Consider the following 144,179-nt stretch of genomic DNA (forward strand, 5'->3'; position numbering starts at 1 on the left):
GTGGGACATGAAGATCTCCCAGAATTATAATTGAACTCCAGATGACACAGATCTGGAGAAAATGGCTGCTTTGTTAGGTGGACTCTGTGGCATTATATCCAGCTGTGACCTCTGTGTTTCCCATATCCTGCCCCAGATTGCACTATAAATCTTCAGGAATTTCCCAACTTGGCACTGGCAACTCTAGTCAAGTCTGATCCCAAGCAGTCCTCCCTCAAGGCCAAAATAGGCCTCCCTCAAGGCCAAAATAGGCCTATGCCTTTTACTTGCAGAAATCCAGCTAGGAATGCTAAGTATCAAATGATTTCCCAATTTTGCTATTAGCATATAGACAAGTGGGGGCCAGCAAGACCTGCTGGGGGCGGAAATCTCATTTCACTGTCACTTTCTCATCAACATGACCCCAGTTCTCTCCTGCATGTAAGGTTTTGCTAGTTGCTGACCCAAAGTATCCAAACATATATAGATACAGTTAAATGCTGTAAGTGCGAGACATCGTCCCTGGATCTTCAAGATTAAAATGTATTTTCCCCATTGTTCTTCTAAGTCGTTGCCATAACGACCAGATAAGCCAGCTCCCTGCAATCGCCACCCTCCTGCATTGCCTGGAAAATTATGGTTACAAGTAAGCACGCCAAGTAGACACTTCAACACATATTGGATAGCTTTGTGAATACATGAAAAGTATAATGCATTGTCAAACAAAACTCTATGGTTTTGTGTGAGGATGCTCTAGCAGTTTGGTGGGAAACTCTATGGTACTCCCCCCCCCCCCGAATTGCTAGAGCATTCCCACACAAAACCATAGGGTTTCCTGCAGTTTCCTAGAGCATCCCCACACAATGTGGCTGGCACAATACGTCACTTGTGCGTGATATTGCGCTGTGCGCACCACGTGGTGGCGGGGATCCCCCCAGCAGCCTCCTCCCTGCCAGTGGGTTGGGCCCCACCAAACTGAGGGATCCCCTGCCCCCGGTGGAAACTTGGCAGCCCTATCCCCCATGTGATGTGCCCAGTGTGATGACATTAATTCCGAGTGACATAGTTGTCCTGAGAACATTGCACAACGACAGAGCTATTTAGAGGCAGGGATACCCCTGGTGGCCTGTTCTGTGTTGGCACATAGTGGGCCCCCAAACCAAGGGAAACTCCTCCCCCAGCAGGAGCTAGCAGCCCTATTCCAAATATCTATTGTTTTCATTCATGTTAGTCACTCCATGGGGCTTTCAGAGACCCACATTTGCAATGACCATCAACGAGAACAGTCACATTTACTTCCATTACTGGCATGTGACTTACATTTTTAGGAGGCTTACAGCTTACTATTTCCTCCAATTATATTTGTTTCAAGGTGGGAACCATTTGCCAAACCAGGCAAGGGCCTTGCTCTCTTTCGTGAAACATAGGCCAGGTGCCATACTAGGGAATAATGCTCAGAAGAGCCATAGGGGGGCATGTCAAAGAGCCATTTAACACTTCTTAGCCATTGAGTGAGTATCACTGGTTTATGTAATTCAAGCTGAAAACATGTATCAAACAGACTTGCTGCTCTTAGAAAAAGAGTATTTTTTAGAGGTGACAGTTAAAAGCAGCATTTTAAAATAAAATTTCTTTTTGGAAGGATTCCCTAGATATTATAAATTGAAAGTGCTTGGATATATTTATTTAAATTTACAACCGGCAGTCAAGAATTTGTGTGCCAGTTTGGCATATGGTTCAGTCACACTTTAAAATGTCTTTATACATGACTGTCATGACAAAACATTAATTATCACCCCACTAAAATGATCACCTTGTCATTCCTGCAGTTGTCCAATATTTCCCTTCAGAAATTGGTACAAGAGGCACAGTTAAAGATTTAACTTTTGGTTTATTTGAACAGACTGGCAGGGAAGGGAATCGATATGTACATAGGATTTGTGATTAGGAATATGTAGGAAGACAGTTAAAAACTCAACACAGAACTGCCTCTGAGATTCCTGACTTCACAAGAGAATGTTTTACACTTAAAGTTGTTTGTTAGTTAGTTCTTTATTCATGGTCATCCGACCAGTTTAATACAAAGAAAAACATAAAAACAAAAACAAACCCATCACCTCTTACACAAAATACTTGACTCCTACTATTACACATATTGTTAAAACTCATAACCAAGATTTACACTCTCAATTTCCCTCCTTTCCAACTGAGCAGCCTAACAGAAACGGGCAATCTTAGATGAAACATCAGAATGAGTGTCAGAAACTTGAAAGTTGTTTGTTAGTGTGTTTGGCTTTCACTGAAGCTTTAGCTGATGTTATAATGCTTCGTCTTAAAGGTAGCTGGGCACGAATTTCCTTTTCACTTTATGGTCATACAGTCTTGAGATTGTACTCAGCATTGTTCCTTTGGTTAAGACTAAGGTCTTCCCTCTAGACCCCTTTTCTCTGGCAAGACCATTATTATCTCCTTTAAGATATGCCACTGCAAATCTTTGCCAAATCTTAATCTTCCAAACTGAAAGGCTTCTCCCAACAGACAGTGATCTTAATACTAGAAAAATTCCCTCTCAGAATGTGATTATTTATTTTTCACACAGAGAGACTGTTTGTACTTTTGGGAACAGTCACCCACCAGAGTCTTATATATCCCAAAGCCATTCCACACTGGCTCTGAAACAGACTTTATTAGGCTTTTCTCACATTAGAGAGTGTTTCAAGCAACATAAGTGTCAGACTCTGGAAAACTACTGTATTAAAATGCTTAGCTTAACTGAATGTAAAGAAATGCTTAGCTTAACTGACTTCATTTTCTAGCTTGTATTACTAACCATGAGAAGCGGCCTTGCATATCAAAGTAGAAACATAGTATTTACTAACACTGGTGTGAATTCCTGTCCCAGGAACTAACAAAGGCAATTCCCCTTTGAAGATAAAATGCCTCTGGGGATGGCAGCCTAGCCATGCCTGTGAGATCAAGAATCACAGAGAAATAAGCAGGGGAGCTGTGTGAAAAGTAACACTTCATGCTAAGAATGCTTGGGAACATAGTTTTGTTTAGAATACCTTTGATGTACTATTGGTTAAAATGACTCCTCACCAGGGAGAATGTATCAGTTCCAATATCGCTATGCTCAGAAACTATGAACTATCAAATAAAGCCTTAAACTTTATATCCAATGAAGTCTGGTTGATTTAAGGTTCCATTGTCTGACAATAAGAACATAAGAGAAGCCATGTTGGATCAGGCCAATGGCCCATCCAGTCCAACACTCTGTATCACACAGTGGCCAATATATATATACACACACACACACACACACACACTGTGGCTAATAGCCACTGATGGACCTCTGCTCCATATTTTTATCCAATCCCCTCTTGAAGCTGGCTATGCTTGTAGCCGCCACCATCTCCTGTGGCAGTGAATTCCACATGTTAATCACCCTTTGGGTGAAGGACTTCCTTTTATCCATTTTAACCTGACTGCTCAGCAATTTCATTGAATGCCTACAAGTTCTTGTATTGTGAGAAAGGGAGAAAAGGACTTCTTTCTCTACTTTCTCCATCCCATGCATTATCTTGTAAACCTCTATCATGTCACCCCGCAGTCGACGTTTCTCCAAGATAAAGAGCCCCAACCGTTTTAACCTTTCTTCATAGGGAAAGTGTTCCAAACCTTTAATCATTCTAGTTGCCCTTTTCTGCACTTTTTCCAATGCTATAACATCCTTTTTGAGGTGCGGTGACCAGAATTGCACACAGTACTCCAGATGAGACCGCACCGTCGATTTATACAGGGGCATTATGATACTGGCTGATTTGTTTTCAATTCCCTTCCTAATAATTCCCAGCATGGCGTTGGCCTTTATTATTGCAATTGCACCCTGTCTTGACATTTTCAGTGAGTTATCTAGCACAACCCCAAGATCTCTCTCTTGGTCAGTCTCTGCTAGTTCACAACCCATCAACTTGTATTTGTAGCTGGGATTCTTGGCCTCAATGTGCATTACTTTGCACTTGTCCACATTGAACCTCATGTGCCACGTTGACGCCCACTTACCCAGCTTCAACAGCCTTACCCAGCCTTTGGAGTGCCTCACAATCCTCTCTGATTCTCACCACCCTGAACAATTTAGTGTCATCTGCAAACTTGGCCACTTCACTGCTTACTCCCAACTCCAGATCATTAATGAACAAGTTAAAGAGCATGGGACCCAGTACTGAGCCCTGCGGCACCCCACTGCTTACCGCATTCCACTGCGAAGACTGCCCATTTATACTCACTCTCTGCTTGTCAGTGTATGTGCAGGCGACAGAGCACTGCTGACAGCAAAGGATCTAATTGACATTAGATGATCTGGCTGACAGGGGCATCTGGAAGTCGGCCAGATTGTATCAGCCAGAGTGATGTGACCATGACTCAGCACTAAACCTGATTGGTCACTTACCTAGAGGACATGTATAAATATACAGTAGTACTCTGCTACTTGTTGGAGGTTGGATGGTGAACTGTGTGCGAAGCATTTTGCTAGTCTGTATTATAGTTGCAAATAAATGTATATAGCTAATCTAATCACAACTGTGTACAAGACTTGATTCTTTTGCATCTTCAGAAACCTCTCTTACTAAACGCGGAAGACCAACACTACTTCCTATTAATGAGCCAGTTTTTGATCCAGAAGAGGACCTGTCCTTTTACTCCATGACTCTCGAGCTTACTAAGGAGCCTTTGATGAGGAACTTTATCAAAAGCTTTCTGGAATTCAAGGTAAACAACATCTATTGGGTTTCCTTTGTCCACATGTTTGTTCACCCCCTCAAAGAAGTTAGTGAGGCAAGATCTTCCCTTACAGAACCCATGCTGAGTCTTCCTCAATAACTTGTGTTCATCAATGTGCCTACTCATTCTGTCCTTGATAATGCTTTCTACAAACTTTCCCGGTATTGAAGTCAGACTGACTGGCCTGAAATTTTCCGGATCTCCTCTGGAACCCTTTTTAAAGATGGGGGTGACATTTGCTACCTTCCAGTCCTCAAGAACGGAGACAGATTTCAATGAAAGATTACATATTTTTGTCAGGAGATCCACAAGTTCAACTGTGAGTTCTTTCAGAACTCTTGGATGTATGCCATCTGGACCTGGTGATTTATTAGTTTTTAATTAGTTGTAGGACCTCCTCTCTTCTAGGATTGTAGTTTTAAATAGCCTCCAAGCTTCCCCAAGGGCTTTGATTGTATTTACCTTTCCTTTCAGTTTCCTCTTCACGTGCCTCATCTCAGAGAATTTACCCCTTTTAAAGTTCAGTTTCAGTTTATTTCGATTTATGTCCCACCCTTCCTGCCAAGGCGGTTCAGTTAAACGTGGTTGTGCTGGTCTTTTGGGGCAACTCCCTATTTATACAAATGGTGAAATCAATAACATTATGGTCACTGCTCCCAAGCGGTGCGATCACTTTTACATCTCTCACCAAGTCTTGGGCATTACTTAGGACCAAATCCAGGATCACTCCACCCCTGGTAGGTTCTGTGACCATCTGCTCCATAGCACAGTCATTGAGAGCATCTAGAAACTCAATCTCTTTCTCTCGATCTGAACACATATTGACCCAATCAATCTGCAGGTAGTTAAAATCACCTATTACGACACAGTTTTTACATTTAGCCACTATCTTTAATCCTTCCATCATATTATAATCATCCTCTATCTTTTGATTTGGTGGATGATAACAAACTCCATAGTTAAATTTCCTTTTGGGCCCTCTATTTCGATCAAAAGCATTTCTAGAAGGGAGCCTAATTCTTTGACCTCAGTCTTACTGAACTGTATAACCTCTCTGACATACAGAGCCACCCCACTTCCAACCCTTCCCTCCCTATCCTTCCGATATAACTTATATCCAGGAATCACCGTGTCCCACTGATTATCCTCATTCCACCAAGTTTCTGAAATTCCCACAATGTCTATGTTTTCCCCCAACACTAAACATTCCAACTCACCAATTTTACTTCGAACACTTCTAGCATTTGTATACAAACATCTATAATTTCCCAGGAAGTTAGGCCCACAACCTTCCTCCTGCCGCCTTGAGACTTTGGCAGACAGTTCATACTGTTTGTCACCATCTCAGTGGACAACTCTGATCCATTACCTGGTAGAAAAGTAACAGCTAACCCTTCATCTTTTTGAGAGGAGTCCTCCCAAACCAGAGACATGTAATCTCCTGTCGGCTTTCCCCCAAGATTTAGTTTAAAAACTGCTCTGCCACATTTTTGATTTTAAGCGCCAGCAGCTTGGTTCCATCTGGGGACAAGTGGAGACCGTCTCTTTTGTACAGCTCCCGCTTGTTCCAGAAAGCATCCCAGTGCCTAACAAACTTAAACCCTTCCTCCCTACATCATAGTCTCATCCACACATTGAGACTTCTAATTTGTGCCTGTCTCTCCAGCCCTGCATGTGGAACAGGTAGCACTTCTGAGAAGGCTACCTTGGAGGTCCTGGCCTTAAGTCTCCTGCCTAGCAGCCTAAATTTTTCCTCCAGGACTTCACGACTGCATTTCCCCATATCATTGGTGCCAACATGCACCACGACCACTGGCTCCTCCCCAGCACTATCAGCCTATCTACAACACACGTAATGTCCGCTACCTTCGCACCAGGCAGGCAAGTCACCATACGGTCATTACGTGGTTTTGCCACCCAGCTGTCTACTTGCCTAAGGATCGAATCACCAACTACCAAGACCCCCACTCTCTCCCTGCCCAGGGATGGTTCCTTGGCAAGAAAGGATACCCGCTCACCAACCGAAGAAGAGGTCCCTTCTGAGGGCACATTCCCCTTACCCTCAGCATTGTGACCTGTTCCTTCTCGACCCTCATGCTCCCTGGCAGCAACGGGGCTGCCACGTTCAGAGTGTGGCTCATCTAATATGTCCCGGAGAGTCTTCTCTGAGTGCCTGACTTTCTCTGCTTCTCCAGGTCAGTCACCTCAATTTCAAGGGTACGGACTCCTTCCCTGAGGACCAGGAGCTCCTTGCATCGAGCACACACCCAAGACTTCTGTCCTGTGGGCAGATAGTCATACATGTGACACTCAGTGCGAAACACTGGAAAGTCCCCACCCCCCTGCTGGCATTCTACCTTCATGATAGCTTTTTAAAAAATATGCAGTCCCCTTTTAAATCCTGTTTGTTTATGTGGCTCCCCTTCTGGAGGGTTAACTTACCTTATTGGGAACACAAAGAAAATAGGGATCTGGATTCCTGGTCCTTACACAGCCCCCAGGCTAAGAGCCACAGACCAAGGCGCAGCTTAATAATGCAAAGAGGGTGGGGAACACAGCCACTCCTAATCAATCAGCAACAATCACCTTCAACCCACTCAAACCAGAGAGCAGTTCCCCAGCAACCACAAACTCAGAATTTTCAGCAATCACACAAACTCAGAAATTCTCAGCAACTTCCCCAGCTGCTTAGAAAGCCAAACCTCACCCTTATAGCACTTATTCTCTGCTCTCTCTCAGAGGTCTCTTCTCTCTCAGAGCTCAACCATCCTTCTTAATCAAATCTCCAACTCCTCACAAACTGCTCTCTCCAACTGCCTAACTGACCTCCTTAGCTGAAGTTCCCCAATCAGAGTTAGTTCCATTAGTTGTCACTCATATACACAGCCTCTAAGCATGCATATGCCTGTGGTCTGTCACACCTGTAAACTCAGGTGGGCAGCCGTGTTGGTCTGAAGCAACAGAACAAAGTCTGAGTCCAGTGGCACCTTTAAGACCAACAAAGTTTAATTTTGGGTATAAGCTTTTGTGTGTATGCAAACTTTTCAGATACACTGAAACAGATTTCCTCAACCATTACATATGGAGTGGGGTAGTTGAAAGGAAGGCTAATTGGTGGAGTGTTTGCTTCTTCTCAGATCCTGAGTGGCTCTTTCTGCAAATGTATCTGAAAAGAAAGTGGATTGTAATACCTGAGCACGTTTTATCTCATACAACATCATAGTCCATTTCTGAATATCTGTGTGCATTAGCAGCCTTCTATGTGTATATCACTTACCATGGATGTCATTCTAGTGCCTATTTAAATGATCAATCAAGTACAGGCTATCAGTTTGATCTCACATTTGAAGGCTCAGTGCTATCTGTATTAGCCTTTAAGGTGTGACTGATCTCCTTTCACAGCACTGAATCCTCGTGCGGAGGTGGGTGTGGTGGAGGAATTGCTGAATTGCTGCCTGCCACAGAGATGTTCTTTGCAGGGAAGGGAATGCAAACTAAACTTCTGCTCTCAGTAATGCCATTTCTTTGTATATCTGACATGCTTTCGGTGGCAATTCAATAATAATCATAATGCCCTTGGGGGTACACTCCAAGGATGTTTCTCTGGGTCATTAGAACTGCAGGAAAGCAACAGTCATAACCTAACCTGTACAAGTAAAGGGGCAGCCAATGAGTTTGTTCATTGCAGATCAGACTAGATTATCTGAAACTGAGGTATGGCCTGAAATATATTTACCTACTTTTCAGACACTATTTGCATGTGTGGAAGCTGTGAAGATATCTGTGTAACCTGAGCTCTGCCTCCAAAGCTGGTCCCAGACTGGTCTTTTGACTAGATGACACCACACCAGGGTCAAGAGGCCTTTAAATAATGTGGATGGACTTTGTAGTTCTCTGAAATACCAGTTGAGCTTAATATAAATGTCTAGTTTGATGGATTTCAGAATTGAATCAGAGGGAGCTTAGTATAGCTCAAAAGTGCAGCCAAGTATCTAGGGTGGGAGTGCAGGCTTTCCTTTCCTGTCACCTCACCTCCCTTTTGCTTTATTTGCCCCTCCAGCAGTCCTGGGGCTTCATGTATGCTGCAGGTTTGGGGGTGGGGTGGGGCTGTGAACAGTTCTGGAATTCTGAGAACAGTTTCCGGGTGCCACCGTGGATATGTGCACCATAGAATGTTTTTAATTGTAATTGTATTTTATTGGTTTTAAATAGTAAATATAAATGTCTGAACTGACTGTTAGCTGCCTTGAGTCCATTTGCGGAGAGTGCGGGATAGAAATTTAAGGTAAATAAAATAAATTACGGAGTACATAGCCAACTGCCAAATGGCTGCTATGGGGGCTGGGATAATCCCTAGAGGTACCCTATGTCATTTTTGGAAAATGGGTGCTGCTGTAAGCAAATTAAATTGATAATGGTGGGAAAAGTTAGATGGATCAGCATCTTTGGATTCAGCAAGGAGCTTTCTTGCATGGCTGTTCCTGCCTCTCTGCAGTTTGGTCCATGAGTTAACCCCCTGACCCTCTCTGGACCTGCCTGTCACTGCCAGTTGGGCCAAGAGGAGCCGCTGAGCTGTGGGATCAGGTGAGCATGGCTTCCTCCCTCCCTCCCTTCGGTGTGACTGAATAAGTCACTCACTCCATACTGCCCAGGCTGCCAAAAATCTTGCCTTGTCCCCACTGCCACTATGCTATGGCAAGCCACGGAGGGCAAAAGAGAGGAGGCACTCATGAGCCTGGCTGTGCTGGCCCACCACCTCTCAGTCTCTGTGGGCAGAGGTTGCTGCAGCAAAGCCGAGCCCACCTACCCTGGGGCTGGAGGGGGAGAGCATGGTCAGCCACTTGCTGCTCCTAGTGGACAACCACAAAAGTTACACCTGGCCTTTCTAGTATGAGCCGCTGGCCAACCTGCGGGGGGGTGGGGGGTGGAGATGGTAGTGAAGATGCTGTGGCAAGATGCTGATGTAGGCGGCAGCCTATCTTGCCTACGCCCTATTGCTGGCCCTAAGCTTGACTCTTATTGCAGCAGCTTCCATATCCCTTGTCAGGAATAAATATAAGAACAGGGAAAATATTTTGAATTGAGGAAAGGTGAAGGGCCAGAAATTATAGCTTCACACAATTACGGTATCTATTTGTGAGGTTTACATTCAGTAGCTTTCCTATAACAATGTTGCCTGGAGATATAATGCCATTTTAAAATCAAAATAGTTTAATTATAGATAAAATGGTATAGTATTCCAGTCATTGTACAACTTGTTTCATTACAGCAAGACAGCACTATTTTTATTATTATGTGTTAAATTTGTGGTCCAAGAGCAGTCCCTTGACTCTTATTGCAGCAGCTATTCCTAGGATATGGCAATTTGGGACTACTATCCTTGGCTCCACACTTCTCCAAGCTAAACACCAGGTAACAGGGGTTGCACAAGATGACTGGTGCTGCTGATGGGGCGGGAAACACAGGCTCTCAGCCCTAGATGCAGCCCATCACTTGGCCAGTGGAGTCTGTGCAGGCTTTTGCTAATGTGAACAGTAGTGGTAATCTCACATAGTAGGAAGAATTGGAACTTATACCAGAGTTTTTGGCTAAACGTTAGGAAGAACTTCCTGACAGAGTGGTTCCTCAATAGAACAGGCTTCCTCAAGAGGTGGTGGGCTCTTCTTCTTTGAAAGTTTTTAAACAGAGGTTAGATGGCCATTCAACAGCAATGCTGATTCTGTGAACTTAGACATATAATGAGGCAGGCCCGTAGCTAACCAGGGGCCCACGGGGCCTGGCCCCCTGACAGTTTTGGGTGGCCCCTCACCTTCAGGCTGCTGTCTCCCTCCTGCGTGATTTAAATCACATGGGTAGGCTCGTCTGCCTAGTGTGGCTAGAGTAAAGGCAAACAGGTGGCTCCATGCAGGCAGGCAACCTTCAGGTAAGGGTGCACTGCACAGCTGGCTCCATGAGGGGAGAGTGGGAAAGTGGAGGTGAAGGGAACCTTTGCTATGGAGAAAGGTGTGGTGGGAGGTAGGGGAAAGAACTTGCCAGCTACAGAAGGAGTGAGAGACACCCGGGGCGCATGGCACTGCTTGCGCTCATCCTGTCTGCAGTGGAGGGAAGAGCAGCCACCAACACCCCCCAAGGCCCCGGCTGCTGCAGCTGCTGCCAATGAGAAAGCTGAGTGTGCACCTACTTGGTGCACGAGCCACCTTTCCGCTTGCTCCCAGGAGGAGGGAGCTGGAGGGGAGGGATGCCTTTCTTGCAAGCAGAGCAGCTTCCCTGCGATTCGCAGGGAGAGAGGGGGAGAGGCGGACAGGCAGGGGCAAAGAGTGCTGGCAGGGGCACCGTGCCTAGAGCGTGATCATTTCAGGAGATTGTCACATATTCCTCCCCCCGTACCCTGTGAGTGCTGCAAGAGCAGTAGGCTGGAATGAGGAGGTGACACGCCTTGCAACTCCCGCCAGAGCTGGCGTGTGGCAGTAGGCCAGGTAAGTGGCCGCTTAGGGTGCCACCCTGCCTGGGGCGCCGCTGGGCGCTCCCCCCATGAGCCGGGCCATCGACTCCCCCGCCCCTGCAAGGCAGGAAGGCTGAGCGGGGGAAGGGGCTTGCATCCCGTGTGCCTTGCAAGGCGCCTGGGAGGTGACCGCCCATGAGTGGGGGAAGGGGTTTGCACCCTGCACGCCTTGCAAGGCGTGCAGGAGGCAACCATCGGCTCCCCACCCCATCAGCTCCCCCCATCCCAACCACTGGCTCCCCCCATCCCTTCCTGTGTCGCAGGAAGGCTAAGCAGAGGAAAGGGCTTGCGTCCCGTGCACCTTGCAAGGCAGGCGGGAGGCAACTGCCAGCTCCCCCGCCCCCCCCCCCTCCGATCAGCCTTCCTGCAATGCAGGAAGTCTGAGTGGGGGACTGGGCTTGTGTCCCGCGCGCCACACAACTGGATGACGTCACTTTTTGTGACGTCATCATGCCACACGTGCACTTCACGCGTTCACAAATGATTTTTTCTAAAAGAAGATGGGGTGGGGGGCCCTGACCTGGGGTCTGCCTCCAGCAGCAGAAAACCCAGCACCGGCCCTGACTCCTGCCCGCTTCCTTCCCTCCTCTGGAGGAAAACAACAGTATGGTATCAGCTGATATGTCTAAATTATGCAGGAGGGGTGGCAGGTCTAGTCACCAGCCTCCTGTACAATTTAAAGGGCCCCCTCCCCCATGGCCCCATTCCCCCTGTGGCCCCTTGTTACGGGGCTGTGAGGAGGGCAGGGGGTGGTACTTGTGATTTTCCCGCATTGTGCATGGGGTTGGACTAGATGACCCTAGAGGTCCCTTCCTATTCTATTATTCTATGAATAGCAACTTTCAGAGAAGTTTTGTGCAGTTTATCATTATTGGTATCCAAGTATTTTTATGTGATTTGGACTACTAAAAGTATCAACACCAGGAATCAAAAACCTGTATGTGGAGTAAGTGAAGTTCATTCTAGATTTAGGCCAAATTCTGAAGCCTTTTGGGATGTGTTTAAATCACAGAATCATAGAGTTGAAAGGGACCTCAAGGATTCAACCCTCTGCACAATGCAGGAAACTCACAAGTACCTACCCCCTCTACACACACACCCAGTGACCCTTGCTGCAAGCCCAAAATATGGGGGGGACCACTATCCAGGATCCTGGCAAAACTGGCCTGAAGAAAAATTGCTGTGGATTTGTTATGTAAATTGATCATCTGAAAATCATCATGCATTTGTGATTTGAGTCAAACAGTGATTGCACTGGAACTGAACATTCTGGGCAGTGTTACTGAAATGGAGGGATGGAAAATTAAAAAGTGAGATGTTTTCAAGCGATCATTTCTGATTTATATTTATGAATCTCAATCTGGTGATCTGTTAACTCAAAATGATGTATATGAAAATAGTGAGCAAGAAATAACAATTAAAAGCAATTATAAATACAATGTAGATGGTAGTTAAACATCAATTGAGATAAAAATACAGATTTAGCATTGATTTATAAAGGCCTCCAACTTAAGAGTTCTGACGCATACCCCAACGTTTTGGAATGTACTGTTGGTTTCATAACCCAAGCTATACTTCAGCTCACCCAATAATTGAACCCATGCCATTTAGCTTGTTTTTTGTTGTTGTTTTCTTCACACATTCTCCCCCTTCTCTAATAATACATACTACAATTGCTGATTGTTGTAAAACGTGGAAGAGCTGTGATGAAGCCAGCATGAGTCAGTGCCTTGAAAAACTGTTACGGCAGGCCATTTCGAGGAACGTGCTTCCCTGGGGAGGACTGACAGCGTGGATACACCCAAACAGGGCTGTGTATGAGCGTGAATAACTGGGAGCGGGTAAGCGAGAATGGATAGGAGAGAAGCGGTGAAAATTTATATTTGCACCTACATAAATAAGCAACAAACATCGACCCTGCCTTAACAGGCGCAAAATGAAAAAGGTCAGTTACTCCTCCAGGGGCTGCGGTTAGCGTCACTGCCGCTCTAAGACAAAGGAGCTGCGCCGGTCAGGTGTCAAAGCTCTGAGCCGCTGGGGGTTACCCTAACCGGTTCGAGTTAAAACACCAGACGGCCAAGCCTTCCTCCTCAGCCAGTCTTTCGGGACGCCGACAGGTCGCCCGCGTTTCTTCCCATGTTTCTCTCCAGTTGCCTGCGGGTGGCTGACGCGCTTCGGCGGTACCCGCCAGGATCCCAAACACCCCCCCCCCGCCCCATCCACCATTCCTGGAGTTAAGGAGGGGAAGGACGTCTACCTGGGAGGCAGCGGGGCTAGAAAATGCAGCTCGAACACAAGCGCTTCGATTAAAGGATAGCGTGAAGGGGAGAAGAGGTTTGAAGAACTGTTAAGCCAAGCAACGTAAACAACTGGCCACCCGCCATTAAACCCCCTCCTCAGAGACGATGGCAACTGAAGAGACTGGAAAAGAAGAAGCGGGAATTCTAGAACTTTCCTTTACATACCCGAGAGCTAACTGAGGCAAAACCAACAGGGCACGCGCAAAGGGGGAAGGGGGGGAGGAAGATAGACTGAGACGAGAGGCGGGCACGTGACAAACTGCAGGCGAGTAGGAGGAGGTGCGCGGGCTAGCCCCGCGCGTGCGCCACTTGAGGCGCCTCTGACGACGTCACATGGGTGCGTGCGCATGGTCTTTTGCCGTCGGGCGCCTAGATTTTGGCTGTGAGTCTCTAAGGCTGGGGGAAGGGGAGTTCTGTCACCTCACTCTATAACTACACGGTAACTGCCGGGGCGAAGGCGGGAAGTGGGGAGAAAGTAACGTTTGCACTGGCCCTGTTAACTTTGCAAGGCGCGCGCAAGTTTCCGCGTGTCTGAGAGACAGCCTTCTTGCCTCAGCTGCCAGCTGAGAAAATTAACACCCGTTTGTGGCGGCCATTGGGCAGACGGCGCGAAGCCTCTGAGGGGGAGGGGCGGGTAGTGGTGACAGTGCGCAGCTCTCCTCGAGTGTCAGGGCGGTTCCTTGTTCGGAGTGGTGGGAGAGATTGAGGCGCCTTCGTCCGTGCGTGTTTGGTGAGGTGCTGCAGGCGGACTCTGGGGTGGAGGCTTTTGTAGTAGAGTGGATGGTTTAGGGTCGGCCGTGTGATCGGAAGGGGGAGCAGCGCAGCCCTCAGCCTTCTTTGCGTTGGGCACGTGCATGCCGAGCTCAGAAAGGCCTGTGGGTTTTGAACACGCGCCACCGAGTTGCGGCCTTCTGACTTCGCCGTATGTTCTCCGATCTTTCCCTCTCTTTCTTCTTCCCCCGCCTCCTGCAACCTTCGTTGTTCCAGCAGCGTTATGGCGGTTTTGCGGCGCATATTGGCTGCACGCTTTCCTTAGCTAATAGCTCCTCCACTCCTTTATGGGGAGGAGGGGAGAGAATTTCTCCGTGGAGGGCAGACCTATGCTTTCTACGGGAGCATGTGACTTTTCAGTCTCTCCTCCCCCCCCCCCCCAGTCTAAAGTCAGCAAACATGGCAGGATCTAAATTACGTTGATTTATATTTGAACATGCAAATCGTGTAGCTGCATCGTAACTAAATTTCTATAACATCGCGTTGCAGTGGGTTATCTTTACCTTGATGGCTCAGACTGTCTCGCTCTCGGAAAATAAGCAGGGTCAGCCCAGGTTAGTTTTTGGATGGGAGATCGCCAAGGAAGTCTACGGTCTCTAAAGGAGAGGCAGGCAACGGTTAACCACCTCTGAAAGTGTATTGCCTTGAGAAACCTAGGGGATTGCTATAAATCGCTTGCCCCTTGACAGTACCTTCCACTGCCATCGTTTAGGGCATGAGTATTAAACTGGAATCTTGGAACCTGCATTAAAATTCCAGCCGTGCCATGAACTATGCTGAGCATGTCTTTCTGTCTTGGTGCAGCCTACCTTACTGGATAGTTGTGAAAGTAAAATAGAAAAGGTTAGAATGAGGCACACATTTTGAGCTCTTTGCAGGGACAGTAGGATAAAAATGTAATAAATATCTCAGTCTTTATGTCAATATGCCTTTACTTCCAGGTAAGCATGTTTTGTCTTAGTGTTCAGTGTAAAATATTTGAATGAAAATTAAAATATCCACATTATCAACCACTTTTGAAAGATACGATTATTTTTCTTTTGTTTCTAGACTTGTTAACATTTCAGAGGGTAGCTGTATTGATGTGCAGTAGTCTGCAACACACACACAAAAGCTTATACCCAAAATTAAACTTTGTTGATCTTAAAGGTGCTGCAAGAATCAAACTTTGTTCTGTTGCTTCAGACCAACATGTCTACCCAACCGAAGTCCAGTAGCATCTTAGAGACCAACGAGATTTTTGGGGTATAGGCATTTGAGAGTCAACATTGTCTTCATCAGATACAAGATGTCAGCTTTCTGACAAAAGGTGCATTGTCTCTTTAACTAATACCCTGAAAATTTTGCTGGCATATATGGCATTGTTGGACTAAAATCTAGCTGTTGTCTAGCTGTAAAAAGTAAAATCTACATAAATGCAATTTTTAGCTTAACTTTTGTGGCTATACTCTTTAGCAGAAGTTGTTTATATAAGGGATTTTTAACAGCTGTTGTGTTAACGTTAAGTTGATGTTAAAAATCAATGTTTTAATGTATTAACATCTAAACTGCTTACTCCTCCTGTTTAATGTAGAACTAAATATGCACTGTTTATTAATACCTCAGATGAGACCTAAGTTGGAGTGTTTCTAAGATTTTAAATTGCATTTCATAGTTATCCTACTCTGCAGTTCTAACACTGGATTTTACTATATATTTATAAATAAATATCAGTACAAGTGTTATACTGCACTAAAATGAAAACAGAAAGATAGTATGCTGTTGTATTTTCCTGTACAGAGGACTTTAGAAATAATGATCTGTATTACAGATGTTAAAAAAAAAGTCCCCCTCAAAGGATGCTTTACGTCTAAGGCAAGTGTTGATTACTCATTTCTTGATCTTGAACTTCTATGTATTCACCTTTAATACACCAACTTTAATATCGGCTGGTGATACTGTTCTAAAACATCAGTAGTACTAGAATAGTTCACATCAGGTACAGATCTAGTAAGATTTTTTAGTACAATATTTGCTAAGGACAGAAGCCTTGATTGCTCCTACTGTCCATACAGTTAATGATGTCTGATCTCACTCTTCTTCCAGGGAGCTCATGATTCTCTTCTTTCTCCATCTCCCCTCTCCCAAATTCTTAAGAGGCCAAACTGACCAAGAATGATTTGTCTGTATTTACTTCGTGAGCTTCCCTAAGAGTTAGGAAAATGATAGCTCAGTATGAGCTTAGGCTAGAGATGCCAAAAACAACAAAAAAGGTTTCTTATGTACAAAGTAAGAAAAAGAGCAAGGATATGGTAGGCCCATTGTGAGGACAGGAAAGTGAAATTGTGGCAGGTAATGAAGAGAGGCAGAACTGCTCAATTCCTATTTTTCCTCAGTCTTCTCTTGTGAGAAAACCAGTGCTCAACGTGACAAAAACAGAACACATGATGAGGGAAGGGAGTTGCAGCCTAGGATCAGCATAGGGGCAGTACATAAATACCTATTTATTTAAATGAAACAATGTCCAGGGAACCAGATGAACTGCATCCAAGGTTACTAAAAGAACTTGTGGACATAATTCCTGACCCTCTGTCCATTATTTTTGAGCACTTTTGAAGAACAGGTCAGCTGGAAGATCAGAGGTGGGCAAATGTTGTCCCCATCTTCAAGAAGGGGGAAAAGTTGCATCCAGATAACTATCATCTTGTCAGCTTGACGTCTATATCTGAAAGAGTTTTAGAACAAATAATGTAACAGTCAGTTCTTGAGCATTTAGAAAAGATGGCTATGATTGCTAAGAGCCAGCATGGCTTTCTCAAGAACAAGTCATGTCAGACTAACATCTCTCCCTCTGCCCTCTCTCCCTCTCAAGTTTCTACCTTGTGGATCAGGGGAATGCTGTAGACATAGTTTATCTTGATTTCAGTAAGACTCCACATACTGTTCTTGTTGACAAATTGATAAAATGTAGTTTGGATCTTATTAGTGTTAGGTGAATCTGTAATTGGTTGACAGATTGCACCCAACGAATGCTTGTGAGAGGAGTGACAAGTAGAGTGCCTCAAGGATCTGTCCTTGTGCTTAGTATCTTTATAAATGATTTGAATGAAGGAATAGAAGAAATGCTTATTAAATTTGTAGGTAGAAGACAGACACAGGATACAGGGTGACCTTGACAGGCTTTAGAAAACTGGGCTAAAACAAATTAAAATGAATTTTAATGGGGATAAATGTAAAATGCTGCATTTAGGTAGGAAAAATCCAATGCATAATTATAGGATGGGGGACTTGTCTTGGCCAGTAGTATGTGCGAAAAGGATTTAGGGGTCTTAGCGGACTGTACACTGAACATGAGCCAGCAGTGTGATGTGGTGGCTAAAAAGGCAAATTGCAATCTTAGGCTGTTAGCAGCAGAAGTATAATATCCAGATCAAGTGAAGTGATGGTATTGCTTTACTTTGCTCTGGTTGGACCTCACCTACAGTACTGTGTGTTCAGCTCTGGGCATCACAGTTTAAGAAGGATCTAGACAAGCAGGAATGTGTCCAGAGGAGGGCAACGAAGATGGTGAGGGGTCTGGAGACTGGGTCCTGTGAGGAAAGGCTGAAGGAACTAGTTATATTTAGCCTGGAGAGGAGACAACTGAGAGGTGATATGATCACCATCTTCAAGTACTTGAAGGACTGTTATATAGAGCAGGGGTGGCCAACGGTAGCTCTCCAGATGTTTTTTGCCTACAACTCCCATCAGCCCCAGCCAGCATGGCCAATGGCTGGGTAGTGCTGAGTTGTTTTCTGTTGCCCCAAAAGATTGGACCAGAATCAGTGGGTTGAAATCAAAAACGTTTTTGGCAAAACATTAGGAAGAACTTCCTGACAGAGCTCAGTGGAACGAGCTTCCTCAGGAGGTGTTGGGCTCTCCTTCCTTGGATGTTTTTAAACAGAGACTAGTTAGCTATCCGACATGTTCAGCAATGCTGACACTGTAGACTTAGGCAGATAATGAGAAGGAGGGCAGGAGGGGTTGCATCAGTGCTTAGTTCTTGTGGCCCTTCCAGGGAAATTCTGGTTGCTGCTTTGGGATCAGTCAGCATTTTTTCTCCAGGCCATTTTGGCAAGGGATCCTGGAGGTTTTTGCCATCTTTTGAGCATGCAGCAGGAATCACTGGGGATGTATGTGTGTGTGGGAGGTATTTGTGAAGTTCCTGCATTGTGCGGGGGGTTGGACTAGATGACCCTGGAGGGTACCTTCCAACTCTGTGATTCCCAGCCGAACATGTAGTAACTTGGGTTTCTTTACTCAAGCTTGATACTCTTGTTTTCACCTCCACATGTATAAATGCCGATTTTGATTTTATTTAATTAATATATTTTTATAACACTACAATAATATATTTGGATAGTTAAAGCTACGGAAAGAAAAACTTTTTCACTCTTTTGTGATTGTTACAGCTAGAAGGATGGGTTTGGTTTGTGTGTGTATGTGAGGTCTGATTCTGGTTACTCAAAATTGTAGGTTATTTCATCCTTATGTATATTGATGTGTTGCTGAATGACAGCTCTCTTAAAACAAGAATAGTTGTTAAGTTTCTGGGTACTGATACCAGCAGAAAAACCCTGCTTGATTTTGTTACAAGTCCTGTGGTTTGTTAGAAGTCCTGTGGTTTTCCCAGCATGTTGACTAATGAAACTCAAATTCTGTCAAGAGTTAATGTTAACTGGTTCCCATCTTCCTGATTTGGTCAGTATATGTACCTGTCCAGTGTTTAACTTTTTTGGAATTAAGTCATTGTCTTCTGAGTTTTTTAATGAGTTAGCAGCATTGTTTCTGATTCAAATTTTGTCTATTTACATTGTATCCTTAAACTCAATTTTGTGTGTGCAGTGTGACTTTTCCTTTTGATTTATTTGTGTTTTTTTATAATTTTCAACTAATGATTTTATTTATCTTTGGCTTAAATATAAACCTTCTTTCTCTATTTTCATATAATATCATCATAATATATTAGGGTTTTGACATGGACTTACTCCAGACCTTGGGCAAATTTTAAGTTTATTGTTTATTCCGGCAAGGAAAGCTCAGTACAAATTTTGATTAACAGTAGAACTTAATGTAAATTTTGGGGAGGGGGTGTATAAATCCAAATTGTTTTTTTGATTTACACTCACTAAAAAAACAAAAAAAACACTGAGGAACAATGATCTTCTGAAAAGGGCCTTTGTTTCTTCTAAATTTCAAATGTCCTAGCCAGACGAGATTTAGAAAATGTGGGTTTATACTCTTCCCCTACCCTGACATGTCTTATTTGCCCATATAATTTTTTGTAAACTACAGGTTGCCTATTCTGGATGTCATGGCATAAACTGAGCTGGGGGAAAAAGCACCCTGGAAAATACCTTACCAGTATTTTTTGGGTATTATTTAAGCCAATACAGATCAAAGAATTTGATTGGCTACCAGTATAGCCCATATAAAAGCCAAATTATTTTGTCTTTTATTTGGGTATATTCAGCTTATGGGCTCCTTTTGTACTTTGGATCGGCAAGGGATTGGCAGGAGTTGAGAGCTCCACATCACCTCATCAGAGGCTGGCTCCTCTTGCATCTCCGTTTAAACTGAACTGTAAGGTGTTTAAAGGAATCATGGTCCTTTTAAATGCTGTCAGAGTTGTGCTGCTCACGTGGTTTGTAGAAGGCATTTAAAGGGACTGCATTCCTTTAAACAACTTTCCCCCCTCCATTGGTTTTGATGGAGAATGGGGGCACCTTCTCTGGACACCCATAGAGTTGGACCCTCTGGTCCAATCTTTTTGAAAGTTTGAGGAGGGGGTGTTGAGGAGAGGCCGTAGCAGCTATGCTGCAAATACTGATTTCCAGATAGCTCCAAATAGATTCTCATTTATACCTTATGGGGACCATTTACTATAACAGAGCTGGAAAAAATTGGGAATTCCAAATATTCACCGAATCCGAATACCATACTGGTATTGGGATGCAGGAAATACAATATTTTTCAGGTTCAGTCTAACGCAGGTACAGGGGTGGTGGGGGTCTCTGTGACCGATTTCCCACTAGCCTTAGCTTCTCTCATGCTCGTCTTCTCTGCGGGACTTCCATTGGATTTCACACTATCTGCCCCAGGATTGCAACTAGCTTCACCTTTTTTGTGCAGCAAACAGAAACTGGTTTTTAGAGGATCTTGTTTGCTGCACGAAAGAGGCAGAGTGAGTTGCGGCCTCAGGGCAGCTTGTGTGAAATCCGACAAAAGCCCTGCTGAGAAGAGGAGAGTGAGAGCGAGGTAAGGCTAGTGGGAAATCGGTCTGTGTTTTTGTATTAGTTTAAGAAGCTTCAAGCTTGATGAGCTGCTCGTGGCTTTGCATTAACAGGATGTAAAGTAATGAAATACATATTTACATGCTCGCTTGAAGTGTCATGTTCTGTTAATATAAATCTGTTATTTGTTTTTTAACACAGTTTCCTTTTTCATTAAGGTGATTGATTCTACTGCTGAAGCTGACACTGTATCCCTACTAAAATGATCTGTGGAGGATATTCTAAAATGGTTTTAGAAGAAGCAGGTGACCTTGTACTACAGATGTAAACATAGTCGCAAGATAGGAGTTCAGGTAATTGAAAGACTAGAGACAAAACTCACTGATCTAAACAAGCTACTTTTAATTTTATCTTTTGGAACATAAAATTATGGTGTGCTCTTTTAAAATAAACTTGTTGAAAAGTAAAGCTGAATGTAATGTTTATATTACATTGTAGGCTTTATGTCTTGAAATTGTCATATACGCTGGCTCACTTCAGACATCACGACAAATCATGGTTTTTACTAATTATAAGATTTGTTGGAGAAATCTGTCAGCAGAAAGCAATAGCAGATGTGGGTTTTTGCCATGTTTGCTTCCTCCAGCAGCCTCTTCCAGCCCTGTGAAAGTTGATTCCTGGGCTTATAGACTAACAGTATTGCAACTCAAGGAGGGAAGGAGGAAGCAAAATTGCCCTTTGGAGTGATTTTGTTCCCTAGATCCATGTGACTCTGGGACGGTACTTTGTTGTGGTCAGAAAAGGCTTTGGGGTTATAGGAATATATTCAGCATCTACATTTCTTGTGCTGATGGATCCCTGGATTACACCTGTTGTTTAGATTCCAAACCATGCCTACTTTTTATTTATTTATTATTTTCAGTTTATAGACCGCTCTTTCCCAAATGGGCTCTGGGTGGATAATAGCAGTCAATAATATAAAGTTAAAATCAGATACATATAATAAAACAATATACAATCTAAAAGCAATATAACAGTCTAAAAATTTATTATTTATTTATTACGTTAAGCTTATATCCCGCCCCCTCTGCAAGCGGACTCACGGGGGCTCACAACATCACACTCCAGTTCTGTAGTTGGTGGTTTCAGTTTCCTCCACTCCTTCCATACATCCCCCGGCTGGTATGAGATAAATGGGTCAGCAGAGTTATATCATCAGGGTCCCTGCAGCAGGGAGGCCACAGAATAACAAAATGTCCATCGCTTCAGTTGAGCTTCTGAACATTAAACCATTGTTTGCCTGCAGAAATTTCTTGATATCCCATGATTTACTTCAGTTTTCTCTGCTCCTTATAACACTTAGCTTTAAGTTTGCTTCCACATTTATTGAGCAATGATGTGGATTTTCCAGGAAAATTTGAATTTGAAAAAAAATTAAATTATATTTAAATAATGTTGGTGAAATTTAAATAATGTTAGTAAAGGGAGGTAAATATACCAGATACAAGCACTGGGGCTTGTCCATGATTTTCAGTCAATCAAGCAGGTTTATTACAGTCAAAAGACCAGCAGGTATCCCACACATAGTTCGTCAAATATGACTGATTTAAGGCAGAACAACCTGACAATTATAGAGAGGTGCAAGGAACCCACAAGGCCTTCCCGGGGTGCATCTTATTTCCCCCTTTCCCATTATTTCTTCTTTCACTTCTCCTATAGCCTTTCCCCTTTTCCTGCTTCCTCCTCTCCTTCTTACCCACCAGCCAGCCTACCTTTATCTGTCCCCTTTATTCAGTTTTCCCTTCTTCCATACCTCAGGCAGCCAGAATATCCATGGAAAGGGTCCTGTCCCCTGCCCCTTTTCTTCACAAAAACCAAGACTGGCCATGTAGTGTCTTAGCAGTGGTGCTTCTATTATTTTGGTAGGTCCCTCCCCCTTTTAAGATTTCAGATTTATCTGCAAACCTGAAGTATTTTCAAGATTTGTAGAAAGATTTGTCATGTCTGATCATGGCTTCGGTCTCTTGATTTAGGTATCTATAGGTTTGGCTATTCTGAGAATTAGATACAGTGATGCTGATGCTGATGTTGCTTATATATGTTTTGAAGGGACATTTTATATTGCAGGATGTCTTGTTTATATTGTAAGGATGTTAATTGTGTGTTTCACTGGTTTTTCAGGATGATGAACAGAAAAGAAAAACTTTGAAATATCAACCACTTTCCATAATGGAGAACCAGCCAGTAGTGTTAGGGAACCAGGATGGAGGGGCAGCAACAGGCACAGCACCTGCTTTTTATGTCCTTGTGAAACAGCCACAGACCAATGGAAAAGTTGATCAAGGAAACTTAGTTTCAAATCGAGACAGTTGTGGTGTTGCTAGCAATGCAACCGTACCAGTAAAATCTAAAGTGAAAACTTGCCTTCCTGCGGATTGTACCTCTGGAGGCATTACTGTCACCCTGGACAACAATACCATGTGGAATGAGTTCTACCATCGCAATACAGAAATGATTCTTACTAAGCAAGGAAGGCGTATGTTCCCATATTGTCGATACTGGATCACGGGATTGGAATTCGACCTGAAGTATATCCTGGTCATGGATATTTCTCCTGTTGACAACTACCGCTATAAATGGAATGGGCATAGTTGGGAGCCCAGTGGAAAAGCAGAACCTCATGTCTTGGGGCGAGTATTTATTCATCCAGAATCACCTTCTACAGGTCATTACTGGATGCACCAGCCAGTGTCTTTCTACAAACTCAAACTTACTAACAATACGTTGGATCAGGAAGGGCACATCATCTTGCACTCTATGCACCGCTATCTACCTCGCCTACATTTGGTGCCTGCTGACAAAGCCACAGAAGTTATCCAGCTGAACGGTCCTGATGTCCGCACCTTCACCTTCCCACAGACAGAGTTCTTTGCTGTGACAGCCTATCAAAACATCCAAATTACACAACTAAAAATAGACTATAATCCATTTGCAAAAGGGTTCAGGGATGATGGACTGAGCACTAGGCCTCAACGTGATGTTAAACAAAATGGTAACTCAGAGCATGAAGGAGGTAGTGTTGTGAATTCTCCAGGCAATTGCAGGCATTCCACTGAAGCTGATGATTTGTATCCAGAGCAGAGGAACCTAGAACCATCCTCCGGTGCAGTATATAACACAGATCTGGAGAGAGAATTATTCAGTTCAGATCCTGAGTTTTTGAGTCTTACAGAGAGAGATGCACACATTTCTGATATGCCAGCATTGAAGCAGGAAGCTTTGGAAAGGTAGGATTGAATTTACTTTGATGGGAAAACACTCATGCAGATAAATACTAGCTGTTCAGATAGTATAGTGTTCAGGAACTGATTGTATAGCTGAGTGAGTTCAAATTATAAATCTTTCTGTGGTAGAAGTAGTAAAAGAAGACTTTAGATTAAACATGTTTTTGTAGAATAAATACATTTCAATTATAATAAGTATTCCCCAAAGCATTTTTTCATTGAAGTTGTTGCTATCCCAGGCCTGTGTATAGGAGTTTTAGAATGTTTGGAAGTACTTTAAATGCTGTCTGTGTATTGTTTCCTTGCACAAGGAATATGATAATTGTACAGTATGTTCTGAAAATGAGAGAGAACAAAGTTTCCCATTTTTTGTTTTGTCTTTGAGAATCTGTATGCTCAGTCCTTTGAGAATGCTTTGTAGAGAAGACCTCTCATGTGTCCAGAGAAGATTTGCCCTGGAAAACTGCCTGAGAACTGTATGTAGGCTAGTCAGAGTTCCTTGGAGAAAAAGCTTGGTATTAGTAAATAAAGGTAAAGGTAGTCCCCCGTGCAAGCACCAGTCATTTTCGACTCTGGGGTGACGTTGCTTTCACAACATTTTCATGGCAGACTTTTTACAGCGTGGTTTGCCATTGTCTTCCCCAGTCATCTACACTTTAACCCCAGCAAGCTGAGTACTCATTTTACCGACCTCGGAAGGATAATTAGTAAATTTCTCTGTGTATGTCTTTGTCATGAATATTTGATTTGATTGCATCCTTCTTGGTTGTAATCTAGCATGCACAACAAACAAGTTTTCTATCACTTGGTTGAGCCAAGGACCTTTCTTTGTTGATGGTCGGATGGTATCCCTGAGTGGGTTACACTTTTCCTTCTCTCTAAGGACAATCCCATTAAAAAAATCTGTGCTTTCCACTGCAAGGAGTTAATCTCTTCTCTCTCCCCTTTTCTGGTCTTGTTTTCTTTGCAGAAACAATGTACAGAGCTGTTTCCCAAATCACTCTTAGGATCATCAACATTTAAATGTCCTATCAAATCATGACAGGAATGGTACCTTTGCTGTTGTCAGATATTGAAATTTCCTAACAAAGAAACATTTGAGGGCCTAATTGCCCCATTCTTTTAAATTCTCATTGTTGCTTGTCTCTGTGACTCTATGGGTTTTCTTAATTTAATGGGTTGTTTTATAAAAAAAAAAGTTTTATTTTCTCATGTTAACATTTTGGTAGTTGGATGTTTTTCCGTCTCAAACCTCCTATACTGTGTAGACTTTCTCAGTACAATGAATGAGTTTACAACTGGATTTTCCTCTGCTGTTCCAAAATCAAATGGATAGACCTTCTGTCTCTTTCCCCATCATAGCAGGAATTTGATCTTTCAGCTGAGTGACAGAGGGAGCTGTAACCCAGAGCTACTAGTCTCTTACACTGTTGCTTTTCCAATGTTGAAGCCAGAGTTACTCATAACCAGAACAGACTTCTCCTTCCTTCATTTACTAGCTGGGATCCAGTATCTCCTGACAGTTGCCGCAATAAGTTTCTCTTTCTTTGGTTATAGTCAGTGAAGAAGCCACCTGAATAAGGAGTTTGAGTTGTATCCTCTGTTAAGTGATTGGCATTAAAGAGCTGCTTTTAAAAAGTGCTAAAAGCCTGCCTTTACAAAAGAGGAGTAAACAGGAGATCTCTGGAAGCACTGGAGGAAGAAAAATCTTCAGATATTTATTAATGGTGAAGAGGAGGAGACAGACACCTAACAGTGGTGCATGCAGCAAAAACCTAAATCTCTGTCTGTTGGATTTGGAACAAATTAAGCATTATCAAAAAGCAGCATAAGGAGAACCTTGTTACCTTCAATTTGTAGATCACATTATTGTTTAGCAGCTTTCTGCAATGCATGCGGTTACAAAAGCTGATTATAAATTATTTTGGATATTACAAAGTTGTTAATCCACCTCAAACAATAGGATGCATTAGATTTTTCATTGTCAGTTGTTTATATTCTGCGATAGTGCAGCCTAGTATCTTTCCAAATACAAGGTGGAACTTCTCTGGGAAACAGTCTTAATAAAGTACAGTTGTTTTAAATACATTTCTAGTTTGTATTTGCAATGTGTATATACTTGAGTTTGTATTGTTAAACTTGTGAAAGATTGCCCTGAATAAAAGAGTGTGTTTAAATTAATATGTGTCCCAAATGTAGGCACATACTAAACACAAACTTCAGTGTTAGTGGTTTGCTGCAGTCTCTTAAGATAAATGGCAGTGATGTCCAATCAAGGGATACTATCTTCTGAAAGAAAGCAATCCAAGTTATAGCTTGTAATTTTTCAATGTTTGTTATATTTAAAATAGACAAAGCAATACATCTTGTTTTTTAAATTGAGAATATTCTTTGCTTTGCATCTTTTCTTGTTCAGCCCAGTAGGTAGCCCTTCTCAAAACAGATGTCATGTGCCATCCCCACAGAACTCAAATGGAGGCATCAATATTGTTGTTAAAGAAGAACCAGTGGATGAATATGATTATGGATCAAGTACGTGTTTAGAGGGGATAAATGTGAAGCAGGAAGAAGGAGATGAAGAATATTCCAGTAATGATGACTCAAGGGACAAGCAGCTGAAGAAACACAGTGAAATTTGTGGAAAGGAGATGGAAATTGAATCCAACAAGCGAACACAGAATAGCCAGTTGGGTGTTGCAAAAGCAAAAATGTTAAAGTTGGAGACTGGGAAGATGCCTGTAGTCTATCTGGAGCCATGCACAATCACCAGGAATACAGTAAAAGTCTCTGGTCTTTCACAGTCTGTTTTGTCACCTTCTAAAAGTGAGAAATTGCCATTCAGTTACTCAGTGGATTCTTTGTCTACTTGTTTTGCAAACAGTGATCTTTCTGGCCCCTTTACAAACATTAAAAGCGAGGAAATAGGAATTGAACAAATTTCTGAAAATAGTATTCCAGATGGATGTTCTTCAGCAAGAGATACGCCATGGGAAGCTGAAACATACAGCAGTCTCACTGTAACAAGGAAAGCATCTACCCACAGTTTCAAGGCAGTTCAAAGCAGTGGGTTGTCTTCAGCAAAAGATACCTTAGGGGAAAAAAATACAAGTGCATTTAAGACTCCTCTGTCCTGTGAGGATATTGCTGGTAACAAAAAAGTTGTGATACTGGGCCCACGTAAAAGAGGAAGACCACGGAAAATAAAACAATCAGAGGTTGGGCAAGCGCTAAAATTCACAGAAAGGTCAATTGCTGCTGGCACTTATACCTCTTCTGGGCCTTGCAGTACCCATTTAGATGTTAAGCCTGATCTTGAGGATGTGGATGGAGTGCTCTTTGTTTCCTTTGCATCTAAGGTAAATCTATACCTGAATTAAATTTAGAGTTGACAGAAACAGTAAATAGTACATTGAAGTTGCTCATTGTATAATTACAGACTTGAAGGTGCATTGAGTTTTCTACTGAACTGTTGATTTCACAGTGCTCTTGGTAGTGGTAAGCTTAGTATTGTGGGTTTTCTGTATTATGAGGCTTCTCTCTTCATCTAAATCTAATGATTTAGATATTGTGGTTTAAATATAAAAGGGTCTGGTTATAGCTTAAAAACTTACCAAATGTATTTTGTTACACATGTTTTTGTGAGCCAGGGTCTTTCATGAGTCAGATGAATTCTCACAAAAACTAATGCAATTTGCTAGACTTTAAGGTGCTGTGGGGTGCATCATTATTTTGGCCATAGCTGAGTAACATGAACACCCAGTTTTACTGCCCTTGAGTTTTGTGTTCTTATGTCTAGATCAGTTTGCTTTTTAATTGACCTTTGTACTTTCCTGAATGGTTAGATTATTTAGTGTAACAGAATTTTATTAAGATAGTTAACATTCATTTTAGCTCTGTTTAATATAGGAAGCTCTTGATATCCACACTGTTGATGGAGCTGAAGAGAGAGAAGACCTTCAGAATACACAGACTCCTTCACTAGCTCCATATGATGCATACAGTGATCCAGGTAACAAGCAGAAATTTGGCTTGGTGTCAACTTTGTTGTCAGTAGGCTTGACTATAACACATCATCTGGAGCAAGAAAGAATCTCCTCCCGGTCTAGTTTAAACCCGGCAGCAAGAGAGGGCAGCCCAGCCAGGAATCTTTTTTTTTAAATGGTGATCTGAAATGAGCAGTAGTTTCATATTGCTATACTCATGCTGCATGTAATTTTTTAGTATTTGTGTGTACAAATGTAATTTTTTTTAGTATTTGTGTGTATGTGAGAGAGAGTGAGAGAGAGTATGAGCTTGCATACTTGGAAGTCATGGTGACCTCTGGTGACTCCTACTGGGGCATAGAAGTTTTTCAGAGAGGCGGTTTGATATGCCTGTCTCTGCGTCCCAGCCCTGGTTATTCCTTTGGAGGTCTCTCTTCCAAATAGTTGCCAGGGTCAGGCCTGCTTGCCTTTTGACATCTGACAAGATCAGGCTGGTCTGGGCTATCCAGGTCAGGGCATAATTTAAAAAACAACAACCATAAAACGAGACATACCGATGAATGGCAGAGGTACAGAGTGGGCAGAATTACCTGGATGTGGGTATGGCCTATGATGGGTAGGAAAGGGGCAGGGGTGAGATCCAAGGGAATCAATATGCTTTTGAATTACCTTCAGCTTGGAAGTGAAGCAAGGGAAAAACCAACCTGTAAAAGCACTCTCAGAAAGCTTGGAGAGACAGCAAAAGGGAAGTGAACTGAGCACTAAAGGGAGAAAAAAGAATGCAGAATGAAAAGGAAAACTCAAGGGACATGCACAGTGAAAGCAAGACAAAACACCATTGCATAATAAGCCAGTGCTTGTGGCCATCACTGTGTCCTCTAGCATTGAATCTCACTATTTAGTTGTTCGTTAAGTAAAGAAGCTCCCTTTTGTCTGGAATCTATTGCCTGTCAACTGCATTGGGTGCCTCTGAGTTCTAATATTATAAGAGGAGGAGAAAAAGTGCTATGTATTCACTTTCTACAACCCATGCACACTTTGGAAACCTCTGTTGTGTGTTTCTCTCCTCCTCTTCCCCTGTCATTTTGCTCCTGAACTGGAAAGTCCCAGACTCCTTAGCTATTCCTGTAAGGTGTTCCAACCACTTACTCCAGGCCTTGACATATTTTCTTTGACTTTTGGAATCAGTTATTTTTCAGACTTCAGGAATTTGTATTGTAATTATCCTACTTTCAGGTTATTACTGTCACGAAGCTTAATCCTAAACTCTTCATATGTCCTTATGATTTTATCCAAGTTATGACAAAAGTGTTGTGTATGATTAAGTAAGGGAGGTAGCCTAGCTATCATTGTGACAGTGTATAGGAGATAGCTTATTCAGTAATGAATTCATCTACTACCATCAAATGGTGTAAAATTAACTTACACACAAGCAGTGACACAGACCTCATGTTTGTGCGTTTGTCTCCTACAATAGTGTATTCTGATGTGAAATGATAAATAAGCTTTGTACTTCCACTGAGGATTGCCCATGACTATAAAGTCATTGCTGAAAATACCAGATGGCATAATGAAATTTCTCTCCCCCTTGGTGACCTGGCACCTTGGATTTGTCAAGCCCTGTCTTAATCATCTTGATTGCCCTATTCTGCAACTTTCTTGTTTTATAATATCTGTTTTGAGATACTGTGATGGAAACTATACATGGTATTCCAAATGAGTCTGCACCATAGATCTGTGCAGGGCTATTATAATATGGTGTGCTTTATTTTCAACTTGTATCGTAATAATCCCAGCATAGATGTTGTGTTTTCCACCTTTGCTGTACACTGAGTTGTTGCTACAACTTCATGTTCTCTTTTCTTCTCAGGTGTAGTGGATAGAGATCTGAAGGCTGGGGGGCGGCAGGCTGAAACATTTGGGAGGAGGGACTTGTTTTCTGAGGCATTTCACCTTCCTCTACTTTTCCAGTGGAAAAATTGAAATGGGGGGGGGGGGGACTCCTATGAAATATTTTCTCATTTAGAATTGAGTGAAATGCTTTGAAAGACAAAGTGGGCATGCTGTAACATATATGGCCCTTAAATCCAAGATGCGTTTCTGCACCTATAAGGCTACCTGATCTTCATGAGAACACATACAGGGCATTGCTTTTCGACTGCTGCATGCCTTCTGCTGTCCTTTTGACCTGACTTCTTGTTGATCTTTTTACCTCCCTTGAACCACTATGAAACACATACCTATAGACTGGGTAGAAAGTAGCTTATTGCCCTAACTCAGGGGTTCCCAACCCCTGGTCCGTGGACCAGTACCGATCTGTGGCCCATTAGCAACTGGGCCGCAGAGTGAGGCAGAGACCTTCACCTACTCCTTATTTAAAGACTCCTTATTTAAAGAGGGGCAGAGATGGGGTATGGGCTTGGGAGCAGCCTGGGACAGCAAAAACCCCAGCACCCCCACCAGTCCGTGGAAAAATTGTCTTCCACAAAACCGGTCCCTGGTGCCAAAAAGGTTGTGGGCCACTGCCCTAACTTATTGGAGGGGGGGGGAAATCAAAAGGTGAGGAAGAAACTGCACCAAAACCTCAGAGGAAAACTATGAATGTTTCATGGAAAATTGAATTCCCTCTAATCAGACTGCAAAAATTACTGTACAAGTGCTAAGATAGCATAGAGTACATTACTTTGCAATTTTCTCTCACCTATTAAATTAGGTGCATAGATTTCAGTTGTCCCCAAAATTTCTATTTTTTCTGGAAAAAGTTTTTTCACAGAGCTTGTTGGAAATTTTACATCTTTGGTGATGGGTGGGAGCTTTGAAGCAGAATGAGGGGAACACATGGGTAGGAGCGAATCAGAAGTAGTCTCTGGTTATGATAAAAATACTTAGATGTTCCTTTTTTGACAGATGGTCAGAGGATACAGCAACTAGAAAAAGAACTGTTGGAAGATTTGAAGTCTTTTAAGTACAAGCAAGTGATACATCCTAGTCTTCAGGAAGGTAGATGTTGTGTTATGCATGTCTGCCTGTCAAGTAGTGGATATTGTTATTTACATTGATAGAAAATGTCAGGATTTCCTGTAGGTTGTCATTTCCTTTGCCTTTTAGACTGTATTCAGTTTCTGCAGAAAATTTCTTGTTAAGTCCAGTCTTCAAGTTGTGAAATAAAATGAAACAATAAGTTAATGTTTACCTTATCTTCTGGGAGTGTTCTCTCTGTCTAATAATCACGTATACCTAACCTTGAACTGTAGACAGAATCCTTTCAAAATTCTTATGCAGAATTTTTGTCTGTTGTTTCTTCTATTGCCTGTTAGATTTAAAGGGATCAGTGACCAGTCCTGTTAAAAACAGATTTTTGTTACGTTTCCTCCCCGTAATTCTTATGACAATGGGAAACATTTATATATAAATCAGTACCTGGGCTTCCTTAACCTTACTTGCTCTGTAAGTCCTCAAGTGACCAGAGTAGGTTGTGGGGAGGAGGAACTAGTTTGTCCATCATTATTTTTAAATCTGCTCTCTCGCATCTTATTCTCCTTGTTCAAAGATTATTTCTTGCTTGTTAAGATAGATAACACATTAAAATATCTCCTGAAGGTTTCATACTTTCATATGGTTTTTTTTTTTAAAAAAAACTTTCCCTCATGTGTCATGTGACATTATTAAATTCCCAAATGATTAGTGCAGTGAAGAAAGGTTATTTTTCTTCCGTCATGGAAGGGTTATGCTATCCTTATTAACCAATATGAACAAGACTTACTGTCATCCCACTTCAGACAGCCAGTGGGAGTTTGTAAAGAGTTGGTATCTCTTCCCCAATGAGCAGCTTATGGACTAACACTTCTGAGGATTAAACATTGTATGGAGAATTTATTTGGCATATGATTCTGTATTTATGTTGTGTGTTTTTCTCCCCGTCAGTTAAAATAAATGGGAGGAAACTGGGAGGCGCTTCAGCAAGCCAAATCTACTTATAAATATTATTTATCTCCCTCTCTCTCCTTGTCCAGCTATTGCATTGAATTCCTGATCTTTTTACAAATAAAAATATTTTCCAGAAAAGATATTGCAGTCCATCGTATTGTGGAAGGAAGCGGGAGTGGCAGCAGGGGGGGCAGGAATGGCATTTCACCTTCCTCACCAATTGCCTTTTCAGTGTCTAACATTGTTTACTGTAAACATACAAGTGGGGAACCCATGAGAAGGGGGAAGAAACATCCTATCACCTCCTCACTAGCCCACATTCCTGCACTGTGTCTAGTTTTCCTTTCCCTTGACAGCCCCTGCTCCTACCTGATAACTGTTCTTTGAACCAAGAGGTTAACATCTGAAATGTTACGTAGTAACTGCATTTAGAAGACCACCTGAGTTCCTTCTGTCAGAAGGCTGGAGTAGAGACCACCCTGGTCAGACTAACCAGCATGCTACCTCTTCTGTTTATTTGAAACCCTGATTGTGATAGGAAACCACTGACCACTCTTAAAAATGTAAAGACACTTAAATGTTCTTAAATGTACGGTTAGATATAGGCTGGTAATTTTTAGTTTAATCAGTGTGCACAAAATGTTCAAATATCAAATCTTCCTAAGGTAGTAGCATTGTCTTTACATAGTGTAATTCTGGCCCAGAGGAAGGATGTAGCTGTTTTGTTTACCTAGCTTCACAGTAAAATTGCTTGTTTATAATTACTGGTGGCATTTTCTTGTTATAGTGGGACTAAAGTTGAATTTTGTGGACCCAACAATGAGTATTGACCTGAAATACTTAGGTGTGCAGCTGCCACTAAGTTATTCAAATGACTGTCCTTTGTGGAAAACCTTTGGGACCAATTCCTGCTCAGCTGGTAAGGCTACATTTTTTTTCTGCAGATGCGGTGGTAGAGCTTGAGTTGTAGAGTAAATCTCTGAAAAATGTTTGAAACAGTTGGATTTTATTAGGGTTTGTAGAATCTTTCGGGCTCAAGTGCCGTGTTCTACTGGAGAAAGTTTTCCTTCCAGACGTTTTGTTCTCAGCTGCGGAAAACATCCTCAGTGGCGTTGCAGCCGGAGCAGGCTCTCTGACCTTCTTGGCTGCTGTGCATTGAGTGGGGCCAGGGCTGCTGGAGAGCTGTTTGTTGGGTCCCCACTCAATGCACAGCAGCCAAGAAGGTCAGAGCACCTGCTCCGGCTGCAACGCCACTGAGGATGTTCTCCGCAGCTGAGAGCGAAATGTCTGGAAGGAAAACTTTCTCCAGTAGAACACGGCACTTGAGCCCAAAAGATTCTACAAACCCTAATGATGTTTACCCCTCTGGACACTTAAGTTTAATACAGGAAACTGTTTTCCTTCTGAAGATGTAATTCTATGTTTTACACATACAGAGACTGTTCTTAACTCCTGGGAACAGCTACCAGAATCTTTATTATTCAAAGCCACCCCACATGTCCTCTGAATAAGATTCTGCTTTGTTTCCCTTTACATGCACTAGAGAGCATCACCAAGACCACCACTCTCTTTTTAGTCACTCTCCAACTCCTTCAACTCTGTAACTGCTTTCTCCGTCTAACTGCCACCCTCTTTTAACAGTTAGAAGCAGTTCACCAATCAGAGTGCGTTCTGTTAGCTGCCATTCACTTGCAGTTCCATTAGCTGTCACTCATATGCGCTGTCTCTCAGCATGCATATGCCTGCTGTCCATCACAGTGTCTAATAGTGCAATCCTAAAAACATTTCCCTAAGAGTAAGCTCCATTGCTTAGACTAGAGTTCAGTTCTTAGTGCTTAGAATTGCTCTGTAACTGTTTTGGCTCTGAATGGCATCAGGCTTTGACTAATAAGGGGATTTATTTGTTTAATGAAAATATGAACTTGATCTGATGTTTTCCAAGCTGTATTCTCAGAAGACTAGCAACAGTGCTTATATGACTCGTTAAAATTTGATGTATGTACAATGGCACTCTAAACTGAGTTACACCCTTCTAATTCCATTGACTTAAGGGGACTTGGAACAGTGTAATTTCATGATTAATGTTGCACATTTTCCATAGTATCGCTGATTGCTAAACCAAGTCATCTTCCCCCCATCCCTCCCAGATGCTGGACTTCCCTTTGTTTCTAGAACTGGGAAGACAAATGACATCACAAAGATAAAGGGTTGGCGAGGGAAGTTACATACTTCAAAAAATGAAGGTAAGAAACATTTTAGATGTTCCTCTTTTGGATTGATGGGAGGAGAAAGAAGTCTGCCATTATTTATTTGATAACAGAAAATTGAGGGACGTAACTATGATCTTAGCATTGAATTATTTACTGAAGATTGGGAAGTGGAAACGAGATATTTGGATATATTGGAGGAATCTAGTGAAAGTAATGGAAGGGGGATGGAAATATGTGAAAGATGATACCAGAATTCTTGACTGTTGGAAATCTGAGCTGATACTTCTGGTTCCTCAGGGCTATGGAAAATAGCCCTTTATATGTGTGTGAAGAACTTGAAGTGTGTGTGGTCATATACTTACACAAAAAAACACACAAATTGCAGTGATGAGAGAGTGTTAGAAAGCTAGAAACTCTCTATTTTAATGAACATGAGCCATGCTGAATCAATATGTTGTTCATCTTGTCCACCATTCTCTTTCATACAGTGACCAATTGGTTGCTGTGGTGGGCCAACAAACAGGGCAAAGAGGACAAGGTGTTCCCCTGATGTTAATGACTGATGTTAGTGTAGGATTGGTAACAGTTTCTTGGAAGTTTAAAAATACTGCTTTTTGTGCTTTCTACTGGAGCTCTTTGGGTATGATTTTCTGTCACATACCTGAAATCCTTTAGAGCAGTGGCCCCTGACCTTTTTGGCACCAGGGACCAGTTTCATGGAAGACAATTTTTCCACGGGCCGGGGGGAGCACTTGGGGGTATTGCTGCCCCAGACTGCCTCCCTGCCCCTGTGGGGGTCTTTAAATGAGGGAGGGAGACTGGGGCTGTTTCTGCCACCACCCCCCCCCCGGTGGCCAGGCAGCAGAAGGTCAGTCTGCCTACCCCTCTCATTTAAAGACCCCCACTAATCACCTGATTGGTGGTGGTCGGTAAATGAGAGGTAGGCTAAGGTCACAGCAGCGCTGCCCCCTCCGCCAGCCTACAAGGGGAAGAAGCCTCGAAGCGAGGCTGCACTGCCTCATTTGTCTGCCTGGGTTCCAGGCAAAGGGGGAGGTGGGGCTGCTCTGCCTTGCTCTGGGACCCGGTTGCTAGCAGGCCACAGACTGGTACCGATCCACGGCCCGGTGGTTGGGAGCCCTGCTTTAGAGCATCCTTATCCCTCATTCCTGATAAATACTTTATCCTTACTACTCAGATTACATTTTCTAAATCAGTGCCTGCCACCATCTATTGAGAGAGCCAAGGAACTCTTACTATGAGTGTTATATTCCTTCAATTAAGAAGTGTAATTTGGAATCCTAAGTCAGAACTTTGCCAGCTTTCAGTTTCTCATCCAACTCCATACTACACAAATTAAACCTGTTAACATAAAGAAGTAATGTAACATTGCCACAAAAATAAATAACATAAAAATGAGACAGTATGAACAGCAATGTAGAATCAGACCAGTGGTCCAAAGGAAATTTCTTCTGAATCTGTTGCCCATCAGCCGAATAGGTTTTAGTATTATGGGGGAGAGAGAGGAAGTTCTTGCTTCACTTTCTCTAACCCAAGAATAATTATATAAACCTCTGTCATGTCCCTCCCCTCAGCTGTCTTTTCTCTAAAATAAAAAGCCCTCTTCTTATTCTTTCTGTATAGGAAAGCTGCTCCGACCCCTTTATAATTTTGCTTTCAATAAAATTATTAGAATAGTACACAGTATTCTAAGTGCAACTGCACTTTAGAATCATAGAGTTGGAAGGGATCCCCAAGGTCATCTAGTCCACCCCCCTGCACAACACAGGAAATTCACAAATACCTCCCCCTAAGTTCACAAGATGTCAGATGACCATCTAGCCTCTGTTTAAAAACCTCAGAGGGCCCATCACCTCCCGAGGAAGCCTGTTCAACTGAAAAACTGCTCTGTCAGGAAGTTCTTCTTAATGTTGAGCCGGAAACCTCTGATTTAATTTCGACCCATTGGTTCTGGTCCTACCTTCTGCGGCAACAGAAAACAATTCCACACCATCCTCTATATGACAGCCCTTCAAGTACTTGAAGATGGTGATCATATCACCTCTCAGCTGCCTCCTCTCCAGGCTAAACATACTCATCTCCTTCAGCCTTTCTTCATAGGACTTGGTCTCCAGACCTCTCACCATCTTCGTTGCCCTCCTCTGGACATGTTCCAGCTTGTCTGTATCCTTCTTAGAATCTGGTGCCCAAAACTGAACACAATACTCCAGGTGAGGTCTTACCAGAGCAGAGTAAAGCGATACTGTCACTTCAAGTGATCTGGACACTATACTTCTGATAATACAGCCTAAAATTGCATTTGTGTTTTTAGCCACCATATCACACTATTGACTCATGTTCAGTGTATGATCCACTAAGACCCCCTGGATCTTTTTTGCACATAGTACTGCCAAGACAAGTCTGCCCTATCCTATAGCTATTAATTGGATTTTTCCTACCTAAATGCAGAACTTTACATTTATCCCTGTTAAAATTCATTTTATTGGTTTCAGCCCAGTTTTCCAGAACTTTGTAAAAGGCATTATGATAGGGCTGTTTTGTTTTCAGTTCCTTTCCTAATAATCTCTCCTATAGACTTTGACTTTTTCATTCTTCCCTACAGCATTGTTAATACTTGTTTGTAGAAGAAACCTTGACAAAAAATAGGTTAGAATTCTAAGACCCTTTCTACCCCTTGGGAAGAGCAGCATAAGTATGTTTAAGTTCTCAGGATTAGAGGAAAGTGTGCCATTCTTTAAACACTAATTCTCCAGAGAGCAGAACAGGAAATAAGATGCACAAGTCCCACTATGTGGATTGTCTGAAGAGTAAAATTTGAAGGGACCTGTAGTCTTTAATTTGGATGTAAAGCCTGCAGTTCCAAAACACGATTCTCTGTCTTTGGTTTTATTCTTGAAGAAAAACCTTGTTATGTCTGTATCAGATAATAATGTGATCTTGTAGTTAAGGCATTTGATCCACATGCTGAATTATCATATAGTGCAGGGGTGTCAAACATGCAGCCCGAGGGCTGGATCAGGCCTTTGGAGGGCTCCTATCAGGCCTGCAAGCAACTCACTGTCATCTGCTTCCTTCTCTTTCCCTTGCTTCTTTCTGCATCACAGCTTGCTTTGTCAGGCTTGCTGTATCCCACAGGAGCTACAGAGCAAAGCCTCTGTTTTCTCCATTGGCTGACCAGCACACGAAGCCACTTATGTAGAAAAGCTTGTCATGCCCAGTCATTTCATGTTTTCCCCTGGGTCTTAAGCTCAAAGCATTGACCATGAAATTTCTCTTATGAATGTCAATAAAACAAAAGTAGGTTTGCAACTTAACAGATACACACCTGAACAACACCTGAACAGACTACTCAGGATTGCTACACTGTCTCCAGATTTTGATGCAGTAATTCAGAGCAAGAGGTGTCAGCTATCAGAAACTGTTAAATAAAATATTGCAAGAGTGCTTATCTTTTAAGAATGTTTTATTTTAAGTTTTTAAACAAATCTTTAGGCTTGTTTGTCTGTGTCCTTTATAAAGTTTCTCTCCAATCCAGCATTACATTTTATGACACATGGCCTGGCCCGATAAAATCTCATTTATGTCAGATCCAGCCTTCATAACAAATTAGTTTGACACCCCTGAAGTGTATTTATTCAGTTACCCAGGATCAGTATGCTACTAAAAACTTGAATCCTTTGATCGTGTTCTGATAACTAGGAAGGTTTTTGCTCAGGTATGGAACCTTCTGCTACTGGAAGACTCTTCTCTTAGGAAAATAGAATTGTTGGGTCTAGCTAATTTTGAAACACATGATCTAAAATCAGTTAAATTCAGTTAAAATGAGTTTAATTAAGCCATTTTTAATTAATAGGAATAAGGATCAAGTACTACTTTATGGTCAGGGACCTGCCTATCTACGGGACCGCCTTTCCCCATATATCCCCCAGAGAGCACTGCGATCAGGGACAAAAAATCTGTTGTCTGCCCCTGGCCCAAAAGAAGCCAGGCTGTGTGTGACGAGATCCAGGGCTTTTTCGGTGGCAGCACCAGAACTTTGGAACACCCTTCCAGAAGCCATAAGGCCCCTGCGGGATTTGTCTGCATTCCGCAGGGCCTGTAAGACCGAACTGTTTAAACAGGCCTTTGCTGTTTGACTGAAAAAGGGCTGCCACCAGACATCTTATAGAATGCTGGCGATCACAGTCGAGAATTCAATACCGCCTATACTGTACTGAAACAGCGCTATAGAATGGTTTTAAAATTGATATAAGTAAATTATGGTTTTATATGTTTTATTGGATTGATTGTATTTTATGATGTTGTAAGCCGTCCTGAGTCCGCTTGCGGAGAGGGAGGGATATAAATTGAAAGTAATAAATAAATAAATAAATAAATAAATACTGTGTAATATATTGTCTTAAAATCAAGAATATGAGGTTTTTCAGTGAATAAATTTAATTTAATTTGATCTTTGCATGATTGAATCCCTTTTTATTCACACACTTTACAGATGATTGTTCCTGCTGAGGGTTATTATTTACTGTTTTAACATTTTGACGTAAACTGAGCCACCATCCACAGTACACTCTTCCAGGGTTTCTCTTGATACCTGGTTCTTTTTAGCTGTCTAGAAACTCTCAAGTTACTCAAAGTTGCCACATTTATTGTTATTCCAAAAGAGAAATCTAGTATTGGACTTAATTGCAGCCCTTGACAGTTAGTAGCCTTTCATAATTGCTCTCTCAGTGTATGTTTAGTTAGTATCTTTTTCCAGCTTTGTGACAATGGGGAAATGTTTGATACTTCAGTGGCTATTGTCACTTACTAAAGTTTTTACAATTAGAACACATATTCTGAATGCTTCAGCAATATACAATAAGTAGAATTTACACAGCAGTTTCTCAGAGCGATGTAGGAAGTATTCTTTATCTGAAGTTGATTTATGTGATTATTCAGGTAGCTTTTTAGATGCCTCCTTGAAGAACCGATCTGCCTTCTGCAGTGACAAGCTTGATGAATACTTGGAAAATGAAGGGAAGCTGATGGAAACGAACATGGGATTCTCTCCTAGCACATCCAGTGGGCCTGTGGTTTACCAGCTTCCAACTAAAAGCACCAGCTATGTACGAACACTAGATAGTGTTCTAAAAAAGCAATCCACCATTACTCCTTCTGGCCCTTATACTTCCAAGCCACTTTCAGTGACTTCTGTCTCTAGAAAGAAAAGGAAAAAAATCAAGACTAAAAAACAAGCAATCTCTAGGAGCAAAGGAAAGCCATCTTTTGTAACAAAGCAGAAATGCAACTTATCCGTTTCGCAAGACAAAGTCACTAAATCTCAGTCAAGTAGTCACACAGCTGAGGTAGGTGCTCTCATAGCACTGAGTGCAGATGAAGCAGTGCAAGGAAAACAAATTCCTGTGCGCCAGGCACAGCAGCAGCATCAGAATAGTCGCCCACCAAATTTATCTAAGACACAGTTGAAGTTGATGGACTTGGAGGATTGTGCATTGTGGGATGGTAAGTCACGTACCTATATTACTGAAGAACGAGCAGACTTATCTCTCACAACTCTACTCACAGCTCAGGTAAGTTGCTGAAATTGTTGTTTGCCTTTATCTTACTTTTTAAGAGAGAAATTGTATCAGGTTTAATCGTCTTAATTTATATCTGAGATGTTTTGTGCTGTTGATTTTCAGTTGAGGCATGAAATTAAGGGAAGTGCTAGTAAGTCTAGATATTCTGTCAATTTTATGTCATATCAGTATCTGTCAGAGGAGAGCACACTTTATTTTATTTTTGTGAGCTACTTACTTTGTCGAGATCCATGGGAAATACCAGTCAGAAAAAGGTGGCATGGTTGGGGAAGTGGTCAGAAAATGGCAGCCTGTACATAAATTACCATGTTCTAGAGTAGGTCTACAGTGTTTCAGTATAGAATCCTTTCCTCTGTTGGACTCTGCTGAAAACTCCCCTTCCCGCTCCCCATTTTCTAACTTGCCTTTCGAGACTAAAATCGTACAGCTACTTCTGTTTTTCCTCTGAAAGATGCAAATAGCAGCTTTGATGTAGGGAGAAAAAGTCAGAATCACAGTTCTTCCCATCCAGAGCAAAAGCATATGTGTGCATATGTGGTGGAAGAGGAGGGGAGGTAGTTGTAAAGAGATGCTGTCATTTTATCTTCTCAAAGAAGAGAGATGTTTTTAATGGCTTAGAGAGGGATTGGTCACTCCCAAGTGACCTTCTGCCTACCACTGAGCTAGATTCGGTAGTAGTTTTATTGTAATCAGCAAAATGTGGAGTTGTAATGTATAATGATAGTTGGCACATCATAATAGTTTGGAAACCAAGCTTGGGGGGGAAAGTCTTCCTTCCCTCTTATGTGGCCTGATCCACATAAGTATCCACAGACAGAGCCATATTGAGAATTAGATATATTGATATATGGTGTAAAGTCTGCATTTTTTCATCTTAGGCGGGCAAGGCAGCTGGCTCCTTTCCTGGAGCACGACGACCTAGCAACGGTGATTCATGCTACGGTCACCTCGAGGTTGGACTACTGTAATGCCCTCTACATGGGACTGCCCTTGTGCCGAACTCGGAAATTGCAGTTAGTGCAGAATGCCGCCGCCCGGCTGCTACTAGGGCTCCCTAGATGGGAGCACGTTCGGCCGGGGCTTCGGGATCTGCACTGGCTGCCAATAATATTCCGAGTCCGGTACAAGGTGCTGGTCATTACCTTTAAAGCCCTATATGGCCTAGGACCTGCCTACCTTAGGGGCCGTCTCTCCCCACACGTTCCCCAGAGAGTACTAAGATCGGGCTCGCAAAATCTGCTAGTAATCCCCGGGCCAAAGGAGGCCCGTCTGAAATCCACCAGGGATCGGGCCTTCTCGGTAACGGCGCCTTACTGGTGGAACCAGCTGCCGGAAGAGGTAAGGGCCCTGCGGGACCTAGGGCAGTTCCGCAGGGCCTGCAAGACAGTCCTCTTCCGGCTGGCCTACAACAACTAACTGACACTGAGAATTTTTGGATGGAGCTAGAATGCATTTTGATAGACCGCTGCTTTTTATGTTTTACGTTTTACTAAATTATTGTTTTAACGGTTGTTATTTAACTGTTTTAAGCCAAACCTATGTAAGTTTTATATGTTGTAAGCCGCCCTGAGCCACCTCGGTGGGAAGGGCGGGATATAAATCGAAATATAAATAAATAAATAAATAAATAAATAAAGTGGTTAGAATGTTCTTCTCTTAAGCTGATGGGCTGTACACTAGGAACTTACAAACAAAATGCATAACACATTTACTTGTAGAATTTATTATTACAAGATGTTGCGATGCTTCTAGTTGAGATGATTTCACAGAAGGCATTCATGGAGGATAGGTCCGTCAGTGGCTATTAGGCATGATGGCTAACTGGAAACTTGTCACAGTTTTCCAAAGGTAGTGTACAAGTTACAGCTGGCAACAACTGGTGAACATTTTGGCCTTTGCACTGGATTGCACACCTCACAGGGCATCTGGTTGACCACTGTAGGAAACACAGTGCTGGAGTAGATGGACTATTGGTCTGACCCAGCAATGTTGGTTTTCTGTTCTTCAAACTGCTACAATCCCAACCCAGCAACAGAATATTTGTGCATATAATTTGCTGGATCATGAATCATAGGTATAAATGGGAATACACTCTTAAAAGTGTATCTAATAGTTTGTCTGCATTATATTACTTTAGAATGCACAGCCATATTTTTGTGCAGCTGTTCCTGTATTTTTGTTTACATGTGACTAAAAGAGAATCATAGCCTATATAGAGAGGAATTACATAGTCTTCAAAAATGAACTATATACTATGTGCAGTGCATATTTTCTTCACTATTATTGGTATTGTGTCAGATTAAAATAAAAAGATGACCATTTTGTCTAGAATTCCAAAAGCTATCCTAGAAGTGTACACGCAATCTTGCAGCTATTCAATGGGATTTGAATTTAGTTTATTTGAATAAGGAGTTCTCCCTCTCAGCCTATGCTGTTATCACAGACTCCCATTAATTCTTTGAGGATTGCCTTATATTTTGGGAAGGAAGGAGTCCAAAACTTGCATGGGCATGTGAAAATAGTTGCATGGCAGTTGGAATCCTGCCCTTCAAAAAAAAATTTCAAGTCTTTGATATATTGGTTCCTAAACATGGTATAGAGTTTATTTTTCAGCTGATAAGTTTGTTGGTATATTTACTGTACACATACACATAATTAACGTTTCAGAATCCCTCAAAGAATTAATTTCTGATCTAATCACTGAAAGAAAACTAAATATTTTATTTCAGGACCCTATGTTATGGTTGTTTCTTTTCACTTGATGTGTGTGTAGTTATTTTTCTGAATGTTTGCAAATAATATCTGTATTCTTTCAGGCATCACTCAAAAACAAACCTCTCCACAAAATTATCAAAAAGCGAGCACCACCATGCAACAATGATTTTTGCCGACTTGGGTGTATCTGTTCTAGTCTAGCCCTTGAGAAACGCCAACCTGCACACTGCCGAAAGCCAGATTGCATGTTTGGCTGCACATGTTTAAAGAGAAGAGTGGTCCTAGTGAAAGGAGGTTCCAAGCACAAGAAGGTCCTGGAGAAGTCTCTGCCCAGAAGGCATTGGTTGTATCATGGGAAAGAAGAGCAAAGGCAGGAGGAGACAGAAAAAGAAGAGGAGCAAGGGAAACTGAAAGATAAGAAAAGAAAAAAGAAGATAGAATATAGTAAGTAGTGGTCAGGAATTTCAAAGTCACTTCCTTTCTGTAGTGGGATTTCATGGTACATATCTGTCCCGTCTCCCCCCCCCCCCCCCCCCGCCCCTGGCCAAGGTTACCTTCTAACCCTGGGAGAGTTGATTCTCAGAGTCCTGAGACCTGCTTTGACTAATAACCATTGAGGCTGGAAGACTGCATGGAAAAAAGACAAAACCGCCCATTCCTGCTTCTTCCACATGTACTAGCCTCGCTTATTGAAGAAAGGTCTACTGATATTAGCCATAGATCTTGTTCACTGGGCACATCTCCATGCAAGACGGTTACAGTGGACACTACTACCCTTCCAGAAGGACATTTGCAGAAGAAAACACAAAAAGATCCTGGTGACTTTGTCTCTAAAGAAGTCTCTGACATGGTGGATCATGCAGGAGAACTTGAGGAGAGACGTCAGCTTCCTACACAAGTTCTGGTGACCACAGATGCCTATAGAAGGGATGGAGAGCATGCTGCCTGGATGAGGTAGTGCAAGGAAAATGGTCTCTGTCAGAAAAGTCCAACAGTATAAATTGGCTAGAAGTAAAGGCTGGAGCATAAAACCACTCCAAACATGGAGCAGCTTAAAAGGATTCTTAAATATTCCTTAGGTTAAAAACTGACTGCAAAACAGTGTCTTTCAAAAAAACACAAAACCCTTCATGAAAACACTGAGTAAACAGAAAAGTTTGACCTGGTGCCTAAAAGAAGGTAGTGTAGATGCTAGACAAGCCTTGAGTAGAAGGGCATTCTGCATGCAGGAGCGCCATCTCTGACGAAGCCCTGTCTCTGGTTGTTACCCATCTTGCTTCTGAAGGTAGGGGCACACAGAGCAGGCTTGTGAGGAAGATCTTAGCTGGCAGACATGACAGTATGGGAGAGGACCATCCTTCAAATACCCTGATCTCAAGCTGTTTAGAGCTTTAAAGATAACATTAAAATGTTATCTTTAAAAATAGCTTTTGGTTTATAGTGCACTTTTTAATTATACGCTCCCTTGAGCAGGACTCTAAAGAATTAGCATAGAAATATTTTAAATAAATAATAACCAGCATCTTGAATTGTGCCTGCAAACAGATGCAGTCTTTGCAGATCTTTCAGCATTGTGGTGATATGATCTCTGAATCCCTGATAGCAGCTTGACTGCTGCATTTTCAGTCAGCTAAAGTTTCCAGACTATTTTTGGAGGCAGCCCCATGCAGGGTGCGTTACTGTAACCTAACTTGGATGTGCCTGATCTTGGAAGCTGAGCAGGGTCAGCCCTGGTTAGTGTTTGAATGGGTGGCCACCAAGGAAGTCCAGGATCACTCTGCAGAGACAAGTGATGGCAAACCAGGTCTGAACATCTGTTCCCTTGAAGACTCTATGGGGTCACCATAAATCAATTGCAATTTGATGGAATTTTCCACCAACAACAACTTGAATGCAATCACAGTGTGGATCACTGTGGTTAGATTATACTTTTCAAGGAAGAGCTGTAACTAGCATATCAGCCAAAGCTGATAGAAGGCGGTATGTGCCATGGGGGAGATGTAAGCCTGCAGACATAGGCCAGGATCCAGTAGCATCCCTAACCTATCATCCCGCTTCTTTAGGGGAGCTGGAACTCCCTGCAAGACAGGTTGACTCCTCGGTCCTCAAGCATTGACCAATAGCATCTCAGTCTTGTCTGGATTGAGCTTCAGTACATCAAACCCATTACCTTCTCCAAGTAGCTGTCCAGGATTTATTTATAGTTAATCTTTTTGTAATATATATTATAGCAGATATCATTCATGGAAAAATAACCCCTAATAAACTTCTGTATCTGTGTTTTAGCAATCTGTGACTCAGAGCCAGAAAAACCTGTTAAGAACTTTCCATTGTGGGTAAAAGTCGATGGAGAGATGGATCCAGAACCAGTTTACATCCCAACACCATCAGCTATTGAGCCCACAAAACTGTCAGTACCTCCTACCATAGATGTCTTGCCATCTGACAAGCCTGTGCCTAGTGAAGCTAAGCCTGCACCTAGCGTTGTCAAGCCAAGGGTGTATACACCCCGACCTAATCCAGTGGTAAGTAAACAGTTTATTTTTTTAAGTTAATTCAACAGTTTTGTATCTCTTGTCTGGAAAACACCCTAAATACAAGTTGGTGGAGACAAGAAGAAAACTCCATGTAGATATTTTTGTTGTAATTTTAAGATTGATATGGTATCTGCATGTCTTTTGGAAAGCATTTTTTAATGAAGAGGTCTTAAGGCCTTAGTTCATGCCTATCCTTAATAGGAACAGAAAAATGGGAGATTTTAGGACATCAGAGAAAGACATGGAGCAGATATAATAGAAATACCATGTTGCTTATGAGGAGTGCTCTTTAACAGGTCAACACTGAATAAAAACTGGTGCTTGCTAGCAAAGATATTGAAAAGTGTTTTTAGGGTGCTTAAAGGAGCTAGTGTTTGGATAATTCTTGGAAGAAGAGGCAAGGTTTAAGGTAGGAACTAGGTTTGTTTTGTTCCATGGTTTGTTGGGTTGCTCAAATTGGTGGTTTGTTTTATTTTGCATTTTTTTTTTCAATTTCCTGAACAATTTGTGGTTCATTGGTTTCGTTCAGGACATAGAACATCCTCTGAGCAGGCTGAAGACTCCAGGCTTGTGGCAAACTCTTCAATGGACTCTCCTCTGCCTGCTGTCCAAGTTTGATGCAAATTGGATTTTGGGGGGCTGAGCTACAGCCCTCCAAAGCAGGTGTCCCCAGTAAATTGCTCTCCTAGGAGTATGTCAAGCTGGGGAAAGAAAGGGAAGCTGCCCTGCAGCTTCTGGTTGGTTTACTTCCAGAAAGCTTGGAAACTGACTAGAAGCCACAGCTCCACTCTCCCTAGTCCGCTGCACTTCTGAAACTGAACAGAAGTGCAAGGGCCCCCAGAGCGGAGCTGCGGCTTCTAGTCGGTTTCACTAGAAACTCACCAGAAGCTCGGGCTGGAGAATCCTGCCAATGCCAAGCTGTCTGGAAAAATGAAGCAAACACAAACCAAATGACATGCCAGGGAAAAAGGCTGGTTTGGGTTCGTCAGGATCAGACAAACCAGTTTTGAATGAACCATGAATTGGCCATTTTTAGCAGGAATCATGATTCATGATTTGGTTCATGCCTATCCTTAATAGGAACAGAAAAGTGCAGAAGTGAATGTAGTATAGTGTTTGCAGTGTTCAATTAGAACTGGGAGGCTGTTATTCTTCAACTCTCAACCTAATTTGAAGGCATGGTGAAGCAAAAGAGAAATTCAGTAAGAGTAACAACGAAATTTTAAAACAAAGTTTGAGTCCAGTGGCACCTTTAAGACCAGCAAAGTTTTATTCAAGGTATAAACTTTTCTGTGCATGCACAGTTCTTCAGATACAATATAATGAAAATTGCCAGTAGTTTTGCCCAGCCAGAACAGGTGCACAAAAATCCCACTGAGGGTGGGTCCTCAGCCAAGGAACCCACTGGCTTTGACCCTCTGTTTGGCTGTAGCAGAGAGACGGGTACTAGGTCAGAGCCCTGACCTCACCAGATACCTTCTCAGCTGGGAGAGGAGCACAAAAATCTATTGAGGGATGAGTGTGTGTGTGTGTGTGTGTTGTAGCTGTGGGACAGGTGTGGCTCAAAGCCCTGAGGAACCAACACTGTCCCTCCAATTTCTTCCCTTTCTGTCTCTTAACAGCCTTCTACTTCTGTCTGCTTAGCTGCCTATTGCAAAGTGAAAGCAGCTGAGTGTGACCTGAAAGGTTTATATCCCTTCTGCTTCCATAGATCAGACTGGAAGCTCTCGTTGGCAGCCAGAGCTGCCTGTCAAGCTTTGAAGGGCTAAGATTGCTATTTCCAGAGCTGTAGATGCCCATGTCCCACGTTGCCTTGGCAATTGATTCATCGACACCAGTGTGTCTGGCCAACAAACAGCTCCAAGAAACCAAATGCACCACCGCACAAACCATGGCTACTGATGGATGGTTTTCAAACAATGTGATTGCCCAAACTGCAGTTTGTGATCCAACTAACCGACCCGATTTGTCATGAAATTTGGTTTGTAAGTCAGTTCATGCCCATCCCTAAGCACATCCTCCCTAGAAATCAGGTTCACAGTTTGGGGTGCTATTAGATACAGCATTTCTGCAACCCTTCCTGGAAAATATCTTGCCACAGTTACCTACTTTTCAGCGATATCTACACTATATTACTGTAATCAGTCAGGCTTTTCTGAATGGTCCACAGGCCATTTAGAGGCAAAAAACCCCTGTACATTCATGAAGTGTATTACTGTAGTGAGTTTTATGTGCTGACTTGGAAAAGATAGAATTTCAGCTTTTCCACAGTGCAATGGCCAGGTCCTCAACAGGACTTGTTATAATTTCCCCGGTTCTCAAAAATCTTTCCTGTTTGTTTCTAGTCACAATGTAAAGTGATGGTTGGAAAGGTCTAGAACTCAGGCTATCAGAAGGACCACCTTCTCCCACATGAGCAGGTTGAGATCATCCTCAACAGAGGTTTCTATCAGAGATAGGTCTTTTCCTTCTACACTCTTCTTTCAAGAGATGTTCATCTGACGTAAGCTGTTGTCTTTCAAAAACTGAACAATTTTTATCTTACCAACTGCCGAAGTTTGTTGCTTTTATTTTTTTTTAAGTTATTGCTGGTTTCATTGCTGCTTTTTAATGTAGTGCTATTAGTTTTGCTTTTAAGTATTGTCAGCCATCTTAAAAGCCCCATTGGAACAGAAAGGCAGCACGTAATTAATACAGCAACAATTTGGTCAATTAATGAAAGAAGAATGGTACAGTAATGAGATTTTCCCATAGGCAGTCAGTTCATTTGGAGCTCCTTTATCTTGGCATGTAGATTCGAGAGGAGGATAAGGACCCTGTGTACTTATATTTTGAAAGTATGATGACCTGTGCCCGTGTTCGAATATATGAACGCAAGATGCAGGAGAAAAAACAACAGAAGTGTCTTCAGAATTCTGAAAAACTCATTGAAAAGGTGAGATTTTATTCTCTATTAATATATGCAGCACTAGTAAGAACAACCTGAGCTGAAGAATATTGCCACTGCACAATTGCTGAACTGTCTAGCATTTAATTAACTGTTTAACTGTTCTTTTGATATGAAATTTTGTGCCATAGTTTATTTTTCACTTTTCCCAATTTGAATGCTGGAGTTTTAGCTGTTTGCTTTTAGATATGTATTATTCATGAAGATATATTTTTAAAATCTCAAGATAAGTTCTCTTTTAAATATATATTTATTTCTCTTTTTTTTCTTTCCCAGGAGCATTCTGAGCTTCAGCCCCTTAAAATGGAAGATGGTAAAGAGTCTGGAGGTAAGATTAAAATCTTGAATCCCCAGGTTCTAAAATTGGGATGTTAGTACAGGACCCTTGAAAATTCCAGGCACTGGGAGTGGGCTGTGGAATTGTGCTGTCATTCATTCCATCCCTTCCTGTGTAGTGAAAATTCCCTTTGCTGAATCCAACCAAAGCTAACTGTTACATCGTACCAAAATTAAGTACAGTTAGCACTAACAGGAATTTTTGGAGAATTACATGTGCATCTGCACAGAGAATCAGAGTATTTCTTTTACTGTTGTTAGGGGATAGACAAAAAAATACTTTGGATATAAAAACTATAAATTTAAGTAGCAAGAAGCTACTTAGTTCAAATGATGGAGGAGTTTAAGTGATGGAATAGACATTGAGGTAGTATTTCCCATTTCTGTCAAAGGATACCTTTAGGGGAAAACAAGAAATGTATACCCTCATGCTTATGTGGGATGTGAAAGTAGATGTGCTTTTATTTTTATATAATGCTTTCATGGCAACTTTCCGTTCCCAGTTTGAAGCCATGATGAGTACATTTGGTTTTCAGTTTTTATGATATATTTTGGTTGTCATAGCCAAGTTGGATTTTTATCCAGTGGAAGGTGGATTTTGTTTGGGAAGGTTATTTATGTAATTGCATAGCCCCTGTGGACAAAAAGCCATGTAGGGTGGGTGAGGAGGTGGGCTGTAGTTAAGCAAGAAGGGCAGGAGAAAACTGCCCTTCTTCTGCAAGCACAGCTCCACTGATGAAAAGTGTTCAGATGGAGCAACTTCATTCCCTTCCTTCTCACTGAAGGCCTCCCCACTGACATGACCCAGACAACTCTTTATTCATATGAGTTCCACAACTCCAGGAGTTATTTTTTTCTTAGAATCAAAAGGGACTGCAGTTGGTGGCGATGGGGAAAACTCAGAAAATATCAACATCCTTTCTTTGGCAATTTGTTTAATACATTTTTTGCAGTGTTCCCCAACCTTTTTGACACCAGGGACCAGCCCCAGGGCTGGCTGACCTGTGGCCCCAGGGCTGGCAGGGTGAGGGCACTCAATTCGGCCTCCCCCCGTTGCAGCACCACGAAGCCTCACCGCCCTGCTTCCCCCTGCGGTGCCTCCTCCCCCCCCTTTTCACAATGTTAAGGCTGGGGATGGGACTGTGAAGCACCTTCCGGGCTCTGTAAAGGCCACCCCCCCCCTCCCCGCAGTTGATCGATGAGGAAACCACACTGCCCTTGCCTCCTTCCCACTTCCTTCCCCCACATACAGTGAGGAAGTGGGAAGGAGGCAAGGGCAGTGCGGCTTTTTCAGCGGACTGCTGCTGCCGCAGTTTTGCCCAGTTTTCCCGCCAATCAGCTGATCAGCCGGGGGGTGGGTTTGACCTTTGCAGAGCCCAGAAGGCACTTCACAGCCCCTTCCCTAGCCTTAAGATTGTGAAAACAGAGTGGGGGGGAGGCTGTGTGGCCTGGTTACTAACAGACCACGGTCTGGTGCCAGTCAGCGGCCCAGGGGTTGAGGACCCTGCACTGGGGGATGATTTTGGCAAATACAGATTTCTGTTTAGAGACTTGGAAAAAAAAATCTGTCGCAGTCCAGTTCTTATACATGGGGTCTAAATAGATACTGAGGAACAAGATTCTTTGTCTGGAAATGTATGGATATTGTAACACATGGTCTTTCAGATGGCTGTACTCTGTGCCTTTAGTATACTTAGTTTCTGCTGCTGGTAGTACAAGCTAGGCGGTATGGATAATAAAACAGCCTGGGTGATTTAAAACTGCAATCCTGCAGAAACCTATTTCCATTCTTTCCCAGAGAAAAGTTGGTGGTTTTCCTGTAGTGCAGGAGATCCATCTACTTCCTATGTACATCACACCACACCAAATGGGACAACTAAACTAATCGAGATTATTTCTGATTGCAACTGGGAGGAAGATCGCAATGAGATCTTGAATATTCTGTCACAGCACATCAAGGACAAGATACCAAAGTCCCTCAAAGTAGGAAACTTTGCTATTGATCTAGAATCTGAAAGCAAAACCTGGGATGAGAAGAACACTCCCATCTATTCTTCCCGAGTGAAAATCTCCATGCCTTCTTGCCAAAACAAGGAGGAAAAAGTTCACATGCCTGTTTTGGAGACACCTAATAATATATTGTCACCATGCAAAAGGACAGAAAAAGTAACAGTCTTATCCCCTGGCTCCTTGACCAAATTACGAGAACAAAAGAAGAAGGGCTTGCCTTTTTATACTGGGCTTTTTCCTGCAGGAAAACTGGCTGCCTATACATGCAAATCTAATTTGAATCCTTCTTGCCTGATACAGGTAGGTTTTTCTGTTGAGATTAAACTTCTTTCTGTGTTCCTGAACTTCAGCTGCAGTATCTCAAATAGTATGGTCTAGGTACTCTGGTTTGCCATTATATCTACTATTCATGAGAACTAAGCCTTACTGATAGTTTGAGCAAAGTTTGGAAAATAATGCTTATGTATTAGCTTAACTAAATTCCGTGCAGCTGCTAAGAATCTTGATGAGGGCTGATCGCCCCCCTTGTTAAAGCTCCAGATGAAACATCCAAGGTCCTTTTGCAATAAATTAATTTGTTTGTATTCATCATGTTGGTATTATATTTTTTTTAATGCGGGTTGAAGTCATTGCTCCTTGTAATTTAACCCTCCCAAGGGAAAAAACCCAGCTATTCTACTTCAGCATAGGGGAAATCTGATAGCCCTCTCAGTCATGGCATTAGTTACTAAGAAAAAACTCAGGCCTCAAGAATAACTTTCTTCAAAAATGCAGGGCAAAGGAGAAACAAATTTGGAATTGGGGCAAAAAATACCCGTAATTGAAAACATCAGAAACTTGCAAAACCATAAACAGCAGTGTTTACCTAAAACCATTCAGAGATGTCTTCCTCTTTAAAAATGGTGGGGTCAGTGTGGAAAGAAAAATACATAGCAACTTCAATCACTCTTCTGTTTTTCCTCCAGTTTTTGGGATTCTTTAAAGTCTAAAATTAAAAATAAAGACAATAACTGCAATATTCCCCATGTTAAAAGTTTTTACTATGCTAGATTCTTTTGGAAGTGCTAGTTCTGCAAACCCAAGAAGCCTTTAAGAAGGTCACTATCCTTTTTAATGAGATCTACTTTTCAGATGAAAAATATCCCAGGCTATTCCCATCCACCTTGAGCATATTACTAAGTTTTGTTCTGTCCTAGAGATGCAACATGGACTATGAAGAGTACCAGAAATGAGACTACCACCAAAGCAGCACAGAAAAAAAATATGAAAAATTCTAGAACAGAACTTTTTTGCAGTCTTTTCTGAGGGATACATGAGTTCTTCTGCAGTAGCTGGTGAGCTAGCTGTTGGAGACTTCTGCATTAAACTTTTCCCCTAAATGTAGCCTTCTATGCTACATGGAAAATTGCTATTCAGATCGAGAGGTTTCAACATATATAGTTGGGAGGGGAGAAGGGCCAACTGTTTAAAGAAAGCAGTCAGAATTTCCATTAAGTTAACAGAAGCCCTCTGCATAGCTTGAGCAGTTCTTTGAATCTTCGCCATTGTCTAAACGGGCAGAGTTAACCACTGTTGGCATTTTTTCTCTCTTTGCAGGTTAATGGCAAAAATTATCCTCAGGCCAAGCTGCTTTTGGGACAGATGGGAGCATTACATCCAGCCAATCGACTCGCTGCTTATATCACAGGCAGGTTGCAACCCACAGTGCTTGACCTCTCAACTCTCAGTACTGTGGTCTCCAAAGTGCCATCTAATCCTAAAGTTGGTGGCTCTGAGCCACAGTCAGTTGATGTATCCACATCAAATACTACCAAAACCCAAGTTTTCACCTCTTCCTCTGGAGCACGCCGATATGGTCATGCGCCAGCACAGAGACACATAGGTAGGTTAGAACATTATAGTCTTTTTTTTGTTTGTTTGTTTAAACAGCATTCATGTTTTATTCTGTCCACTACACTACTAGTACTAAAGAACATAGAAAACATTCAAATGGATGTACATTTCATGCATCTGATGAAGTGAGCTCTTACAAACGCTTATGCTGGAATGAATTCTGTTAGTGTCTGTAGTGCCACTGCACTTCTGTTCCATTAAGGCAGACTGAAGTTCCTTTAACTTGCCTTTGCAATAGCCACTGGGAGTGATTTTGTGTTTGGGTTGTGTTTGCAATTGTGGACATGTTGCTCATGTAAATATTAACATGGGCATACCTTTATTGTAAGGTAATTTTAGAATTCATTTTTTGTTTGATGCCTAATGTCTTTTGTTAAGTTTTAACAGTTTCCTTTTGTTAAGTTTTAAAGATTGAGCTGTGTTCATTTTCCTGCTTAATTAATAGTTTATTCCTGAACCTGCTAATTTGAAGCATGTCTGCTTATGATTATGAAAATCATACTGCATTGCTGTGTGGTATAAGAGATGAGCTGTGTTTTACTGATGCAATATGCTGATTAAATTTTTGTATTATGCAATATGACAAAGTACTATAGAATTCTCGGCTGATAATACAGGAAGGTATTTATTTATTTAATTTATACTATTGGGAAGGTAACACTGTTGGGAAGCTTCATCTAGTGAGCTGTGCAGACTGGTCCTCTTTTTGATGAATTTGAGGTGGTTGTAAACCTATTCAGCCTGTTTTATAGCATGTGCACTCATTTCCAGTGTCCTTTTGAACCCAGTTCAACTGGTTGGAATTAAGCCTCCATGGCCTGGAACCCACATAGTTTGGAGATTGCCTCTCCCTGTACCAATCCCCATGCCACATGTGTTTTTCAGTTGAGACTCTATGTTATATGAAGGTGGAAAGCTTAATTCTAGCTGCCAGAAGCAGTGCCTTTAGATTAGTGAGTTGAGATTGTGAAATGTTACCCTAAGGGTGTCTTTAGAAAGGACTTTGCAGCATATGTTTTTTCAATTGACATTTGATTTAGGTGGTTAGGAAATATGTCAGCCTGCTTTGTGGATGGTGGTCTTTGTGTTGTTTATACTTTTTTGTATGTCACTTTGAACTTTTGGAAAGGTGGTTTAAAACTGTTTTAAACAAAATGAGTTAGTAGAGTACACAAGACAAATTTGCTTTGCGTTGTTCTTAGCCCTTTTCCTACTCAAATAAATCAACCTAGGCCTTCTGAATTAGTCAGCAAGAGTAAGCCTCAAAGAAAGCATGCCCTCATAGCACCCTTCCTCTGAATCTCTACTATTGTTTTGGAGCGTCTCTTTACTGTCCAAGTGATGGCTAAGTATGGAGTATCTTTAATTCAGTGGAAGAGCTCAAACTGCCCCAATCTTTCCTTGAGCTCAAGACAACTTATTTCAGTCACACAGGAGTCGGGTGAGGGAGGTCTTGCTGACCTGTGGCAGAAAATACAGATAACATACTTTGATGTATGTGTTCTTCCTTTTGCTCTTGTTAAAGTGGTGAGTGAGGAGAGTGGAGCACCACAGCCATTTCAGTTGTACCTCTTTGCATCTAAAGTTATTGCATGGAATCATCTTAAACTCAAGAAAGTACATGTGGGCTAAGCTAATTCAGACTCTTCCATCTTTGAATTCATTAAGGAGAGAAGGATTAGGCTCAAAGGGAGTCTGTTTTGAGGTGAGCTTCCTTAGACCAACTGAATTGGTTTTGGGACCAATGCAGTCTCCATCCCAAATCTACATCTGAAGTTAGACCCAAAAGGGTCATATTCAAGGGAAGAAATTATCATTCCAGATTGCTTGTAGTTATTCTGTTGTGTAATGTTCAGTCATGTTGCCCAAGCCAGACATCTAACATGGGTCCGAAATTAGCCGTGTTGTCCTCCCCAGGTGATGGATTTTTTAAACTTAAGACTTACTATCTTTTAAATCTACTTTTAATCTATTTTGAACCAGTTTCTAGAGGAGCTAAGAGGCTGATAAGTCCAGTGAGAATGTTGCTTTTTCAAGCAGCTTTTCAAGAATTATTGAATAATGTGATTGGGCTGATTCCATTTTGACATTTGTGATTCAGTATGTAGTGTTTTTGTTATGTGGTGATTACCTTATTAAACTCCCATCTCTTTAGATGGTAACATTTTGAGAACTGGTTTGAATTTTGGAAAGGTGTGAGCACATCTTTTAAATCTCTTACCTTGTCCACCTCCTCATAGGTCACTTTGTACATCTTTAATGCAGCAACATATACAGATGATCAAATGGAATGGCAAAAGTTCAAAAATGGAACTGTGTTTCTGCATGGTTCAGATAAAGAACCTAATGACACTCAGAACCTGACATTTATGAATCAGTGTTGAAGTTTAAAAAACACAAAATGTCCAGTTCTGATTTACTTTCTCCAGTATAGTTAAAAATAATGCACAGAGGAGCTCATGTATCTTATAAATACTAGTAGTAATAGGGATGGACATGAACTATTAAATAGGCCAAGTTCTGGCTGGATTGGGGCTCAGGAGATGACATGTGTGGTCTCTGAAGAAATCTCCAAAGCTTGACACACACTGCTGCCTGCCAATAACAGAGTTCCCATTCATCACAATGGGACTCAGGTCTATATAAGTGTAGGACGAGGGCACGTTCCCTTTGTTGGCATAGTGATTTTAGTGTGAAGGAGCTCTGCTGTTGGGCGTGGGGGCAGATTGCTTAGCTAGGTTACTCAGTCAGGGGCCAGGGGGCTTTGCTTTGCCCTGGGTTCCTCTGTGTTGCAATTTGGTGTTTGTTTGCTGCAAAAGATTGAGAAATTGGAATTGAATTTCTCTTTCACATAGCAAGCATTTTTGTTTAGCGGAATTTTCTTGCATGCTGTCTGCTTCCTTGGTGGTTTCCCTTTCCTGTTCATTTTATTTGCCCCCCCCAACACACACACACTTTGGGTTGCAGTAAACTGAGGGATTGCTCTGTGGGGGGGGGGGGTGATTGTGCTGCTTTTTTGTGTGGAGGGCTTCAACTTAGTTCTCTGCCATTTTGTCCTCTACCCCCCCCCACACACACACACAGTGGCCTGCTTTTTATTTGTTTTGGGGTGGTCTTTACTGCCCACTGACTTTACTGCTCTCAATTTGAAACCCCCCTACTGACCTGCTTCTCCTTGGGGTGTGTGTATGTGTATGATCTGTATTTATCAGCCTGACTCCCTGCACCCACTCTGCCTTGGGGGGGGGGTGTCTTGTTCCGGAGTTACTGGGCTGATTTCCCCTTACTCCTAGCTCTCCATTTGAAAAAAAAACCCACTGACCTGTTTCTCCTTGGTGTATTTTCTGTGTGTGTCAGCCTGCTTCGCTGCACCCAGCCTGCCTTGGAGGACTTGTTTCAGTCTCAGGGAGCAAGTTGGGGTGATTTTAGTGCCCAGCTCTCCATGCCTAGTTTGAAACCTCCCCCCAACTGACCTGCTTCTCCTCTGAGGGGTCTTCAGTCTATGCCTGTCTGCCTCTGGCAACTGACCCACCTGGGCTAAGGTGTTTGGTGACATGGGAAGGATGGAAAAGGTTGTGGTTGTGGCCCCTGCTGCAACCATGGGTGTGGAGGCATGTTTCCATTCTGCCACACGGAAGTACTTCTGCACCCTGGGGAGTGACCTATGCATGGTGGAGTGCCATGCCTGTGTCTGGAGGGGCCAGGATCAGCAACACTTGGCCAGCACCATTCCCCAGAGGCATCTGCAAAGGGCACACCCCATTTTGTCACTGCCAGAGGAAGGAGTGTCAGCCACTATTGGAGGGTGGAAGAGGCTCACTCCCACTAAGTAGAGAGAGGCGGGAAGAGCAGACCAAGTCAAAGAGGGACTCTAGGAGCTGTGGTCAGGACTACAAGGCAAGCCACCCTCCAAGAGGTCATGCTCACAGGGAAAAATGGAAAGGGCTCAGGAAACAATCACTCACCTCATCGGTGAGATGATTGCCGTGGATGGTCAATTATTTTCCCTTGTGGAGGATGTAGCCTTTCACTAGCTGATGCCACATGTGGCCGCCTGGTACAACATCCAATCCAGGAGGACCATGAGCCAGTGAGTGTAACCCTCCAAGTATCACTTTGCAGTGGAGCTGGTCAAGGCTGAGCTCTCCAAAGCACGAAGCTGAACCATCCACCTGACAGTGGACCTCCAGGGCAGCAGGCACCATGGCTACCTCTCCTTCACTGCCCACTGGTGGCAACTGGAGGAACACAGGAAGGGAGAGGCTTGCTTCCATCAGGCTACAACATTATGGGGCATGGCCAAATTGTCCTGCAGTGTTGAGGCTTGGGATGCATTTCAGAACCATCCCTGGTTTCATTTCACTCTGGCCATGTCGGGCTAAGAACATAAGATAAGCCATGTTGAATCAGACCAATGGCCCATCCAGTCCGACACTCTGTGTCACACAGTGGCCAAAAAACCAGGTGCCATCAGGAGGTTCACCAGTGGGGCCAGGACATTAGAAGCCCTCCCACTGTTGCCCCCCCCCCAAAGCACCAGGAATACAGAGCATCACTGCCCCAGACAGAGAGTTCCATCAATGCCTTGTGGCAAATAGCCACTGATGGACCTCTGCTGCAGATGTTTATTCAGTCCCCTCTTGAAGCTATCTATGCTGGCAGCCGTCACCACCTCCTGTGGCAGTGAATTCCATGTATTAATCACCCTGTGGGTGAAGAAGTACTTCCTTTTATCCATTCTAACCCGACTACTCAGCAATTTCATTGAATGCCCACGAGTTCTTGTATTGTGCGAAAGGGAGAAAAGTACTTCTTTCTCTACCTTCTCTATCCCATGCATAATCTTGTAAACATCTATCATGTCACCCCTCAGTTGGCATTTCTCCAAGCTAAAGAGCCCCAAGCGTTTCAACCCTTCAATCATTCTAGTTGCCCTTTTCTGCACTTTTTCCAATGCTATAATATCTTTTTTGAGGTGCAGTGACCAGAACTGTATACAGTACTCCAAATGTGGCCACACCATCAATTTATACAGGGGGGCTGAATCTTGGTATGTGTGTTTGAGGTGTGGCAGTGTTCTAGGGCAGGGGTCTCCAACTCCCAGGCTGTGGCCAGTTAGCAACCAGGCCAGCTCTCCATCCTCCGCTGCCACCCCCCACTTGCCCTTTGCAGAGCCGCAAAGCAGTGCTGCGATCTGTCCCCTGTGCACAAGGCACCACGGCTGGCCCCCTTCCCTGCCTTTCCCAGTGCCGTGCCACCCCCCTCCCCCGCGAGCAGAGGAGTGAGAAGACTTGGAGTCAGCCCTACCCGCTTTGGCAGGGCCCGGGCTGGTTCGAAGTTGTTTGAAGAGCAGGCTGGAGGAGGAGTTTCACGCGATCAGAGGGGTGCTGTGACGAGGCTTGGGCAGTTTCGACAGGGCCCAGGTTGATTCTAAATTATTTGAATAGTGTGCTGAAGGAGGCTTCTCACCCCCCTCACTTTTAGAAGCGAGGAAGGGGGTGAAACTCCTCCCCCAGCCTGCTCTTCAAACAACTTTAAATCAGCCTGGGCCCTGCCAAAGTGGGTAGGGCTGACTCCAAGCCTCACCGCTCCCCTACTCGTGTGGATGGGGGAGGGGGGGTGTAACACAGCGCAGCACTGGGGAAGGGAGGGGAAGGGGTGAGCTAGGATTGCCAATCCCCAGATGGGGGCAGGGGACCCCTCGGATTGGAGGCCTTCCCCCCACTTCAGGGTCATCAGAAAGCGGGAGGGGGGATGTCTGCTGGGCATTCCATTATTCCCTATGAAGACTTATTCCCATAGGAAATAATGGAGAATTGATCCGTGGGTATCTGGGGCTCTGGAGGGGCTGTGTTTTGAGGTAGAGGTGCCAAACTTTCAGCATAGTATTCAGTCCCTCTCCCCCAAATACCCCCCAAGTTTCAAAAAGATTGGACTAGGGGGTCCAATTCTGTGAGCCCCAAAAGAAGGTGCCCTTATCCTTCATTATTTCCTATGGAAGGAAGGCATTTAAAAGGTGTGCGGTCCCTTTTATATGTGATGGCTAGAACTTCCTTTGGAGTTCAATTATGCTTGAACTCCAAGCATAATTTTGCTCCTGGCTCCACCCCCAAAGTCTCCTGGCTCCACCTCCAAAGTCCCCAGATATTTCTTGAATTGGACTTGGCAACCCTAAGGTGGGCCGTGGCGGCGGCAGTGGCAGCAAAACCGATCCCTAGTGCCCAAAAGGTTGGGGCCCACTGTTCTAGGGCACAGGGTAGAACCCACCCCCTAGTGTTTTCTTTGACCAAAATTGCCAGAATTTTAGCCAGGGACTCATCCTGAAGTTTGAGTGGTCTTTCCATTTCCTCCCCAATTTCTCTCTTTGCTCCCTCTTTGCCCTGACTTTCAGCCACCTCTCCTTGTATCATGATTCCCTTCCATGACTGAGTTTCACTGTGACCACCAACGGCCACATCCACCCTTCTTCTGTCAGCTGCAAGCTGGAACCTGGGTGAGGGATACAACATGGTATGCAGGGGACTTGGGGGGGGGCTTTCCTTAGTTAAAGAGCCATCATGTCCTGTGTTCCCTCTCAGCTGTGCTAGGGGGTGCTAGCACACAAAGTTTTAGCTGGCTGCTCACAGGTTTCAGCTTCCTGCCAATAACAATGGGGGATGGGGGCACCTCCTTCCGAGGCCTATAGAATTGAACCCCCTGGTCCAATCTTTTTGAAACTTGGAGGGTTTTTTGAGGAGAGGCACCAGCAGGTATGCTGAGAATGGGAATTGAAAACAAATAAGCCAGTATCATAATGCCCCTGTATAAATCGATGGTGCGGTCTCATTTGGAGTACTGTGTGCAGTTCTGGTCGTCGCACCTCAAAAAGGATATTATAGCATTGGAGAAAGTCCAGAGAAGGGCAACTAGAATGATTAAAGGGCTGGAGCACTTTCCCTATGAAGAAAGGTTGAAACGCTTGGGACTCTTTAGCTTGGAGAAACGTCGACTGCGGGGTGACATGATAGAGGTTTACAAGATAATGCATGGGATGGAGAAAGTAGAGAAAGAAGTACTTTTCTCCCTTTCTCACAATACAAGAACTCGTGGGCATTCGATGAAATTGCTGAGCAGAAAGGTTAAAACGGATAAAAGGAAGTACTTCTTCACCCAAAGGGTGATTAACATGTGGAATTCACTGCCACAGGAGCTGGTGGCGGCCACAAGTATAGCCACCTTCAAGAAGGGTTTAGATAAATATATGGAGCACAGGTCCATCAGTGGCTATTAGCCACAGTGTATGTGTGTATATAAATTTTTTTGCCACTGTGTGACACAGAGTGTTGGACTTGATGGGCCGTTGGCCTGATCCAACATGGCTTCTCTTATGTTCTTATGTTCTTAATGTGGTGCCTCTACCTCAAAAACAACCCCCCCCTCCCCAAGATCAGTTCTCCATTTTAGCCTATGGGGTCCATTGACTAGAATGGTTCCCATAGTCTATAATGTAGCAAGAAATAATTTCTTTTTGCGCACCTCTATTATGCTTTTCAGTATGATTTGAAAGCTGTCTTGAGTCACAGGAAAAGTGGGATATAAATATTTGAATAAAGAAGTAGTTTGGGCAGGTTAATGACATTTAGTCAACTTCCTGTTCATTAGGTTAGGCAAACTTCTGACAGTAATTGTTCCTCATCTGTTATATTTAACTTGTAAATTCATCAAATTTCACACACAAAAACCACACCCTAAAGTAGACTGCAAGAGGGTCCCCCCCCCCGCCCCCGTTCTGGTATTATTTCTAAGGCTCAGCGCAGGGCGAAGCTCCAAGGCGAGGTCTACCAATATAGTGGGCTGGGGTGGGTACAGTTCTACAGAGACCAGGTCTACCATTGTAGTGTAAAGGAGTGGCTAGACTTGTTTTCTGGAGGCTGGATCAACCAAGATAGTAGAAAGAGGCCCCCATAGAAGACATTTTCTGTAGTGAAATCTGACTTGATTATTTTCTCTTAGGTTTAAATTATTATTAAAATATAGTTTAAATAATGCATTCTGAGATTTTTACAAGCTTATGAAAATAATCTTCTATTAAAATTTATATAATAGTCAAATGTAGACTCACTCTCAACTTTAGTGCTACTAGCTTTTTTTGCTCACAAGGTAGAATTTTTGTTCACAACATTCTGGAGCTTAGAGAGAACATTGATAACGTCTTACTCATCCCACTGGCAAGGTGTTTGCAAGGGATGGCTCATTTGGGTCCTGCTCTGGAGTGTTTGCTGTAGGTTGACACAAAAAGTGGGTCTTCTTATTCAGTTTGATCATGGTCCCCATTCTAGAGCCACACTGGTTGTTGGCAGCAGGTTTGAGCTGGAGCCACCCCCTCCATTCTCACTATCTTTTATCTCAAAGGTGGCTCCCAGGGAGGGTGAGAGGGTTGGCCCTGCTCCATAATCATGTTGCCAGTCTGCAGAGGGAGGGAGGGTGGACCCAAGGAGATGCAGCCACCCACAACCATACAGGTAGCTCCTGGGCAGTGCGGGAGGCTTGGCCACACATAGGGACACACAGCCACCTTTCCCTCTCAGCTGGACAGGGCAGGAGGGTTGGCAGTGCACTGCAGTACAATGCAGTGCCCTACAGCCACCTAATATGTGGATGGCTCCTAGGCCAAGGCAGAGAGAGTTGGCTCTGTGTTCATCTGGTCATTGGAGAGAGGATATGCCCAGCCAGGGACACATCTGTCTACAACTGTGCCAACAGCAGTCCTGTCACCCTTGCTTCTGGTGTGGATGGGGTGTTCATCCCGTAGAAATCCCCTGCAAATTCGCTGTGCCAATAAGCACTGCTAGGTCACATAGCATCGATCCTCTCCATCCTATGACCCAGAACTTACACTTGGCAACATTTCCCCGGAAAGCACTTTCCTGGGGGCACCCTCTTTGGCAGGCTGTAACTTGGATCACCAAGTCAAGGCATATAGGTGTGCATCCCAGAGAGGTCTGCCATGAGTTCATATCATATCAATAACCTTTATAGGCATAATATCCAACCTGACAAGGAACAGTTTATCCATCAGTTAGCAATTTGCAAATACATTGAGCATCTCCTAGATGCTAGATACAAACATTTTGCAACAGTTTCAATTACCAGTTGGTTCTGAGTCAACTGCCAGAAGGCAATTTGACATTTGTCAGGTTTCCCTGTTTGCTCACTCAAACAGGGGTCAATGAGAATGGGATGCAGGTCAGAATAAAAGGTATAGTATAGGAACACATGTTCTAAAGTTTCTATCTCTGGTCACACACAAGTGCACAGTCTTCACTTAGGGAGTTTGATGCCTCTAGCTCGCACAGGATTCATTATGTATACTCCAAACCCCATGCCTGACATTTCCCCATAAAGCAATTTCATGGGGGGACCTTGTTTGGGGGTCTGTAACTTGGACCCCAAGTCAGATCTTTCCCAAACTTGGTGGGTAGACAGAGAAGAGTCAACTGGAGATGCCCTATAATTTTGGATCCTCTAGAATTCAGGGGGTGGGCTTGCCCCCTACTTCCCAATCTTCCCAAACCAGTTTGGTTTGGCAGAGTTGACTGGGTTTGAGTTTGGGGCATGTCCCAAACCAGGTTTTCCTGGTTTGTGCTCATCCCCAAGTATTAACTGTGCTGTGTCAGAAAAACGTGGTCTTGGGTTTATGCTGGGGTATAGAGAGGGAAGAAAACTTAGATTTTGACCTTGTAAGTCTTTATTTTCAGCTGCTCGGCCGTCAGTGGATAGTTTGCCCTCTCAGTTGATTATGAATGCAGTTGGAGCTCTGCAGCAGAAGATCCCTGGAGTTAAAATACTCCAACCTCTGACAGGACCACAGAAATTTAATATTAAGTCTACGCCACTGTTTCCCAGCACGAGTGCTATTACTATTGCTGCTACTGATATTACTGTGACATCACCTCCTGTAACTGCTTCTAGCCATTCAGAAGCTACCTGCTCTTCTGGCACTGCTTTAGCGAATAGTGGTGGAAAATCTGAAAATAGCTACCATACCACAGCCTCCCCCACAACTACTATGGCTACTGTTACAATAACAAAATCTACTGGAATAGCTGCACCAATTGCAACTGTTGCTTTTCCGAAGTCTGTAGTAGCCACATCAACTGTTCCAGTTTCTGCAGCACCTCTGTCCTCTGTTTTAACAACTGCATCACCTGCCACAGTGACTACACCAGTTTCAACAGCTGACTGTGTTCGTACCATACCATCAGGAATTCAGACAAGTCCTTTACCTAACCAAAAACCAGGTATGATTCCTGTTGACCAATTGTTGCTACAAGCTGGTTCAGTAGTTAGTTAGGCACTATACTAGGTTCACCAGCCTGCTGTAATAGGGGACTGGGATGGCTAATATGTATGAAAATGTTACCAGGTGACTTTCCTATGTGACCTGATAGATTAGTGAGCAGCAGTAGACCTTGGTTTATGTATGAGTAAAGAGAAGATTTTGCTTAATGACTTAATTCTACAGCCAGAAATTTCTGTCAGATGTTTTGAAGTACTTGCAGCTTCCCTCTTAGACCCAGTGTCCTGGTAGCATAGTAATAAGGGAGCTGGTGCCTGGCTCCCAAAAAACCTGGTTCCAAGGCTGACAACACCTGATAGTATGTAAACCTTTCAGGCAGTTTTCTAATGACTGAAAGTTAAAACAGCAGAAGTTGCTTCTGTCAAAATTAAGAGATTATTGAAAAAATGTGTCTTATCTGATAACTGTGTGTTACCCTTGAACTTCCTTAAATCATGATCCTGTCTTCATGCCGTTAATTATGATTAGAACTGTGGCTGTAAAATTGTACTTCTATCTATGGAGGATGGTATCCTCTTACTGTGGGTTATGCCTCCTACTTGCTCTGCAAATTAATTGGATAACTTCCAAGTCCATCTGAACACAGATCCCCAGTCCATATCTTGACTTGCTTGTGGTTGAACAAGCTTCCAGCAACAAGCTGTCTTCACAAGGACTTTTTCCTTGTTTCCCCTAGTCTGCCTAAATGTCTTAAAAATCCCCTGTCCCTTCTGTGGCTTTGCAGTTGGTGTCAGATGCAGAGAAACAAGTTGCTTCATTACAGCAGCAGCCTTCTCCCTTCAAGTCACTGGCAGCTATCATTGTGCCTGAGCCCAGCTCCCCAGGGTACAGGAATAGTTCTTGAAACTGGCATACCTCCCTCCATTCTGAGGACACAGCAGGGCAGGAATGGCAATGTACTTACCAAGCTGAGGTTTTTATTATAATGATATGTATATGGATGATCTAGTGACTGTAATAATAAATTCATTCAGTGACACTAGCTCTCCCTGGGGCTTCATTGTCACCTCAAATTGCCCTTAACAGTGGCTCAGGACATTGGAGTGTGATGGCTCTCAGTGACATTTATACCCTTGTCATTGTCACTCATGTCCTTCATCATAATAATCTGAATGTAAGTAATGTGTCAGATCATGGGGGAGGGGTAAACTTTGGAGGACTTGCCAAGGAAACTGCCAGCTGATCTCTTGTCTTAGGTGGTATTTCCCTGTACCCTGGATTACCTAGGGAATGTTTAAGGCTGTGAAGGAGGGACTCCAACAAAAAAGGGAAGGGGAAGATAGCAGAACTACAGAAGAACAAAGGGAAAATCTTTTTCTCCTTCCCTTCCTCTAGATACAGGTGGGGATAAAAGAGATTCCATCATTCCGGTATCATTCTGCTGAGGGTTCAGGATCCACATCTCCAGACCACAAACCTTGACTGGGGTGGAGACTCCAGGAGCTTCTTAATGTGCCAGTCTTGGCACTCTTAGCCCTCAGATGTAGCATCCATTTCAGCCTTGGCATTCTTAGTGGATGCAAGCCAGATGCAATACAGTTCTTGATGAACCATTTTCCACTTTTCTAGCCAAAAATTATGGTGGTCCACAGAAAAACTGAACTTTCTTTTTCTTTGGAAAGTCTGCTTGGCATGACCTCGTCCATGGGGTCGCAAAGAGTCAGACTCAACTGTGCAACTGAACAACAACAAAAATACATTTGGAAATTTTTCTCTGGAGAAAAGCAGTTCCATTTCTGAAGCCATTGCAGCTATGCTCTCATCCCTCATCAACCATTTAAAGAGCATTGTGAAGTCCATGATTTACCTTGACACTATAATCTCACTCAGACGTCATCTTCATAGTTCCCTAATGGCCAAGAAGACCATAGTTGTATCTGTTAGCAATGGGAGTGTCACTTACAAGGATCATCCCACTCGTACATTACATCCTTCTTTAGTGTCCTCATTTGCACCCAATCTAGACAGGTTCCACTTCTTTGCTTAGATATTGAAAGGAAGGACTATGGTTACCCAACTGAGAGGACTCCAGAGGACTATGGTTACCCAACTGAGATACCGGGCATCATTTTGGCTTCTGGACATTTTTGATACATGAAACCCATTGGAATACCTTTACCAGATGGTCGTTCGAGAGTGTATCTGCAGTCAGTAGGGATTTCAGAAGTTTTTTAGATTCTCCATGTTGACCTAAAGAAAGATCTCTGATTTAATGTACTCAGGTGCCTAACTGCTCTGTCCTCCATTCTCAACCCAGCAGGAGGCATCGTCACTCTGTTTTTTCATATCCAGCAGGTTCTCAATTGAGTGTCCCTCTCCAGTAAACCTACAGAATACTGATTTCTTTCTTGGGACCTCCTTGAGAATCTCAAAATGTTACACAAATCTCCTTTCAAACCTCTCAAACTGATTCCACTGACAATTCTTTTCTTCTAAGTGGGTTTACTAGTGGCCATTATCTCAGCTAGAAGAATACAACCTCTTTGCAGTCAGTCAGTTGAGAGCTTTGCTCCTTCCAAGAGGACTCCATCATTTTGAAAACAGATCCTTAATCCTGAAAATGAACCCAGCTTTTCAAAGGAATCAGCAGATCCTGGATGTTAACTTTGCTCTCTCAGATCTTACATCAGGTTCACTCTTCCATTGGTTGAATTTCTTATTCATCTCATTTGACCTAGGAAGCACAGAGAAGAGCGGCACCGAATCCATAATAGCCCTTTTTGTCTTCTTGGCCCGTGAGGTCCAGTATCCCCTAACTCCCTAAAGGAACAGCTCCATCTTCAGTCTTCTCCTTAGTATGCCCACTGACAGGGGTTCTGTAGGATGGGTACATAAGCATTCCTCTCTTCTGCAAACTAGATGTGCCTCAGCTGACGTGGTCTTCTTCAACAGATTGTTCCTCAGTAATTCCTGCTCATTTCCCAATGGGGATTATACAGCTTTTCAGTATTACACAATAAGGGTACCTTTCACCACTTACAGAGAACAAAACATTGAATTTATAGTGAGAGTATCTTCTCATCAATGGATTGGAATCTGTCCTTCCCTGATATTGTTGGCTGTTGAGGAGTTCTGCAGGGAACAGCCTCCTAAAGCTTAGCTCTTGCAACATAAATGTATCCTATATGACCTGTTCTGTATTTTGGTAGCTTTATCTCTATAGGCTTTTCAGTTAATTCTTGGTCTGAGCGACTTCTTTGAGGTTTCTTTTGTTAAGTCTAGCTGGTATAGCTGTCCAAATAATTTGCATACACCCTGCTTCAGAGCAAATAGGGAGGCATAATTCACAATAAGGATATCTTCTAGCTCACTATGAAAAGAAACTCTCCTGATAGTCCTGTGTTTTGTTCCAGAGCCATCCAGATGTATTTTGGTAGCTTTTCATGGTTCCTCAAATAATAGTAATAATGAAAGATCATATATTCCTGTCTTCTGAAACATGCACCCACAGTGCAGTATTTAGGAGTCTTGTAAGTCCCCCTCCCCAGCTCATGGTGAAGCTAAAGAGGCCATGCCAACTATTCATTCAGAAAATCAATCAACAAACATTAACAGAATGAGAAACTTAAAAGTGCAACCGCCAACTACATATCCACTATACTTACCTTCAAACTCAAAAGACAAGTAAGGCCCTTAATCTCAGAAACTACAGGGGGTAATTACTTTCACAGAAAATTCTTTTTTCCAGTAGAAAATAGGAAAATTTGGGGGGAGCACTGGGGAAAATATCTATTTTTCCCCCTTTAGGAATGAGTGAAATCAGACAAGGTTTTATTCAAAATATGAAGTATGAATTTTTAAAAAGTAAGACTACAGGATCAGATAATTCTGTTAGTATAATGGAGATGTTATTTTTAAGAAATTTAAATAAATGTTTTGTCATTAGTCTATTTTACAACACACTATTAGTGTTTTCAAGTGTTAGAAAGCAGGGTTCCTGACCATTGTGCCCATAGGCACCATGGCACTTGGCACTAATTTCCCTGCTGCCCACCATGTTTTTCAGAAGGGGGGACACTGGAAGGCAGGGCCTGTTGTTGGCTGCGCTCATACAAATGACAATGTTTATGATGATGATGATTTATTTATATTCTGCCCATTCCCCCATAGGGGCTCAGAGCGGAGAACAACAGAAATAATAAAATCACAACAACATAATAATAAAACTCAGTTACAATATTCAGTGCACAAAATAGTCCAGTAGGAGAATATAATGTAGTCTAGCAGGACAGTACAACAAATCAGCGCAGTAGGGTATTACAGTAGTGCAGTAGGGGAGGCCAATCGATCTAATGGATAGATGCCCGTTGCCTCACCCAAAGACCTGGCACAACAGCTCCTTTTTACAGGCCCTACAAAAGGCTAGCAAGCCAGGTAGGGTTTGGATCTCCATAGGGAGCTGATTCCATCAGGTTGGGGCCAGGACCAAAAAGGACCTTGCCCTGGTAGAGGCAAGACGGGCATCTCTTGGGCCGGGGACAGTCAGCCTATCTTGGGAGGCCAAACGAAGCGACCTCCGGGGCATATACAGGAAGAGATGGTCCTGCAGGTATGTTTGTCCCAGGCCGCGTAAGGTGCAACCTCTGGAGGATCAGGAGAATTGATCTGCACCTGGGGGATTGTGGTTCCATTTCCTCTTCAGGCTTTGCTTTTATTCCCCAATATTTTTCTTCCTCCCTCTCCTCCTCAGGTTCTTCTTCATTTTTCCCATACTACAGTCCTTTTTGTGAAACAAGAAAGGGGAGGTATTGTGTTTTCACTCTGCTTCTTGTGGAAGCAATGTTGGGATGGTGCTTACCACTCCCTCTCAAAATTCCAGAGGTGCCTGCAGGCTCCAAAAGATTGGGGACCCCTGTTACAAAGTTTAATTTACTATCTAACTGCTACTAGATATTGTCAATATATAAGAATATTTCTGTCCAAATGATACTTTTTTTGTTCACTGCAGAATTTGTTTTCTACCTTCAACTTTCCTCCCCTTACCTCTCAGACAGCAAAAAATTAAGATATATGTGCTATGGTGGCATAGGATGTAGCTGTTTTTTGCAAGGGAGTTCACCATCATCCAGAGCGGGTGACATGTTAAATCCCAAGTCATTCCCTTTTCTCCTCTGCAGTATTTCTGTCCTATTTAGATTAAGCTTCAGTTTATTCCCTGCATCCACTCCTAAAGTGCCTCCAGGCACCAGTTTAGATCATCCAGAAGCACAGGATAGAGCTGAGTAGGGATGAGTATGAACCTCATTTTTATGGCTTGATGGCTTGTGGCTGAACCACAAATCAGTTCACCAGTTCACAAACCAAACTGGTACATATTGGTTTGTGAGCTATTTTAAGTTTAAAGCAGGGGCTTTCCCACTGCTCAGCTGTTTGGTTCAAATGGATCTGAGCCATTTAAACTCTGCTTTTTGCTCCCCACCCAGCTGTTTTTTATAACTCTGCTTTCTGCTCTTTACAAACTGCATCAAAATTTATGGATGTTCATGGCAGTTCTTCAGTTCACAAATATCACTTCAGAAACCACAAACCAACCAAAATTTGTGACAAACCTTAGTTTGTCAGCCAGTTCGCATTCATCCCTAGAGCTGAGCATCATCCGCATTTCAGTGGCACTCCAGCCCAGATCTCCTGATTTTGTCTCCCAGTAGTCCTCCCTGCCTGTCAAACCAATGCTAATGTATCATCAGGTACCCTGGGGGATAAAGTTAAGAGAGGTTAACCCACCCCTTAGATAAGTCTCAGTGATATGTACCAGGTCAGTCCTCTCATCCAGAATTAAATCCTGTATGAGAGGACTGACCTGGTACATATCACTGAGATTAAATCCTGGATGGCTGCTGCTTTTCTTGTGTCTGCCCTGACATTTAGCAGCAGGATTTAGTAGCCTGGTGGATTGCTGGTATGGTTACTCAAATCACTTTGGCTGGAAGAAAATCCACAAAGGGCAACAGCAAGTCAATGTGTATTGTCACTTAACCAGCCTGCTCTTCTCCCACCCCCCTTCGCAGCATCCTATAAATAGTAGCACAATCTCTCACACCATTCCATCTTCCCCAGCATATTTATCCCACCAGCAGGCAAAGGAACAAATAAACAGCAAACATAAGACACCACATGTAATAATCATGATACAAAAGTCCAGGCCCACCTCTCACCTGGATCTGAATAAAATACTTACAGAAAACCAGCATTCACCAGTTTAACAACAAACCAAAAAAAATGGCATGCCCTCACCCTTCTTTCTCACAGAACAACAGGCCCAAAACCTCACTTTTCTTTCTGGGTTGGTCTCCCTGCCTCAATATAGCAGATGGTGGGCAAACATTGCCACTTCATTGCTTCTTCCCTTACACCTAGGGAATGACATTTTATGTTTTAAAACCAGTTTCATAGGAAGATAAAAGTACTGAATTTATTTCAATTTTTCCTGAACTTTTATTTTTTGGGGGAAAGTGTGTTTTTATCCCCTGTGGCTTCAAAATTTCTGAAAATGTTGCATCTTTTTATTTCTCTTCTACTGCTTTCTAGATTTATTTGGAATGTGGACTGATTATATTCCATACATGTAGTAATTCCTCAGTGGAGGAATTGATGTGAAATGAGCATCTTGTTTTTGGAAAATAAATAATTTTATGGGGAGCTTGAGTTTATTATGCTGACTTGTTTAAATGTGAAGGAATGCTAGGGGGAATATTTTTTAATCCATGAAACCACCCTTATTACAGTAAACTGTGTTGTACCCTTGGCTATTAAGAAATAATTGCTGGGAACAAATGGGGGAGGTTAAATTTATTTTGTGACATACTGGAAAGTTTCCTAAAAATACCTGGCTAGCCACTGCTGGGCCTTTTATATTGGAGTAGATTGACATTTGATTTGATTAATCCCATTGTTATTTAGTTAGACTAAAATCACAAACTTAGTATTGGTATATGTATGAGTACTAAGTTTGTTGTTTGCTAATATTGCAGATGCTACACCTTTATCTCCAGTTACAAGCCCTCCAAGATTATCTCCTGGAGCAGAGAAACGTATGGGACCACGACTACTTTTAATTCCTGTACACCAAGGGTCTCCTGCATTGCGACCTCCGCAAAATACACCACTTGCTCAAGGAAAAAGAATGATTTTGCAGCCTTTAAGGAATCCTGGTGGTGTAAATCTCTATCGACATCCCAATGGGCAGATTATCCAGCTGGTTCCTTTGCATCAGCTCCAGCCTGCGGGACCCCAACCCAATCTTCCTCCTGTAATGTTCCGTAATCCAGGTAGAGCATTAAAAAGATGGTTATGCTTTCTGAGATTGAGAAGAAACTACCTCAATTAGTATAGTCTCTTAGAATTGTCCATCTGTTTTTCCTGGTGCATAGGAATACTGTGCAATGGAGAGAAGAATGTTATGTCTTCTTTCTTTGCACTGGTGTTATAGCTCTGAGCTGCAGGTGCCCTTGCACCAAAGTAGTAGAAGAATGGGGGTGGCTTGGCTTTTATCACTATTATAAACCAGGTTTTCTCACATGATAAAAATAATCTGTTCAGGGCATTAATACTTTGTATTTTAATATTTTTCTGTTTACGTGTATGCTATTGTGCATTATAGTTCAGTTTTTATTGTGACTTCAAACTGATTTATTCAAAGCGGTGCTGTGCTTAACTGGTAGTAGTGTTTATTTTTATAGTTATTGTACACTTAAAAACTGATACTATGTTGAAGTGTTTAATGTTTTTAAAAATGTTTCAATGAAAAATCTATCTAAAAGCCCCTGCACAGTATAGTGTCTCTGCCATAACCTAAAGTACCGCATTTGCAAATGCTTAGCATTTGTGGTACTGGAGTAGTGATTGGTGTAGTGATCAAGTGCACAGAGTCTTATCTGGGAGAACCAGGTTTGATTCCCCACTCCTCCATTTTCAGCTGCTGGAGTGGCCTTGGGTCACATAGTTCTTCCAGGGTTGTCTGTGAAAGGGCAACTTCTGTGAGAGCCCCACCTATCTCACAGGGTGTCTGTTGTGGGGGGGGGGGGGGAGGAAGATAAAGAAGATTGTGAGCCACTCAGAGATTCAGTGTATGGTGGGATATAAATCCAATAGCTTCATTTTCTTCTACTTTTGTCTCCTTTCCAGTGTTTTTTGAAGAGACTTTCCTTACAAAGTTTCTGTTTTTCCTTTGTCATATCTACATTTAAGGATTGCTTATCCAGTCTCTTCAGAGATCAAACAAATAGGACATAAAAGCCAAGGCCTTCACCTGATCATGCCTCCTAGTTTTTGAAGGTTTGCTGCCTAGTTAGTATGCCTGGTAGTCATTGAAGGGCTCCATGAATCTGTAATCCCCTTTGAAAACCATCAGTGCTCATGGCTATCACTACATCCACTGACAGTGAAATCCACTAATTAATCACTCATTGAGGACTTTCCTTTTGTCCATCCTGACTTGTCCATCAACTTCATTAGGTGCCCTTGGCTTCCACTATTATTTAAGTGAGAGAAAAAGTTCTCTCTCTCCATTTCATTACCCCATACATAATTCTATAAACCTTGGTTCTGTCTCCCCTTATTCACCTTTTTTCTAAAGATTTTCTAGTTTTTCCTGATTATGCTCTGATCCCATAATCATCTTGGTTGCTCTCTTCCGGTTCTGCAGTATTTTTTTGAGATGTTCTGATCAGTACTGCATAGAGTATTCCAAATGAGGCAGTTCCATAGCCTTGTACAGAGAGCATTACAGTGCTCTCTGTTTAATTTTGAATTCCTTCGTTAATAATCACCAGCATGGAGTTTGCATTTTCACTGCTTCCACATGCTTGAATTGACATTTATGATCAAGTTTTCTACTATGACTTTATGAAGTATATATAGGAGAGGGATTTATTTTAATGGTTTTATAATGTATTTTACAGTATATTTTTTAAAACTTGTTAGCTGCCTTAGTGGCCCCTGTAAGGCAGAAAGGTGGGATTTAAATTTTAATTTTCCCTCTCAACCGATTGTTTCATTTTACCTTGGAGGGGCAGGGGAGTGGTCATAGTTAAGTGATAGAACATCTGCTTTGCAATATAGAAAGTCCAAGGTTCAATCCCCAGCATCTTCAATTAAAGGTTCAAGTAGCTGGTGATTTGAAAAACATTTGTCTGAGACCCAGGGACAATACTGATGATATCCCCACCTGCCTCAAAATAAGGAGGCTTCATGAGTTCATTATAATATAACCAGTGGTTCAAGGGGAAGATTTGACAGAGGGAACCTTGACTCTTGAAAGCTTATGGCCCTGAAATCTTGTTGGACTTTGAGGTGCTGCTGAACTTGGATCTTGCTTTTCTGTTCCAGACCTATATGGGTACCTGCCAGAAATACTTAGTTTCTTTACATGACTCTTCCATATGTGTTTTAAGTCTGCTTGAGATGCCTAACATGCATTCCTTTTCTGTAATGTAAGTAGGTAAGAAGCCTGTTACAGTGTAACAAAAACAAGTGCCCGATCAGTGTTAAAATGTCCAGGGACAAAACATAACATAAATTTTAGTGCAGTAAATGTTAACAAAAATTTCACATGGATTTTCTTTGCAACTAATGCATACAAAGACATCATATAGATATAGGTAACATGCAGAGTGTCATCAGAAAGATTATTTTATTTACCACTAGCACAAAGCTAACCTGGCTAAAATGGCTACAAGAAACTTGGACCTGGGAGCCAGATAAAGATTGCAAAACAGAATATAGTAGGGGAAGTCCTACAGTTCCAGAGCTCTTCAGCTATACACTTGACGAGAAGCTGGTTTTTGCAAATGGTGGCCAGCTAACATGGGAGTTGACATTGTTTGAAATTGGGTGGCAATAAGGCTTCTCTTAAGTATATGGAAGGTGATACTAGACAATTAAAGAGTTCTGATGTGGTTCCGTTTGATCAGTTAAAGTCAAGTAGAAAATCTGGAGCTGTAATGTAGAGTCCTGCAGACTGTTAAATCTGTGCCTTCATCATATCAAAAACAGTGGCAAGGACTAATGCATTTTGTCTTTCTCACTCACTTGTTACAGGATCTGTTGTAGGAATCCAGTTGCCTGGACCTTCAAAATTTCAAGATGCATCTGTATGCCAGTCCACTTCAGTTACATCTGTGACCACCACGGCTACTTCAGTTTTGTCCATGAATCCTTCTCCTCCTCTGGCATCCCTGACCACAGAGACCCCCTTAGCATTGGCTGTCACCCCAACCACCACAGCCACTCCAATGTTGCCTGCACCACATTCATCTTTGTCTACGTTCCCTACTACTGGGGCCAGTTCAGCTTTGTCAGTGCTTCCTGCTACTGAGGCTTCTTCAGTGTTACCTGCATCCTCTAGTACTGAGGCCACTTCCATGTTGTTAGCACCCCCTACCATTGTAGATCCCTTGATGTCACCTACATCCAGTTCTACTGGGGCCACTTCTGCTTTGCTCCCATCTCCTTCCGTAAACCAGACATTGCAGACTCATAAATCTGTGCCTGCACTTCCTGTTTCAGCTACTCAAGGGACACCTGTTATTCCTCCAGTATTAGTTCCTCTGTCTCAAGCTGGCACTCTGACTCTGAGAATTTCTCCTTCAGGACTAAAAAGCACTGCATCTGAGACTGGTGCAGATTCAAAGATTGTTGGACAACCAAGTAGTACATCTAGTCTAGTTCCTCTTCAGACTGGCAGTTTTTCATTGCTTCAGTTTCCAGGGCAAAAAAGTGCCTCAGATTCCATGGTGAAACAAGTTGGGTCTTTTGAAGTAAAAAATAACAGTGAGAGAGACAAGTTCCATGCTGTTCATATAGAAGAAAAGACATCTTATACAAAAGCAGTTGAGGCTATTGAGTCAGATATCACAGTGTCGAATATCAAGATGGAAGAAAATGACATGCCAGCAAAAAGAACAGATTCCCACTCTGAAGGGATCATATGCAATAGAAATGTTGTTGCTCTAGAGGTGATTGAAAGGGATGCAGACAATGTTGAAAAATTATCAAGCGGGGCTCCTAGCTCCCAGCCTGATGCTGTATCATCAGACCACTCCTATCTTGGTGAGAAAATAAAATGTGATGAAATCAAGTTGAAGATTAAGAAGAAACAGAATCTCAAACATTCTGAAGGTACCCATGATGAAGTACCATATAGTTCAGAAAATGTTTCTGAGGACATTACAAATTTAGAAGGCTCAAATGAGGAGCAAACACAGTCTGTCAAAACGCAACATTTTGCTACTAATTCAGGAGGAGCTGAGCAGACACATTTGGAAATGGAAGAGATGTTTGTTGATGTACAGTCCCAGAAACCATGGGGTAAGCACAAAATCCACATGGAATCTAGAGAGAAGCTGCAGAAAAAGACTAAATCACCTTTGAGTCAATGTGAGAAGAAAGATCTGAAAGCACTGTGGAGAAACAGAAAGCCAAATGGAGACAATGTTACTGCAGTGGAGAGAGGAAGGGAAGAAGAGAAAGGGAAACCCAAAGTCAATAGTGCCAAAACTCAAAATGATACATCAAGAAAAAAGTGTGTGGATAGTGCTCAAGAGTCTTTAGCTAAAAGAGATGCAGATTTTCAGGTGAACTGTAGCTCATCTGCTCCTAAAACAATCACTACTGGTTTTCAGGAAGATGGTCAGACTGTTAAAGATAGCCTTTCTCAAATCAGCAGGCCTTGTAGCAAAACATCTACGCGGTCAGTTTCTTTAGAAAATCAAAACATGGATGCTGATCAATGTGTTGATAAATTAGTTAGATGCACAAAACAGAGTACTGTGAAAACAAACCACTGCAGAAAAGATTGTGCAGATATTATTGACATTACCATGGATGACACAGACAACGATGAAAAGACTGATGATTCTGCAGACGAGACAGTTGATGATATATCTGGCTATCGAAGTGAAGATGTAGTGAACATTGAAACACTGGTAAGCTTATGCAGTTCTTTGAAATGGAAAGGGGAGTTATAATTAAATGATTCTGATAAAAGAGAATAATTGTCATGCATAGTGATAAAAATATCCTAGTGGTATGGTATGATGCCTCCTTCCACTTTCCCTCTCTCAGCAGAAAGATTTTCTCTCCATTTTTCTTTAACTTAACTGGCACTCGAGACGTTTTTGTATTCCAAATTAAGAGGAAGGGTCAGATCATGAAATCGGGGGTAAAATTTTTAAGTTAACTCAATATAAATAACTGAAGTAAAATCAGCACATGCTCAGACTTTAATTCTTATGTTTCAGGCCAATGAGAGGGTTTTTTTTCCACAGTGACTTAAATCTTTATGTTGAGAGGCTTTTGGTCCAGTGTTTTCACAAAACACTTCAGAACACTTTGAGTATTCTCTAACGCTCTTCGTTTCCAGTATACTGGTACACTCTTTCGAATACTCAAACCCCTTCTCTTGAAACACCAGTACTTGTCTTGAGTTTTTAACTAACTCTTGTCTCTAAAGGCAGTTTCTAACCACACCATACCAGGGACCTCTGTACTCTTCAGAGCTATCACTCTGTTTAGACTGGATAGGGAAATTTCTTCTCTCTCTCTAGAAGATGTATCCCCTTTCCTGGGACCAAACAGGAATCTATGTTAACTACCCACATCCTTGCCAACTTTCCCCATTTTTCCTGTCTGTATTAAACTGCTCTCAGTCAGGGCTGAATTCCGAACCAGTATTTGACTCTTTTCAGCTCAGGCGGAAATCAGACTGAATTCTCCTCAGCATCCAGTTCTCAAGCCTTTCTGCTCAGCTCATGGTAACTAATTACACTCCTTGGAGCAGCCTGTCACTCGGGGCCGGTCTTGCCACTAGGCAAACTGGGTGCCCCCCATGTGGTTATCAGTGCAGGGGGGGGAAGGATGCCAGAAGTTAGCCTTGACTAGGGTTACAGATAGTCTAGGGCCTGCCCTGCTGTCATTTAAGGCTCTTTTGTTTCTGTGAATAATAAACCCTTCACAGTCCTTCATTCTGTTTACAGAACACTTCTAAGTTTTTTAAAAATACAATCTGTTACATATGGTTATGAGAGTTTTCAGAATCATGGCACTAGGCTTTTGAAAATGTTATGAAGCACTCTACAGGGCCAGCATCCAGAATTTGATTACTGTTTCCTAAGAATAGGAGGCCGACACTGAGGTATTTCAAATATTTTCCCAACTACATATTTATTCAAATACATCTGCCCTGTTTTTCTCCCCAGTTATGACCCAAGGTGGTTTATAAAATGCAGTTTGTTTGTTTATTGAAGCTAAATATTGTTTGTTGGGGGGCTGGTAATCTGAAATATTATGCAAAAGACTGGAGCAAAGGTGTCACAAAAGAAAAAAATTCAGATTCAACTGCGTGTCAGAACTTAAGCCTCACAACCAGCTCATGGAAGCTTAAATATGCTGGCCTGCAGGGTCTTTTCAAGAAGAGACAGGGAGGACCAAGATCCAAGAGTGCTACTTTGAGCAGCAAGACTGCAGCATAGGTCCTGTTCCAGAATTACCAAACAACAACATATTTTAAAGTATTTGTTGAGGTCACTATACTTACGGACAACTTTGTCACTGTTATAAATGCAAGTGTGAGGGACCGTCAGGGTCAGCTTGGGGGAAAGTGACCGCTATGATTTTTTTCAATCACTTTCAACCAGTACCTCAGGCACACCAAATAAAATCCTGTCAGAAAAATAAGTACCAGGCATTTTCAAATTCAAAACCAAAAAGTATATTTATTGATTTACAAAAAGCCAGGGAGGGTATGAAATAATTATTTAGCTATAAACTAAATCAGTTGGCAGGGAGGAGTTCAACTAAACAGAAAATCTCTAATCACCAGTGATGTTGGCAGGCTGAAGTATCATAAATTATAACATTGGCAGAAGATAAAACAAACTAACAAGCAGGCTTAAGATATATAAACTAGCAAACAGGCAGGCTACCTTAGCACTAGGGAAATACTCTAATCAGAGCAAGGTTATCAAATATTAGCATGCGTTGGTCTTAAAGGCGTTTTCTTTCTATCTCTCCCTTGCAATCCAGGGAACTCTTGCTATTTCCTTCCTTCCACGGGATCAGAAGGGGAAGGAGCATCAGCCAATAGAAGGAAGAGAGGCTTGGCTCAGTAACCTTGCTGTGTAATTGAAAGCCTGGCAAAGCAAGCTTTCCCTCCCCCTTCCTCCCCAAGGGACTTCAGCCAATGGAGAAAATAGAGGCTTTGCTCTGTAGTTCGCATGTGATTGAGCAAGCCTGGCAAAACAAGTTGTGATGCAAAAGGAAGCAGATAATAGCCAGTTGCTTAGGGGCCTGATAGGAGTCCTCCGGGGGCCTGATTCAACTCCCAGGCCGCATGTTTTACACCCCTGGCTTAGAGGAAGCATTGGTTCTAAGAGGTTTTTAGTTGGTGAAAAATGCATAAGTAATATTTCAGCTAAGTCCTGATCCACAAATGATTGTTAAGTGACTAGATAACTTATACCATCTCCATAGAAATATTCTCTTGTACTGTGAGCAGCAATCCTTAAAGAAAAGCTGATTCACTGAACTTTGTAATATTTAGGTGTTTGCTGCTTTTGTTACTTTAAGTGATATTAATATGATATAGTATATTTTACTAGTTTGTAAATATTACAAAATCACTTGATGATTTCACAGATTCATCGGTTGTGTATGTCACAGGATTTTGTTACTACTTTATGATCTATGTCTGTTGGTAGAAGTTGGCCTGCCAAAATCAGATTTGTTTCTGGGATACCTTTTGAGAGATAATCCTAGTAGTGGGTGGGGAATTGTCGCATGTACTACACTGTTGCAGGCTGCTTCAACCTCAGTGCCTTCTCAGCGGTCTGGCAATGGCAACTCAGTTTTTAAGTATTCTTCTAAGGACTCTTGCTTCATGCACCACATCCTCTCCCCATTGTTGTTCAACATTTATATGCACCCTCTCACCCAGTTAGTCAAGAGTTTCAGGCCAGGGATCATCACTATGCAGCTTACACCCAGTTGTGTCTATTGATGGATGGATGGGTGGATGGATACATATCATCCCAGAAGATGTGACCAGTTGTCTGGACGCTGTCATGGGATGGTTAAAGCAGAGCCCTCTGAAACTGAACCCATCAAAGACAGAGTTCCTATGGAGGCTGGAGGAACCTAGGTTGGGGAATTCACTTTCCTACTCTTGATGGAGTACAGCTAGTACCAGCTCCCTCTTAGATGCTTCCTTTTCATTGGAGGCTCAGGTAGCAAACACAGCCAAGGCAGCATTTTTCTTTCTTTGCCAAGCCAGACTTCTGGTCCCCTCCTTGTCCCGTACAGACCTGGCCACGGTGATCCACACAACAGTCACCTCTAGATTAGATTACTGTAATTCACTCTATGTAGGACGGCCCCTGAACTTGCTCCAGAAACTTCAGCTTGTCGGAATGCAGTAGTGTGGGTCCTTACTGGGACCACTTTGAGAGCACATATACAGCCTGTGCTCTATTAGGTGCACTGGCTCCAGATTGAGTACAGAATCAGTTTCAAGGTTTTGGTACTTATCTTCAAAACCCTAAACAGTCTGGGCCCATCATATCTATGGGACGTCTCCCTATATATCCCCCCAAAGAGCATTACACTCATCTGGTAACAACATACTGGTAATCCCTGGCCCCAAAGCAGTCCAGCTGTCACTTACCAGGACTGGGGCCTTTTTGGCTCTGGTCCCAACCTGGTGGGACTCTCTGCCTAATGAGATGTGGGCCCTGCAAGACTAGGTTCAGTTCTGCAGGGCCTGTATGACAAAGATGTTCGACCAGGCATATGGTTGAGGACAGTGATGGTTATCAGCTGGCCTCCCTTTTCTTTCCACCTCTCTTTGCCCACCTATGATACATTGTTGGGTGACATCTGACATAGTAGGTGATGGCTTAGGTTTTTAAAATGTAAATTTGGGTTTTAAAACTGTAATATTGATTTTACTGTATATTTAATTGTTGGAAGCTGCCTGGAGCCTTGCTTAGCAGGAAAAGGAGCAGGGTATAAATTGAATTAAATAAACAATCTCTCTCACACGCACACACACCTCTGCCTCTCTCTCTCCGTCCATGTCCCTGCCCCCCCCCCAAGTCATGGCCCAGAAGTCAAAGCATCATCTGTCTGTGATTTCATTGGCCTCTTTGAAACTAAAGATCATGTGTGAGCTATTATGCTTCTCTCCACTCCTCTGGTGCTGTTATCCACTGCAATGTGAGTTTGCAAGATAAATTCCAGTGCCACTATGTTAGCAGGTATCCCATTGCTATCATTGCCTGTCATTGAGACCTCTCAAGTTCCTTTTGACTCAGTATCAGAAGGCCAGTTTGAGGAGTGTCTACTTAGATAATCTTGTCCATTGGCTTCAGTGCCATGGTCTCTTCAGGATCAGTTACTGCTCTTATCTTAATACCAGAGGACTTCCAGGGCCTTTTCTTCTGACTTTTGGTCGCAGTCCCATTTGTCTTTATCTTGGAATGGAGAGACTCATGTAGGAATCACTAATCTTGCTGTCAAGGAGGACACCCTCACCTGAGTACCCATAGTGAGACTGAGTCACTGAACAGCTGTCCCATCATGCCAGGAATGGTATCATCCATGTCTTCCATCCATTATAGAGATGTATTTCTGTGAGATCCTTTACATCCTGTCTTGTCACTGCAACACCAGAGTCTCCTTCTTCACACACTATCAACTCCAAGATTTTGGCCTTTGGCTGTGGTTTCAAGACTGATTGATTGGGTCAATATGTGTTCTGGTCGAGAGAAAGAGATTGAGTTTCTTGATGCTCTCAATGACTGTGCTATGGAGCAGATGGTCTCAGAACCTACCAGGGGTGGGGCGATCCTGGATCTGGTCCTAAGTAATGCCCAAGACTTGGTGAGAGATGTAAAAGTGATTGCGCCGCTTGGGAACAGTGACCATAATGTTATTGATTTCACTGTTTGTATAAATAGGGAGTTGCCCAAAAAGGTGGGGACTTCACTGTTTGTATAAATAGGGAGTTGCCCCAAAAAGGGGCACTTCTTGTTCTGCGCTGTGGCAAAAACATCCAACTGCGGGTAGCCCCAAAGTTGGAACACTGGCTCTAGGAACCTCCAATGCAGTTCCCATTCGTGTGGGGAGGCTCCCCCCCTGCTGAGAAAGTCCGCCTGTATGTTGAGGACCCCCGGCAGATGTGTGGCCTTTACAAAAATGTCCCACTGGAGGCACTCCTCCCAGAGGTCTATCGCCAGCGAGCATAGCCTGCGAGACACCGTCCCCCCCTGTCTGTTTATATAGCACAGGGCAGTGGTGTTGTCCGTAAGCAATGCCACAGTCTTTCCCGCTAACAGTGGGCGGAAAGATCGAAGGGCGAAGTGAACCGCCAGCAGTTCTAGATAGTTTATATGGCACCGGCTCAGTTTTGGTGTCCACTTGCCTCCCACACATAGATCTTCCAGATGAGCTCCCCACCCCCACATGGAAGCATCGGTAGCGATGGTCACTGTAGGGGTCGGCAGATGAAAAGGAGCCCCTTGGCAGATGTTGCTCTCTACTCCCCACCATTGCAGTGAGCGGAGAGTCCCCAGTGGAATGGTGAACCTCTTTCGAGGTGAGTCTCTGAGAGGTCGAAAATGGCGCAAGAACCATAACTGTAGGCCTCTCATGTGCAGTCTTGCGAAGCGTAGCACGCTTGTCGTCGCAGCCATCAACCCCAGCATCCGCTGGAGCTGCTGGGCTGTGCCCCACTGCCGTCTTCGAAGAAGCTGTACCAGATCGATGATGTCCTTCGCTCTCTGCGAAGGAAGAAATGCTCGATGCTGCTGTGTGTCCAATAGAGCCCCTATGAACTGGACTGTCCTTGAAGGAGTGAGATGGGACTTCTCCAGGTTGATCTGCAGCCCCAGGGTGCCGAGAAGGCGCAGAGTGATAGCAATGTGTGTTGTGAGACTCTCCCTCGACCTCGCCACAAGAAGCCAGTCGTCGATGTATGGGAAGACGACGACTCCCTGCAGACGAAGATGGGCAGCCACCACACTCATCAGCTTCGTGAACACCCGAGGGGCAGTAGACAGTCCAAACGGCAGGGCCCTGAATTGGAAATGCCGAGCACCCACTGCAAACCTTAGGAAACGCCTGAACGCAGGATGAATGCTGACATGAAAATAGGCATCCTTGAGATCCAGGGTCGCCATCCAGTCCCCTTGATTGATGAGGGGCAGGATTGTTTGCAGCGTGGCCATTCTGAACTTCTGGTACCGAATAAATTTGTTCAGACTCCGAAGGTCCATGATAGGCCTCAGGCCCCCGTCCCGTTTGGGGACCAGGAAGTAGCGGGAGTAAAAACCTCCTGTCCTGGCCTCCAATGGAACTTCCTCTATGGCTTGTTTCTGTAGGAGGTTGTTCACCTCCGCCAGCAGAGGTGGGGAAGGGGGAGTGGTAACTACCACGGACTGGTCTGGGGTCTGAATAAATTCTATTATGTAGCCCTCTTTCACGATGGACAGAGCCCACCTGTCTGTGGAGATCAACTCCCAGGCAGGCAGGAAAGGGCGTAGACGGATGGAGGAGTCGACAGTGGGAGCGATGACGCGTGCCAGCGGGAAGTCAAACCCCCTGCTTCTGTGGCCGGGCCCCTTTAGACTTATTAGAAGGCTGGCCCCCGTAACGGTTTCTGCCGTTACCGGAGTAGGATGGTCGTTCGGGCTGTTGAGAACGAGGACGCCACTGCTCCGGGGAGAACTTTTGGTACGGTTTTTTGGACCAGGGTTTGGACCATTGCTTGGATTTAGGGGACTTGGAGGACGACTGGACACCCAAGTTCCTAGACGTCTTGACACTCTTGTCAAACTCTTGCAGCGCCGTGTCAGTTGTGGTGCTGAAAAGTCCATCACCCTCAAAGGGTAAGTCTTCAATAAAGGTCTTGGTGTCCTGATGAAGTGCCGTTGACCTGAGCCAGGAGTGCCGGCGGATGCAAACTGCCGAAGTAATAGCCTTGGCTGAAGCCTCAACCATATGTTTCGCCGCGGCCAGCTGCTGTCTGGCCACAACGAGGCCTTCCTTCTGCAATTTCATTGCCGCCGTCTTCTTGTCCTCGCTTAAAGAGGAGAGGAAGGGGGAGAGCTGTTCCCACACTGCATACTGATATCTGGCCATGCATGCAGCGTAGTTGGCCACCTTAATGCCGAGTGCCCCCGCTGAATAGACCTTGCGGCCCATTACGTCGATCTTCCTGCCCTCCTTGTCCTGCGGGGAGGAATGCACCTTCCTGGCCTTCGATGAGGATGAGACCACCACCGAGTTCGGACGCGGGTGGGTAAATAAGAATTCGGCCCCTGCCTCCTGGACCCTGTACATATGGTCCAGCCGTTTGGAAGAGACCGGTGTCGAAGAAGGCTTCTTCCAAGGTTCCTTGATGGCCTGAAGGATCACCTTGGTGACCGGCAGGGCCACTGCAGTGGACGTGTTCCGTTGCATGATGTCAAACACGTTGTCATCCACTACAGGCTCCGGCTGAGTCACAGGCAGTTTGAGAGTAGCAGCAATTCGCCTCACGAGGTCTCCGTAAGACTTAAGATCCTCCGACGGCGAAATCGGGAGATCTTCCGCCGTTTGGGGACCCGGTGAGGGTTCCAACTCCTGCTCTTCAGTTTCCGACTCCGACGAAGAGGAGTCTCGCTGGGTAGAGTGCTCCGAGAGCATCGGGGTCGACTCTCGAGGTGGAAGCTGAGTCAGCGGTGGTCTTAGCGGGGTCTCGATCGGAACCAGCTGACGGTCTGGGGGAACCGAAACCGATGCCGACGCCTTCCGGGATCAATGCGAAACCCTCGACATCGAAGAAAACTCCGACGCTTGCTCCCAGTCCGGATACTCGTCGGGGTACCAACGAACGGATTCATATCTGGAGTAGGGAGGCTGCCACCTGCGCTATTCCCATGGTGGTATCGGGAAGCGCTGGAGAACGGGAAATCGCTCTCGCCTCTGTCGGGGCTTGAACGGCGGGTCTATGACCGGTGCCGAAGCATCCACCTCCGACGCCGAATCACTGATTGACCGCCGACGGGAGCCGGAAGATGAGGACCGTTGTGTGAGGTCGATCTCAGGCTCGTGCTCCGACGCCGACAGCCGACGGACTGATGGACTCCGAATCGGAGAGACCCGCGCCGACTTTGACGGTTTTGTCGAAGTCGATGCATCGCCCGACGGGGAAGGAGTGCGGGGTCGCTTGCGCTTCTCCTTCGACTTCGCCTTCTTAGGAGCTCGGGTCCCCGAGTCCTCTCGGCGTTTCTCAGCGGGCGTACTCAAGCCCTCGTGGGAACGGTTTGTAGCGCCACGCTCCTCCGGCAGATCCAAAGTCAATATCGGAGCGGCATCGGCCGATGCGAGCTCCTGTGCCGGGGTGTCGGTCGACTTCGGTGCCGATGACTCCATCGGTCGATGAGGCCGAAGCGCCGATTCAGTCAGTGCTGCCGATAATCGAGCCGCGCGGTTCTTTCTAGTCTGTTTAGAGAACCGAAGGCAATGCGGACACGACTCTACGTTTCTCCAAGGCACAGCAGGCAAAGGGAATGTGCGTTTCTCCAAGGCACAGCAGGCAAAGGGAATGGCCGTCCGGAGGGGCGATCTTCTTGCCGCAAGCACGACAGCGCTTGAAAAACCCCCAGCGACTTTCCATAAGCAGCCGCCCGAGAAAAAACTCTCAGTTAAAAAACGACTGAGAGAAAAAATGGGGGAAAGCGAAAGCGGAGCGCCCCAAGGGGCAAGGCCGCCAGACAAACGGAAAAAAACGCTTTTTTTTTTTTTAACTAACCACTATCTAACTATCTAACTATACACTATGACTAAGGAACTATTTACACAGCGAAACGGGCAAAAAACGAGAGAAGAAAAATCTCACCGACCGGGAAAGCAGAAAGTGAACCTCTCTAGCGCGGCGGTCAGAAAGGAACTGGCGGGATTGTCGCGCGGGCGCTGGTGGGCATGCGCAGTGGGTCGCGTGCGCATGCTCACTGGCGCCGAGCACGAAAAAATCCCGGGCTTTTTCAGTTACCGATTCGGGGATCGGCGCAGGCGCACTATCCCATGAGTGTGAAGCACAGAGACCACGAAGAAGATCAATTTAGTGTCATCCGCAAATTTGGCCACTTCACTGCTCACTCCCAACTCTAAATCATTTATGAACAAGTTAAAGAGCATGTGACCCAGTACCGAGCCCTGCGGCACCCCACTGCTTACCGTCCTCCACTGCGAAGACTGCCCATTTATACTCACTCTCTGCTTCCTATTATTCAGCCAGTTTTTGATCCACAAGAGGACCTGTCCTTTTACTCCATGACTCTCAAGCTTTCTAAGGAGCCTTTGATGAGGAACTTTATCAAAAGCTTTTTGGAAGTCAAGGTAAACAACATCTATTGGGTCTCCTTTGTCAACATGTTTGTTCACCCCCTCAAAGAAATGTAACAGGTTAGTGAGGCAAGATCTTCCCCTACAGAACTCATGCTGAGTCTTCCTCAATAACCCGTGTTCATCAATGTGCCTACTCATTCTGTCCTTGATAATGGTTTCTACCAACTTTCCCGGTATTGAAGTCAGACTGACTGGCCTGTAATTTCCCGGATCTCCTCTGGAACCCTTTTTAAAGATGGGGGTGACATTTGCTACCTTCCAGTCCTCAGGAACAGAGGCAGATTTCAATGAAAGATTACAGATTTTTGTTAGAAGATCCACAAGTTCAACTTTGAGTTCTTTCAGAACTCTCGGATGTATGCCATCCAGACCCGGTGACTTATTAGTTTTTAATTTGTCTATTAGTTGTAGGACCTCCTCTTTTGTCACCTCAATCTGACTCAGGTCTTACAACACCCCTTCCAATATTAGTGGTTCTGGGGCGGGCAAACACTTCTCATCTTCCACGGTGAAGACAGAGGCAAAAAATGCATTCAGCTTCTCAGCCATTTCCCCATCCTCCTTCAGTAATCCTTTTACCCCATGGTCATCCAAGGGCCCCACTGCTTCCCTGGCTGGTTTCCTATTTCTAATATATTTGAAGAAATTTTTATTGTTGGTCTTTATGTTTTTTGCAATATGCTCCTCATACTCCCTTTCTGCCTGCCTGATCACAGTCTTGCATTTGATTTGCCACTGCCTGTGTTCCCTTTTATTAATCTCACTTGGACTGGTTTTCCATCGCTTAAAGGAATCCTTTTTACCTTTTACAGCTTCCATTACTTTGTTTGTTAACTATGCTGGCCTCTTCTTATACCTGTTTGTGCCTTTCCTAACTTGTGGTATGTATTTTATCTGAGCTTCTAGGATTATAGTTTTAAATAGTCTCCAAGCTTCCCCAAGGGTTTTGACCGTATTTATAATAATATAATAATAATAATAAATTTTATTTGTACCCCGCCCTCCCCTGCCGAAGCAGGCTCAGGGCGGCTAACAATACGGTGCCCCATGGTGCACCAACAATAAAACAGTTACATTGAAAACATTAAATTAAACATTAAATTAACCTTAAAAGCCTGAATTAAAACAATTAACTAAAACATATTATAACGCTATCCTTGACATTTCCTTTCAGTTTCCTCCTCACATGCCTCTTCATCTCAGAGAATTTACCCCTTTTAAAGTTAAATGTGGTTGTGGCGGTCTTTTTGGGCAACTCCCTATTTATACAAACAGTGAAATCAATAACATTATGGTCACTGTTCCCAAGCGGCGCAATCACTTTTACATCTCTCACCAAGTCTTGGGCATTACTTAGGACCAGATCCAGGATCGCCCCACCCCTGGTAGGTTCTGAGACCATCTGCTCCATAGCACAGTCATTGAGAGCATCAAGAAACTCAATCTCTTTCTCTCGACCAGAACACATATTGACCCAATCAATCAGTCTTGAAACCACAGCCAAAGGCCAAAATCTTGGAGTTGATAGTGTGTGAAGAAGGAGACTCTGGTGTTGCAGTGACAAGACAGGATGTAAAGGATCTCACAGAAATACATCTCTATAATGGATGGAAGACATGGATGATACCATTCCTGGCATGATGGGACAGCTGTTCAGTGACTCAGTCTCACTATGGGTACTCAGGTGAGGGTGTCCTCCTTGACAGCAAGATTAGTGATTCCTACATGAGTCTCTCCATTCCAAGATAAAGACAAATGGGACTGCGACCAAAAGTCAGAAGAAAAGGCCCTGGAAGTCCTCTGGTATTAAGATAAGAGCAGTAACTGATCCTGAAGAGACCATGGCACTGAAGCCAATGGACAAGATTATCTAAGTAGACACTCCTCAAACTGGCCTTCTGATACTGAGTCAAAAGGAACTTGAGAGGTCTCAATGACAGGCAATGATAGCAATGGGATACCTGCTAACATAGTTGAAACTCCACTAGGTAAGGGCTGTTTAAGCTCTCGTGCTACCCTCTAATAAAGAGGATAGGAAGCTGAACAGGATTTGAAGAGTCTACACCTTAGAGGTACTATCTCTCAAGGTTTTTTCCTACCTAGCCTGTCTTATGGAGGAAGATTTCTTGGGTCTTTGATCCATTTCCATGAGGTTGTCTTTAAGGAAGAAACCTTATGCCCCACATGGTAACAGCTGGTGTCCTCAAACATATAGTAAATTGTGGTAGTAAGACAATTTCCCCAGTAGTTCTAGAAGTTCTTTGCTTCATTGGTATAAGAGAAAAGGTCCATATCTTCCTCAAGTCAGTTAGTAAATACATCAGAGCAGATTGTATGTAGTCAGAGAATCTTATAGGGCAGGTGGTTGTACAGATAGGCGGGGTCCTTTGCATCCTGGCTTCTACTTTTACTATCCCACATAGGAAGTGACTGCAGAGTATTTGCAACCATATTGTCCTGCTGTGCCTACATGAAGTTGTTTCTCCCTGGGAGCTCTTTCAGAGAGATATTTTGGATCCAGTCAGTTATGGACTGAACCCAGTTATGAACTGAACATACTGGGTTCTGGGAGTTCACTGTCATAGCTCAGGCACTATGTTAATTAGTTGGGCCTTCAAGTGGTTTGTCAAACATTAAAAGGTTTATTCTGTATTCATGGAAAATGAGGTCTGATCTGAAAAGTCAGTATTTCAGCAAAAGCACATGTAAACAGACAAGGAAAGATAAGATCCAAGTAACTGTTTCTTTAGAAAATTTGTTTACCAGGAAGTACATATCTTACCATCAGAATGATCCATTGTGATCTGTGGTTTCTGGTTATTGCTACCCCCCTTTCTTTGAAAATTGGGGCAGAGAAGGCCAGTTAGTTTGCTTGTTCTTTAGCTAAGAAGAGTTTACTTTCAGTTCTTGTCAAATGAGTCTCCAAGGACATCTAAAAGTCTTCCCAGTCTTTTACTGTCTTCTGACAAGCTGAACGGCACAATCTAGAGTTTCCTGATTATAACAAAGAAGAATTGAACACTTCCTCAAAAGTTTCAGCCTACTGCACCTATCAACCTATTAAGAGTAAATGTGGTGCAAAGGCAAGGCAGTAATTTTTTTCATTGTATAACTTTATAGGACTTTTGACCTTTGTTTGTGTAGCTTTAGAGCACAAATAGCTAAAATGGCAACAGGTAATCCAGGTGACCAAACTTGCTTAACACAAGAATAATAAATGCCAGATGTTTAAGGGAAGGAAGGAAAGAAGATAGATTGTGAGAGGGAGAGGTGGAAAGAAAGCAACTTTAAATGTGTTCTCCCAGCTGGCTTGGCTTGGAGAACTGATTTAAAGAGACAAATGCCTTCTCCATGCCAGCCAATGGGGCAGTGGGGGCTTCAAGAGCCATACAATATGTGTGAAAGAATCACATGTGGCTCCTGAACTACAGTTTGGCCACCCCTGCTCTAAACTTTCAGTGCTTCCCACATCAAGAAGTGCTAAAAATCCACTAATAGCTTTCAGGTTCCCTTCTTAGGACTTAAAATACTAAATGTCCTTGCTAGATAAGTTTTTAAGCTTAAGAAGTGTTCCTTATAAGTTCATTATAATTAGAGATGTAAAATTTCCAGAAATTTTGAAGCCTTGGGGCAAAAAAAAAATTCTTCTGGGGGGAAAAAAACCAGAAAACTTGTGGAAAATGAAATATGCCATACCATACCAAACCTTTAATGGCATAATAGATTCAGATAAAAATACACAGAATATAAAAATTTAAACATTGGAGATAAAATCAAAATAAAACCGAGCTTACAGATGCATTCAAACATGGTCAGAATTAAATTTAAGGATGTCAGCCAGAAATTTTGCCACAGCCTCACTAACCACCCCCTCAGTATCACTCAATAAATAATAACAGGGTGGCAGAATAGACAAATCTGGAGAAAAAGAAAGCTTGCCAAATAAATCTTTACGGACGTTATGGTATAAAGAACAATTAAGCAATATATGCTGGATTGAGTCAGGGGTATTTGCTCCACAGGAGCAAAGTCTGTCGGCTAAAGGGACTTGCTGATATCTCCCTTGTAAAACTTTGGAGGGAAACGCGTTTAGTCTAGCCAACATAAATGCCCTGTGATGACTTGGAGTGGTTAGGTCTGATAGATAATTGGGCATTTTGCCACAAAAAGCATAAAGACCTAAGGAAGCTGGAGAGCAAATATAAGGGTCAGTTGGCCGTAATTTCGTTTCCTCCGATTCCCATAGTCTCAGTTTAATACATCTGAAGATATATGACTCATCAGCGGTAGAAAAATCATCTGCCTCTAACCCCAATTGATTGAGTTTAGACAGAAGCACTGCTGTCCAGGATGAAATATATGGGTCTCTTTTCATACAATCAAGAAGGCTGTTGGGATCTGTTCTAAAATGAATTTTGAGCCAGAATTTAAACACTGCAATCCAGGCTTTTGTCTCCACCAAAGACTGACCCACTTCAGAGCAGAGAGCAAAGGGAAATGCGAAGTAAAGTTAGGAACCTATTATCATATATGGTGGACCTGTAGTGTGTCCAGTAGGTATTGGAAAAATATTCATAAAATGTTGGTAGACATTCTTAAGGTTAATTTTTCTTTTAAGCCGGAATTTATGTTATTATCGTTGGTTAGAGGGACGGTTCCACGTGAGGATGAATTTATCTCAGTATATATAATAACAGTGGCTAGAATACTATTTGCACAAAAATGGAAATCCAAAACGCTTCCAAAGAGGGAAGAAATAATTCAAAAAATAGTACAGGTGGCCGAAATGGATATATTAGCTAATATTATTAAAGGTAATTCGAAGGAGGAAGCAAAAAAAGATGGGGAAAAGTATATGCATGGTTGGAAAAGAATTGAATTGAAATTGTTAATGATAACTGTTTCAATATTATTTATATTGTGATTGTATCAAAGAGAAAGGAAAGATATTAACTATCGATTCGGGACTTTAATACCACAGTATCACCCCACTCGGGATGTATGTTGTTTGTTATAGGATAAGGATAATCCTATTGAGAGTATATAATTTTGTGTGTTTATCTGCTAATGTAAATTATTTGGTTGTGTTTGTATTAATTGAAGGATGTAATAAAATAATAGAAATTGAAAAAAAAAAAAAAAGAGCAGCGAGCAAAGTAGGACACACATTTTGGCAAACCAAGAATTTGTCTAAAGAATGAGGCTTGAATGCCCTCCACTTTCCTGGTAAAAGCTGAGATCCAAATAGGGATACCATAGAGGATTTGGGCAAGCGTTTTGGCTTTGAACACTTTAATAGCTGCTGGAACTAATTGGTTGCCCCTTGCAAAGAAAAACTGTTTAATTTGAGCAGCTGAACATTTAGCCAAGTTGACGGTGTTGTTACGATGTGAAACCCAGCTTAACTTGTGGTTAAAAGTGATCCCCAAGTATTTAAAATTTTTTGTTTGCTCGATTGTTGAATTGCCAATAAACCATCTCTGTGGGCGCCAGCAGTTTGAAAAGACAACTACTTTAGATTTGGTGTAATTGATAGTAAGTGAATTACAATTACAGTAGTCATAAAAGGCATTCAAATACCTTTGCAGGCCCACTCTTGTACAAGAGAGGATGGTAGTGTCATCGGCATAAAGTAATAAGGGGACCGCTCGGCCTGCAAGTTTAGGCGGATGACCATTGACAGGGTTCAAAAATTGTGCCAGGTCAGTTAAAAATAGATTTAAAAGATGCGGGGCCAGCATGCTTGTTTAACCCCGTTTAACACTGGGATTTTACTAGTCAAGTCACCGCTAGAAGAAAATTTCACTTGGCAAAAGGTATTAGAATGAAGTTTCCTCAAGAGAAACAGCAGACGAGGGTCCATTCCCAGGTGACCTAGCTTGATCCATAGTTGGGCTCTATCTATTGAATCAAAAGCACCCTTCAAATCGATGAAGGCAGCGTATAATTTTTTTGACCCGGTATGCATATATTTTTCAGCAAGGAAGGCCAGAGTGCAGCAGTGATCCATAGCAGATTTGCCTTTGGAGAAACCAATCTGTTCAGGACCTATGATGTTGCCTAGGCGCATCCAGTCAGTTAATCGGAGTTCTAAATGTTTTGCATACAGTTTGCCCACTATAGATAATAAACTAATGGGGCGGAAATTTTCTGGTAACTCCAACCCCCCCTTTTTGTATATTGGAATAATTATAGAGTCAAGCCAAGAGTCAGGGATGGAGCCATGCAGATCGATAAAAGAGAACAATTTTGCAAGGGGCAAGAGCCACCAATCGGCAAACTTTGTGAATACCTCAGCGGGAAGGCCATCAGGGCCAGGTGCTTTACCCGCTTTTAAATCCTTCAATAACTCACTGATTTCCTCTAGAGTTACTGGAGGCCAGACCGGCATATCAGTAACTGAGAGGTTTGCTAAGATAGGAGGGGATACACATGGAGCAGCAAAAATGTTAGAGAAGTAATCAACCCATGTTTGCTCAGAGATATTTGGGTCAGTAACAGAATTGTTTTTTAGATTACCTGAAATGATTCTCCAGAAAGCCTTATTATCGTTAGATTTTATCGAGTGGTAAAGTTGGTCCCATTTATTCTGAAAGAAAACTTTCTTTTTGGATGTAGTAAGCTCCAGGTAGGCTGTCTTGTAAGCAATGTAGGCATTAATTTTTGATTGGTCTTTGGAGTGACAAGCCTCTTTAAAATGAGCTCTCAGTTCTTGTTTCCAAACTAAACAATCTGTATCGAACCAGCTGGAGAAACTAGACCTAGACACGATCACAGGTTTAGCTTTGGCACTACAATAATCAATTAATAATGAGAATCCAGAAAGGACTGAATGAAATATGCAACACTTCCTTTCCTATCAAACCTAAACTAATGTTACTGCTTTAATAACATAAAATACATCATGCACAACTTAATTAACATATAAAATTGTAATATCTATATACCTACTTCTCAGTGTGACCCTATTTGTGGATCAGGACCATTGACCCAAAAGAGATATTTCTCCAAATTTGGGTGACTGAAGTTTTATGAAAAAACTGAAATCCTTTATGTGTGTGTGTGTGTGTGTGTGTGTGCATATATGTGAGAGGTAATTCCTTCAAAAGTAATATAACATCCCCAAAAGTAAAATAGTAAGTGCAAAGAACACACCTACCTTCAGCAGTCATCAGAGAAGACCAGGAACTGTGCTGGGTCCAGTGGCAGCAGTGGTCGAAGCCGCACTGGGCCTGGCAGCAGTACAGCCCAGGAGCCATCCTGGTTCGGTGAGAAAGAGGGGAGAGGGTACTTCCCCCCACAACGTCTTGTATAACGTTTATGGAATATAAAAGTTATAAATGTCTTTGTTTTATTTAAGCAAAATTGCAGATATACACAGTATTTGAGAGAAAACTGCAAGTTGATGCACCCTATGCTATCTTAGCACGTGTATTTTCACTATCTGGTTTTTCACTATCAGGTTAGTGAGAGTTCAGTTCTCTGCGAAATGTTCAGAGTTTTTATCTGAGGCTTTGGTGCAGTTTCTGCCCCACTCACTTTTGATCTTTTCGTTCCTCCAGCAAGGTATGGCAATAAGCTATTTTTTATCCAGTTGTGGGTAAAAATATATATGGCATAATGGTTAGAGCAAGAAGTGAAAAGGGCAACTACACGTCAGAAAAACAACAGAAGATATGCATTTAAGAGCTGTATATGTCTACACTGCATGCATACATTGTCTTTAAAAGCATTTAATTCATTCTCAAATAAAAGATATTTCATAGGAGGTTTTTTGACTGCTCTCCAAAATGGGGTGGGAAGGGATTTTTCTAAATTTTTCTGTTTTTTTTCCAGGCCTTCACATCTTTAGTTATAATGTACAGGACACAAATGTAGTCTGTGACAGTGTGTGTGCATGCACATAAGAGAAAAACGGAAACTGCAGCACATAATTCAAGAATGGTTTTTATTTGCTATAATAGAAGATAAATTGCTGACAATTGTGTCACAGTCTTCTTGATTCTATAGATTTTTGTGGTGCTTTCTCATTCTTTAATGTTTTAGTTTAAATTTGATATTAACGGATTATATTGAAGCTTCTCTATCTGCATAATCTTCAATGTGTTTATTACTCTGTTGCAGAATGAAAGTGAATCTAGTGAAGGCGAGGATAATGTGGACATTGAGACAGTGGAAGAACTTTCAGAGAAAATTAATATTGCTCGCCTAAAAGCTTCTGCTGCACATGCCCTCTTGTCCAAGCAACTGTAAGCATATATGCATTTAATAGCACCAGGTGGGGGGGTTATATTACATACTTTGGTTTTGTTTGTTCAGAAAATTTATATCCTGGTCCTCAAAAAAGATGGTTTTTGGAGCACCTATTTTTACCATCCTTTTTTTGAGCTCCTATTTTTACCATCATTTTGACAGTTTGTTAACTGAAAATACTGCAAAACTCTAATTGTACAGAAGATTATTTTGACGCATAGGGGTATTACAGTAACTTGGGAATCAAGCAGAATGGCTTTCATGTAGATCTGAAGTTTGCTGATTATTTTTCTCCTATGGTAATTTTAAGAGCCTTCTTTTGTTTATTTTAAAACATTTTTATTACACATTTTTACTGAAAAGTTATTGGTAGCTTATATAAAAGTAAAAATAAAACTGTTGCAAAATCATAGCATTAGAAACAGTCATTCAGAAAGCTGTGTCACTACAATCATGTGCACAAAGCAGAGCAGCATTATCAAAATGATAAAACTGGTCAAAAGGAAAACAAAATAGATTAAGAAGAAGAATTGCAGATTTATACCCTCCCCTTGAGACTCAGAGTGGTTTACAATCTCCTATATCTTCTCCCCCCACAACAGACACCCTGTGAGGCGGGTGGGGCTGAGAGGGCTCTCACAGCAGCTGCCCTTTCTAGGACAACCTCTGCCAGAGCTAATGGCTAACCCAAGGCCATTCCAGCAGGTGCAAGTGGAGGAGTGGGGAATCAAACCTGGTTCTTCCAGATAAGAATCCATGCACTTAATCACTACACCAAACTGGTTAAAATGGCCAAGATCAACTATCTACAGTGCTGATTTATAAATTCCTTGGAAGATAAGGTTTTTATATAGTACCTAAAACCTTATAAATGTGGTTTAAGGTAAATAGCTGTGAGGAGGCATTTCCAAAGGGTAACAAGCCATAACAGAAAGGCCTGGATTCTAGCTATTAACCTCATATTCACCTCACAGTAGAATAGTGAAGAAACACAGAAGAAGCTTTCTAAAGACAATGTTAACTATGTCTTGTAAGTACTGGGGGTGTAGGAAGATGACCGTTTAATATGATCAGATTAGGTCACATCAGATTGGATCAGAAAAATTCCCTAATTTACTTAAAATAACTCCAGTTGTAACCATTGCATTAATAATAACAATTTATGCTTGAGTTAGTGAGATCATAGGTTTATTGCTGTGCAGAAAAGGAGGGGTCTAGCTTAGTGGTAGAGCATCTCCTTGGACTGAACAAGGTCCTAAATTCAATCTCCAACATTTCACTTAAAAGAATCAGGTCGCAGAATTGTGAAAGAGCTCCACTGGAGGCTCTGGAGAGCTGCTGCCAATATTGTATCCCCTTGAAAGGCATCCAAGGCAGTGTGCACAAGAAGTATACCATAAGATGTATACACTTAGCTATATACAATATAAAACAGAACACACACAGATCAAAAGTAGTAAATGTTGCGCAGATCAAAAGTAGTAAATATTACCATCCAGGTATGGACACAAACAGGATACTAGAACAAAGTTTGTGTCCAATGACACTTTTAAGATCCATGAAGTTTAATTCTGGGTATAAGCTTTCAGGTGCATGCACATTTTTTCAGATACATTGAAAAAGATTTTCTCAAGCCTTGCAAGTCTGAATATAGCAGAAAAAGGGCAGGTCCCATAAAAATACAGCAAATTACATAATTTCTAAAACAACTAACTCAGACATAAAACCAAACAAACCAATTGACTAATTAAAAATTCAGATGGCAACCATTTCAAAAATGTAGAAAGAGGGTCTGGGGGGTTAGTTGCCAGGAAGAGGACTAGTTAGAGTCGAGATGCATAAGTAACTGGGTGATAAGTATAGTTGAGACTGGATTAAAGCAGTTGGTAAGGCTTGTGAATGGCAGCAAATTAGCAGACAAATAAAAGAGTTAATAAACAGATGTGAGAATTGAGTCCAGCAAAGGTCAATCCTGGGCATAAGGAAGCACTGAGATTTAGTATGTGTAGATGCACATCTCTTCATATATATTGAAACATTTCCTCAATCATTTATTTATTTCATTAGGCTTCTAGCCCTCCCTCCCCCATGCAGCAGGCTCAGGGCAGCTATAACAGCATTAAAAACATACAAAAATGTAAAATAGAATATAACCATAAAACAGTTACAAAACAGTAACATAAATAATAAAAACCCTGCGTGCTGGCACTTTCTGTTTCTGTTTCAGTTTATTTCAATTTATATCCCACCCTTCCCACCGAAGTGGCTCAGGGCGGCTCACAACATATAAGATCTAACATAAATTTTAGATTTAAAATACATCAAGTTACAGCAGTTAAAACAGTAAAATAATAAAACATATAAAACAAGCGATCGATCAGAATACTACACTACAACCTTCTATAGAGTTTCCAATGCCAGTTAGTTATAGGCCAGCTGGAAGAGGGCTGTCTTACAGGCCCTGCAGAACTGGCCAAGGTTCCGCAGGGCCCTCACCTCTTCCGGCAGCTGGTTCCACCAGTAAGGAGCTGTTACAGAATAGGCCCTGTCCCTGGTGGATTTCAGATGGGCCTCCTTTGGCTCGGGGATAACAAGCAGATTTTGGGAGCCCGATCTCAGTACTCTCTGGGGAACATGTGGGGAGAGACGGTCCCTAAGATAGGGCAGGTTCTAGGCCATATAGGGCTTTAAAGGTAATAACCAGCACCTTGTACAATACAAGAACTCGTGGGCATTCGATGAAATTGCTGAGCAGAAAGGTTAAAACGGATAAAAGGAAGTACTTCTTCACCCAAAGGGTGATTAACATGTGGAATTCACTGCCACAGGAGGTGGTGGCGGCCACAAGTATAGCCACCTTCAAGAGGGTTTAGATAAAAATATGGAGCACAGGTCCATTAGTGGCTATTAGCCACAGTGTATGTGTGTATATAAAGTTTTTTGCCACTGTGTGACACAGAGTGTTGGACTTGATGGGCCGTTGGCCTGATCCAACATGGCTTCTCTTATGTTCTTATGTTATGTTCTTGTACCGGACTCGGTATATTATTGGCAGCCAGTGCAGACCCCGGAGCCCCGGCCGAATGTGCTCCCATCTTGGGAGCCCTAATAACAGCCAGGCAGCGGCATTCTGCACTAACTGCAACTTCTGGGTTCAACACAGGGGCAACCCCATGTAGAGGGCATTACAGTAGTCCAACCTCGAGGTTAATAGATGTGAGAAAGTTAATAGATGTGAGAACTATGTTTGAGTTCAGTGGCACCTTTAAGAGACTTACAACCTCTACTGGTCTCTCTCGCTCTCTCTCTCCCTCTCCACCCCCCCCCCCCCAAACAGGCTCTTTCACAAGTACTGGAGGCAAACCTTTTCTCACACACACACACACACACCGATCTCAAATAATTCCTCACCCACAATAATACAACATATAATTTGAACATGGACACTGGCAGTAAACCTGGATACCAACTTTGCTGTAATGTACACCCAGACAACACAATCACTAGCTCTAACAACATCAATTATACTATCTCAAGTGTATTCACTTGCTCATCTTGCAACATTGTATATGCCATTAAATGCCAACTGTGCCCCTCGTGGCAACTGTCTCCCCCATCTATATGCAAGGCTTGAGGAAATCTATTTTACTGTATCTAAAGTGTGCATGCACCTGAAAGCTTATACTCAGAATTAAACTTTGTTGGTCTTAAAGGTGCCACTGGACTTGAACTTTTTTCTATTGCTTCAGACCAATATGACTACCCACCTGAATCTAAGCCAGAAAAGCTATGAAAAACCATCTTAATTAACACAGCCTTTTCTAAGGAACAGACAGAGATGATATCCTCTGTATGTCATTTGGAAGATCATTCCAGATGGATGCTGCCATCTCTGACAAAGCCTGCAGTGGAACTGCTAAACATTTTACTGTCCTAATGGAAAGCACAGCAAGCTAACATTGCTGAGAAGCTGTGTGTAAAAATAATATCACCATTAACTAAACTTCACTCCTGTATCAACAGTCAGTCAGCATAATCCTAAGCAAGTCTGCTCAGAATCCTACTCAAGTATATTCAGTGGGGTTTACTCCCAGGAAAACATTGTTAGGATTCCACTATAAGAATAAGAGGAGGAGGAGATTGGATTTCTACCCTGCCCTTCACTTGGAGTCTCAGAGCAGTTTACAATCTCCTTCCCTTCCTCTCCCCACATCAGGCACCCTGTGAGATAGGTGGGACTATGAGAGCTCTCAGAGAACCACTCCTGAGAGAACAGCTCTGCTGAGAACTGTGGCTGACCCAAGATCACCCAGCAGGTGCATGTTGAGGAGTGGGGAATCAAACCCAATTCTCCCAGATTAGTCCATACACTGAACTGCTACACCAAACAGACTTGAATAGGTCTTTAACCAGTTGGCTTGCAAGAATAGGCTTGAATTCCTGGCTTGTTTCTTTGTCTTGCAAATTTGCTGTTGGAATACCTAAATACATGCTATAATCAGAGCCGGCTCTACCACTAGGCAAACTAGGCGATTGCTTAGGGCGGCCTTCTGGGGGTGCCAAATTGGGCACCCCCATTGTGACTCGGTGATGTTACCAGTGCAGGGGGACACCAGAAGTTAGCCTTGCCTAGGGTGCCAGACAGTCTAGCGCCGGCCCTGGTTATAATCAAGACTTTGTAGGGAAAAATAGATTTTTCTCCTTTTTATCTGGCAAGGTAATCTTTCAAGTTTTATTACAGAATATGAGTCTTTGATTAGGTATTCTTGAAACAAATGGCAGAAAATGTCACATTGATTAACGAGAAAGCTTGGACTTCTTTGAGAGATCTGAGGCTTTCAGAAAAAATGAATTTGTGTTGAATGGATGGGTTAATTTTTTTCCCATTTCAGTGGCCAGTGACTGGGATTTGTTACATTGTAGATCTTTATTCATTTTTTAATTGCATATTTTATTAACTGTTTGGTTGTCAGGGTAGAAATCCACATAATTAAGATAAAACTGAGGGTTTTTTTCTCCAGGCATATTGTTCATGACCATTCAAGCAAGGCAGTGACAAAGACTCCTAAGGTAGATACATATTTATTTCCTCTTTCTATGGTGATTGTTGCCAATTCAAAGATGTACTAATTTGTTGTTAGGTAGAGAAACATTGGAGAAGTAGATGAAATAATGGGCACCACCAAACACCACTGGCTTGTAGCAAGATCTCCTTGTAGTTTTAAATGACAGGATGTTATTGCTTCCTGACAGCCAATAATGTGGAATACAGATGGGCAGACGTAAAGAACAAAAGTAAATCTGACTAAATGTTACAACAAGATGGAAAATAACTCAGCACAGGATTTCCAGTCAGTGGCATCCCCACACTTAGAGTTGTATCTTGCTCTGCATTAAGATAACAGGCAGGCAGCACACAACACAAGGCATCAAGAGAGATAATAACAGCACTGGAAAGGAGCTGGAAAGTTCTATTAATTTGGCTATTGTATATAATCCGGTTTGCACTCTTAACATGCCAGTTTGCACTTTTAACATGCCAGTAACATGCGTGTTAACTAAGCAGTTAACATGGCAATGGTACTCTGTTGCCTGCTGTCTGGTTTAGTACGCAAAATCTCACTGAACCCAGGTGGATTGTATTTGTATTAAACAGCTACTATTGTACATTTTGGATTTGATTGTTCTAACCATTGTTCTAAGGATATGGTACATTTTATTATCTAAATTTGGTTGTAACTCCCAATTAAGAATATCAGCCTGGTTCCTTTATTTTCTCGTTCTGCACCTCTGAAATAGGGCACCTCTTATATTACCACCTTTAAATGTTTGTTCAGTTTAACTGTAAACTCTGGAACTATGAGTATACCTAGGTTTATAGGAGAATTTAACATCTGATTATACAAATACCTGTGTGTGCTGTATGCTTTATTTTAAACTGTTGACTAAAGGTTTTTTAATTGATAGCAACCTGAGCTCTCAAGCAAAAAGCCAAAAAATGAAGAAGAAGCCTTTGCTAATTATCGCCAAACTCACACAGCAAATGAGCGTCGCCGTCGAAAGGAAATGAGGGGACTCTTTGAAAAACTGGAGGCAACTTTGGGATTGCACATGGTCCCCAAAGTTTCCAAGTGCTTCATCCTCAAACAAGTAAGTATTTTATAGCATAGCAGCTCTTATAAGCAAAAGAAGCAGTAGAAAAGAGCAAGAGTCCAGTTGTACCCTAAAGACTAAAAAAAAATAGGATAGTGAGCTTTTGTGTGTCACTGCTCGCTTCTTCAGATACAGCTAGAATGTGAGTCCATTTGTCTTATATATTGGAAAGTGGAGTGATTTTAGATGCAGAATGACATTCGCAGGTGAATGACAATAGCAGGCATGATTGGATTAGGTGTGATATGCAGAGGGGTAGTAGGCAGGGAGAAACCTGCATTGATGATGAGATGGGAAACCTAGGTCTAGATTCAGGTGGATGCATTGCATTGAGCTGCATTTCAGCAGTTTCTCTTTCTAATCTCCCTGTGAAATTCCTCTGTAAGAGAACCTCTATTCTTAGGTTAGTAACAGTGTCCTGGAAATTAAAGATGTTTTTTAACCCACTGATTTTTGGATGGTTTTTGAACAGCAGACACTGCTTTAGAAGCATCCCTTCATTGCCTGATAGAAAAGGATGAATGTCTCCTCTAAAATGGTAGTTCACAACAGTGATTTTCATTCATTACTTGTAGTAAAAATAATTACAATTTTTCAAGAAGTCTGCTGTGTTAGTGTTCTTAATTGATCTGACCAATGAAGTGACTAGCAAGGTAATTTTAAGCAGATTATTTTTGTTTGTTTTTTGCTGCCAGGTCACAGCCAAGTTAAGGTTACCCTGTACAGTTTTCAAGGCAAGAGATGTTCAGAGGTGGATTGCCATCATCTGCCTGTATAGTGACCCTGGTACTGTTTGATGGTTTCCCATCCAAATACTGACCAAGGCTGACCCTGCTTAGCTGCCAGGATCTGTCAAGATCAGGCTAGCCTGGACTACCCAGTTCAGGGCTAAGCAGAGTTACATCTTCCTAAACCCATTTAATTCAAGAGACTTAAAGAGTGTAACTTTGGATAGGATTGTACTGTGAATATTAAAGCTCTGCTGTACTATGCTTTGTAAGCTAAAGTAGAGATGTACGTAACAAAACTGGTGAAGAGCATTTGAGATACCTGATCTGTTCCTCCCTCAATCAGAAAGTAGGAATGAGAGTGTACCTGATCTAGTCTAGTCTTGTAGCAATTTCAGTAAAACCAACTGCAGGTTCATTTTTACACTCAGTGATTTCCATGTATTTGATTGTTTTTATTCTGGCTGCAGATTGATGCCCTAAAATACTTGGGTTCCAAAGAGCATTTCGAAAAAGGTTGTCTTGTATATATAACTGGAATTTAAAAGTGACTCATTGGTTCTTTCAGGCTTTTGAAGAGATTCAGGGCCTTACAGATCAGGCGGATAAACTGATAGGACAAAAGAATTTGCTGATTCGGAAGCAGGAAGCCCTGATTCGTAAAGTGTCTTCACTCTCAGGTGAGATGGCATTGAGAAGAGGGAGCAGTAAAACGGACAGCTGTTTCCCAGCATTTGTGAATGTACAAAATAGGATTTATGTAGAAGTGTTGGGGATAATAACAGGCTTAACTTTTTTTGGATGCATTTGAACTTGGACCTCTAAGGTGGTGAGGAGAGGCTATGATGTGCTATGAAATAATGCATTTTGGCTAACCTATAAGCTTTTTTGGTTCCTTAGGGCTGTAGAAGTATGTGAATTAAGAGGAAAAGTCTTACTATTATTCTTTTTTTCTGTAGGCAAAACACAGGAGGTGGTCTTGAAGAAGCTAGAGTATATTTATGCCAAACAGAAAGCTGTAGAAGCACAAAAGAAGCAACAGCAGGAAGCAGAGCCTGCAAAGACTGCTGAACCAGCAGCGATGGCTCAGTCTTCTGCAGAAACCAGTTCCTCTTCTCTTTTTAGAGAGATGAAACAAATGTCTGTGTCCAGCAAGCGTACAAAACCATTGATACTTGCTAGAAAAAGAAGTGATGCCCCAGGTAGGTTGGAGTGGGAAAACCAAGGACACTGGTCATTCTTGAAAACATTGTATCTATATAAGAGAATTCCAAGTACAGTTTCATCATTCATATTTTTACTTATTTGCCTTGTAGTCTGCCTCAAGGCAGATTGCACAGAGTACATCAATACAATCAACAGGATGGGATGTTCAGTAAACAATGCAGTAGGATTTGGATTATAGAAATTTGGAGCCAACCATAAATATGCAAACAGAACTGAAGCAAAGTATAAGTATTAACATGACATGTTAAACAGTGCAAAAATTAAAGAATGAAAAAGACAGAGTGAACTATATACAGTAGTATAGACCACAATTCACTAAAGGCCTTGCAGAACATCCTGCTCAGATGAGCGAAGGGGTCATGGTAGGGTGTAGAGGGAGAAGTGGTCCTGCAGATATGAGGGACCAAGGCCATGAAGGGCTTTGTATCTTGAGAGTTAATACCTTCAGATTAATCCCACTAACTGATAGGCAGCTAATGGAGTAACTGCAAAATGGGAGTAATATGCATGCACCATCTGACTCCTGATAATAGAGCCACAGCATTCTGTTGCAACTGGAGTCTCCAAAATCATTTTTGAGGGGAAACCAATGTAAAGCCCGTTACAGTAGTCTAGTCTCATTGTTACAGTGACATGGATCCAGATGGCCAGATTGTCCATATTAAGGTAAACTACCATCTTCCAAGCTAGGAAGAAGGCTTTTTTTGCAGCTGCATTAACTTGCTTCTCCAGCAGCAGTGTTGAATCCAGTATAATCCCAGGCTCTTAACTGAGTTTGCAGGGGTTAACTGAACCTCATCAAAAGTGGGGAGCATGATGTTCTTCAAGATCACTGCCATCTCAGCCAGAACTACCTCTGGGTTTAGTTTCAATTTGGTCACTTTTAGTCATTTAACTGTGGCAGCTAGGCAGTAATTCAGCACCTCTGCTTTATCACAAGGGGATTTGGATAAGGGTATATAGAGCTGGATATCATCAGCATATTGATGACAGCCAACTCAAAAAATTATGAGTGGTTTGGCCTAAATGTTTTACGTAGAGATGGAAAAGCATGAAGGGATAGGACTGCATCCTCTGAAACTTCACAGGATAGGACCCACATGGATGAAAACTGATCTCCCAGCAGCAACCCTTTGAGTCCAATCTGTGAGGAATGGTTTGAACCAATACAACCAACATCTCATATATACTTCTGTTTCCAAGCATCTCAACAAGATGGCATGGACCACTGCTGCATTAAAAGCCAAACACTTAATTCCTTGAAAAATCTGAGCATCGGAAAACATTTATCACACAAAATTCTACTGTAGCTTCACCCAAATAATAATTTTATGTCAAGCCATGTAATCGTAATATTTTCCCCAGAATTTTCTTTTTAGTGCCCTTCATTAAACTGTTAGACTTGTTTCATAAGAAAACAGTTTACCATCCTTGCATAGCAAGAGGTTGATCAGTGTAGCTGATAGTGAGATGCAGTGCTCCTTAAAAGCGAAATACTGAAAACGCAATCACAGACGATTCTTATGAGAAGAAAAAATGGAAAAAGCCTAAAGAAGCCGAAGTGGCTCCATAAACAGCTCTCTAAAGACTTGAGAAATAAAAAAGACTCTTTTAGGAATTGGAAGGAGGGCCTTATAACCAAGGATGAGTATAAACAAGTCACCAGTGCTTGTAGAGAAAAGGATAGGAAAGCTAAAACTCAGTATGAGTTTAGGCTGGCCAAAGATGCAAAAAACAACAAAAAAGGGTTCTTATGTTCAGAGAAAGAAAAAGAGCAAGGACATGGTAGGCCCATTGCGAGGGCAAGAAAGTGAAATTGTAACAGGTAATGAAGAGAGGGCAGAACTGCTGAATTTCCTACGTTTTCCTTAGTCCTCTCTTCTGAGGGAAATGGTGCTCAACATGGCAAAAACAAACATATAAGGAGGGTATGAAGTTCCAACCTAGGATCAGCATAGGGGTAGTACATAAACACCTAGTTTCTTTAAATGAAACAAAGTCCTCAGGGCCAGATGAATTGCATCCAAGGGTTCTAAAAGAGCTTGCCGATGTAATTTCTGAGCCTCTGGCTATTATTTTTGAGAATTCTTGGAGAACAGGAGAGGTGCCGGAAGATTGGAGGCTTACGAATGTTGTCCCCATCTTCAAGAAGGGGAAAAAAGACGATCCGGGTAACTACCGACCCGTCAGCTTGATGTCTATACCTGGAAAAGTTTTAGAACAAATCAAACAGTCGGTCCTGGAACATTTAGAAAGAATGGATGTGATTACTAAGAGCCAGCATGGGTTTCTCAAGAACAAGTCATGTCAGACTAACCTGATAACTTTTTTTGAGAAAGTGACTACCTTGCTGGATCAGGGGAATGCTGTAGACGTCGTTTATCTTGATTTCAGTAAGGCTTTTGATAAAGTTCCACATACTATCCTTGTTGACAAGTTGGTAAAATGTGGTTTGGATCCTGTTACCGTTAGGTGGATCTGTAACTGGTTGACGGATCGCACCCAAAGAGTGCTTGTGAATGATTCCTCATCCTCTTGGAGAGGAGTGACAAGTGGAGTTACTCAAGGATCTGTCCTGGGTCCTGTTCTGTTCAACATCTTGATCAATGATTTGGATGAAGGAATAAAGGGAATGCTTATTAAATTTGCAGATGATACTAAATTGGGAGGGGTTGCAAACACAGAAGACAGAAACAGGATACAGGATGACCTTGACAGACTGGAAAACTGGGCTAAAATCAATAAAATGAATTTTAACAGGGATAAATGTAAAGTTCTGCATTTAGATAGGAAAAATCCAATGCATGGTTATAGGATGGGGGAGACTTGTCTTAACAGTAGTATGTGCAAAAAGAATCTAAGGGTCTTCGTGGATCATACACTGAACATGAGTCAACAGTGTGATGCAGTGGCTAAAAAGGCAAATGCAATTTTGGGCTGTATCAACAGAAGTATTGTGTCCAGATCATGTGATGTGATGGTATCGCTTTACTCTGCTCTGGTAAGACCTCAGTTGGAGTATTGTGTTCAGTTTTGGGCACCACATTTTAAAACGGATATAGACAAGCTGGAACGTGTCCAAAGGAAAGGTTGAAGGAGCTGGGGATGTTTAGCCTGGAGAGGAGGCGGCTGAAAGGTGATATGATCACCATCTTCCAGTACTTGAAGGGCTGTCATATAGAGGATGGTGTGGAATTGTTTTCTGTGGCCCCGGAAGGTAGGACCAGAACCAATGGGTTGAAATTAAATCAAAAGAGTTTCCGGCTCAACATTAGGAAGAACTTCCTGACTGTTAGAGCGATTCCTCAGTGGAACAGGCTTCCTCGGGAGGTGGTGGGCTCTCCTTCCTTGGAGGTTTTTAAACAGAGGCTAGATGGCCATCTGACAGCAATGAAGATCCTGTGAATTTAGGGGGAAGTGTTTGTGAGTTTCCTGCATTGTGCAGGGGGTTGGATTAGATGACCCTAGAGGTCCCTTCCAACTCTATGATTCTATGTTCTTCTCCATTTAAACTTCAGCACTGTTATGTCTTGTCTTTTTTTAAGGGGAGACGACAACTCCTGTGACGCTGACAAATGCTAGTTTAGTAATGACTGCACAAGGTCAGGTCCTTTCATTCAAGAGTTCCCTGATGCCAGGACAGATTTCTGCCTTGCCTTCCACACTCTTGCAAGCTGAATTCAAATCAGAAGTTGACAGTAACAGTGGGCCAAATCAGCCAGGTGAGGCCACTTTGAATTTGAGCCTGTTTATAAAAGCTGACCGTTTTCATAAAACTAAAATTTTCCTTCTCAGTTACTCTAGTGCATTCTTCCTTATATTGTCTCCTCTGACTTTCAAACAGTATAGTTATGAAAAATATTTGTTCAGAAATTTTAAAATATTTTATTTGGGGGAGTATTTATGTGTGCACCTGGAAGTCATGGCAACCTCTGGTGACTGACCCCTACTGGGGATAGTCATGGAGGTGGCTGTATAAAGGCTGCTTCCCACTCCTGGTACTTGCCAAAGTCGGCCCTGCTTAACTTTCAAGACCTAACAAGACTGGGCTTGCCTGAGATATCCAGGTCAGGGCTATAAGTAAGAAAATTAAACATGTTTTTAAGATCTAGTCCTTAGACATGTAGGTAGTTGGTCTTTTTTTGACAAAACAATAAAAAAAAATACTCATACTAGTAAGTATGGCATATTTATGGCAAATTTATTAGTTACAAGTATAAAAACAAGATGAATGTTTCATTTGTTGCCCTGTGATAAAGTTTTTTTTATGGAGCTGTTCTACTTAGTTTTCTTTTCCTTGATACCATATCTAATAATACATTCACTGTTTCTATGGCTAAGGTACTGCTTCTGTGATGATTCAGTTGCCGGGATCAACAGTACCAGTTCAAGTGAAAGGCATCCTCCCTAACTCTACAGTTCCTATTACTTTATCTGCTGTGGCCAGTAGCTCCGCCTCTCCAGTTGTAGAAACAGCTCCAGAACTCACTCTAGGTAAGCTTAAATTACATGCAATAAGAAAATTGCAGATTGTTTACTGTCCAATATATAGTAACCATTGCCTTTCACTGCAGTATTTTGTTGCCCAGTGCAGTGTACCATGTGACTGTTTTCAGCCCTTAATGCTTGAGTTGCTTTGCAATTCATTTATTTGGGTTTTTATCAAAGATTTCAGGTTTTCACGGCTGGTAACATCATTAGGGTTTGTAGAATCTTTCGGGCTCAAGTGCCGTGTTCTACTGGAGAAAGTTTTCCTTCCAGACGTTTCGTTCTCAGCTGCGGAGAACATCCTCAGTGGCGTTGCAGCCGGAGCAGGTGCTCTGACCTTCTTGGCTGCTGTGCATTGAGTGGGGAGCCCACTACAAGATTCTACAAACCCTAATATTTGGGTTTTTAATTGAAAATATTTATATCCACTTTCATATTAGAAAGATCCTAAGGTGATTACTTCTGTAGCAACCACATTGCTAGAGTAGCTTAGAGTATTATGTGACAGTAATATAATGTGAATAATGTCTTATGTAAAGCTGCATGTGAATAATGAATTCACAGTGAATAATGTCTTATATTTGCATAACAACTTTAGAAGGAGGAAAACAATTTCCAGTTGGTCTTTCCAGTGGATTCTAATAGATTTTGCTTTATTTTGGCTTGCAGACAATGAAGACTCATTCTTGATGCCAAGGATAGTAAATGTGACATCACTAGCGACTGAAGAAGATAAACATTTAAATGTGGACGTAAATGAGAATCCACATATAGCCACAGATGCCAGTTCCCAGGCATCTGAGCCTTCCTTGCCAGTAGCACCTCAGGAAACAATAAATACTCAGTCTGTAGAGAAAGCTGAAGCTTCTTGTGGAAATGGCGGAGAGACTCCTGAAACAACAGAACACTTCCTTAGGAAAAAAGAAATTGTGTTCCCACAAATAGTCAATGTCTCCAGTTTAAAAGAATCACCAGAAACATTTGCAACAAAACTTTGCATTGAACAGTTGGCTCAAAGCCAGGCAGAAGAAAAACAGACTAACAGGGGAGAAGGCAGACAGCAGTCAAAGGATTCTTTGTTCCAAGAGCTGCAGGTTAAGGAAGCCAAAACTCTTGGGATAGAAATGGAATTACAAAAAGTAGCCTCTGCAATACAGGAAGCAGCACCAGATTCAAGTGACATAATGGACATAGAGGACAATGATGACACAGATGAAACTCTTACTTCACTTCTGAATGAAATTGCATTTCTTAACCAACAGCTGAATGATGATGCTTCAGAGGTATCAGAACTCCCCAACTCTCTAAGTTCTTGCTTTTCTCCAGGAGACATAGAGAGTCATAGAGAATCAGCTGCTGCGGATGGGTCTCCCTTTCAGTTTGGCCCATTGGGTGGGAGCTTCAAGGATTTCTCTATAGCTGGAGAAAGTAACAATTCTATAACTCCTCTCCTCCTCCACTTAGATGATGACGAATTACGTAATGTTAACAGAAACTCAAGAGAGCTTTCATCTGAGTCAGATGCTTTGAAAATCATGTTAAACTCTGAAGCAAAGCACTCAGATCCTAGCCTCTCAGCAGTAAGTGTTGGTGAAAGTGGAAAACATATGGAACCTTTGCCAGCAAAACCCACACATGTGTCACCTCCAGTACTACAGATGAAAACTAACCTAGAAGCTGGCAATACTGATGCATCGTGGAGACCCATGCCCAAATTGGCACCACTTGGGTTAAAAGCTGCAAACTTTTCATTGGAGTCAGAAGGGCAGAATACCAAGGTGATGCCTGTACTGGCACCTGTTGCTTCAAAAGCTTCATCCACTGAGATAAAAACTGCACGGCCAGTGACTAGTCCAAGTCAGGACAATAAAACAAGGCCCACACTAGCACCTGTGGCTACAAAATCAAAATAGTAATGCAGCTTTACATTCAAACACTGTTTACTTGTCAGAAACTTTCAAAGATGATTTGGGCAAATAATATGCTTCTGACATCTGGCTTTCTAAGTTAGATCACTGAAATGTGTATGTAGTTTGTCAGATGAGATGTTTCAGGCTTGGAAAACCCAGATGACAATAAATTAGGAGTACAAGCCCTGCCAAATAGGTAAAATATGAAGCTGCCCAATTTTCTGGGTATTTTTTTAGAGCTCTGTGAAATAGGGTGATGATTTTATGAAGAATATTAGATATTTTTAGTGCATTTTTTTCTGATTAAACAATGTAGAGCCCCCCCCCCCAATCATTTAACTGAACTATTGTCAATTTCAGAGTCATTCTTAAAAAGGCATGAAAGAAAAAAAAACATGCAGTTTTCAGGCAGTTACACAGGGAAAGTCTTTTAAATGCCTCTAAAATGCTTAGGATTTGTTTTAAAAACACTTCAGGGCTGTATATGGGTTGCATATAAATATTTTATCATGATGAATTGAGACGTCATATTAGGAGAAGCAGAAATTCATAAAGAAACTGAACGCAGTTGAACTACACATTTCTCCCCCTCCTCTTAACTGAAGAGTTGGAAACTCTTCACTTTTAAGCCAGTGACCATGAAAGGATTTCATGTTGTAAAGTGATTTATATTTTTGTACACAGCTTTTTTAATGTATGTATGTAACATAATGATTTTTTCTATCTACGAACAATGTAGATGGTGATTTCCAATGATTACTGTAAATAGCAGTTTTTGAGAAATTGTAAAGCATCTGGGTGCTCCCAAGTTAATCATTGTTGTGGAAATCGTATGAAATCTGAAAATTGCTACATTTTTCTTAATTGCATTAAGGAATGTAAATCACTGTTCTTGCTTATCCAAGCAGCAAGTGTAAAGGTTCCCATTCCCATGTTGTGGGAATATTTCCATGTTGTGGTTTGCTCATAGAAGGGTTCATCTTCTATCACTGGAGTTGATCCAGCTTGTGAGAAGCAGTCTTCTGCATGAGTGTGGAAAGTACATCAATTCTACTTGCTTGTTTTAGTGAAGCTTCATGCAGTATCCATTAAGTCCCTGCTTCTTTCTTCTCATATGTAGGTTGCTGTAACAGTGGTTAGACTGTTCCTTTTATTTGTAGTTTTACAATATGAAGGTTTAAAGAGTTTAAAGAGAATTTGTCATCACCTGAAAATCTGATTTGAAATAGTAGGATAATTAAAATTGTTTGGTAGCTTCTGTAGTCTTCCACTGTTGGATACTCTTTTGTCCTGTATTTAATCATTTTTCCCGTACACTGTCCTATGTTTGATGGTAATCATTCAGTGCCTTAGGATTTAGAAGGAAACCTAGCATCTAACATGCTTGGTTAAAATCTAATCCACTGCATCTATTTCAGTGATCAAATTCAAAAACGGAAGTTACTTTCTAAATATATAAGCCAATTGATACTGTGCATGCTGCAGATGGTTTGATTTGCTAGTTTTCTTCTGTGTGCAGTGGCAACAACACTATGCTAAGAAAGTCCAAAGGAATGCCACGCTATAATGGGTTTGTTCTTTCTGCATCTTCCCTCAGTCCTTCTTGGTTATCTTACTTGCTTCATTCCATTTATCTATGAAAACTACATGGTCCACCACCTGAAGTAGATGCCAAATCCATTTGAGAAAAACATCTTACCTTTTGAGAAATTGCTTGGCTGTTTTGAAGGAGCAGTCTCCATTATGATTTAACGTTGGACAGTGAAAATTTGGAGGAAATCTTCTGTTTAAGTAATCAAGTCTATTTTGCAGGGCTCTTCAAAATACTGAACTCTTTCTCCTAATTATTCTATGGTCAGATTTAATCCTGCATTTGAATGCTCACTCCCTGAGTTTTTAGCAAATGAATAAAAGTGCATCCCAAGATGCACAGTTATGCTGTTAGTTTAATTCAGAAATTATGTACATTTGCAAATAAGACACTGAACTTTAGAGATGGCAATTTGTAATCAAGAGATCAATTGAACCCCTTACAAAGAGCACATTTTCATTTAATCAAGATTCCTGGATTTTTAATGTATCTGTAAATAGGATAGAATGTTTTAAAGAATATAATGAAATGTCAGTTTTGATTTTACTATATACTCTTGCCATCATTTTCTGTATCCTGAAAAACTAATATTTTTATAGACATCTAACCACAAAGTTTATTTCAGTAATGTGGGACGGAGAACCTGTGTAATGACAACTGTCTTCTGCTAGAAGCTGACTCTGAAATATTTCTATGTGAGAAAATGTCATGTGGAATAAACCAGCTTTAGTAGTCCCAAGTAGAATCTCACCCTTTTTGTGTGTATTCTGTCTCTATTTAACTGGAGTCTTATCAGCTAAAAGGACAATATTACTAATTTCTGTGGGTAAAAATTTGGAGTGAAGTTTTATGTCCAGTGGGGGACACTGCAGACCTTCTACCACAAATAACCCACTAGCCTCAGCAGATTCTCCCAGGAGAGGTTTCCCCACCACCTCCCCTTTGCCAAACAGTTCGTGGATATGGCCCGTTGGGAAGTCCTGTGAGATGCAAATGGATTTTCTAATCAAGTAGCAGAAACCTAGTTCCATCCCATTGTAGAAACCAATAGACTGGGGAAAGGGGGGCTTTGTAGAAATGATTTCTTTTCTCCCTGAACATCACAAGAATGAGAGAAGAAACTATTTCTCCAAAATTAGACAGAAGGGATAACAACTTTTGAAAAATTTGGGCAGGCTATGATTGACAGTCCCCATTTTGGCTGGATGTTTTTTATAATGCCAACTCTCCTGCAGTATATATGCCATTTCTTGTTTATCAAGAACTCAAGTGTTTTGGAAAAGGTGTATGGAAAAGGTGGTAGAAAACAACACCTGTAAATGTTATAAGAGCAATTATTGGAGTTTCATAAAGTGTTGCTTAGTAGAAGTGTGTTCGCTATTTTGCATTTAAGAGACTTTATTATAAGATCTCTCCATTTACTGGAGTGATCACAGTGCTTGAAAGGTGTGCCCACTGGTGTTAAGTTGGATCCAGTAGATACATTCTCAGTTGCCAGAGCAAACCTTTCCCAAGTGACCCATTGTCAAAAATCTGTTAATGGTCTGGAAAGGCTTGCAAACATATACTACAGTACAGAATGCTGCAACAACAGAAAGAGATTGGATAGAATTGCATCCTTGTCCCATTTCTGCTGGTGGCTTGTGTCAGTAGAGTGAAGAAGAGGTGGTGGGATTTTTTAAATTCCATCTTGTCATTGCATCACCCTATGCAATAGTTCATTTTGCACGTGAGGGTCTCCTGACCATCAGCATTTTCAGGACACACAGCAGACTGCCTGGGAAAGGAAAGGTGGCAAAGATCTGCTTTGCCCAACTGTGAGCTTTTCTGCATCCAACCGTAACTTTTTATGAAATATAGATATACAAGTGTCCAAGGGCCAAGTTGGTGACTGTACCACTTTACCATTTTCAAAATGTCATAATCAAAAATTCCTCCTCCTCCAGTGGGGGAAGGCATCCAAACTGGTTAGGCCATGCCTCCTTTTGCTCCAGGCAGAGCTATGCTAATTTGTGTAGGCTGTATTAGCTCAGAGCAAGGCCACTCCTCTAATAGCCCTGCCACTCCAGCAGGACTCTTGAGCCTAGCTCCACATTCTTGGAGACTTTCATCTTTCTGGTTTGGAAGACAAAAAGCTTTGAATAAAAGTCTCATTACTGGTCTTTTAAAAATAAAGTGATAGATTTCAGGGCTTTTTCTGAGCAGGAATGCAGTTCTGGCTGGCTTGGCCAGGGCTCTGGCTCAAAAAAAGATCTCTGGCAAGGGGAAGGCACTAGGCAGCCACATGCACCCAGATCACACACTCCATCCTCTCTGCCACCTCCAGCCTCCAATGGGCTTGCAAAGAGAGCAAGAAATGCTAAGCTGCTCACAAGTGCCCACTCCCAGGAGAGGCTGGGCCTGCCACTGCCCACTCCGCTGCATGTGGCTCTCTCCAGCAAGTACAACCCAAGTACAAGATATCATTCCCTTTCTACACAAAGGTTGGAATCAGGATCTACCTGCAAAGATCAAAGAGGTCACTGGCAAATAAATGAATACACAACCACAAAGTGGTTATAGTGACCAACAATTACTAAGACTATATTCACAATACAATTATAGGTGAGAATACATAAAGACATAAACACAACTCTCTCAGAGTGCAGTCATGAAAGAATGTAGAGCGCCAAAGTGCAGGGTGTCAATTTGTAGCTCCTGTTTCGACAAATCTTCAAGCAATAGAAAGCTCTGCTCAATTTTCCTTCAGATCAAATAATCCATGAACCACAATTCATACAGCTTCACAGTTAATCAGTATCAACAACCTCTTCCATGTAACACTAAAGTAATCTCACATTTTATCCAAGGACATATAGTCTCAACTTCAAACAGGCACCAGCTCTGAAATGGCTCAAGGCCTTGAAGTTAGTTGAGACTGTCTGGAGGGTCAGGCTTGCCCTGAACAAGCAGAACAGTCTACACCAAGGGTGGCCAAGAGTAGCTCTCCAGATGTTTTTTGCCTACAACTCCCATCAGCCCCAGCCAGCACGGCCAATGGCTGGGGCTGATGGGAGTTGTAGGCAAAAAACATCTGGAGAGCTACCCTTGGCCACCCCTGGTCTACACAAATTGCACAGCCCTGCCTGGAGCAAGAGGAGTCGTGACCTAACTGGTTTGGATTATTTCACCTCACTGAAGAGAAGAAACCTTCAAAGCAGCTCCAATGTTTTATGCTGTTTTATGCCATTACAGACTGCATGTGCAGTTGAGGGAGTTAAATGCTTGTGCTGATTAGTCACCCTCCAGTGATCCCTGACCATGGCAATTAAGTCCTCTCCATCCACTCAGAGGCAAATACTTTCAGACAAAGAATTGGCTGGGGTTAGACTAGGAAGCACTTTCCCCTTGCACCCCACTCATTATGGCCCTTGCATGCTGTGACGGTAATGGAAGGGTTAAGAGGAAAACTAAGGACGCATAGAGCCTCAGATGATCTGAGGGTAGGGGCCGGAGTGCTCGGAACTCTCAGAAGAAATGATTGACAGTTAACGGCTGAGAGCAGTCAGTGACTAACAGTCTGAGGGAGACTGCTGAGGAGAGCAGTTGGTTTTTCAGAAAGGAGCTGAGACAGGAGCTGAGAAGAGACTTCGAGCGAAGTTAAGTTCACTGCTAGCTCCATAGAGACAGCCAAGGGGCTGAGTGTGACACAAAGAGTCACAGTGAGAGACCTGAGAGGTCACAGAAACATATACACTTCTCTTAAGAACTAAAGAGGTGGTTGAGGGGAAAGATGTGGGTCTAGAGGAGTCTGAAGGGCTGGGAGTAGAGACACCAGTTGGCTCAAGAGAGACCAGGCACATTACGCCCAAGAGGCCAACCTGGAATAGTGTTGGAGAGTGAAGAATATATGAACTGTGTACCCTGTGAGAGACCTAAGTGAAATCTGTAATATAAAGCCTGAACTATTTAGTAACTGTTATCGAGCTGAGATACAATATAGCCCATGTAAATATCTCCCATTCCCCAGTTGAAGACTGTGTTTGTAAATAAAATTCTGTGGTTTACTTTTAAGTTCTCTGGTGCCTGTATATTGGAAATAACCATCAAAGCTGCTGTGGTCCCCTACATATTGAGTGCTACATCCATCTGAAAACAAAACAAAAACCCCGAAGAGACTCGTATCGAGAAATCCATATTATACCCACCCCTGGTGTTCAGTAGTCGTGAGGTAAAATTCGAAAGGAAGAAACGAGGCTGGAAGAGGGGCTGGGGTCACCATAAGCCGCTTATAGAAGCGAACAAGACAGACAGCAAGGCAAGCTGTTATAAGTGGTTGCCAGCGTCGGGATTTCGAAGAAAAACCCAAAAATAAGTGTCACTTTGACACACAGAAAGAAAAGGGACACTGCAGTAAAGGAATTAAGACAGTTTATAGAAAAATTCCTGTCAGAAATGGCACCTCTTAAGAGAACTACCACAGCCACTGGGGATGGACAGGCACAGGAAGAGATTCCTGAGGAAAATCCTAGTCAGAGCATGGAGGCTATGAAAATGCAGTTAGAATTGGCCAGAATAGAATCAGAAAAAGAAATTCAAATGGCCAAAATTCAAGCAGAGAGAGAATACAGAGAAAGGGAAGCAGAGAGAGAAAAAGAAATACAAATGGCTAGGCTGGAAGCAGAAAGAGAAGACAGGGAAACAGAAAGAGAGATTCGAATGGCTAGCCTGCAAGCAGAGAGAGAGAGGAGAGAACATGAGGAAAAAATGTACAGTTTGAAACTCCAGGAGATTCAGGCGAGGCCAGAGTTTCAACATGACACTAGAAGTGAAAGGCGCCTCACAGTAGAACAAAAGAAATTCCCCAAGTATCAAAAAGGGGATCATGTAGAAGCTTTTCTATTTAATTTTGAAAGGACCTGTAAAGATTTAAAAGTTGCTGATGAGGACAGGATGATCTATTTGAGACCTCAGATTTGTGGAGGGTTAAGTGAAATATACTCTGAACTGAGAGATGAGGAGACCTCTAACTATCAATTATATAAGGAAAGGGTTAGAGTCTGCTTTGGCTTAACAGCAGAGCAAAGTAGGAAAAAATGCAGAGAAATCAGAAGAAGCAGCTGTGATTCTAGATGAGATCGAATCAGACTTAGGGAGATCAATGTGGACTGCTCCAATGGAAAAAACCCCGAGTCTGGAACTCTCCAGAAAAGTCTGGGGCGGGTAACAACAACTCTGCAAGGCGGTATAGTCCACCTCCATATAAAAAGAATGTGGCTGCTTGTTTCCAATGCGGAGAAATAGGGCATTATATTAGATCCTCTCCAAGGAATGAAAAAGGGAAAAAGACACCACCAAATAAGACAGTTAAAGTGGTGCAGTGCCTAAAACAAGAAGCAGATACAGACCCCTCACTTCCAGAAAACACACCACCAGAAAGACCCACTAGTGTTTTGAAAGCATGGAAGGTGCAGGAAGGCTTGAGTGAGGAGTAGGGCTCTTTAGCTTGGAGAAATGTCGACTGCAGGGTGACATAATAGAGGTTTACAAGATAATGCATGGGATGGAGAAAGTAGAGAAAGAAGTACTCTTCTCCGTTTCTCACAATACAAGAACTCGTGGGCATTCGATGAAATTGCTGAGCAGACAGGTTAAAATGGATAAAAGGAAGTACTTCTTCACCCAAAGGGTGATTAACATGTGGAATTCACTGCCACAGGAGGTGGTGGCGGCCACAAGCATAGCCGCATTCAAGAGGGGGTTAGATAAAATATGGAGCAGAGGTCCATCAGTGGCTATTAGCCACAGTGTGTGTGTGTGTGTGTATATATATATAAATATATATATTTGGCCACTGTGTGACACAGAATGTTGGACTGGATGGGCCATTGGCCTGATCTAACATGGCTTCTCTTATGTTCTTAAGCTGTTAACCTTAACCAAGATGTTAATTTTATTGTTTTACTGTTTTTTAGAATTTTAATCAATTTTTATCTACTGTTAAAGTATTGTATCATTTGTTATATTGATTAATGTTGTTAGCCGCCCTGAGCCTGCCTCGGCGGGGTATTATTATTATTATTATTATTATTATTATTAAAGGTATTATTATTATTATTATTATTATTATTATTATTATTATTATTATTATTATTACTTACTGTGATAGTAAATGACCAAGAAGTCAAGGCTTATAGAGGCACAGGGGCACAGGTTTCCCTGATACAACCAGGATTAGTACAAAGTCATCAGTATCTACCTGGGAAATCCTACACCATAAAAGGCATTAGAGGACCTGCATTTGAAGTGGCCCTAGCAGAATTTCCTATCAAGTACAAAGAGTTCCAAGGCGATTGGATAGTAGGAGTTCTAAATGATATAGGAACCTCGCTTTTAGTAGGCAATGACTTAGCTTCTGAATTAAAAAGACAGCAAGCTAATCCAGTAAACATTGTTAGGAGAAGCAAGCCAGAGCCATCAGCTGATGTGTTGGAACAGCAACCAGAAGAAGAGGAAACAGTGTTGCAGACCATCCCTGCTGCAGAATTCCTCAGAGAACAGCAACAGGATGACAGCCTGAAAGAACTATGGCAGAAAGCTGGGGTGAGTGTCATGCCTGCCCCTGCTGACTCGGAGCAGGTGCCTGCTTCAGACCCAACCCCTGCTGTGCAGATGCCTTTACCAACATCGGACGTAAGTTCCGAAGGAGCAAGCCAGCAGCAGGGGCCACCTGGAACCGATCAGGCTACACCAAGCACTAGCTCATCCCCTCCTGAATCACCACCACCTGGAGACCGGCTACGCGAGAGGAGACGGCTGGAGTTCAGGAACAGGCGTAGAGAGGCACGCAGGCGTGCTAGGAGGGATCTGAGCCCAGAATACTAACAAGCTAATTAGCCAGCACAGTATATCTGGAATCCTGGCCTCAGTACAAACTGTGCTGGCAACAAATGATCACCCTCGGACGTGACCGCGCCCTGCACCCTCTTGCCTGCTGAGCAAACCTGTCTGTTCCCGACCCGGCTTGACTTTTGGACTGGACACTGGACCCTGCTTTGACTCTGCGACTTGGCTAAGTACTTTGGATATATTCGGCTTGCTTTCCCCAGTTATTGACCCTTTGCATTCCTGACACCGTGCTTTGCTACTCCCTTCGGCTGGACTGATTTATGGTGAAGACCAATTAGGACTGTTAAGATAACGCTTGAGCTCCCTTTGCAAGCACTACAGACGGCAGCCCGCATCCTGGCCGATTGCCAGGGCAACAGAAGCTGCCCGTCGCTGCCTGCAGGTCTGGGTCGTGACAGTGAGTGATTCTGAGATCACAATTGAACATCCATGCCAATTTAAAGTGATAGACCAAAAACTATACCGGGTAGCGTTAAAAGAAAACATAGCGTAGTCTGAGAAAGAAAGAAGCAATTAGTCCTGCCTCTCACCTTGGCATCAATGAGACAAGGGACCGAGTGCAAGAACGGTTCTTTGGGCCATATATGGGCAAGGACATAAGGGCTTTTTGTAAATCGTGTCATGCCTGCCAATTGGTGGGGAAAGCCCTGGATAAAACCAAAGGTCTATTACAGCAAGTCCCTATAGTCACCAAAGCCTTTGGGAAGATAGGAGTAGATATCGTGGGTCCCATCGAAATAGAGGGGCACCAAATAAGAGTTTCAAGGACTCCTTGAAGAAATCCCTTGGTACCTGTTGCATTAACCAACACCAGTGGTCTGACCTAGCCTCAGATCGCAAAGCATGGAAGCACACCATCCACCAGGCTGTCTCTTCCTTTGAAAACGCACGCATAGCCGGTCTTGAGGACAAAAGGAGATTGAGGAAGAATTGTACTGCTACAGCACCAACCCCAAATCAGACTTTTCCCTGCAGCCACTGTGGCCGGACCTGCCTGTTCCGCATTGGTCTTGTCAGCCACCAGAGAGCCTGCAGCAGATGTGGACTACTGCACCTTTCTTAAATCTTCGTTTGCAAAGTCAAACCGAGAGAGAGAGAGATCTCTAGAGTCACCAGAAGGGGAAACAAGTACATCCTTACCATCGTAGACTATGTGACCAAGTTTCCAGAAGCGGTTCCACTTAAAGACATTGAGGCTAAAACCGTGGTGGAAGCCCTGCTGAATGTGTTTGCAAGATTGGGTTTTCCGAAAGAGATGGTGACTGATCTTGCAATTCTTGTCAAATGTGATGCAAGAATTGTTGAGAGCTTGTGGGATCCGGCATGTGACCACAACGGCATACCATCCACAAGCAAATGGATTAAATGAAAGGTTTAATGGCACCCTGAAAACCTATGCATACAAGCATCCCAATGATTGGGACCAGCGTTTACAACACCTGCTCTTCGGGTACAGGGAGGTACCCCAAGAAAGTTCCGGGTTCAGCCCATTTGAACTGCTATATGGGAGACAAGCCAGAGGACCCCTTGATGTTCTGAGAGAGGCATGGTCTAGAAACGAGGACATCCAGGAGGCAAATGTCATCTCCTACCTATATAGGGGTCGCCGACATAGGGGTTGAGGGGCTGGCCTTACAATGGCTCTCCTCCTTCCTCATGGGTCGGGGACAGAGGGTGGCGATTGGGGGTGAGCGATCCCAGAGGCGCACACTAGACTGTGGGGTGCCCCAGGGAGCAGTTCTCTCCCCGATGTTATTCAACATCTTTATGCGCCCCCTCGCCCAGATTGCCCGGAGATTTGGGCTGGGTTGCCATCAATATGCAGATGACACCCAGCTCTATCTACTAATGGACGGCCGGCCCGCCTCCGCCCCGGGGAACCTGGACCGGGCTTTGCAGGCAGTTGCAACGTGGCTTAGACTGAGTGGGCTGAAGTTAAATCCAGTGAAGACAGAGGTTCTCCATGTGGGTCGTGGCACTCTGGGGAAGGAAATATCTCTCCCGGCCTTTGACGAGGCGCCGCTGAAGACGGCGCAGCGGGTGAAGAGCCTGGGCGTCTTACTAGAGCCTTCATTATCAATGGAGGCCCAGATAACAGCCACTGCCAAATCAGCATTCTTCCATCTGAGGCGGGTGAGGCAGCTGGCCCCTTTCCTAGAGCGTCGGGACCTAGCAATGGTGATCCACGCGACGGTCACCTCAAGATTGGACTACTGTAACGCTCTCTACATGGGGCTGCCTCTGTGCCGGACCCGGGAGCTGCAGCTAGTGCAGAACGCAGCGGCCAGGCTGTTACTTGGTCTCCCAAGACGGGAACATATACGGCCGGGGCTGCGCGGACTGCACTGGCTGCCAATCATATACCGGATCCAGTACAAAGTGCTGGTCATAACCTTTAAAGCCCTATATGGCCAAGGACCGACCTACCTGAGGGACCGTCTCTCCCCATATGAGCCCCAGAGAGCACTGAGGTCAGTGGGGAAAAGCAGACTGAATATCCCTGGGCCAAAAGAAGTTAAACTTCAAAGCACCCGCACTCGGGCCTTTTCTGTTGCGGCCCCACAACTCTGGAACCAACTCCCAGAGGAGGTGCGGGCCCTGCGGAACTTAGACCAGTTCCGCAGGGCCTGCAAGACCGCCCTCTTCAAACAGGCGTTCACCAATAACTGAATTAATGTTTACCGCCAGATTAATAATGTTTACCGCCAGTGTTAATTTAGGAATGTTTTAATTAATTATTGACTATTGACTGGTTTTAATGTGAATTTTAATGTGAATTTAATGTTTTTATCATTGTATTGTTTACTTGAAATGCTGTTAGCAGCCTTGAGCCTGCTTCGGCGGGGGAGGGCGGGATATAAATAAAATTTTACTTACTTACTTACTTACTATATGAACTATAACAACATCTGCAGGAGGTGAGGATGGCCGCTGCAGACAACATGAGAAGATCGCAATGACGGCAGAAACAGTGGTACGACTCCAAGTCCAGAGACAGAGAGTTCAAGCCAGGAGACAGAGTACTGGTTTTGAAACCCAGGAAGAAGAACAAGTTAGATGTGGCCTGGGAGGGACCTTATACCATCGCCCATAAGGTCTCCAACGTGAACTATGTAGTAAACTTAAGTGAGAATGGTGAACAATGTAAAGTATTCCATGTAAACATGTTAAAACCTTATTTTGATAGAGGTAATTTGGTGTTAATAGCTAAGAAGGGAATGTGTGTGGGAACTGAATTGTCAGGTTGTAGGGAAATATCCCAAGAAGTTACCATCAGTGAGGTTCAGTTCGCCCCTTCTCTTACTGGAGAACAAAGAGGCCAATTACAAGCAATATTGGGAAAGTACCAAACATTTTTTTTCAAATGTACCAGGTAAAACAAACTTAGCATGTCACAAGATTGACACTGAGGATTCGAGGCCTGTAGCACTCCAACCGTATAGAGTGACCGGCCCGAATGCCAAGTATGTACAGCAGGAGGTGGAAGAAATGTTAAAATTGGGTCTGGTTGTACCATTTGAAAGTCCGTGGGCCTCACCTGTAGTCCTAGTGCCCAAACCTGACAAAACCATAAGGTTTTGCGTGGACTACTGGAGATTAAATAAGATTACGGTACCTGATGTGTATCCAATGCCTCGCATAGACGAGTTGGTCAAGACAATTGGAGCTGCCAATTTTATTACAACCTTAGATCTAACAAAAGGTTATTGGCAGGTGGCTATGACCCTAAAGATCAGCAGAAGACAGCTTTTGTACCCAAAAATGGACTCTTTGAGTTTACAGTAATACCAAAGCATGCAGTTTCAGGGCCGAATCAGGCCCCCCAGAGGGCTCCTATCAGTCCCTTGAGCAACTGGCTGTCATCTACTTCCTTCTCCTTCTCTTGCTTCCTTCTGCATAACAACTTGCTTTGCAAGGCTTGTTCAATCGCACAGGAGCTACAGAGCAAAACCTCTATTTTCTCCATTGGCTGAGGCTCCTCCTTTGGGGAGGAAGAGGGGGAGGTATAGCTTGCTTTGCCAGGCTCTCTCAACTGCACAGCAGAGCTACTGAGCCAAGCCTCTTTTCCTTCTAATGGCTGAGGCTCCCCCCAGTCCCCTGGGGAAGGAAGGAAAGAGCCATAGCTTCCTTTGCCCAGTTCCCTGGATCCCATGGGAGAAATACAAAGAAAGCATCTTTAAAACCAATGAGTGCTAATGTTTTAAGCAAGTTTAAGTTTTTTAAAAATATATTTTTGTTTGTGTTCTTTATAAAATTTATATATCTGCTACCTAATCTTAAATAGGTGGACATTTGGCCCGGCATGGTTTGGCCCAACCTGACATGGTCCGGCCCAACAAGATCTCATTTACGTCAGATCCGGCCCTCATAACAAATGAGTTCGACACCCCTGCCTTAGAGGCTCTAGGTAGGCATGCCAATTGCTCTCCCTCTGATTTCAGGAAAATTTTCTGACTACAGCTAGCCTGGGGTAGACGGGACAAGGAGTGACAGGGTGTCCCTCCCTTATACTGACCCTCCAAGCAAGAATCCTAAGAAAGTCATGGGTGGAGAAAGATCCTGCAAATGTAGTCAAGGCACAGTCACTTTCAGATGCACAGCCATTCACAAGATCCTTGGGAAGTGATTTCAATTTCACCTGACCTTAAGGTGTCTGACAGGAGCATCTCTTCATAAGCCTTTGGCTAAAGGAAGATGAACACATGAAAGTTCCTTTACACTGACCATTGGGCTATATATTGTCTGCTCTTACTGAAGGCAGCTTTCCAGGATCTCAACAGTTTCTTGCGGGGGCGTGGCGTCGCACGCATAGGGAATGGACGCCTGAAAACAGAGCTCCTTACTTACCCCTGCCAAATCCACTTAAGCAAGCGCCCAGCGTTGTTGTTTGTTTTCTTTTTTTTCTTTAATTAGTATGGGAACAGTAGATGGTCAAAAATCCAGATCAAAAAGAAACTCAAGGAACTCTGTTAAAGACTATTTTCCCAAAAAGCCTAAGGCTAAGGCCTCAGGAAAAGCAAGCAGCCCTGCAAGCAAGATGGCGTCGGGAGAAGGGGAAAACACAGCAGCAGACCTAGCTTCATTTCGTTCTGAGGTAATGGAGGCTTTTCAAAAACTGGAAAAAAATATGACTGACAAAATATCTGCCATGATCCAGCCCCTTTCTGCTCAGTTGGAGGGTTTCAAAACGTCCTTAGAGAAGGTGGCAGAGACTGCAGATTCTGCTTTTAACATGGCATGTGCTGTGCAGGAGGACACTCAGTATTTTTATAAAAGAGATGAATGGGCCACTGATAAAATTATTGCACTTGAGAACCAACTGAAAATGGGGAATGTTAAAATTCGCGGGCTCCCCGAGAACTCTGCCTCTCCCTCTGACCTAAAATCTCTTATAGCCTCCTGGCTATCAAAGGCATTGGGTTTTTCTGAATCTGATCTTTGTGCCCTGGAGGCTGCATATAGAATTGGCCCTTTGCGCACACAGAAAACTTCGTTGCCTAGGGACATTTTAGTCCGTTTCTCTTCTGCCTCAGTTAAATCCAAGCTGCTGCAAAAAGCCCGGGCTATAAATCCACTTCTGCTAGGAGATTACAACATCCAAATTCTACAGGATTTGTCTTCTGAAACCTTGCAAAGGCGGAAAATTTTGAAGCCAATTATTGAAATCCTGAACAGGGAAAACATCAGATATCGATGGGTTGCTTCGTACAAGCTGCAAGTTACTGTACAGGATCGGTCGTTTGTCGCTGGAGGCCTTGACTCAGGCCTAAGCATGCTGAGAGATTTGAATCTTCCTGTTCCCACCGGCCTTATAGAAGCAGTTTCACATGTTCACTCAATAACTTCAGACACTAGATGGCGTCGTGTGCCTATGAACCGTCCTGATCGGCCTGTTTCTCCTAGAAGCTAAACGCTGGAACTGTTGCTATGCAGAAATCTTCCCTTTTTTGTGTGGATTCTTGACGTCCCCCTTTTTTTTTTTTCCTGACATATAAGCTTTGCCTACTGAACTGCTGACTTATAAGCTTTGCCTACGTGTAACTCTGTCAGGCTTAGAAATATGCTGATGATTGTTTCGTGCCTATGAAGCAATGTTTATATACGAAATTGGGGGGTCCCCCCCCTTTTTTTTTTTGGTTATTTATATCTTTTGAACACAATGTTATGAATGTGAGGGAGTTATTAATTCAAATCAACTCATTAAAGGAAATCTTGGTTGATTGGGTATGCATGATTGGAAGAATGGGGTGACTTGGAATATATGGTTTGAGTAGGAGCTGGAATGGGGAGGCTGGGTGTTGAGTGAGGGAGTGGGAGAGAGGGAGGGAGAGAGAGTGAGTGAGGGGGGGGTAGATCAGAGTGAGAAACTTGAATAGTATGATTAGGGTTTTATATCAATATATTTCTTTCTACTATGAGTTAATGAATTGTCAGGACCTTTTCCCTTCCTGTGTGAATTGTTGAATGGAAATGAATCTGTGAGACAGAGGGTGGGTAGGGAATGTATGTGTGTTTCAGTTTGTGCCTTATGCTACTATAAAGGTTTGGAAACTTGTTTCCCTCACCATCATATCTCCCTACATAGGCTTATAAGTGGCTGAAGGATAGTTGGTGGGGAGTGTTTGGGGAGACCAGTATTTAATAGCGTTCATAGTTCTGTTTAAAGTTTCATTGTATTTTTATCATAGTGTCTTAAGTCTTACAATAACTTTGTGATCGAGATCTGATGCTGTTACACATGGTATATTAGTTTGCCTGTAATTATCTTTAATTCACTAACCTGAGTTGGTAAAAGGCACAGGTTTTATTATATGTGGCTTTCTAGGCATTTTAGCCTTGACTCGATCAGCTTTGTTTGGCCTTTCATTATAAACTTTCTATACATTCGGCTCTGTTATTCTGTTTATAAATTTTATTTTTGCTGGGTTGATAGTGTTAAATATAAGCATTTTTGGCAGAGAGGGAGAATGGAGAACTTCAGTTTTTTTTAATTAGCTCCATTTGGTAGTTGTTGCTAGTTGTGTGGTGTCTTCAGTAACGAAGACTTCCGCTTCAAATTTATCCTTTTAAGTAAATAGTTGTTGTTTTCCCAAGTTTGGGTTAACAGAGTTGGAGGGTGAGTTAGTGGCTAGTGTCTGTTAATGCTAGACCACTGGTGTTGGTTATGGTTTTTTGTTTGTGTTACGGGCAGCATAACTGTATTGAATTATTATGGATTTAGTTGGAAGTTTTTTAAAGCCTTTAATCTGAAATCTGTCCTCATACCTTTGAAATTTGATCTACAGGATTCGCCTCTAGCTATCCTGGTGGCACCTGGGTTCAAAGCTATGAATTGCAATAATTTTGATAACCTTGGTTATTTCCTCTTTCAATTATGGCAGAGTGCCACTTGAAATTTCTATCTCTAAACTGTAATGGGCTAAATAATTTAATTAAGAAAAAACGGGTTGCCTCTGCCATCTCTCATCAGAAACCAGATATAGTTTTTTTGCAAGAAACTCACCTTAAGGGTAACCAGCCCAAGGTCTTCCAGTCAAAATTTTTTGCTCATCAATTTCAAGCTTACGGGTCCTCCAAAGCAAGAGGTGTGGCCATCTTAATAGGTAAATCAGTCCAATTCACTTTTGAAAATTCCTCAATTGACCCTAGGGGTCGGTATATTTTTATCAATGGGGTCTTTAATGGTAGCCCTTATACTCTGGCATCGGTGTATGCTCCAAATGATGGACAAATTGCATTTATTAAAGATACGTTGTCACAACTTCAAACTTTTCATAAAGGGCCCATTATTTTGGGAGGAGATCTCAACTATGTTGTCAATCCTTCTTTAGATAGATCTCAAAAAAGCCTGCTACCTCTATCTGCCAATAAATGGTCTCAATCAAAAGATTCGAATGGCCAAAATGATTTAGCTCAAATCTTTCAATCCTATAATCTGTCAGACATTTGGAGAAGCAGGCATCCAAAAGAAAGAGACTATACCTTCTTTTCTTCTCGTCATCAAACTTATTCCAGAATAGATTTTCTTTTAGTTTCGGATTCTATTTCTAACCTTTTTTTTAAAGTAGACATTGGCCCAATGATTTGGTCTGATCATGCATGGTTGGAAGGTTATATGTCAGGAATCACTGAAAGATCTTTTTCTTTTAATTGGAGATTGGATAGTAAACTTCTGTCTATGAAATCGGTTACAGATTCCATTGAAAAAGACATTAAAGAATTTTTTCAATTCAATACTGAGTGTGGAGTACCTCAGCATATAGTTTGGGACTCGTTTAAAGCTGTAATTCGTGGCAGATTTTTGGCTATTGCCTCTTCGTATAAAAAAGAAAAAGACAAAATTAGATCAGATTTGGTTGCCAACATTACCAAATTGGAAGAGAAATTTAAAAAATTTGGTAGCAAAAAAACTTATTCAAAACTTCTTATAGAAAGGAAAAAATTAAAATCTTTTGACGTCTCCAAGATTCAAAAACAAATGGCTTATATAAAACAAAAATATTGGTTTCGAACTCCTCAATCCCTTAAACTCCTATCATGGAAGGTTAAAAAGAGAATATCCTCAATGGCTATTTCTTCCATTCGTTCTAAATCCGGTACCTTGAAACATTCCACTAAGGATATTGTAGGAGTTTTTAAAAAATACTATTCATCTCTATATTCCTCCCAGCATCCAGCATCAGACCTTATTTCATCTTTTTTAGACACTCACTCAGTTATTAAGCCTGTTTCTCCTGAGGTTAAATCCCTTTTGGACAAACCTTTTACTGCACTTGAAATACAGGAGACTATCAAGTCTATGAAATCCAATAAATCTCCAGGCCGAGATGGCTTTATACCAGAATTTTATAAATTTTTTAATACTTTGTTGGCTCCCATCTTGGCGGACGCCTGTAATCAGTTTGTACAGTCTGGTTCTTTTCCAGCTACTTGGTCACAGGCAAAAATCATTCTTCTTCCAAAGAAAGACAAAGACTTGCTAGACCCTAGTTCATACAGGCCGATATCGCTCCTTAATTGCGATTACAAGATTTTTACAGCAGCCCTGGTGGCTAGGCTTAATACTTTTATAGGGAACTACATTCATCCTGACCAATCGGGCTTTATCCCACACCGTGAGTTAACGGACAATACTAGAATGGTCCTTGATGTTATTCAATACTGCCGGAAATTTAATATTGAGTCTTCCTTTATCTTGTCTATTGATTTTGAAAAAGCCTTTGATTCCGTTGAAGTTCCTTATCTTACAACCTTACTGCAGAAAATGAATTTTGGCCCGAATTTTCTGAAGATAATCCATTCTTTATATAAGTCGCCTTCTGCTATTCTTTCTATTAATAATTTGGATTCTGAAGAATTTAATCTTTTCAGAGGGACGAGGCAAGGTTGCCCCTTGTCTCCTCTGCTTTTTGCAATCGCAATTGAACCTCTTGCTAATGCTATCCGTAATACCAATATTATTGCTGGTATCCCTATTAGAAAGAAACAAATTAAGGTGTCTTTGTTTGCAGATGACCTAGTGCTTTTTGTTACAAAACCTAAGACTTCTTTACCAGCTGTCTTTGATTTATTATCTGTATTTTCTTCTATATCGGGTCTTCGAGTAAACCCATCTAAAACCATTCTTTATCCCATCACAATTTCAGATGCTCTCCAAGATTCCATCTACTCAAATTATCACTTCAAAAAAATGGATAGATATTGGACATATTTGGGGATCAATATACCTTTAAAATTGGGAGATATTTTTAAAGTCAATCATCATTTATTGATTAAGGACATTCTTACTATGCAAAAGAATAAAAATTCTTCACTCATTCCCTGGAATGAAAAAATTCAGATTATTAAATCTTTTATTTTTCCCAAATTTCTGTTTTTATTTCGAGCCATTCCTATTCTTATTCCTGAGGACTTATTTGTGGGTTGGCGTCGTTCGTTCTTAAGATACATTTGGAACAAGGGCTTATCTAGAATAGGGTATGCAACTCTTATTCGTTCTAAATCCTCAGGTGGTCTGGCTCTTCCGGATCTGCATAAATTTTATGAAGCTGCCATTTTAGGAGGCCTTGTCAGATACCATGATGCTGATTTAAATTCAGGCTGGAAGGTCCTAGAAGATACCTATCTAAATAACAAATCGTTTCAATCTACATTATGGGAATTTCCAAAGAAGAGACCTCCTAATATCTCCTCCAACCTTTTCCTTAAAGCCATTTTTCAGATTTGGGACAAACGCCGCCTCTTTTTAGCCCCTCCTATGTCTCCACTATCTCATTTTATGGATGTTTCTTGGTTTCAACCGGGGTTTTTTTACAAGTCTTTTCCAATTTGGAAAAAATATAATCTTTATAGGTTTGTAAATATTTTGTCCAATGGAAAAGTGCTCGACAAAAAATCTTTAGAAGAGAAAACTGGTGGGACAAAAATCCCATGGTTTGAATACTTGCAAATTAACAACTTGGTGACATCACTCTCAAAGAAATACAATTTCAATCGACCTCTTACTTTCTTTGAATCCTTGCTACAATCTCCTTTTTTAAAGCGGAAGGGACTGATTTCATTTATCTATAAGGGTTTGCTAGACATTGATGCTGTTGATTTGTTATCCTATCAAGAAATTTGGCAAAGGAATAGTTCAATTAATTTTCAGGAGGATGTTTGGCAACAAATCTGGTCATCTCCTTCGTTTGTTTCAAAATCATTGAATATACAATTACAAACTCAAAAAATTTTGTTCCGGTGGTATTTAACACCTCAGAGATTAAGCCATATGGCGATAAATCAATCCTCCAAATGTTGGAAAAATTGTGGAGAGGTGGGCACATTTATACACTGCTGGTGGTCTTGCCCGAGGGTGCAGTCGTTTTGGGCAGTAATTGTGGCAAAAATCAAGGATATCACGGGCTATAGTTTACCCTTAAGATTGGAACTCATTTTGCTTGACTGTTGGAAAGGTATTTCTATTACTTCTCTCAATAAATCCCTGATATCCCTTTTACTAGCTGCTGCTAAAATGGTGTTAGCCCAATTTTGGAAATCTCCCAATATTCCTCCAGTTAAAGCCTGGTATGCTAAAATCTGGGAGGTCTATGCTATGGACAAGATAGCAGATAGTTTATGCAATATAAATAATTCAGAAGGTAACGATTCTCTGATGTACAAGTGGCTTCCATTTCTTAAATTTTCTTTTAGTCCTGTAGATCAGATGCGTACATGTATTCCTGGTAGATATTATGACATTATTAATTTGATGTAATTAACATATGGACAGAGTACTTATTTTTTAATTCAGCTGCCAAGTATGTATGTATGTGTGAATGTATGTATGTGTTGTTTTGTTTGTATTTTGTGTATATATATATATTCTGTTTTCTGCTGGTATGCTATGCTTATACACAAAGAATGATTGCAGATACAGTCATTGATTGCTTTATTTGTATGTTTACTAAATTCAATAAAAAAGTTTTTGGACATTAAAAAAAAAAAAAAAAAAAACAGTTTCTTGCATCACTTTCTACCTGGCCCTTTTAACTGGAACCTTTTCTCTAAGACTGCTGGTTTCCTATATGAACACTGGAGCAGTTCATATGTAGACAGTGCTTCAAAAATTTAACTCCTCTGATTGCCACCTGTGATTTGCCCCAGTGAGTGACTGAGTATCCCTGGCCTTATACAAAGTTACTCTAATCTATGCCCACAGTGTTCTTAGGTGGGAACAACTCTACGTAGGTTTGAATTGCCAGTAGTGTGAGGCACCTTCTGAAGCATAAAGTGGAACAACCAGGTTCAAGTTGACCATCTCTGTTTGCTAGCTGTGGGTGTGAAACAATCCTGTTATGGAGAGTTCTAAAACACAAGAATATCTGGATTCATCTGTTCCATTGAAGAGTTGTATGTATGTATTTATTTATTTATTTATTTATTTATTTATTTATTTATTTATTTATTTATTTATATCTATTTATATTTGTTTGTTTGTTTTTTGTGTATGGGTATGCCTGCACCTGGAAGTCATGTTAATCTTTGGTAACGACCCCTACCGATGTCCTGGAGTAGGCTTGCCAGTCCCCAGGTCCAGGCAGGGGATCCCATGGTTTTGCAGGCTCCTCCTTGCCACCAGCTAGCTGGTCAATGTGAGAAGCCCCATCCCAACAGCCACCATGTGCCTTTATTTATTTATTTCTATTTATATCCTGCCCTCCCCACCGAAGCAGGCTCTGGGTAGCAGTTTCAGAAGCTTTCAGCTGCTTTTGTTTTGGAAGGTGTGTGTGTGCCTTTAAATCACAGAAATTTAAGCTGGTGGGGCGAGCAGGAAGATCCATGTGTGTGTGAGAGAGAGAGGAAGCCAGAAAGCCCAGTTCCCCTGTTCATTTAGCATTCCTTTCAGAAGCTGTTTAAGTAGTAAAAGAGATAATAAAGAGTTAACTAGACCTGAGTATGGGATAGAGGAAAACTTCACCCCCTAGACCTCTCTTTTAATAAATTGGTTGAAATACAGCAGACTGTTACATTCAGCAACTCTGGTGAATAAAGCTATCTATACCATTGCCCTGGGGAGATCCCAAAAATGATAGGCATGCAAACTGTCTATTTTGGCTGCTTTGTGAGTGTGTGTGTGTGCCCACTTTCATTTTAGTGGAAGTGCAGCTGCTGTGGAACCATTTGAATACAAAAAAAGAGGAGGAAATGAAGACTGTATTCCGGGGAACTGCACTACTGTAGTTTTATTTATTTATTTTTAGGGAATGGAAAAGTCTTCCCCAAAGTCCCCAGATATTTCCTGAGCTGGACCTGGCAAACCTAGCCTGGAAGATATTCAGAGAGGTGGCTGAATGAAGCTTGTCCCTGTCTTCCTGACTTGGTATTTCAAGCAGGTCTCCCATCCAAATACTAACCAGAGTTGACCCTGCTAAGCTTCCAAGATCTGACAAGACTGGATTTGCCTGGGTTATCCAGGTCACGGCCTATTGAAGAGTTTGTTAAATGATGAAAAAATGTCCATGTTGTTCTTAGTAGTTGCCACCAGGTGATGCTAGTCACTGTAGATAGGTTTGTAATTTGCAATCCAATAAATGTGATCTGCTACTGTTTCAGGTGGATATACACACACCCTTTCTACCCCCAAAAGAACCCTCAAAGGACTTTTGATGTTAAATATAGTAAATGGCTTACAGTCTTATTGCGCAGCTTTACAGACAAACAGCATCAGGTCCATCTTTGTATCACAATTTCCAGTTCTGTGACTGATTTTCAAAAAACCTGATCAGCTATTGGCCTGCTACTTATGGGAGAGCCTAATTTTGCAGTCAACAGTGGAAGACCTGGATCTGATTTATATTCAAGCACTTTGGCTTAACCATACTCATATAACTCAAGGTAGATGTCAACAGTTCTAAAACTGTGCATTCTAGTTCTAGAACAGACCTTCTATCACTGACTAATTTGAGGGTCATGGCTGAAAGAATATGCAACTTGGCTGCAAGTCTACCTTGATTCTGTCCAGCTGGGATATTCAAGAGCAATCCAAAATTAATTAAAACAGAACTTGCAAATAATGTAAAGTGAAAGTAAACTGAAATCTATCTCAATAAAAGAATAATATGGTCATAGGCCAGTTGTGTAAGAAAGTTACATATTAGAGCCAGTCAAAATTAACTAGTACTATATTTCTTTGCATGCATCTGAACCCCAATTCTCCATCGGTCTACTCACTAATTTCAGCCGTTCCCACCCCAAATTTAAACCTGTATGTTTAATATATGAACAATTCAGTATAAAATACGAAGTACCTATGGATTTAACATATAAGAATGTATGTGGTTAAAAACTGGCATGAACTGAAAACGGACATGTATCTTGAAGAAAACTACTGCTCCTAGGGATGGTTAGCTTCTGGCACCAGGTAAATTACATTCTCTGCAGCTAAATTGTTCAGCAGCTGGGTGTCCCTGGGTGGATTATCCCTGGGTGTTGTCTCTCCTCCCAGCAACTTGGCAGGAAGAATTTGTGCCTAACCCCAGGTTACAGAAGCTGACAGACAAGCATTTGCAAGGAAGCAGCAGCATGCTGAACTCACTCTGTGCCTCCTATCTGTGCCAGAATGAGAAAACTGGACATGATGCCACTTACCTAGCAGTATAGGATACAAACGCCTGTTTCTCCTGTCTATTTGTTCTTTTAGACTGAACACCTGCTCCAACTGTTCCTATTTGCACTGATAAGCTAGATCTTATCTCTTTGCTGTGATACTTCATCTGCCAGCTGGGTTAAACCATTTAACATACTTTGTGCCAAGGCATGGTTCATATCTGTGTGTTTAGCAGTTATGGGTTTTCTGAAAATGGTCCAGTTGGCTATGAAGACACGTCAGTCTACTACTGGCAACTAATGAGAGTATGTATCAGTTCTTTCTGAGAAATTCCTGAAATTTACTTAATTAGTGTAAATTTCTTTGGATCCTAGCACAGAACTGTAGCCAAATCAAGAACTCAGAACTAAAAACTACTTTGGGCCAGATGATGCTTAATGAGGGTTCTGATCATGTGCCTCTCCCCATTATATTCTCAGTTTGGGGGGGGGGGTTTCTAATATTGTGACCTAGCTCTAGGGTTTCTCTGCCCCTGTGCAAGCGACAGCTGATAAAGCAAAAGTGCCTGCCTTGGAATATTCTGAAAGGTATATGCCAGTTATATTTTTATGGGACTGCACTGTTTTTGAACAAGGGTAACCCCTGGAAACTGGAGCATGAGACAGTGCTGAGATCTCAGACTTTCAGAGCAAACAAAATTCTTGCTCAGACCTAGCTGCTAGCAAGAAGAGCAGCAACAGTTACTCCTTTTTCATTTTGACATGTTTGCATATCCAGTACCATTTGAGCCTGCCAGAAGGACAGAAAGAAAGATAGGGGAAAACAGAATCCTGAAGGAAAAGTGTTTTCTACAAAGATAACGGGGTTGTAATCAGTGTTCCCTCTAAGCTCACAGATTTTTAGCCTCCAGCTCACACATATTTTTCTTAGCTCAGGAAGGATGGGCCCAGAGCACAATAATTTATGCAGTAGCTCACAACTTTAATGTCAGTAGCTCACAATTTTATACCAGTAGCTCACAAAATAGAATTTTTGCTCACAAGACTCTGCAGCTTAGAGGGAATATTGGCTGTAATTATAGTTTCTTGTGGAATTTTTGGCAGTATTTCCTTCCATTTTATACTACATTTATTTCCATTTTATACTACATTATTTATTAGATGTTTTACTGTCTTGATTTAATTGTTCTCTAATTATGAAATTAATTTATGAGATATATCATTACTACTTTTATTTAATTGTGTGATATAACTTTATTGTGTTGTTCATTGTATGTATTAGGTCTTCATTGCATTGTTTTTAAAACCCTTTAATCTGCTTTGGGTGTGAAAGGCAGACAATACATGATGGAAGTAAAGTTTAATTTTAAGAGTACATGAGAAGGAAGCTGTCACACAGCAGGGGACCAGGGAGGGCCTCTACTGTATGGGAGGGCCCACAGCACCCATCCACTTCTGACTGAACCAAGGCAGCTTAACAATAACAATAGGTTTATTATAAAACAATAAGTGGGTTGTAAAACTTTTTAGAACAAGAGTCAGGGCTTTTTCTGAGCAGGAACACGCAGGAATGCAGTTCCGGCTGGTTTGGTGTCGGGGGTGTGTGGCCTAGTACGCAAATGAGTTCTGCTGGGCTTTTTCTACAAAGCAGCCCTGTGTGAAACAGTGGTGGCTTCAGGGGGTGTGGTCTAATATGCAAATGAGTTCCTGCTGGGCTTTTTCTACCAAAAAAGCCCTGGCAAGAGTTAATATAGAAACAGTAAAGATTGGTACAAAGAAATAAAAACTTTACCGTTCTCTTCCTCTAATCCCAACACTCACTCACCCTCCTTGGAGGAGGGATTCCCTCCTGCTGCCTTCTCTCTAGACTGCAGCCTTCCCAGAGAACAACCCTGTCTGTAACATGGCCTTTATATGCTTTCCTTCCACGTCCCACCCCTCTGGGCAAGTTTTCCCTCCAAAACTGCATTCACCCAATCAGAGGAACAGATAGGGTTGCCAAGTCCAATTTAAGAAATATCTGGGGACTTTGGGGGTGGAGTCAGGAGACTTTGCGGGTGGAGTCAGGAGACTTTGGGGGTGGAGCCAGGAGACATTAGGGGTGGAGCCAAGATCAAGGCTGTGACAAGCATAATTGAACTCCAAAGGGAGTTCTGGCCATCACATTTAAAGGGACAGCACACCTTTTCAATGCCTTCCTTCCATAGGAAATAATGAAGGGTAGGGGCACCTTCTTTTGGGACTCATAGAATTGGACCCCCTGGTCCAATCGTTTTGAAACTTGGGGGATATTTTGGGGAGAGGCACTAGATGCTGTACTGAAAATTTGGTGCCCTATCTCAAAAAACAGCTCCCCAGAGCCCCAGATACCCACGGATCAATTCTCCATTATTTCCTATGGGAATCAGTCTCTATAGGGAATAATGAGTGCCCAGCAGACATTTCCTTCCCCTCCCCCCACTTTCTGATGACCCTGAAGCGGGGGGAGGGCCTCCAAACCGGGGGATCCCCTGCCCCCACCTGGGGATTGGCAACCCTAGGAACAGAAGGGATCCTGAAAATGTTGACCCTGAGCTAGTCCTACACAAGCTTCCTTAGAGCCTGTAGGCCTCACTAGGCCTAGGATCTGAGAATGATACAATTGTATGGGTGGGTAGCTGAGTGCCAGCTAGTGTAAAATATCGGACTCAGTAGTCTGTCTAAGGTCAACTGTTATATTCAGGATTTGTTTTTTGTCACATATTTAAAAAGTGCCACTTTCCTGTCATGTACCATTAATGTTAAATCTCATGTATTGCGGTGATTCATGCAACTGGTTAGCCTTGAATTATGGACATCCCATGTAAAAGTTTCAAAACTTTCCTATGTCAAAGGAATCTACTGCTCATGTGAACAACCTTTGAGAACCAGTTATTCCATCAGCAGTGCAAACAAGCAATCTAAATGCTTTAAGTCACCAGATGGGTTGAAAGCTAATATTAAATCAAATGTGCTTCTCCTCAAAACAACCTCTCCCCCAAGTTTCAAAAAGATTGGACCAGGGGATCCAATTCTATGAGCCCCAAAAGAAGGTGCCCCTATGCTTCATTATTCCAAATGGAGGGAAGGCATTTAAAAACACATGGTCCCTTTCAAAAGCATGCGGTCCCCTTGGAGTTCAGTTGTGCTAGTTACACCCTTGCTCTTGGCTCCACCTCCAAAGTTCCCAGATATTTCTTGAGTTGGACTTGGCAACCCTAGCTGAAGTGATTCATTCAAGTTACTATTTTGATTGTGGAGATGCTTCACCATGAAGACAAGTTATAAATAATAATTAAATTTGTTTTTAGAAAATTTACAAGGAAGTAGTGTATAATATACCGTACTAGGGATGTAGTGCTAGGCTAATAGGCATTCTGCTAGGCGGGCTTCCCAGTTGCCCTGGATAATGCGGTGGAGCGATTCCTTGGTTGCCCATACCATCCCTTCTGCTTGGCCATTTGCGGCTGGATGGCAGGGGGCCGACCTTATATGCTTTATTAAATTGTGGCCGCAAAAGTCCTGGAATTCAACCAAAGTGAATGCCGTCCTGTTGTCTGAGACAAAGGTGTTGGGCAGGCTGTGTGTGGCAAAAACCCTTCGGAGTGCCCCTAGTGAAACCCTGATGGAGGTGGATGCTACTGAAATTACTTCTAACCACTTGGAGTGGGAGTCTACGTTTAGGAAGAATATCTGCCCTTGGAAAGGCCCCACAAAATCGAGGTGCAGGTGGGACCATTGGTTGTGTGTGTGCTCCCACTATTGGGCTGAGGCTTTTGGTGGGGCTGGATGGATTTCCTGACATGGACTCAATGGCATCATCTATCCCTGACCACCAGACATAACTCTGGGCCAGCGCCTTCATGCGCACTATTCCGGGATGGGTCTCGTGTAGCACATTTAGGACCCGCTGCCTGGTTTTTATGATCAGTCCATAGCTCAAATGGTTCTCTGGCGCCCTCAAGATAATGCCGCCATTTTTCTAAGGCCAATTTAATGGCCGAGGCTTCTTTGTTCCACACTGACCAATTCTGCTCCGTGGGGGTGAATTTTTGCAACCAGTAAGTGCATGGGTGGAGTTTCCCGTCTGCCCCCTCTTGGAGCAACATGACGACACGGGCCACATCGCTTGTGTCACATTGCACAACAACCTTTTTGTTCTCATCGGGGTGGATGAGACAGGGTTCTGAGAAAAATTTATTTTTCAATTCCTTGAATGCCCTCTGACACTTTGGGGACCAATTCAGGGTAGCGCACGCTTTTGAAGCGTGGGCGCCCTTGCCCTTAGTCTTTAACAAGTTAGGGCCAGGGTGACCTCTGCAAAATTGTTTATAAATCCCCTATAGAAATTAGTAAAACTAAGAAAACTCCGGAGTTGTTTGTATGTCCTGGGGGCTTCCCACTCAACCGCTGCTTGCACCTTAGTGGGGTCCATCCCCAATCCTCCCGCCGAGACCCGGTACCCCAGGAAGTCAAGTTCTGTTTTGTGAAATTCACGTTTCAAGAGCTTAGCAGACAGTTTATTGTCATAGAGGGTCTGTAACACTTCCTGGATGCGGACCCGGAAGTACGCATCTCTGAGATCTAACTTTGTAAAAAATTTCTCCTGTAAGACTTTGCTTAGCAGATCTCTTATGAGGGAAAGGGGGTACACATTACTCATGGAGATGGTGTTCAAGCCTTTAAAATCAGTGCACAATCTCAGATTCAAACTTTTTCTTGCGAAAGAGGACCGGGGCCATGTGTGGAGATTTGGTCGGCTGGATAAAGCCCCATTGTAGATTCACATCCAGGAACTTCTTTAATTCCTCCCTCTCTGCCCTACTCATTGAATACAGCTTTGATTTAGGCAGGGGTTCCCCCTCCACCAACTCTATGGCACAGTCTGTGGGTCTGTGAGGGGGGAGTTTGTCTACTTCCTGCGTGTTGAACACCCCTTGCAAGTCTTCGGTACTCGGGGGGATGGAGGAGACTTTGAGCACCGTCAAGCACAGTTTTTCAACCTGGGGGGGAGTGGCTGAGGGCCCCAATTTGCATTCCAACAGTGTTTATCACACCCCTTGCCCTGGAAATAGATAGCATTCCCGCTCCATTGTACAAAGGGGTTGTGATCTGCCAGCCACTCCAGGCTGAGGACGGCCTGGAACTTGGCGGAGGGTGCTATCACAAAAGTCTCTGACTCCCAATGTTCCCCCACTCCCAGAGCGCATATCTCTGTTCCCTCAGTACATGGCTCCCCACATATTGGCTCCTTGTTCATCTGCTCGAAGAGTAAGGGGTTGGGGAGTGGTTTCTTCTTAAGCCCCAATGCCTTCGCTAAACTTGGGGACAGTAGGTCCTTGGAACACCCCGAGTCCAAAAGGGCCCGGATGCATGAGAACGTCTTAGTCACTGGGTTCACTAGGGTGATGAACACAAAATGCAAAGTTCCTGAGATTCTCACCCGTAGTGGCGTGGCTGTCATGTCGACCTGCTGCTGCATGCTCTTCACAGCAGGTCGCTGTCATTTCCTGACAGCTGCTCCTCACTGTCTTCTTCTCCCAAATCCTTGGGGGTTGGGTCCTGGCAAAGCAGTACGGCAGCCTTCCCCTTGCTGGATGGGGTCCCGATGGGGCCTGATTTCTTCTTAGTCTCCCCCTTTGCTGGAGTGGCCGGTCTGGTTTCTTTCGGTTTGCTGGGGAATTCGCTGGCTATGTGATTTTCACTGCTGCACTTGAAACACAGTCTGGTCCTTGCCTGGTGCTCTCTCTCCCCAGGGGTGAGTGAAGGATTCTGGGGCTGTCTACTCGGGGTGGGTTTCTGGGCCTTCTCCTTTGAGTCTCGGGGCCCTTCTCCCCTCTGCTGCTTGTGGTGGAGGGCTATGATCTTGTGACGGTCTTCAACCTCGCAAGCTAGCTGGATCCAGTCCACTAGCAACTGGGGTTCCCCCATTTTGAGAGCTTCCCCAAAGACGCTGGAATTGAGACCTCTCTTGAATTGCTCAATTCTTGCCCCATCATCCCAGTGGTGCACTTTTGCGTTTAAGAGTTGGAACCCACTGGTATATTCTCTCACTGACTTTGAGCCCTGCCGTAGATCTTGCAGGGCCGATATCGCATTGGTTTCTTGCAGGGGGTCCTCGAAGTGGCATTGTAGAACTCTGAGCAGCTCTCTAGCAGTTCAATGCAGGGGAGTGGGCCTCGAATAGAGTCACAAACCAGTCCGCCACCACTCCCTCTAAGAAGCCCCCGATGCAGATCACTTTTGACTCTTCCATCAGAAAGTTGCACACCCACATGCTGAGGTGGCCCCTCACCAGCACCATGAAATATCCCAGCTTTGCTGGATCTCCAAGAATTTCACTTCATGGACCTTCAGCCCTCTGGGCACTTGGACCGGTTCCTCTGGCACTTCTGGTGATGGGGATTGCCGCCCGCCGGCACCCCTCCCCCTGGCGCTCCTCTGCTCGAAGCACCTGGTGGTTCTCGTGCAGGAGGTGACCCAGCAACCTGAGCAGCTACATCTTGTTTGATGGGCGAGGCCTCTCATCACCTGCACCAGGAACTCATTCATCGCCAGCATCTCATCTCACAGTTGCTGGCTTTGTGATGCTAGTGCTTTGTGAATCCATTAACCTGAGCATTCACTCACCCCGCTCCTACAGGGGCGCTCTGCATCCTTGCCCTTGTCGTCGAACCGCCATGAATGGAAGGCTCTGTAGAGACCCGAGGACCTCAACCTGGAGGGAAGCCCCCCATATGCATCTTTGATAATACTCTCCCAGAGATTCCTGGGCCCCCACTCCTTTTTCCTGACCGTAACGGAGGTGGGAATAAGTTTCGGTCCCTCCGGTTTCGGTTCCTCCTCTACTGGTTTAGTTGGTTCTTCCTTAGCTTTGTCCTTCTTGTCTCCCGACATCTTCGGGGATGGATAGGCAGCTAAGGTAGTAGGTGAGTCTTAGCAATATATCAAGACCTCGAGTCAAGGAATAACACAGTCCAATAATTCAGCAGTTTATTCCATAAGGCAGTACACCATCTTTGCTAAGACTGACGTCTTAGCCCAGGGACTCTCTTTTTAACCCCCTCCCAAATGTTACATTTTCAAGTGCAAGCGTGGCAAAGCAAAAGCAGGAACCAGGTTTTGGTGGGACCCCCTCCCACCCTCCTTGGAGTTCACCTTTAGTTTCACAGTCCAGGTGTCTAATCTATACTTCCCCAGCATCTGACCTTGAAGTCGGTGGAAACAGCTTAACTAATAAGTTCCTAAGATAAGCACGCAGAGAGGATGAGCAAAGCAAGAATGCACCCAGGCAAATTGGTTATAGCACAAAACATGGCAAGAGGAATACAGAGGAGATGACTCTTGACACTGGTACGTCGGAGCAAGATCAGGGTTCATGGAAGGCAGCGGCAGCCGGCTCAATGCATCCACATGGCCCATCACCTTCCCAGCTTGGTATTGGAGGTTGTACTGGTACCCCACAAGAGTACTGTAACACCCGTGGGGAGAGCATTTGAGGCATTTGGTGGTCGGGGGCAAACAGTCCGAGAAGGGACTTGTGGTCCATGTGGACAGTGAAGGGCCAGCCATACAAATAATCATGACATTTTTTTACCCCTGCTACTATAGCCAGGCCCTCCTTATCAATCTGCACATAATTAAGCTCCGGCTTTTTGCAAGGTCTGGGAATAATATGCTACCGGGACCTCATGGCCATCTGGAAACACGTGTGCCATGACTGCTCCTACACCATATGGTAATACATCGCAGGCCAAGATGACGGGCAGCTGCTCGTTAAAATGCCTTTCACTGCCTGAAAGGCAGCGGATTGCCGGCGGCCCCAAACCCATGGAGCCCTTTTGTCCAGGAGGTGATGCAGAGGCTCTGCTACCACCACCTTGTGGGGAAGGAAGGTGTGGTAAAAGTTGAGGAGTCCCAAAAATGACTGTAGCTCTGCTTTGTTCTTGGGGGTCGGCGGATCACATATCGCCCTGATTTTGTCCAGTGCCAGGTGAATTCCCTTCGCATCCATGTACCCCAGGAAATCAATGGTGGAACCCCCCAACTCACACTTCTCCCTTTTAACCAACCCTGCCCCACCGAAATGCTGCAATATGGCTCGGAGGCGGGATGCGAATTCCTCCTCTATGGCTGCGGCAATCAGCACATCATCGAAGAATGGCTGGACCCCGGGAATTCCTTTAAGGAGGCAGTCCATAAAGTTCTGGAAGATCCCCGGGGCCACATTGATGCAAAACTGCAGCCGTTTGACCCAAAAAGCCCCCCTGTGCGTGACAATGGTTTGGGCCTCTGCGGTGGTGGCATCCACCGGAAGCTGCTGATATGCCTGAGCCAAATTCAGCTTCCCAAAAATCTTAGCCCCCTCTAGAGAGGCCAGCACATGACCGATCACAGGCACTGGATAAGCATGGCCTTGCAGTGCCTTGTTAATTGTGCATTTGTAATCAGCACAAATGCACACACTGCCATTGGATTAGCTGGGGTGATTATTGGGGTTTCCCATTTGGTGTTTGCCACCAGCTCCAGTACCCCTTCGGCCACAAGGCGGTCTAACTCCTCCTCAATCTTGTGTCTTAGTGCTTGGGTGACGCGCTGGGCCTACAGCCTAATGGGCTGCCACTTGAGGTCCAGTTGTAGTGTCATGGGGTTTCCGGTGTACTTTCCCAAGATTCCATTGAAAATGGCAGGGAATTCCTTGCACACCCTCTGAAAATCTTTCTGGGAAGGGATGTGGTGGATACCCATTACCCGGATTCCCAGAGCCTCGAACCAGGACCTCCCCAGTAAACTGCACAGGTCCCCCTCCACTACTATTAGGGAAAGCCTGCCCGAAAACCCTCAGAATGGCAACCTCCCTCTTCTGGAAGTCGCAGACTATGAACGGGGATGGCGACAGCTAGGATTTCCTCCCTTGGCACAATTCCCTGAATATCCAGGCAGATATAACCATTTGGCCCACCCCGGAGTCTACCTCCATCCTGTAGGGCCTGCCCTCTATTAGCACTTCACTTTGTATTTGTCTGGGGAGGGCATGGGAAGCTGGCATACCTGATTACCCGCCATGGTGAGAGCCTGGATGTCTTCCACAAGTGTGACCTCATGGTGGCAGCCATCTTTCTGTCACTGCATTCCGGAACTTGCAGGAATGATGCTCATGGGCTTCCACGCAAATAGTGCATCCTCCTGTCGGGTCAGGCTCTGTTGCACATGGTGGTTGGCGTTTTAGGGCCTGGTGCAACTTTAGTGTGTCTTCCTCACCGGAGTCTTCCATGTTGGACCCGCTGGCAACCTGGTGCGCTCCTGTTGTGCATTGCTCTTTGTGCGATTTTTCGTAGGCGGCTGCCTCACTCAAGGCATCTGCCAGTGTGAGGGTCTTGTATCTCATCAGCTTCACCTGTAGCTTCTCGTCTTGGAGGCCAGCCACAAAACAGTCCAGTAGGGCTTGGTCAAGGCTAATGAAGGTGCACTCCCAGTCAAGGCGGCGCAGCTGTGCCAGGAATGTGGTGACAGACTCACCAGTCTTTTGAACCCGCTTATGGAATTCCAGGCACCTGGATGTCCATGTTGGCCGGGGTGAGAAGTTCTTCTCCATGATGACCTTGTAGGTGGCATTGTTGTCGGTCAGCGACATGGACGACATCAGGTTCTCTGCTAACTCCAGGATGTCCTCTACACAGAGGCTGATCAAAAGCTGCTTCTTCTTTAGCTTATTTGTGATGTTGTGGTAGAGGAGGTAGAAGTTTAGCCTCTTCTCCCATCTCTCCCACTGCTCCGGGTGAACGGGATTGAACTCTGGAAGGTGCCCATGCGGCCTGGGCGCAGTAGTATGGTCGGGGCTGGGCCTCAGAGAAGGGACAGTGGCTCAGTGGTAGAGCATCTGCTTGGGAAGCAGACGGTCCCAGGTTCAATCCCCGGCATCTCCAAAAAAGGGTCCAGGCAAATAGGTGTGAAAAACCTCAGCTTGAGACCCTGGAGAGCCACTGCCAGTCTGAGAAGACAATACTGACTTTGATAGACCAAGGGTCTGATTCAGTATAAGGCAGCTTCATATGTTCGTATATGTTCAGAGGAGCCGTTTCTGGTGCAGAGGTGCAGGATGCTTGGTCCTTGCTCATCTCTGGTCCTGGCTTGGCAACTTTCTTCAGCTATGGCGGTGCAATGCACGGAGCTGGACCCAGTTACTGCGAAGCATGGTGAACAAAATTTTGCTCAAAGTTAAACTACCAGTCCACCCCTGTTCCTGGAATAGGCTGTTCTGGTAATGTTGAAGGAGAAACAGACGCTATACTAGCAAACTTTCCTCTTCCGGACAAATGTTATACAACTATCCTGCAGTCATAGAACTTGCCTAAGAAGGGCATGCCTTCTTCAGTGAGTGAGTGATCCATCGCAAGTGAAGTTTAAAAAAATGTCATTGATTATTTTGATCCTTCACTGGCTTATATGCCCAGTTTATTAATATCCTTTTCTATGCTCTTCTTTCTGCCATAATTTTTGCTTTTATAAGACATGAAGTAGAAATATTGCTGAAGGTCACTGTGCCCTTTCTCTGTGTAGTGTGTATTCCTGTGCTCTTTCCTTCCACCCCCAAACACACATATCTTTATAGTTTCTCAAATTAATTTGTATTCTAGGGTTGCCTTCTACTTTACTTCCTTGATTTGTCAGTTGAACCATTCTTTCTGATCTCATAGGCTGAAGAAATCTGTTCTGTCTTGCTGAATGTTATTATCTGTTTAGGGTCTTGTACCAGGCTCATCTGTCTGGTATCCTGAAAAGTTTTTCTGATGAGCTAAGGGTCATTCTACAGATTATTGCATTTTCCTACTTTGGAGAAGTTTGCAACACAGTCAGCTCTATTCCTTTGAATTACAGATGTAGTGGTATATTGGTGGGGCTGATCCCAAATAGTAAGTTATTAATTAATATCTGTTTTTTACTTTTTTCAAAATTCAGATGTGGAGACGTGTAAGAAAGGATGCATCCATAGTCTCTTCTGCCTTTGTCTTTTAACAGAGCCCAGGGGGCACAAACTGATTCCTTTATTAATATAATATGATGAGTGGAAGAGCCACATGAAGCAGAAATTCCATTTCCCCCAACTCGCGCACCTCCTAGCCCAGTTTGCTATTGCCTTCTCCTTCACACAGTTTTTGGCATGACAACCCCACAATGGTTGCCACCAGCACTTTTCTTTTTGTGATGTATATAAATTTGCAATTGGCAATGGTGAGTTTTTTGGGGCTTCTATCCCAATTTCTTTAAGAAGTAAAATAAAATAATATTTTTCTACAAATCTAGGGTTTCCCTGGTTACAGACATTGAATTATAGACATCTTTCATAGATCTGGCTATCCCCACAGGGGGCAACTTTTTGCTATCAGATATAATATAAGAACTTATACAGTAGTGTCTGTCCCACAAGTTTCTGGTGGGTTGGTTTTTACTTCAGATGAATTTTTACTTTTAAAGTATGATAGGGTCTGCAGCATCCTGTCACTTGAATTTGGCAACCCAATACTATACTCACAATACTATGATGTGTTTATAAGATGACCAGGTGGCAGAGTACTCAGTTCTGATGGGTAAGTTGGTGAAATTGCTGTGAGGAACAGCCCCAATAAATTTTTCTAAAACCATCTGTCTAATTTCTATGTATGACATCTTGTATCTTGAAATGTGTATAACCAAAGGAAGCATAACTATAGAAAAGAGGGAGTCAGGAAGCTCTTTGGGACTAGATAATCCGTGTGACTTCAACCCCACCCCACACTCTGTACCTCCTAGTTCACTATTATAATAAGTCAAAGGTGTGCAGTGTTCCACTGGATATCCTTATGCCTTAGGCAAGGTGTTGTGTCCTGCATTCTAATCCCTATGTACAGCACAGCGCACGCTACAGAGGCGACCAGTGGAACCCCACTGGTCCCTGGATGTAGCTCACTAATACGCACCGCCAATCAAGATCTGTGGCAGGAAGTTTAACTGACCAGGATTGGACCTGGCCTCACGGAGGATTGTTCCGGGGCATGTATATAATCGGGACCTGGCCCGCCATTCTCCCTCTTGTGATGTACCCGCTAATAAAGTATGTTGCCTTCAACACATCTCGTCACTGAGTACATTACACAAGGTGTGACTCACAGGCTAAAGTGTGAATTGCTACAGTCATTTAATGAAGTACAACCAGCACAACAGCCCTAACTAGTGTACTTCAAGAGGCTGGCATTGGTTTGACATGATATTTACAACATTTTTAATTACAGTAATGAGAGATGAGAAGTTGCAAACACTGTTATGGATTGAAAACAAAATCACCAATATCCCTGGGCTCACAAGAGGTCCTGAGAAATTCACCAGGGAATGTTGTTAAGAGAGAACAGAAATGTATATCTGAGTGCAAGGATTTCAGAGGGGTTTTATCCATTGGGAGCCTTCCAAGTATACAAACATATCTCCAGTCACCCAAAGTGTTCCTCCTTGGTTTTTCTGCAGTTCTTGTGATTCGTTTGCAATGCATTTTGCAGATAAAATTGCTAATAACTGCCACAATTTGAACACCACAGCTGGCCTGCCCCTCCCCTCCCCAGCACCGCACTATGTTTTGCCCCCCCTCCCCCGCCCGTGCAAGCAGAGTAGTGAGGTGGCTTGGAGGAGTCAGCCCTACTTGCTTTGGCAGGAACCAGGCTGTTTGAAGAGTCATTTGAAGAGCAGGCAGGAGGAGGAGTTTCACCCCTCCCTCCCTCCCTTCTGGAAGTGAGGGGGAGAAACCTCCTTCAGCACGCTATTGAAATAATATCAGCCCGGGTCCTGCTGAAGCTGTAGAGCTGAGCGTTATCGCCCCACCCCCCCTGTGTGTGATCAGAGGGGCGCTGCGACGAGGGTTGAGCAGCTTCGGCAGGAACTGGGCTGATTCTGTTATTTCAATAGTGTGCTGAAGGAGGCTTCTCATAAGAACATAAGAGAAGCCATGTTGGATCAGACCAATGGCCCATCCAGTCCAACACTATGTGTCACACAGTGGCCAATATATATATACCAGCCTCAACAGCCTCAACAGATCCCTTTGGAGTGCCTCACAATCCTCTCTGGTTCTCACCACCCTGAACAATTTAGTGTCATCTGCAAACTTAGTTGCTTCACTGTTTACTCCCAACTCCAAATCATTAATGAACAAGTTGAAGAGCATGGGACCCAGTACTGAGCCCTGCGGCACCCCACTGCTTACCGTCCTCCACTGCGAAGACTGCCCATTTATACTCACTCTCTGCTTCCTATTAATTAGCCAGTTTTTGATCCACAAGAGGATCTGTCTTTTTACTCCATGACTCTGGAGCTTACTAAGGAGCCTTTGATAAGGAACTTGATCAAAAGCTTTCTGGAAGTCAAGGTAAACAACACTGATTGGGTCTCCTTTGTCCACTTGTTTGTTCACCCCCTCAAAGAACTGTAACAGGTTAGTGAGGCAAGATCTTCCCTTATATAACCCATACTGAGTCTTCCTCAGTAACTTGTGTTCATCAATGTGCCTACTCATTCTGTCTTTGATAATGGTTTCTACCAACTTTCCCGGTATTGAAGTCAGACTGATTGGCCTGTAGTTTCCCAGATCTCCTCTGGAACCCCTTTCAAAGATGGGGGTGACATTTGCCTTGACCTCAGGAACGGGGGCAGATTTCAATGAAAGATTACATATTTTTGTCAGGAGATCCACAAGTTCCACTTTGAGTTCTTTTAGAACTCTTGGATGTATGCCATCTGGACCTGGTGACTTATTAGTTTTTAATTCGTCAATCAGTTGTAGGACTGCCTCTCTTGTCACCTCAATCTGACTCAGGTCTTTCAACACCCCTTCCAAAATTAGTGGTTCTGGAGTTGGCCAACACTTCTCATCTTCCACAGCGAAGACGGAGGCAAAAAATGCATTCAGCTTCTCAGCCATTTCCCTATCCTCCTTCAGTAATCCTTTTACCCCCTTGGTCATCCAAGGGCGTCACTGCCTTCCTGACTGGTTTCCTGCTTCTAATATATTTGAAGAAATTTTTATTGTTGGTCTTTATGCTTTTTGCAATATGCTCCTCATGGTCCCTTTTTGCCTGCCTGATCACAGTCTTGCATTTGATTTGCCACAGCCTGTGTTCCCTTTTATTAATCTCACTTGGACTAGCTTTCCACCGCTTAAAGGAATCCTTCTTACCTTTTACAGCTTCCATTACTTTGTTTGTTAACCATGCAGGCCTTCTCTTATACCTGTTTGTGCCTTTCCTAACTTGTGGTATATATTTTATCTGAGCTTCTAGGATTGTAGCCTCCAAGCTTCCCCAAGGGTTTTGACTGTATTTACCTTTCCTTTCAGTTTCCTCTTCACATGGCTCTTCATCTCAGAGAATGTACCCCTTTTAAAGTTAAATGTGGTTGTGCTGGTCTTTTGGGGCAACTCCCTATTTATACAAATGGTGAAATCAATAACATTATGGTCACTGCTCCCAAGCGGTGCGATCACTTTTACATCTCTCACCAAGTCTTGGGCTTTACTTAGGACCAAATCCAGGATCACCCCACCCCTGGTAGGTTCTGTGACCATCTCCTCCATAGCACAGTCATTGAGAGTGTCTAGAAACTCAATCACTTTCTCTCAACCTGAACACATAGTGACCCAATCAATCTGCGGGTAGTTAAAATCACCTATTACGACACAGTTTTTACATTTAGCCACTATCTTTAATCCTTCCATCATATTATAATAGTCCTCTATCTTTTGATTTGGTGGGCGATGACAAACTCCCATAGTTAAATTCCTTTTTGGGCCCTCTATTTCGACCCAAAGCATTTCTAGAAGGGAATCTAATTCTCTGACCTCAGTCTTACTGGACTGTATACCCTCTCTGACGTACAGAGCCACCCCACCTCCAACACTTCCCTCCCTATCCTTCCAATATAACTTATATCCAGGAATCACCGTGTCCCACTGATTCTCCTCATTCCACCAAGTTTCTGAAATTCCCACAATGTCTATGTTTCCCCCCAACACTAAACATTCCAACTCACCAATTTTACTTCAAACACTTCTAGCATTTGTATACAA

General features: G+C 42.9%; 1 protein-coding gene across 1 annotated transcript; it reads left to right on the forward strand.

The window, feature by feature from the left end:
- The first annotated feature begins 13,896 nt into the window (after positions 1-13,896).
- Positions 13,897-108,833, forward strand: LOC132590003 (MAX gene-associated protein-like). Its single transcript, XM_060262821.1, has 26 exons — positions 13,897-14,002; positions 20,804-20,938; positions 22,767-23,872; positions 26,286-27,225; positions 27,776-27,878; positions 30,760-30,852; positions 32,567-32,698; positions 33,927-34,022; positions 38,946-39,577; positions 42,403-42,745; positions 44,588-44,826; positions 47,633-47,773; positions 48,062-48,113; positions 49,920-50,431; positions 51,728-52,013; positions 61,762-62,304; positions 69,335-69,631; positions 72,402-74,287; positions 91,872-91,996; positions 97,022-97,070; positions 97,968-98,150; positions 99,450-99,561; positions 99,841-100,083; positions 103,654-103,830; positions 104,450-104,602; positions 105,266-108,833. The coding sequence occupies exons 3-26, from the start codon at positions 22,815-22,817 to the stop codon at positions 106,507-106,509; spliced, it is 9,639 nt and encodes a 3,212-aa protein (XP_060118804.1). The 5' UTR covers positions 13,897-14,002; positions 20,804-20,938; positions 22,767-22,814; the 3' UTR covers positions 106,510-108,833.
- Positions 108,834-144,179: the final 35,346 nt, after the last annotated feature.

Source organism: Heteronotia binoei, chromosome 21, assembly GCF_032191835.1.
Source record: "Heteronotia binoei isolate CCM8104 ecotype False Entrance Well chromosome 21, APGP_CSIRO_Hbin_v1, whole genome shotgun sequence".
In the NCBI taxonomy this organism is placed as follows: domain Eukaryota; kingdom Metazoa; phylum Chordata; class Lepidosauria; order Squamata; family Gekkonidae; genus Heteronotia; species Heteronotia binoei.

What these genes read in the sequence shown, in the direction of transcription:
- LOC132590003 (XM_060262821.1), top strand. Translation starts at nt 22,815, where the DNA reads ATGGAGAACCAGCCAGTAGTGTTAGGGAACCAGGATGGAGGGGCAGCA. An exon ending in GACCAATTCCTGCTCAGCTG is followed by an intron (nt 32,699 to 33,926) that starts GTAAGGCTACAT and finishes CATCCCTCCCAG; the next exon opens with ATGCTGGACTTCCCTTTGTT. An exon ending in CAGTGGGCCAAATCAGCCAG is followed by an intron (nt 103,831 to 104,449) that starts GTGAGGCCACTT and finishes TCTATGGCTAAG; the next exon opens with GTACTGCTTCTGTGATGATT.